The sequence below is a fragment of the Coenobita brevimanus genome, chromosome 93 (assembly GCF_032717465.1).
Source record: "Coenobita brevimanus isolate Jiangsu-jjx chromosome 93, ASM3271746v2, whole genome shotgun sequence".
Taxonomy (NCBI): Eukaryota; Metazoa; Arthropoda; class Malacostraca; order Decapoda; family Coenobitidae; genus Coenobita; species Coenobita brevimanus.
In genome coordinates, this window is record NC_137046.1 from 44,873,567 (window position 1) to 45,017,745 (window position 144,179).

The 144,179-nt window shown below is 41.0% G+C and overlaps 1 protein-coding gene across 1 annotated transcript; it reads left to right on the plus strand.

Annotated features, from left to right (window-relative positions):
* Positions 1 to 13,276: 13,276 nt before the first annotated feature.
* On the plus strand, positions 13,277 to 93,924 carry Fmr1 (synaptic functional regulator FMR1). The gene is made up of 11 exons (XM_080282512.1): positions 13,277 to 13,542; positions 19,499 to 19,705; positions 21,257 to 21,423; positions 29,869 to 29,962; positions 32,136 to 32,278; positions 42,137 to 42,284; positions 50,040 to 50,321; positions 51,378 to 51,490; positions 64,211 to 64,332; positions 86,656 to 86,823; positions 90,589 to 93,924. The coding sequence occupies exons 1-11, from the start codon at positions 13,492 to 13,494 to the stop codon at positions 90,975 to 90,977; spliced, it is 1,884 nt and encodes a 627-aa protein (XP_080138638.1). The 5' UTR covers positions 13,277 to 13,491; the 3' UTR covers positions 90,978 to 93,924.
* Positions 93,925 to 144,179: the final 50,255 nt, after the last annotated feature.

Consider the following 144,179-nt stretch of genomic DNA (forward strand, 5'->3'; position numbering starts at 1 on the left):
TCAGCAGCCCTCTGGACTAGCTTCTGACCATCCCTCCTTTGCTGAACTTTTTCAGTGTTTCATTAACGCAGACAGTAGGCCAGCATGCTCTCCAATACAAGTTCCTCTAACTGTCAACACCAAGCTACAAGCGCATTACACACTTCACTTCCTATTCAAAATTTTACTAAAAATGGGATCCTATCACCAAGTCTCGGAGTCCTTGGGGGGAAGGGAACATCAAAGCCCCCCTACCATCCGTCCCTCTCTCTGTGACGACCAAGCGAGATGCCTGGAACCACTGTCTGACTCACTTCTTTATTTCTGCAGCATTCGTTGCCTTTCTTCTAACTTTCTCTCTGTTGAGTACCACCTCACCCCCCTCTAAAGCACACCTTCTCTTTCTTACTGAGACGCAGCTGTCTGTGACGACTGATAGCAAACCCTTCTCTGTATCCTCCTACTTTCTCTATATTCATTTCAAAACCAAAGGTGGATGTTGTGTATATGTACGCAACAACATATCTTGCTCTCGTGTTCCTGAACTTGAATCTTCTGAATTCTCTACTCTCTGGTTTCGACTCTCCTGTCATTCTATGACTAAACATATCTGTGCTGTTTAGTTATCCTCTAATTCTAATATAACCTAGAGTATCTTACTTTTAAGATGGAACACATTTTATCCATTTCTCCTTTCTCTGAAATCTCCATTCTAAGAGATTTCAGTGTTCACCACCACCTTTGGCTCTCCTTTCCTTTCACTTGTACAGAACCCTACCCGTATCCCTAACCTCCCTGGAGAGGGTTCCAACATATCTGACTTCGTTCTTACAACTAATCCTGCTGCTTATGCTGTTCATCGTTCCTCTTTATTGGGCTTCTCCAATCACAACCTTATTTCCTTAACCTGTCCTATTGCTCAATTACGCCTGTGGACCCTCCCAAGCAGCGACGGTTGTGGCATTTTGGAGCTACCGATTGGGAGGCCCTGAGGCAGTACTTCTTTGATTTTCCCTGGAATTATTATTGTTTCCATGGCCGAGAGCCGTCTGGGTATGCCTTGCGCATTATGGATGTTATTCTTTCAGGCATGGAAGCATACATTCTTTTCTCATATCCTATGACTAATGAAAAAAAAAAAAAATGTTTAATCACACTTGTTCTAATGCTATCCACAAATAGGACAAGGTCTTCAAAAGGTACCGGAGCCGACCCACTCCTGAATCTTATTTCATTTATGTTTCTGTCCGGAATCGTGCAAAGTCTGTTCTTCATTCTCCTAAAAACAATCTCATTCGTACTAAATGCTCTGAACTCTCCAACTCGAATTCTTCCCGCTCCTTCTGGTACTTCGCCAAAAACCTTTCTAACAACTTTACCTCATCATCTTTCCCTCCTCTTTTCCACTCTGTAGCTATTTTTTCTACTTATAAAGAAGAATTCTTCGCTCAGACTTTCTCCTCCAATTCCACCTTAGACGATTACTGTGCTGTACCTCCATCACTTCCCCCCCTCTAACTTCTTCATGGCTGACATTAAAATTTCATCAACTGATGTATTTTCTGTCATCACCGGCCTCAATACTAACAAGCTATATGGGCCTGCTGAGGTCCCTCCTGTTGTCCTCAAGAACTGTACTTCTGTGGGTACACCATTCCTAGGTAAACTCGTTCGCCTTTGTCTGTCAACTTGTACCTTTTCTTATTGCTGGAAGTTTGCCTTCATTCTGCTCGTTGCAAAGATGGGTGATCATTCCCAGCCCTTTAACTATCGCCCAGTTGCTTTAACATCCTGTGTTTCAAAAGTTTTAAAGTCTATTCGTAACCAAAACAATTTAAATCATCTTTCCTATCACAACCTTCTTTCTGATCGTCAGTGTGGGTTCCGCCAGGGACGCTCCACTGCCAATTGTCTCACCTACCTTTCAGACTCCTGGTCGTCCTTCTTTCGGGACTTTGGCGAAAGCTTTGCTATTGCGCTTGACACCTCAAAGGCTTTCGGTCGAGTCCGGTATAAATCTTTAATTTCCAAACTGCCCTCTTACAGTTTCTATTCATCTATCCGTGCCTTCATCTCTAGCTTCCTTTCTGGTCTTTCTGTAGTTGCTGTTGTAGGCGGCCACCGTTCTTCTCCTACAGCTGTCAACAGCTAGTGTTGTTACTCAGGGCTCTGTCCTATCACCAACCCTCCTCCTTTTATTCATCAATGACCCTCAATTCTGTACATCTAACCCTATCCACTCATACGCTGATAACTCCACTCTTCGCCTTTCCATTTGCATCCCTTAGCGTCCATCGCAGGGATGTGGTTATGACACACCTAATGTCTGTCTTGGCACTTTCTGTATTTGGGGTAAAAACAGTCCTTTTTTTTCTTATGCATCAAAAACCCAGTTCTTACATCTATCAACCTGGCAAAATATTCCGCAAGAGAACCCTGTAATTTTTAACAATCTCCAACTCAACTCTGCATACTTGTGGTTTCATTCTTTTGGGATTTATCTTGAAAGATGTTATTACCTCTCGTAAAATCTGCTTCCAAGAGATTAGGTGTGCTAAGCCGTCTCCGTGCCTTCTTTACCTCTACAAAATGGTTGACTTTATACATGGGTTTTATTCACCCCTGTGTGGGGTAAAACTTTCACGTGTGGGGAGGCTCCCCACTTGCAACTCTTTTCAACAAAGTGGAGTCAAAGGCTTTTCGTCTCATTAACTCTCCTCCTCTTACTCTCTCTCTTCAAGCTCTGTCTCTTCACTCCACTGTCGCATCTTTAATCCCTTTTCTATCGCTACTTCAATGGTCACTGCTTCTCTTAACTGTCTGCTTGCGTCCCTCCACCACTACGGTGGGTGCGTAGCACCCATCTAGCAACTGTAATAACTGAACTGAAACTTAACAAATTAATCACACTGTCCTGGCCGAGATTCGATCTCAAGCCCCAGCGCTTCATAGACATGCGCGTTACCTCTGAGCCAAAGACAGAATCCCCGCTGTGCCTCTAGGCAACGCGGGCTTTTTTTTTTTTTTTTTTAATACACCCTACTACATCACTCTTTTCTCCCCTTGGTGATTAATTTGGACAGTTTCGAACACATACATGGTAGCGTAGCGCACTGGAGGCTACCATTACGGGCGCTGCGGACCACACCGGACAGCTCACCCCGCGGATGTGAGGCCTAAGACGCTGTCAGCGACCTCATTGCCCTCCACCTCACCTCACCTCCCACACCGCTGCCAACCATTGTAATTATCGCACCGAAACTTAACAAATTAATCACACTGTCCTGGCCGAGGTTCGATCTCAAGTCCCCGTACTTTATAGGTGCGCACATTACCTATGAGCCGAAGAGAGGATCCCCGCTTTGCCTCTAGGCAACGCGGGCTTTTTTTTTTTTTTTTTTTTTCCAATACACCACATTATACAACAAACTCTCATCCCTTTTCTGTCCAGCTCTCTAATTCAAGAGTTAACTGTTGCTCCCAGTCCTTCATGTATGCAGCCGGTCGACTTTGGAACTGTCTCCCTCTGTCTATATTTCCTATTGCCTATGATCTCCATTTCAAACGCAGTGTGTCCAGGCATCTCGAAATGAACGGATCTTGAATTTGGCACAATTTGCGGGCTCCTGGCCCTTGGTTCCTTCTTCCTTGTTCTCAGTGTAGTTACAGAGGCACATTTGTGACTGTTTGGGGCAGCACTGTCACCACCATAAATGTGGGCACTTAAGGCACCCACCACGATTGGGATATTCCTTGGAACATGTACCGTTCTTTTCATATTTTTTTCCTTGTAATAAGCACAAAATATATTCTGTACTTGTTTACTAATCCTTTTAACTGGATAGTACAATACGCCAAATACAGTATACCGTAATAAACTATAAATGAGATGGTTCAAATTTCAGTTCTTAAAATCAGTTCACCATTGATCGAGATCCTGACTACGCCCCAAGTAATAAGTTTATAGAGGGCCAGAGGGTACAGGGGCAGCAGGTGAATTATTAGAAAACAGTTCATTTCCATAATTACGGATGAGATTGTGTGTCTTGAAAAGGTCGATCAGAGGAATGGATGGAAAACAATGTTGGTGGGGCAGTCACCCTCCTTGGCCCCCACCTGCGGAGGCCTGTCATTGTCACTGAAGAATGTTATATGGCTAAAGGTTCCTTACAGACTTTACATCTGTGCAAGTCATCCAGAGAATTATTGATTCACAGTCTTCCATATACCGAGTAGGCTAGTATGCTTTCAGGAGGGCACGAGGGGTTCCTTTTCGTATACCGTTTATTGGACAAGCAGCAAAGTAGACTCAGATTCAGAAAAACAGTGGCTGATGCTACAGCCCTGAGAACGCTTACTTTCAAGCCAGTAGAGCATATAGGAAAAAATGAGGGACGGGGAACACCAAGCAGAAATATATCAGTTCATTTTATGCCATGCTTGTGTTGTCTCCCATGAAAGATGGAGAAACGATTGTTCCTGTTAAGTAAGTGCAAATTAGTTTCATTACCTCGCCCGGACGGAGTCCGATGAGGTACTGTTTTGGGTCGAGTTTATTTGTTTGATTGTGTGTTTGTTTCTAAGCAACATTACGGAAAAACGGCTGAATGAAGTTACATGACACTTTCAGGATATGTGGGCACTGGTCCCAAAAGAAAGTGATTAAATTTTGAATGTAATCCAGTGATCCTGAAATGTCAAAATCAAGGACACGTATTTTCAGAGGGCTCTAACCTGAAAACGGCTGAAGACAGAGATATTTACTATTATGAAAATGCAGGAACTCGTAATATGGGCTTTCATTTGGCACCAAAACCTTTGACCTTGAATAACCTTGAAAAGTCAACCTCAAGGTCACGGATATTCAGGGGGCTATAACGCGAAACTGGCTGGAGATAGAGATATTTTCCATCATCAGCATATGGGAAATCCTATATGGGTTTTTGATTGTTACCTTGGCCTTAGAGCGTAAGTGACCTTGAAAAGTCAAACTTAAGGTCACGGATATTCAGAGGGCTCTAACTCGAAACTCGTTGAAGATATATTTACTATTACCAAAATATAGGAAGTTTCATATGGGCTTTCATTTGGCAGCATGACCTTTGACCTTGAATGACCTTGAAAGGTCAAATGCAAGATCACGGATTTTCAGAGGACGTAACTTATAAACATTTTCGCAATTACTTTAGACATTAATTGTGCACTGACACTAAATGGCAGAAACGAGTCAGTATTTAACAGCAATAAAATAACTACTGTTGGGCGAGGTTTGTGCTTGGCGCCAGTTATTATTATTATTATTATTATTGTTTTGTTGTTGTTGCTGTTGTTGTTGTTGTGGTTGTTAATAATAATAAAAGTAATAATAATAATAATAATAATAATAATAATTTATAATAATACTAATCATCATCAAATCCTACGTTGCCCCATGAGAAGCGTAGGAGCCCGAGGCTAAGCAAGTTGGTCCTGACATTTAAGAGGAGGGTGACCAGCCTCACTCATCCCTGAGTGGCATTACGTGAGCAATAAACCCCAACCTTCCCTTGGATATAAACCTTCACCGGCTCAATCCAACTGGAGCGCCGTAATTACCCACTAAACCACCAGGTGCCAAATTTTTTTTATGTGGTTACCACCCAGCGATGTAAATGGTTTCCTGATGTACAGAAAACCATGTGGCTTGTCACTCAGTGTACAGTAGAGTCACCCACAGGCGGAAGGAAGAGGAAAGAATGAAGGAGAGAAAGGCAGAAGAGGGAGTGTAAAGTCACCCGTAGGCAGAGGACGAGGAAAGAACGAAGGAAAGGACAGAAGAGGATAGAAGGAAAGAAGGATGGAGGAGAGGAAAGAGCAGACACCCGGGAGCAGCACTACATCGAGTGAATAGGTGGTGAGCACCCCCACCTTATTATTATTATTATTATTATTATTATTATTATTATTAAAAGAGTGTAACCTACTGAGGTGGTATGGTCGTGTGAAGAGAATGGATGGCAGTAGAGTGGTGAAAAAGGTATATCTGAGCGAATTTGAAGGAGGGAGGAAGCGAGGTTGGACAAGGAGAAAGTGCAGGGATATGGTGAACGTGTGTGTGAGGAAGCGAGGTTTGGAAGTCGGTGAGGCTAAGGGACTGACAAGTGATTGAGCTGGCTGGATGAATATTGTAAGGAGGAGCGCATGATCAGCGATTTGGCTCCCTTTTTTAACGTGACAGAGTCCGGATTGACTCTATGGTATACGTTTATGTGACGGTACAGTACGTGTTGAATGTTTTTGGCAAATCAGATAGAGCCAGGATTCGGGGAGCTTGAATGGTGACTGGAAGCGTGGCCCAGTGGACCGGGCAAATTTGTGCTGTCTGGACGTTGCTACTCCTCACTTTGCCCTAGGGTGGGAAAAGAGGTCCGGATGACGATAATGATGATGATGATGATGTTATTGTTATTTTAGGGAGCACATGCCCAGGTCCGTCCTCCCCCCCCCCCATCCTCCCAGATACTCCACTATTTCAAGCTAAAATTTAATGTCTGCTGTTGAGCTTTCAAACGAGTTTTGTCACCGCATCAGATTTCGTTTTCTTTCGCTGCCTTTTGCAAGACAGAAAATGAAACTATTAATATAATGCTAACATAATTATTTAATCCTGAGTTTTTGGTGACTGGATGGTCGATAAGAGGAAAGTAATGAGCAAGAAAAGAAAAGTGCCCACATCCGTCGACATAACTGGGTTAGTCAACTGGATTCACAGGTCACGAGGTTTGTTCGAGAAACTCGGACTTTCCTACGCAAGTAAAATGATGGACACAGTTTCAAACGTACACATGAAGGCTGAGTGAACACGTACACACACACAAAAAAAAAAAAAATCATCACCTACTTTTCCAGCTTGCTTCATATTCGGCATTCTCCCACCCAAAGATGGATTGAGGGAGGCAGGGTCGAAAAAACAAAAGAGAAAAACATAATAGAGGGAGAGCTAACTAACAACACGTTCGGTGAAACAGGCCTTAGCTTACTGACTTACCTGCCACTCAGTCTCCCACTTCTGTCATAACCACCGACATTTAGGCGCTTATCAATACCTGTCAGATGCAATCAATCCGTCAAGTTAAAAAAAAAAAAAAAAGTGGGAGGAGGGGGGCAGACTCTTGTCATAATAATAATAATAATAATAATAATAATAATTATAATTATAATTATAATAATAATAATAATGCTCATTTGGTTTGGCATATAGCCCACAATCAGAGTGGCACATTAAACACTGACAAGTGTTTATAAGTAGCCTACCAGCCATGCTTGAAACCAACCAGGGATAATCCAGTAAGGCGAAGCTGCGATGATATGCCTCCGATTGCTCAGAGGATTATAATTCTGATCTACTTTTATAGTGTTGGCAGGAGATACACATTCATGGACGAATGCTTTGGCTTTTATTTCATTTCTTTTTAAAATTTGGTAACACCTCCAGAGTAATTTTCCTAAGACTAGTTCTTGGTCTACTGTTAGTCTTGATGTAGATGACAGTGTTATTCAGAGAGTCAAATGGGAGATGCTCAGCTAATGACTGAAGGATCATTCAGTTTTATAATGTCATTATCAGGCTTGCAGGAAGCGTTATTGCTAATGGTGGTGGGTGATGGGATACACTAAATAATGAAATAATAGGCGGTGAACCATGATCCAGTGCACCCTAGACCCTAACTGGGGGTAAAAAGAAAGAAAAAGGTATCCATTCCTTGAAGGGGACAGTAGGTTGACCCCAAACTTTCGAGGGAGGGTAAAAGAGGAATGACCCTCCCCTTCCCCTTGAAGGGTAGAAGGGGACTGTCTTAAATCATAGTTCCGTGTGCCCCGATTCCCCTTGGGAGGGTGGGGGGAGGGGGAGATTAAAGGAGGAAATGATCCCCTCATATATATATATATATATATATATATATATATATATATATATATGTGTGTGTGTGTGTGTGTGTGTGTGTGTGTGTGTGTGTGTGTGTGTGTGTGTGTGCGCGCGCGCTAACTGACCACAGGAAAAATGTAAGTAGAAACAGTAAGTACTTTCGTATATTACATCTTCAGACACTCTGTCTGAAGATGCAATATGCGAAAGGTTTATACTGTCTCTACTTTCATTTTTCCTGTGGTGAATTTGCATATATTTCTTCATGGTGAGATGAAGGTTTTATATATATATATATATATATATATATATATATATATATATATATATATATATATATATATATATATATATATATGAGAGAGAGAGAGGGAGAGAAAGAGATCCGAAATGCCTGAACACATTCTGTTCAAAAGACTGGAGGTCATAGACAGAAGGAAATACAAACAGAAGACAGGTCCAGAGTTGACCTGTTGCAGACATGAAGGAATGAGGATGCTGTACTTGTTAACTCTTGCACTAGAGAGTTGGACAGATAATAGGTGAATATATATATATATATATATATATATATATATATATATATATATATATATATATATATATATCATCATCATCATCATCAGCCGTTTGAGTATCCAATGCAGGACCGGCCTATCCTGACCGAAGTCGGGACAATACAGCCAATGTATCTCTACCAAGTGGCTTAGGCTGTCTGGTAGAGATTGTATGTAGGGTGAGAAGTACTTGTAAGTGCAACTGCAGTGTTTTAGTGGCTTTGGATGTGTGTGTAGTCTGTGAACCAAGTGTAATCGGCCCTCACAAACCGACTGGGTGCAAGCGTACTTTACAGTAAGCAACACTGGTTCAACTACAGCACCCCTTGTGTCCGCCAATGCAGTACATGGCCAGGTGAACATTCCCAAAGTTTATTACCCTGGCGGGGTGCGATCCCTGGTTCACCAGTGTACGAAACGCACACGCTACCACTGTACCACAGAGGCTCCATATATATATATGAATAAAAAAATGGTTAAAGATAATCAAAATATTATTTGCACATATGAAACTTCATTTAATACAGTTTTTATTCATCATGTTTTACTGTTGACATCCTCCAAATGGTGGCCGTCATTGCCTAAACACGCTTTGAGGCGATTTCTGAAGGCCGCCATGGCTTGAAGGGTCATATCAGGTGGAACAGTGGCTATCTCCGCTGGATGTATGGACGGAAGTGAAGGTCTTTGTGTAAGATTCTCCTTGCAGTTTCCCAGGATATCCCTACAGCTAAAGTATGCGTCCGCGCAGAACGTCTCGGAGACTGCACAACAGATTACCTCAATGCTTCAATATTCTCAGGCTTACGAGCACTCCTAGGTCAACCAGATGATTTTCTTTTTAAAGCTGAGCCTGTTGGCCTGAAATTCTCAACCCCCTGAAAGATGGTTTTCCGATCTGGAACGTTTTGGTTCCGTGGACTACTAAAACATCTTCGAAACGCCCTCTGCACAACGATCACGGAACGGTTGTTTGTGAAGAACGTTTTGACAGCGAACGGACGGTGTGCTCTCGACCACGCCATGTTGGCGACTGAGGACGGTTGGGGTTGGGCTACCAACAGACCCTAGCCCCGCCCCTCCCGTCTCACTACTGCCAGTGCTACAGCCTTTCGAAATGTGGGAGTTTTTGGGAGGGTCACCCTGTATATACTGTATATATATATATATATATATATATATATATATATATATATATATATATATATATATATATATATATATATATACACTTCATTGTACACTTTTATTTGACAGATGAACAGAGGAAGGGGCAAAAACTGAATTTAAAAATATCCATACAGCAGATTAGACAATATCTTCAGTTCATTTTAAAAAATAATAATCTAAGAGTTGGACAACTGCTATAGGGTGAAGTCTGGGGGGAAACCAGTATGTGGAAGAGTTCCAATTAAAGCGAAATAGTTCAGGGAACAGAGGAATTCTGATAGAGTTCTGCAATATGGCGGCGTGACAGTCAGGTCATGAGCGCTACCAGATGCATGTGTTGCATAGGGGAAAATATGGAGAAGCGGTACAATGGATGCAACTTCTTCTGAGCATTTACCATAAAAGTTTCTGTAAAATAATGCATGAGAGGCAACATACAATCTAACTTGTGAGAGAGGTAGTTCATTCGCAATTGCTGGGTTATTAATTATTCATATAGCTTTTCTCTGAGCTTTGTTAAGCTGTTAAAGTGCAATCTCTCAACATCCACCCCACAAGGGTGAGCAATATTCGAGCCAAGAGTGCACATAACTTTTGTAAATTATAACTAACTGCTCGTCAATGATGAAGTTACGGATTCTGTACAATAATCCAAGTTTCTTTGAGGCGGTTGTTTATCGAATGATCTAACGTGAGAGGTCCAGCTGAGGGTATTGTTGAGCGAAACCGAGAATCTTAATACTTTTAGAGAAACGGTAGGAATATTTGTTACACTGAAGGCAATATCTGTCTATTAGTTTATTGGACATACTGTATATGGTTTTCTTAGCATTAGATGAGACAATGCTATTTTGTCCCGATTCAGTGATCTTAGATAAATCTTGATTTATGGAGATTGCAGTGCTGAGTTGAGAGTTGACATTTCAAACTCTGTGAATGGGTGGTTAACTGTAAAGAGCTGAGTCATCTACATATGAATGAATGGAAATGTGGGTAACAGACGAGATCATTTATATGAATGAGGAACAGGGTTGGAGCCATGATTGATCCCTGGTCACACCGACATTAACTGAGTGGAAACTGGAATACATCTACCTTTACTCTCATCTTTCTGTTGCTGAGATATGAGGAAATCTGTGGGACAAAAGATGACAGGCCGTTGTAGAGAAGTTTGGATAACTGGGAATGATGCCACACTTTGTGAAAAGTGTCAAGGGCTACTGCATGGGTTTCTCAAGGTTGATCAGTTGACTAATGGATTGTAGGGGTAATGAAATTAAGTAAATCAGCAGTGGATCTTTCTTGACGAAAACCGTACTGCTGCTAATTAATTTGTTGGATTCAAGATGGTAAACAGTGTTCTTATTAATGACAATCTTAAATACTTTACTAAGTTGTGATAGCTGTGGGTCTATAGGCTAATCAGAATGATCAGAGGAGCTTTGTTTCTTTGGAACTGGGTTGATGTTGGCTTCTTTCAAAGAATAAGGGAATGAAAAGGTCGTATGTATAGTCTGAATAGTTTGGCTAGAAAAGAAGCAAGTTCTGGAAAAAGCATTTTCAAAACTACTGGAGGAATTTCATCAGGACTTGGAGCTTCGTTGGTCAGTAGGCTAAATTGTCTCTGATACATTTTTGCGTATCTAGTGTGTATCAGTGGAATCGGAGGAGTCAAGTTCTAGCACAGGAACAATCTGATCGAGTCCTTCAAGGCAGAATTTCTGGCAGGCATACTGGCAGGCATGTTAGCTTTTTCCATATGAGACATATATTTAGAATGAGGCAGAAATCCATTCATTTCGTGAAAGTGATCCTCTAAGCATTTTAATTCTGCAGTTTCTTCTACAGAGGGTACAAACTTAACGAGGTATAATCGCCAACTACTTGCTGACCTTCATTGTTCGTAAGCAGTCTCAGCAAGGCTACATATTAGTATTCTTTTACACACCTTTTTAGAGTACATATCTTAAAATGTGTGTATAGTTTAGTAACTACTGAGACTGACGCCGATAGATTCCAGCTGTTTGGGCACAGCATGGACATAGCCTATGTTGCACTTAATGTTGTCTTTATTGCTGGCTGTATTGATGTATCTTCCCTTGAGCCAAGGGTGATTGCCTTTGCTTTCTACCAGGTCATTTGCATTTATGTCATGTGCTTCATAGTGTGGTTATTTCATATTAAGAGGTGAGACAATAAGTCACTGTGACCCAATACTATCTTATACGCTTCCTTCCTTTAGATCAACGATAGACACTGAGTCACATACTAATATGTAGGCTACCTACTCCAGTTTTTCTCAAACTTTTTCACTTCATTCCCAAGTTGTGGGAATCCTAACATCCTAGTGGCCCCTTTTCAATTTTCTCTCAAGCCCCTCATAAATAATGATTTTAAAAATGTTTTGGTGCTCTCCATCTATTTTAATGCTTACAACTATCTGCCAGAATGCATATTTTGTTGTATATCAATGCGATGGATGACAGTGTTTGCTTTCACTCAGTCGACTGATCCGAGGTTGTCACTGATAACGCACATCTCATATCTGGGTCCAAATCCAACCTGTTTCGGCTTTTACTTTTTATGTATAGAAGGGTGGAGAAACCAGATTTGCATAGATATGTTGTGGACAATGGCAAGAGGACTCCAAGTGCGATTTCACGGACACTCTGATTTGCTACTTACAATAGCCCACCATAAATCCTTCCGTGGCTCCCTTGTTGGCCATGGCTCCCAGTTTGAGATCCAGTGTCCTTTACCTACACCGTACGAGTGGCGTAACTGCGGGGAGTAGATATACTTTTTATTGGGTCTCTGGTGGGGAGGACTAACTGAGGGCTCGGCCCTCAAGCTGACCCTTTCCCCTGTTGGCCCCTCCTTTGAAATTTCGAATGATTTAATGTATGCACACTACGGCAGAGCTCCCCCTCCCCCGAACAGGGCTTGCACCCCCTCCTCTCTCATTTAGTTGAGGCGGGCTACGCTACTGATTGTTACCAGCAAGTATATCACGGCAACTAGACAGGAACAGAACGCGTGTTGTCATGCGGTCGCTCACACGCTCTCTCGATTTCCCAAAGCATGTGTTTCTTAAAACATGTCACTGGCATATTGAAAATGTTTCGGAAAATATTTGAGCCATGTCCATTTATATCTATGGCCATGTCTGTAATTACAAAACGCATACATAATGATGTGTTTACAAATGTGGCATATAATTGCACTGTTTAGATCTAAGTACTTATCAAATAAATTATTGCCCACTACTGCCAAGGGGAGTGCTTCGTTGATCCACTTGATAATCTGTATTTCAGTCTATAATGTAATGATTTTATTCGCAGCAAGAATAACTCTGTGTCCAAAAATTGTATCATTAATAGTGAAGATTAATTAATGGCTCTCCTTTAGCAAATTGCTCCGTTGTAACAGCCATCGTTTTTAATTATTTAGCATTAAGCCTGATAATTATCTGTAATTTTCACATGTAGTTTTACTTATATCAATCGCAAACTTCACATGTTTCAAGAAGATAAAATTATTCTCACTGTAGAGATAACGCGGAGTTGTGATTGGTCGTAAGAAAGAGCAAGGCACCTTTTGATTGGCCGAATGAAAGCCTGGGCTGGCGAGGTGTGTTCAGCTCAAGCTCAAGCCAACACAGGAGTGCGTTCAAAACATATCTAAGTGAAGATGATATTTACTTTTTCCTTAGTGTGTGGTTGGCGGACATTTTGATGAAAAGGTGTATGAACAAGATCAAGATAAAGAGGCTCAATTAAAGGCGGAACTAGTGCCTCACTGGACATCAGGCCTTAGCAAAAGTGAGACAAGATTGCGTGGTTGGTGTGTGCGCTCCCAGCATTCCCAGCCGGTAGCAAGATGGACGAGCTCGGTGTAGAAGTCATTGGTCCTCATGGGGCCTATTATAAGGTATTTTAACCTAACAGTGCTCCTCTGCTTGGTAACTTCAGGGTCTTGAATGGAGGGATGGTTTGCCAGGTCCACCGGTGTAACGATAAGGTTTCTTGGGGGCGGAGTGGTCTCATAAAGTTGTTGACAAAATCCAGCTGATAACCAGAAAATGTAAACACATTACTGACACACACGGTATGCTAAGCACAGTTATATGTAGTTGCACTTGAAGGAAGACCCGGAATTGTGATGGGGCTGAAATTTCTTAGAGATGTGAGAACTGGGTGTAGAAATGAGAAAGGGAAAACAGAAGTACAACTGTAATGGCCAGTTAGCATTTATCTAAGTATCTGATGCTTTGAGCATGTTAATATAATTACCTACAGTAAGTGTTAATCTGTAGTGAATTATGTAACATAACCAGTTGTACTGCATTGACAATAATTAAAATTTGATATTTTGCTACAGAGTTTAATCAGCCAGCCAAAGCTGATTATTTTAAATGAAGAACAGTAAACTGGAAATATTTTGTACTGTAAACTTGACAATAATCCTAAATGAGACATAGGACCACCTTTAAAAAATTTAACTAAAATTTTTACCTGTAAACTTATGCAGTGACCTTGTAAAGGTGTGAAGTGCATTTTCGAGTATTAAGAGGATTCATCAATAAACAAGGAAAATATGATGACATAAGGATAGGTTCTTATAGAATATATAAGAATGGGTCAGTCTGAAAATTTACGTTAAGTTTTGATGAATGGGCATTGATATGGGTAATTTTGCTCTAAGATGGCATTCGTCTGTTTGCACACCACAAGATGGCATCCATTTGTAAACAAACACCACCTTTTAAAATGCTTTTCACCACTTTTATATAAGAAATAAAAAACACAAACTTGAAGTGCAGTTGGAAAAACATAAAGAACCCCATCAAGAACTAAGGTAAGGAAAATACAATAAAACTGCAAAATAACGTGGGCTGGTGTTTCCTTCAGAATTACCAACTGGGTACAGTACTTGCTGGCTTTAAGGTACATTTATTTCATAAATATTTAGTTTGCAAGACTAAGACAAGTGTAAGCAAGAGTAAATGTTCATTTTACTTTTTCTGCTTGTTAAGTTTATTGAGTTTCTTCAGTATTGCCATTAATGTTGTTTAGTTTTATTGTGTCTGAACAGTTTTAGCATTCAAGCAGACACATCAACATGGTTTACTCAGTATGTTTATTTTGTTTTGACTGATTACATTAGATAATGGGCTTTAACAAAATTGTATCTGAAAATTTGTTGGTAGAGTTTGAATATTTTACTTCGATATTTTTTACTAATTTTGTTTTAGGGATTGCTAACTGTTGATCTGTAGGTTAGGTTAGTTGATGGATTTAAATGATTAACTGGTTTGTTTTCAAGGATTTCACACACTGACTGGTTCAAGTGCATAGTCTGTATGTAAATACTTAAATGCATAAAAGTTTGTATACCCAGAGCAGCCGTGGCTCAGTGGGTTAGAGCACTTTGCTCTGACCGAAGGGTCAGAGGATCGAATCCACCCAAGGGTCATTGGTAGACATCAGGAAGGGCATCTGGTCATAAAATGCTACACGCTCCAATCCAAAAGTCCTCTACTCAGGGGCAGCGCCTAAGCCCTTCAGAGATACCAGGCGTAAAACCAATTTTATATATATATATATATATATATATATATATATATATATATATACTGTATACTCTTCATTTTTTCAAAACTCACTAGCTGAGAAAGATCTGAAGAGAGCACCTAGAATACTGTTCCTTCCTGTGTAAAGCATAACTTTGATGAGATGACAGATCTTTAAGGAGGTAAATAGTGTGGTAAAAACACACTGAAAATATGGGCAAATAATTCTGTTTAATTCAGGAAGTTAATCATCCAACAAAGTCAACCTAACCTTAACCTTGTCAGTTATATTAGCTTAATTGAATAAGCAACCGATGACGAGCGATATCAAGGGTTTGCTGAAGTTAAGGGCAAAACCAGGGAGACCTCCCTTCGTGGTTCATAACAAGGATTAAGTTTCATCTTAGTACATTATATGCTCTCAGTTTCTGACACACTAATTCTGCAGAAAATACATTAGCTCTATGCACTTAGTTTCTGACACACTAATTCTGCAGAGATAATTGAGTGTGGAACAAAAATGAAGTTAGTATTATTCTGTTAGTAACCGCTGTCTACTGTATCAGGTAGCCTATTTATTACGTTACAGTATAAAGATTATGGTAGCTGATACAGTATACGTTGTGTATAAGTTTTTAATATTGGGGTACTGTAGTATAAAAGAAAAGAATCCTTCTGCTTTGAGAGTCGTGATCTACTTTCCCAGACCATAATTTGTATACTGATTACAGGTATCATACTTATTTGTCTGAGAAATGCTTATTTTATTATTTGTTTATGTAAGCATTTATTTACCATTATTATTATTATTATTATTATTATTTTTTTTAACTTAAATACCTACCTGTACTGTATAGCAACTCACTTGTTTAATGATAGTCGTGGTTGTACTGCAGCCATGTGTAGACTCTGCATTATTATGCATGAGTGATTGATTAGATTACATTGCACTGAAAGGGGGCTTACATGTGGTGGCACTTTGCACTCTGGGAGGAGCAGCTGTGGCATCTACCAGGAGCCACGTCTCCCCATACCATACCTGTATTTTCCTTCACCTTGGCGTGGGAAGGATCCTGGTGAGGTGCTGTCTACCACAGGGGGACACCAGATTTTTACACTGTTTTTAGTGTACTATACTGGTAGGATGGCCCCATAGAAGCAGTTACTTTACTTTCCTGTTGTTGACAAGTTTACTTTGTCAGACAGATCAAGGGTAAGTAAGAACAACATTGAGTAGGGTATATGTATCCAAAATATTTGCCTAGGTCAACACAGATATCTGTGCATTTTAACACATTTGGTCCCAGTTTATGTGAACCGTATCTAGTTATAAATTACCATTCGTTGTTACAGTACATCCTTGATATAACGAACTAATTGGGGGGAGGGGTGGGTTGTTATATCGGAAAGTTCACTATATCTGATGGCCGTTATTAACCGAGGGATTATCGCCCCAAGGTCACTATATCTGTGGAGTAGTTTGGTCCTGCGTGCACAATCACAACTTACTCTATGAAGTTTCACATGTATAATTTAATGGTTTATGTAGTTATACAGTAAATACCATCCTGTATGAAGTTGTACATATAAATACAATGCCTATAATGTAATGTAGTTCTGTTACAGTACTGTACACTTACCATGCCAGGGAGCAAACTTCTGCTGGATATAGTGACCAAAGGTCGTTATATCTGGCGGAAGTTCGCTCTGGAAATGGTGGGTCGTTATATCCAAAGTTTGCTGTAAAAGAGTTCGTTATATCGAGGGTTTACTGTATATTATCATCAGGTTGTCATATTAGCACTGTATTGTATGAAACATGCTAAGTACGGATTTCTTTCCAGTCATCAGTTTATAGTCGGTTTCATGTACAGTATATTGAGTACAAGTTTGGTCTCTTCATCTCTGCCCTTCTTGTGGTTCCCAGTAAAATGTTTCCCTAAATGTGAAATTTAATTAACACTTTATTTTTCAGTACATTGTTGTTTTGCCGGAAAATCATAGCACAATACTCATCAAATGTTGATAACCTCTATTAGCTACATTATTGTTTTATGTTGGAGACCATTGACCATGCTAGCATGGGTGGGTTATCTCTCTTAATGGCAGCTCTTCATGTCCCAGACTTGAGCCACTTCCCTACTCAAACCCCTGCCCAAAATGTCTCCCGGCAGAACCTCATTCCGTGTAGTTCTCAGTCACAGTTTCAACACTTTTCTCTACACTTTCATGCATTTGACCGTCAGCTAGTCACATTCCCCCCATCATTTCAACTTGTCCAAACCATCATAATAACATTACTATCATCATCCACTCTATGTAATGCTGCCTGCCTCTTCCCGCTTGTCTATCATTCTTTTTCTGTCTGCCCTTTCTTCCTGTTTCTTCCATTTTTCCTGTAAGTATTCATTAGGGCCTACTCTTTCCACTTCTGGTTACTCTACACCAAGGGACAAGTAAAATGGTTTCCTGTAAGTCAGGAAACCATTTACAATGCTGGGTAGTAACCATCTAGCAGAATAACAGGGTGATGTTAGCTTACTACCCTGTTAACTGGATGGAGAGGTGCAACTGCAGCATCCACCCTGGAACCAAACCTCCACACTAATCCCGTTTGCCTTGCTGTTTTAAAGCACTGTTAATTGCATGGGGTGTCCCTGCAAGACCAGTTGCTTGCCGGTGGTTGGTGGGTCTGCCTCTTCAGACAGATTGGGGTTGCACATCATCTTTGTTATGATTATCATCTTTGGCAAATTTATCTTGTAGTATACTGTTATTGGTTCTTTCATTCAGTGTTGCCCTACTTGCCCATCTCATCATTCTCATTTCTTTATGTTCATTTCTGCTTGTGTCTTCTGTTCTCTTTGGCTACATCCCACTGCTGCACAGCATAACACACATCACCCATTTTTTCTGTGACAGAAGAGCTCCGTCATAGTCAGGAAAGGCAACAATTCTGAGGCTTCATAGTCAGGAATGGCAACAATTCTCAGGCTTCTCTCACATAGTGTGCGCAAGATGGGAGATACCACATATGCCAATAATCTAGTTGTAAACCACCCAAAGTGGGGATGGCTTTAAAGATCTTGATCATTGTGGGGTTAAGGCAGGAAAAGGAAATAAATGATAGGCAGTAGAGAAGTGAAGTTAACTATAAGAACTGAAAATCTAGGCTAACTTTTCACAGGTTAAAATTTGATGAATAAGTACTTAAATAAACCTGCCAACAATTGATGGCTGTCTATTAGCTCTGAAGAATGTCAAGGTTAGGTATAAAAATGCCAAAGTTTGGGCTGAAGGATACTAAGATTAGGTCTGTAGGATGCAATAGTTCGGACTGAAAGATGTGGGTTTTTTGGATAGGTTAGGCTGTAGGTCTGGTTTGAGGATAGCCTGTCCCATTTTATCCCCTTTGAGAAGTAGGAGCTTGAGACTAGGCTACCATAGTCCAGTACAATCAGGGGTGGATGACAATTCTTCTCTCTTTGATGGCATGACATAGTCAGAAAATCTTGTCACCTCATGGGGATGATATAGTCTGAAAATCTTCAGTCACCTCATGGGAATGGAGCATGTGCTAGGTTATAACACTGGACCACTTGGCACCAGTGTGAAATTCCCAGATATTTTGTCTAATACTGCAAAGGTTAGGCAGAGGGAGGCCAAGGTTAGAACTAAGGAATGGTTTTTTTTTTGGCTAAGTTTGGTCTGTGTATTATCCATCAGCACATTACGTCAGAAAAGATTAATTCCATTTTGAATCATCATTTTGTAGCTTTCAGTACACTAGGCTACCCAGAAACTTGACTTTGATTTTCACTTGTCATTATATTCAGTTTCCAGCAACTGGAAATATGAGGGTCATCTACTGATAGTTTATTTGTGCACTCAAGCATGAGTTTTTTTTTTTTTTTTTTTTTTTTTTACAGTAATATTTATTATGGTAATTCAGATATGATGTTTAATAGCCTAGAAATTCTCTAAATGTTAAGGAGAGGGCTGTGAAACCTATTGTAGATGTTGGGTTTATTGTACATTGCATTTGGCTGATCATGTACAGCACTGTATTGTTACATAAACTACTGCAGTATACAGTACTGTACTGTATGTTCATTTTGTAATGCTTGAGTGTCAGCCTTAAGTAACCTATTGGAGAGCTGTAATAAGTTGGCTTATGGTATAAAAATGTACAGCACTACCTGTATTTTGAAAAACACAGCTAGGTCACTATGGTATAAAGTTAGCACTGTTGTAATAGATTTACGGTACTTCTCACTGATCAGTGGTGACTCATTTACTTTGCTTAATTTCCAGGCATATGTGGTTGATGTGGTTGGTGAGGAGGTGGTTGTGAGGTATGAGGGTGACTGGTGTTCTGAGACTAGAGCAGCCATGACTGGGACCCGCCTGCCTCCTGCCTCAGGACCAACTCCGGTTGAGTACCCAGAGGGGGCAGAGGTGGAGGTGTTTGATAAACTAATGGGTGTTCCTTATCCTGCCTTTTGGAAGGCTACTATAAAGGTTTGTATGTGGAGGTTTTTTTTCTTTTGTATGTAATTAAACTGGAATCTGTTTCATATGTAAGGAAGAAGTTAGAAGAGATTTCAGTGCACTGTACTAGGTCCTTCTTCAGTCTTCACAACATACTTCTCCTGGTCTTGAAACTGCATTATTATGTGATTTCCAAATTGTCTTCCTATGTTTCTCTCTCTCTCTCTCTCTCTCTCATTTTTATTATTATTTTTATTTTTATTAATATAATGATAGGTGGGGTTGTTCACCATCCTCTCACTCAATGTAGTGTTGCCCTTGGGTGACTGCCCTTTCCTCTCTTCCTTCCTTCGTTCCTCTTCTGTCTTTCTTTCATTTTTTCTTTCCTGTTCCTTTTGTTTGTGGGTATCTCTACACTGAGTGACAAGCCAGATTGGTGTACAACCATTTACTACACTGGGTGGTAACCATGTAACTAAACTACTGGTATGGCATCAGGTGGTTTAGTGAGTATTTAAGGTGCTCCAGCCAGATTTAGCCTGTGTAGGTTTATATCCAAGGGGTGGTTGGGGTTTTATTGCTTATGTAATCCCACTGAAGGATGAGTGAGGCTGGTCACTCTCATCTTTAATGTCAGGACCATCTTGCCAAGCCCCGGGCTCGTACACCCATCATGGAGCAGCACAGGATTCGGTGATATATGTATGTATTATTATTTGTGGTAGGTGGTGGTGACCATCATCTACTCCCTTGATGTAGTGCTGCCTGCTTCTTCCTTTACCTTTATCATTCTTTTTTTTGTCTTATTATTATTATTTGTGGTAGTTGGTGGCAACCATCATTCACTTCCTTGATATAGTGCTGCCTACTTCATCCTTCACCTTTATCATTCTTTTTCTGTGGCTGCCTTCCTCTCTTCTCCCATCTTTCCTCTCTTGTTTTCATTCATTCCTTTTCAGGTGGTTTTACATTGTGTGGCAAACCTAATGGTTTCCTTTAAGCCCAGACACCATTTACAACCCTAGGTGGTAACCATATAACCAACCCATACATTTTCTCTACATGTCATCAACTGGGTTGGTGGAGGGTTAGTGTCCCTCCTCATAAAACTACTAACTCAGAGACAAATGTTCACCCCCTTTTGGGATTGTGGCATCTGGCTATAGATAGGGTAGACAGATGAATTGTTTTTGTTATAATTATTAGTAGTAGTTGTAGTAGTAGTAGTAGTAGTATTGTTGTTATTAATGGGAGCACCATAGTAAACTGCACATCACCCTGTCGTTAGGTTTTATGGTTACTCTACCACCACAGGAAACCAATAGGCATGTCACTCAGTGTAGAGCCATCTGAAATGGAAAGAAGCATAATAATGGTGACAGGAAGGATAGGAGAAATAAGAAGAGAGGAGGCAGACACAAAAAGAATGATGAAGGTGAAGGAGTAGGCAACACTGCATCAAGTGAGTGGATGATGATCATCAGTACAGTACTTGTGTTTCTGCTAGTACAGTAGAGGTATACTACAGAAATTAAGTTGTTTCCTACTTGTATTTAATGCCCACCTTTTCTTTTTTAACAGATGTCCAAAGGAGACTTCCATGTAGTAGAGTTTATAGGAGTTTCAATTACAAGTGGAGAAAACATCTTCCCATCAGAGAAAGTACGGCCAAGAAATGTTAACCCCCCTGTTACATCCAAAACCTTTGTTAAAGTTGAAATAGATGTTCCAGAGGATATCCGGGACTAGTAAGTGATTCCTTGTTGATAAATATTTTCTGGATGTAAGAAACATGTTTGATTTTGATAGTGTAAAAAGAAAGTATGTAAAGCTAGAGAATATGATATTACTGAGTGAAGAATGCTGTGGAGTGGCTGAAGAATGGGAATGCATCAGGCATTGATGATGTGTATAAATAGATTACTAGGTGTAGTGGAGAGAGAGGAATGAAATGCTAATAGGAAATATGTAATAAAACTTGGGTGAGTGGAATTATACTAGTAGAATGGAAGAGGCTGTGAATATATGAAGAAAAATAAAGGAGAGAAAAGTGAGTGCAAAAATTATCCTGGTATGTGTGTGTGTGTGTTTTTTTCTTTTCTTTTTTAAGATTACGGTAATTATAGAGAAGGTAACGGACATGGTATATCTGAATGTTTTGTGTGTGATGAAGGGTAATTTTAGGATTGGTATGGAATGATTTTTTTCAAATATTTTCAGTTAGACACAGTGAAGAGAGCTTGTGAAAAAGACTGAAGTATTTGTGGCATTTATGGATATGGGAAAAATTTAAAACATGGTCATTAGAGAAGATGAATGGAGAATTTTATGTATGTAAGGTAGAATGGGACTGGAATGTATTAGGTGTTGTGATGAGGAGAGGCAGATTGAGATGGTTTAGGCATGTGGAGAGGATAGGGGGTGATAATTGGTTGCAGAAAGTGAGAAGTGTTAACTTAGGGGTAGGGTTGCAAGAGGTAGACTGAAAAAGACCAGGGACAAGGTCATTGTGACCTAAGGGAGAAGGGAGTGAATAGGGAAGTTGCCAGAGATCGAGCAGCATGGAGAGCTGCCATTAGGTGATCAAGGCTGACGCATGCAAGTATGTTGGAGCATTTACAAAATGAAAACGGTGGGGATAGGAAGTTGTTGAGTGCTCTTAAGGCTTTTTATGATGGTAGTGAAGTCTGTAGGAGTATGTTGGTGTCTTAAGTGAGTGTTTAATTATTAGTAATGAGTGATGTGTGTGATATCCTTATGGCAGTTATTATATATGTGGATTTGGTTATTAGGGAGCACTAACCCTATCCCAGCTCAAATTAAGGTGAGAGGGATGGGGATGGTATTGAATGGTGAAGGATGGGGTACCTGTATCTCAGATGTGATGTAGATGTTACTGTCATGGTATGTACCGGTACTGGCTGATAGTGAGGAAGAGTTTTGTAGATTATGTGAGGCGCTCCGAGCCAGAGGGGCGTCTGTGCATTTTGCTTATTTGCTTTGACATCTAATTACCAAACTGTAATGTACTTGAAACATGTCATGTTTACCACCATTTTAATCAAATTGGCTAACGCTTTCAAGCTAAACAATAAAATACTTATAATTTTACCATTGTATAATTAGCCATGTCAAAGTTTAACAACTAATTACCGAAAATAAGCAAAATGCTCGGTCGCCCCTCTGGCTCGGAGCACCTCATATAGTACAGAGTTTTATGTTTGTGACTGTCATGCATTGAAAGTATGTGTTAATAAGAGTAAATTGGAGGTTGAGAGGTGACATATTTGATGTGCTGGTGAATGGAGAGAAATTTGTCCTGGAAAAGTCTACCAAGGTGTTGTACAAGGAAGGAGAAGTAAGTGCAATAGAAGTATCAAAATAGAGTAGTGCAGCAAAGGGACAACTCAGGGAGATGCCTGGAACCACTGTCTGACTCACTTCTTTATTTGTTCAACATTCGCAGCCTTTCCTCTAACTTTCTCTCTGTTGAGCATCACCTCTCCTCCTCTAAACCTCACCTTCTCTTCCTAATTGAAACTCAGCTGTCTGAGGTAGCTGATAGCAAACCCTTCTCTGTATCCTCTTACTTCCTTGATGCTTATTTCAAAGCCAGAGGTGGCTGTTGCATACGGTATATGTACGCAATGACTTATCGTGCTCTCATGTTCCTGAACTTGATTCTTCTGAATGCTAAACTCTCTGGCTTCAGTTTTCATGTCATTCTCTGATTAAATATATCTGTGCTGTTTACGTATCCCCCAGTTCTGCTGACTATGAAAAATTCCATGACTATCTTAATTCTAAGATGGAACACATCCTGTCCATTTCTCCTCTCTCTGAAATCTCCATTCTAGGAGATTTCAATGTTCACCACCACCTTTGGCTCTCCACTCCTTTCACTGATACACTTGGTGAACAAGCCTACATCTTTTCTATCCTCATTGACCTTGAGCAGCTTGTACAGCACCCTACCCGTATCCCTGACCGCCTTGGAGAGAGATCCAACATACTAGACCTCTTCCCTACAACTAATCCTGCTTGTGCTGTATATCTTTCCTCTCTATTGGGCTCCTCTGATCACCAGCTTATCTCCATAACCTGTCCTCTTACTGCAGTGCGGCCTGTGGACCCTCCAAAGAAATACTGGTTGTGGCACTTTGGAGCTGCTCATTGGGAGGTCCGGAGACAGTATTTCTTAGATTTTCCCTGAAATGATTACCAGTATTGCTTCCATGGCTGAGAGCCATCTGAGTGTGCCTTGCGCATTACGGAGGTTATTCTCTCGGGCATGGAAATATACTGTACATTCCTTTCTCATAGCCATTGACTAATGCAAAAAAATCTAGGTTTAATCACACTTGTTCTATTGCTGTCCACAAGAAGGACAAGGCCTACAAAAGGTACCAGAGCCAACCCACCCCTGAATCTCATCTTTCTTATGTTTCTGCCCGGAATTGTGCTGAGTCTGTTCTTCACTCTGCTAAAAACAATTTCATCAGTACTAAATGCTCAGAACTCTCCAACTCGAATACTTCACGCTCCTTCTGGCACCTTGCCAAAAATCTTTCTAAGAACATTGCCTCATCATCCTTCCCTTCTCTTTTCCACTCTGATGGCTCTGTAGCCATTTCTTCAAGTGATAAAGCAGAACTCTTTGCTCAGACTTTCTCCTCCAATTCCACCTTAGACAATTCTGGTGCTGTCCCTCCATCTCATCCCCTCTCTGACTTCATGTCTGACATTAAATTTTCTTCAATTGATGTATTTTCTTCCATCACTTGCTTCAGTACTAACAAGGCATATGGATCTGATGGGGTCCCTCCTGTTGTCCTCAAGAACTGTGCTTCTGTGCGTACACCCTGCCTAGGTAAACTCTTTCTCCTTTGTCTGTCAACTTGTACGTTTCCTTCTTGCTGGAAGTTTGCTCTCATTCAGCCTGCACCTTTCCCTCTTGCTGGAAGTTTGCTCTCATTCAACCTGTCCCAAAGAAGGGTGACCATTCCCAGCCCTCTAACTATCGCCCAGTTGCTTGAACATCCTATATTTCAAAAGTTTTCAAGTCTATTTGTAACAAAAAAATTTTAAGGCATCTTTCCTATCACAGCCTTCTTTCTGATCGTCAGTAAGGGTTCCACCGGGGACACTCCACTGATGATGATCTCACCAACCTTCCAGACTCCTGTTCATCCTCCTTTCGGGACTGTGGCGAAAACTTTACCGTTGCACTTGACATCTCAAAGGCTTTCCGTCGAGTCTGGCATAAATCTTTAATTTCCAAACTACCCTCATGTTTTCTATCCATCTATCTGTGCTTTCATCTCTGGCTTCCATTTTGGTCGTTCTGTAGCTGCAGTTGTAGACGGCCACCATTCTGCTCCTAGAGCTATGAAAAATGGTGTTCCTCTGGGATCTGTCCTATCTCCAACTCTGTTCCTTGTGTAAAGACATTGTGACGAGTGTGGGAAGGAGCTGGAAGGAAACACTGGTGAAATAGAGGTGAGCTTTATTCCTGACTAGTTTTGCCTGTGGCTTCTTCAGGGGTACTGAAGAAGCCACTGGTGAAACTGGTTGGGAATAAAGCTCACTTCTGTTTCACCCGTGTTTCCTTCCATCTCCTTCCCTCTCTTCCTTTTATTCATCAATGACCTTCTAAGCTTTACAGCTAACCCTATCCACTCATATGATGATGACTCTACCCCTCACCTTTCCATTCACTTCCTGCAGCGTAAATCTCAGCAGTTGCTTCAACAAATAAGGTATGAGGCTATGGCACACCTAATGTCTGACTTGGCTCATATCTCTACTTCAGGTAAAAATAACCTTGTTTTTAATGCATCCATATTCAGTTATTACATCTATGTACCCAACAAAATCTCCCACAGGAGTACCTATTAATTTTTAACAATAGCCAGCTCAATCCTGCATCATCTTTAAACATACTACAGTCTTTGTATTTTATGAAGGCAGTTTGGGTGGGGCGATCTGGGACCTCACACTGTTAGCTCTGTTGTCACATCGCCGCCAACGCACGTGTAATTATTTGTGCTCGCCTATTTCTCTCTCTCTCTCTCACTCTCCTATTTTAAGCTAGTAACTACTTATAAATGAATTTTAAACACTCTGTATAGATGTAATTCAATAAAAAAGCTATAGTATAGTATAAATCTCATAAGACTTGTCAGCGTTGCTTTTGCGACGTTTTCAGGTGGTGACATGAGAGACAGCCCTGCGTGAGCGGGTCATAGTCAGTCTCCTGCCATGGAAGCTATAAAAAAAATGCACCTATAGACTTTTACCTTAGGGGTGGTGTGGAAAAAAAGTCGAAAACAAGAGAAAAAAATAAAGAAAATACAATTAGTAGTAGTTAATATAAATATGAGAGAGAGAGAGAGAGAGAGAGAGAGAGAGAGCACGTGTGTGGCAACAATGTGGCAACAGAGCTAACAGAGTGAGGTCCCAGAGCACCCCACCCAAACTGCCTTCATAAAATAGAACGACTGTAGGAGTTTCATTCTCTTGGGATTTATATTGGAAAGAACATAATACCTCTCTTGTAAAATCTGCTTCCAAGAGATTGGGTGTGCTAAGCCAGCTCCGTACCTTCTTTACCCCGGCACAGTTATTCGCCTCTATGTAGAGTACAACTCTCTTGTGTGGGGAGGCTCACCACACACAGCTTGTCTCAACAGTGTGGAGTCAAAGGCTTTTCTTCTCATTAACTGTCCTTCTGTTACTGGCTCCCTTCAATCTATGTCTCTTCGCTGCACTGTTACATCTTTATCTCTTTTCTGTTGCTACTTCATTGGTCACTTCTCCTCTGAACTGTTTGCTTGCATCCCCCCACCACTGCAGCGGGCACGTAACACTCGTCTAGCAACAAACTCTCATCCCTTTTCTGTCCAACTCTCCAATGCAAGAGTTAACCGCTACTCCCAGTCCTTCTTGTTTGCGACAGGTTAACTCTGGAACTGTCTCCCTGTCTGTTTTTCATACTTCTTACAATCTCTGGTCTTTCAAACGCAGCATATCCAGGCATCTCAAAATGAATGGATCTTGAATTTGATGCTCTGGAGCAGTTTGCAGGCCCTCGGCCTTTGTCTGCTTCCCTGGGAAAAAAAAAATGGTGCTGTGAAGGTTTTGAAAACAAACAGAGGTCTGACTTTGGAGGCAGCAAGAGGATTGCATGAGTTTTTTTTTTTGCTCATATTAATGTATGGTTGTGAGATTTTGGTGTGATATATGAGAGAAAAGTCAAGAGTAAGAGTGCTGGGAGTGGGGATATTGAGGAATGTAATATTGTGATGTGTGAAGAGTGGATAGAAAAGTCAAGAGTAAGAGTGCTGGGAGTGGGGATATTGAGGAATGTAATAATGTGATGTGTGAAGAGTGGATAGGATGAGAAATAATGTGATGGGTGAATGATGAGAAGTAAGGAAGTCTAGACAATTAGGTTGAAGAGAATGCTTAAATGTTGTGATTATATGGAGGCAGTGTATGTAAGTAGAGTGGTGGTGGTGGTGGTGGTGGTGATGATGGTGGTGGTGGTGGTGGTATTAGTGTTATATGGATATGAATCCACTGAACTGCATACTGAAGTTACCCCTCTCTTGCTGTCCACCATCCTCTTTTGGGGGAATAAGGAAGGAGTTGAGGGATACTTGTATGACTGAGCACTCAGCTCTGCTGGTCCACCACCGCATGAAGTGTCCCTTTCCAACACCAATTAGCTTGGTGAAAAAGGGTGTACTGTACTCGTATGTGTGTGTGAGTTGAAGATAGGTTTGGTAGGTGGAGAAAGTAGGTGGGCATGTATAGTAAATGGGTGTGTGTGTGGAAGAGAGGCTTGGAGGTTAATGAGACTAGGAAACTGGTGGGATTGAGTTGGCTGGATGAATTGTGTGTGGAGGAGCATATAACAAGGACAAAAATAGTCCAGTTAGTTTCTGTGTATTTTACCTACTTCATTGAAAGTAAGGAGTAATTATCTTTTTTTATACTGTTATCATATTCATAAAATATGATGGGCTGTATGCTTGTTACCCACACAATAGAAGACATTCAGATTGATTTAAAAATAATTATTTCAGTGCCAGTATGTGTATTTGATTCTTTTCTTTCTCTCTGGATGTTGCTACCCCTCACCTTGCCCTATGGTGGGAAAGGAGGTCCGAATGATGACGATGATTATGATGATGATGACGATGGGTCTTAAAGTCTTGAAGTATTCCAAATAGGGTCACACTTGAAAGGAAATTGAGAACTACTGAGTTAAGTAACAACTCATTTACTGCTGCACTGTACATCAGTGTAAATGAAATTATTTAAAATTCCTTTTGTTACCACTGAAGTACTTTTTTTTTTTTTTTTTTTTTTTTTTTTTTTCCCCAATGATAGGTGGGTGTGTAGTGCATCCCTATGTGCAAGGTCTGGGGGGCCTGGGTTTATGATGGAAGAGTTGAGAGGTAGGATGGGACTGGAGTGTATTGGTGTTGTGATGAGGAGAGGTAGATTGAGATGGTTTGGACATGTGGAGAGGATGGGGGATGATAATTGGGTGAGGGAGGTGAGATGTGTTAATACTGGGGTTGGGGCTATGAGGGGTAGACTGAGAAAGACGTGGGATGAGGTCATGAAGTGTGATCTCAGGGTTAAGGGACTGAACAGGGAGGCTGCAATGGATCATGCAGCATGGAGAGCTGCCATTAGGTGACCAAGGCCGACACATGCAAGCATGTTGGAGCCTTTAAAAATGAAGCAAAACAAAGTGAATTGTGTGTGATATCATACCATTTTGTTTAAAAACATTGCAACATGCTTGCATGCATCGGCCTTAGTCACCTATTGATGACTTTCCATGCTCTCAGTCACTGGTAGCCTCCCAGTTCAGTCCCTTATCCTTGAGGACACACTATGACCTCATCCCAGGTCTTTTTCTGTTTGCTTCTCACAACCCAAACCCCAGTGTTCACACTTCTCACCTTCTGCACCCATTTATCATCCTCCATTCTCTCAACATGCCCAAACCTTCTCAAATCTACCTCTCCTTCTCACAGCACCACTACATTCCAGTTGCATCCCTCCTCCCCCCAACTTCCCAGTTGCAGTCCTCTCCTGCATTTTCTTCCATTTGTCCATCCATCATCCAACCCTATGTTGCACCATGAGGAGCATAGGAGCCTGGGGCTAGGCAAGTTGGTCCTGACATTTAAGATGAGCGTGACCAACCTCACTCATCCCTGAGTGGCATTACGTGAGCAATTAGCCCCAACCATCCCTTGGATATAAACCTGCACCAGCTTAGTCCGATTAGAGCACCTTAATTACTCACTAAACCACCAGGTGCCATAATTTGGTTATATGGTTACCACCCAGTGTAGTAAATGGTTTCCTAAAATACAGTGGAGTCTCTTTTATCCGAAAATCATGGGACTTTTAAAGTTTCGTTTAATCGATTTTTTCGGATGAAAGATACTGTAATAATATGTAGGATACAAGGGAAGAGTATTGTACTCACCCATTACCCATTTCTGGTGACGTCTAGCCCACCACCACCACCAGTACCCCCAAAGCCACTCAACCATCACCAAGACACAAATGCACTGTAGTAACTACATAATTGTGTAACTGCACTTTTGTAACTGTACTAGGAACTGTCAACTTAAATCAACGTTCACTCAAATACACCTTCACCAAAACAATTACGGAATTCATTAAGCAATTCAAACAAATATAGTCTTAAACCTAATTGTTTTTCATATTTTCTGTTTCCTCATTCAATCATATCCACATCATCCAAATCTTCCAAGGTGGTGATTGGGGGCTGGTGCAACAACGCTCACTCTAGTGACCAGCGGAGCAACCGTCTACTAACGCTAGTGACGCGAAACATGCCCACCGTGTTTGAATTTTCGGATAGATTTAAGATTTTTGCGGTTAATCGACATGAGAATGTTTTAGTCAAACTTACGGTTAATGGCGTATTATGTTTAAAAGAATCTCGGATAAAAGAGACTCCACTGTAATTGGAAATGATGGTATAATTTTTAGTTTGTTTTGTTTAGTTGAACTTTTACCTTGAATTTTATAAAATGACATTTTAAGCCCTATGTATGCTTTTATCACTTATAATTTGGTGTACTTAAAGGACAGGTAGTACATAAAAAATCTGATTTGTGTTTTCTTTATTACAGTGCCCGGATGGAATCTGTTCACAACCCATTCAAGAAAGCTTGTGCGGCGTCTAGTTGTGTATACAATCCTGAAACTCACAGTTTGGTTCTATTAGTAAGTGTGTTTTACATCCTGTACAGCCATATTTGTAACTGTAATCCTGCTTAGGGTCACTAGAAGGATAGTATCAATACAGTAAAATCCTCTCATTTGGCATCTTTGGGACCAAACAGGTGCCGAAAGAGCAGAAACTGCCAATTGACCAGGAAAACCTGCCAGAAAGTTTCCAGCTATCTTGGGCGGTCACCCCACTGTAAACACAGTGTCTAGCAAATATTATTGGTTAACCCCAAGCACTAAATATTTATTAAACAGCTTACATTTAATGTATTTAATGATACAAAACACATGAACTTACCTTAACCTAGGTGTATTTAAATATGTACACCATAAAATAGCATGATAGACTTTCCAAAATTTCGAAAGGTCCCGCACACAAAGCCAGACACTCAACGTGTCATGATGGCCGACAATGCATGCAGTGTTGGCAAGTAGAAATCTTCAAAAGCGCTAAGCTCAGCTTTAAAATGTGCGAAGCTATAGGTGAGCTGTTCAAATTTGGGGGGTAAATCAGACTTCAAAACACACTACATGTAGAAGAAAATATGATATTTATTGGCAAGCTGTTATTATGAAAAGCACTAGATGTAGCGCCGACAGTGCCAAATTGGCAACTATGGGCACACGGGTGCCAATTGGCTCGGCATATGTGCTGGAAGAGTAGAAAGCTTTCTTAATGGGACTATGAAAACCGCCAAAAGACCGGAAATACTGTAAGACCAGATGCCGAATGAGAGGACTTTTACTGTAGTGGTTGGGGCCTGGGTTTTTGTGTTTGCTGTGGAGTATATACAAGGTCAAGTGACTAGACTGTTGATCATGCTGACTTGCTGTAATAGAAAAACCTCTAGCCGTTCCTTTCATATTAAACCTGTTCCTTTGACATCACCATCACTTTCTAACCATAAGACCACCAAGTGCCATTTGAAAGTGACCGTAGTACCATCATTTCATTTTTTTTTTTTTTTTTTTTTTTTTTTTTTTTTTTTTAACTCAAATTTGCATTTTTTGATGCAGGTGCTATAGTTATTTTTTAATATCAGAAGGGACAGTGATAATCCCAGTAACACTGATGGGGATTATACAGGAGTTTTCAAGGAGCAGGGTCCTTATCAAAAGGGTTTAGGAGGAGGTGCCATATAGTTCTGTAATAGTGTTCCAGATGGCAGTAGAAATCATTTTAATTTGCTTATTTTTTTTAGGGTTTTTAACTTATCATCTATAAAAGCTCCACTTTGCTTACATGCATCAGTTAATTAATGAAAATTTTGAGAAATTTTGCATTTGTTAGAATGGCCATAATGCTGCATTGCACCTGCGTGCTGGACCAGACTGGAGCCAAGTTTTGGCTTTTAGGTTACTAAATATTGGATTAATCCATTATATTGCTACTGAGCCTTGATAAGAAACAGAGGCATGAGTGTTGGAGCTGCACGAGGCTTACGCGAGGGAGTGTTAGTGCCAACTTTAACATATGGGTGTGAGACTATGGTGTGGCATAAAAATGAAAAGTCAAGAGTAAGAGCAGTGGAGATGGGACTGCTGAGGAATGTATGTGGAGTACAGAGGTTGGATAGGATATGAAATAATGTGATTCGTGAAAGGTGTGGAGTGAGGAAGTCGGTGGACACCAGAATCGAAGAGAGTGTCCTGAGATGGTATGGTCATGTGGAAAGAATGGATAACAATAGAGTGGTTGAAAAAGGTATACCTGAGCGAATTTGAAGGAGGGAGGAGGCGAGGTAGGACAAAGAGAAGGTGGAGAGATATGGTGGATGAGTGTTTGAGGAAGAGAGGTTTGGAAGTCGGTGAGGCTATGAAACTGACAAGAGATCGAGCTGGCTGGATGAATGTTGTGAGAAGTGCATGATCAGGGATTTTGGCACCCCTTGTGAGCATGGCAGTGTCCGGATTGACTCAATCGGATACGTTTGTGTGAAGCTGCAGAATGTGGTGAATGTTTTTGGCGTATCCAGTAGAGCCAGGATTCCAGGGGCTTGAATGATGAGTGAATGGAAGTGTGGCCTATTGGATTGGGCAAGTTTGTGCTGTCTGGACATTGCTACTCCTCACCCTGCCCTTGGGTGGGAAAGGAGGTCTGGATGATGATGATGATGATGTCTTGACTGTGGTACATTATCTTAACTCTTGTTTCCTTTCTTTATAGTCACGGAATGACCAGTGTCTGAAGCTGGCCCACATGCTTTCTGACATGCACTTTCGTAACTTGAAGCAGAAGATTGTCCTCCTGTACCGAACAGAAGAGGCTGCAAAGCAGCTGGAATCCACCAAGCTTCAGTCTATAGCAGGGTAGGTGAAGAATTATGATTTGATATAACCATATAGAATGCTTAATTTTCCTTGTCATGAGTTTCAGAGTTTAAGCATATATTGGTAGGAGAGGGGATCTTTATTTTGTTTTTGTTGATTTGGAAAAGGCCTTTGACAGAGTCCCTAGAGAGGTGGTGAAGTGGGCAATGAGAAAGCTTGGCTTGGAGGAGTGGCTGGTTAGGGTGGTTATGGCTATGTATGTGGGTGCTCACATCCAGGTAAGAGTGAATGGAGATTTGAGTAATGAGTTTTCCGTGAATGTTGGTGTGCATCAGGGGTCAGTTTTGATTCCCATGTTGTTTATCATGTTACTTGAAGCCCTTTCACGTGACTTTAGAAACGGACTCCCGTGGGAGTTGTTGTTTGCTGATGATTTGGTGTTGATTGCAGAGAGTGAAAGGGAGGTGGAGGAAAGGTTTAGGAAGTGGAGAGATGGTATGGGGAACAAGGGCTTAAGGGTAAATGCAGATAAAACAAAAGTGATGATATCTACGGTTGGTGGCGGTACTGCTGAAGACGAGGGAGAGTGGCCATGTGCAGTTTGCCACAAGGGCGTGGGAAGTAATTCCATCTTGTGCGGTGTTTGTGATAAATGAGTGCATAAGAGATGTAGTGGTATCAGAGGTAGGCTGCGAGATAATGCTGATTTTATGTGTACAGCATGTCGGGGAGAGCAGGTGGAAATTGTCAGACGTGAAAGGATTGAACTTGCTGGTGAATCTCTTGAGTGTGTGGAAGAGTTTTGTTATTTGGGAGACATGTTGTGTGCTGGAGGTGGGGCTGGAGCTAGCTCTATGGCTAGGGTGAGAAGTGGTTGGAAGAAGTTCAGGGAGCTCTTGCCTCTCCTGACATTGAGAGGACTCTCCCTACGTACGAAGGGGTCTTTGTATGCAGCATGTGTTAGGAGTGTAATGCTGTATGGTAGTGAGACCTGGGCAGTGAAGGAGGAGGATATTCATTGGCTCAGACGTACAGAAATGACAATGATTAGGTGGATGTGTAGTGTGTCCCTGCGTCCAAGGTCTGGGGGGGCTGGGTTTACGATGGAGAGTTGAGAGGTAGGATGGGACTGGAATGTATTGGTGTTGTGATGAGGAGAGGTAGAGTGAGATGATTTGGACATGTGGAGAGGATGGGGGATGATAATTGGGTGAGGAAGGTGAGGAATGTTAATACTGGGGGTGGGGTTATGAGGGGTAGACCGAGAAAGACATGGGACGAGGTCATTAAGTATGACTTAAGGGTTAAGGGACTGAACAGGGAGGCTGCAATGGATCGTGCAGCATGGAGAGCCACCACGAGGTGACCAAGGCCATCACATGCAAGCATGTTGGAGCCTTTAAAAATGAAACGAAAAAAATGAAACAATCATTGTGAATGGGTATTTTACCTAAATTGTCATGTAGTAGAAGAAAACATTGTGTCTGATTTATCATCAGGAAATTATGGTGGTATCCGGTACCATAGTAGTAGTGATGCTAGTAGAGGTAATAATGGTGAAGGTAGGGACAGGAAGTAAAGGTGGCCTGAGTAACTGGTATGATGGTAAATTATGCTGTTAGTGGTATGATATATAGTTGGATCACATCCAATATATTATTTAGATCTGGGAGAAACTTAGTGTTGGTTATGTTTGCTTTTGATGTTACAGTGAAGTATGTGTAAAAATAGGCAACTATTTAGTCTGAGCTACAACCATTTTTATTCACAAATTATTGCTATACCTTTACTTTCGTACAATAATCAAACTCTTGTGCTGGAATACTTACACTCCCTCATTCTGTCACACCACCACAACAGATTTATAGATGTTTGGGACATTATTTTTGACAAATGAAGGAAGGGCTTGGTTGGAAGGGAGTTCTGGGTTCTGAGGCTGCTAGGCTTCAAAGGGAACAACTGTGGTCGTCCGGGAGTGTGTGTGAATTTGGTAACCGGTTCTGTGAAGATCCTTGTTAAGTGTTGAAACTGTGTAAGGCTTCTGCTCCTTTTGTTCCAGCTACTCATTGATGATTTCCAGTGAAACATGATCAGGTCTTTGATCTTATCAGAAGCAACAAGTATGTTACTAAAGTCTTCATTGTGAGGCGTGAAGGGTTTATAGGAGAAGCACCCTCATATCTCTCTTTTTCTCTTTTATATTAAAGAAGACATCCTCAGTAACAATGACATACCTCTTATCATCTGCTGACACTACTGCACTTTTATTCACAACAGGAGATCCACTGACAGTAACCATAGTTTACTGCAAAACAAAGATCACATTATGTAGCTATCTAATAAGCTTGTGTGCACGTTAACCCCTAAATACCGCAATTCGATCTGGCTCGTCTGCTGCTGGAGCTGCAATTCGGGGGTGTTTTTTCGACTTACACCAAGGGAAAATCAATGTGTTCTGGCTAAAGAGGAAAAATGTACACACCCAACAGCGCAATCAGCACCCCCCTAGGCGTAATGGTTACCGCACAATCGAGGGTCAAAGTTAAAAAAAAAAAAAGTTACCCCCCCAAAATTTTCAAAAGCCCCCTTAGTTTTGATAATTATTTCTATTACTGAAATAGGTCATTGCTATATCACATGTCACACCAAGCCCGAGAACAGGTGTTTTGGGGTATGGGGAGATTACTTGCTTTTGGGGAGATAAAGTACCCTGTGGGGAGAAGGTTTGTAGGTATGGAGGTTGGATAAAACCATTATTTCTCATCAAAGTAGAGCACTTTAGGTTGTTATTGACCAACTACTATGAAAACAGATGTGTATGTATGTGTGGGGAGATAAAATTCAATCGGGGAGAAGGCCCACAACGAGTACATTGAACCATGGGAGATCATTTATGGAAACAACTAATTTGGCTAGTTAAAACAAACAAAATCTATGTGAGTTAGCATATCAACCATGCAAACAGGTGTGTTTGCAGGTATGGGGAGATAATTCACATATGGGGAGTAATCCTGCAGTGCCTCATGGTACTTCAGAAACTTTCAGAAACATGGCGCCTAAGACAATAGGTGTATTGAGGTGGAGGGGTGGTGGTGGGGGGATGGGGCTGGGTGGTGGTGAGGGGAGGGGGCTGGGTGGTGATGGGTGGGCTGGAGCCCAAATGCCTGTAATTGCATGTGTTAGCATGTATAGAATAGTACACAGAGAAGCATTTATTATGTTCAGATACGAAAAGGCACAGGAAAAAAAAAACCAAGGCAATACATATAAACCACGTGTACATGTGTTGGGGGTGGGGGAGGAGAGGCTTTGGGGGGGGGGGAGCAAGTCAAGCTTCGTGCTCGCTATCACACGATGGTTCACTGGGGGTAGGAGGGTAGTATGGGGCTGAGAGGGAGGGAGGGGGTAGGGTAGGTAGGAGTATACAAGGTAGGGGGGTAATGTGGGGGGAGGCTGGAATGGGCCTCGTGGTTGGGGGAGGGGTAAACTTCGACTAAAAATGTCCTATTGGGGCGTACAGAGGGGTGTGAGGGTCTTTCATTATCACTTCCGGGCACTACACAACCACTCCTTACTGTAGCTACAGAGTTAACTCCAGCCCCACCTCCAGCACATACATGTCCCCCAAATAACAAAACTCCTTCACACACTTGAGAGACTCTCCAGCAAGATCAATCTTTGCACACTTGACAATCACTACATGCTCCTTCCAACACACCTCACACATGAAATCAGCATTATTTTGCAGCCCACCTCTGATATCACTACATCTCTTTTGCACACACTTATCACAAACACTTCACAAGATGGAGTTACTTACCATACCTTTTTAGCAAACTGCACATGGACACACTCTTCCTGCTTGGACAGTACTGCCACCAGCCCTAGATTTTGTTTTATCTGCATTTGCCCTCAAACTCTTCTGTCCCATTTTGTCTCTCCATTTCCTAAATCTTTCCTCTGCCTCCTTTTCATTATCTGCACTCAACACTAAGTCATCAGTATACAGCATCTCCCTTGGGAGTCTGTTTCTGAAGTCATATGGGTGAGCTTCAGGCACCAAGACAAAGAATCAGGGGGTCTAGACTGACCCCTGTTGCATGCCCCACCATAATCACTCTAACCAGCCACCTCTCAATCCCAAACTTTCTTGTTGCCATGTCACCATCTCCCTTGGAATTCTGTCAAAGGCCTTATCCAAATTAACAGAAAGAAAGTAGAGGTCCCTTTTCTTTCATTTACAGTAGATGCACAATTTAACAAACTAATTCAGTCGTTTTCTTGAATTTTCCGCAAAATATAGTTCTGTGACCAAGGCTCAATACAAGGGAAACTTTTCCGGTATTTTCGTACTTTCTGCTAAATCCTTGAAGGCAGTGGTCAGGCCAAGTTACTGACCATGCACATCCAAACCTAGCAAACTATGCCAACTCTCAATGCTACCACAGCAGTCTGAACCCATAATTAATACCCTCACGTAAATGCATTATCGTGTACATGTTAACAGTGATACATACAATAATGTCTTATTAATTATATATGCACACAAAGATAAAGTGAGGATACTGTAGTATTGAACCAAATAGTGAAAATAACTGCCTTACACTCTAGCACAAAATTTTGCCTGCATAATGCAAGAGCTAAGCATATGTCTAGATGTAGAATTTCATGAGCTTTCACGTAGCGTTGTCGGCATTCTGATGCGACCAAGAGTTTTTGAGTAAATCGTCAAAAGTCGCACATGGCCCCTCTCTCCCCCATCCCCCGAACTAAAAAGAGAGAGACTGCCAACTATTTGAGATTGTTGGCCTGGAAATAGACACCCTCCCTTATGATGCATATAGTATTGATGCATTTCATTCTAAAACATAATTTTTGGTGAATATTTTTGTCCAGAATTGCCTAATCAGCATCCCTTCAGACCAGCAGTGACAAGTGTGTCATGGTGCATCATCAGTTTCTCTTCAGACTAACACCATTTTGTCTCGTTTTGAGTCATTGTGCGCGAAGGGGATAAGTGAATGGTTCATGATCAGTGTTGGTTTGCAGTAAGGTCGTGTGGTGTCCCCATGGTTGTTCAGTATATATATATGGATGGGGTGATGAGAGAAGTAAAGACATAAGTAATGGAGAGGGGGATGGCATTGGTAATGAGTGGTAATGGATGGAATATCTCAAATTTGATGTATGCTGATGATGCATTGCACCTTGCAAATACTGAACAAGAACTTGGTAGGCTAGTTCAGAGTTTTGAAGATGTTTGTGAGCATCGTTTCTTAAGAGTAAATGTAGAAAAGAGTAAATTGATGGTTATTGAGAGAGATGGTGACTCCCAGTGTGATGTTACAGTGAATGGAGAGAGACTAGAATTGGTGAGAGAGTTCAAATACATTGGTACAGTGATAGAAAAGAGAGGAAAATGTGCAAAAGAAGTGGAAAGTAGAGTGACATAAGAAAGGAAAGTAGCTGGTGCTACGAAGAGCTTGATAAGAAACAGAGGCTTGAGTATTGCAGCTGCGCATGGCTTACGTGAAGGAGTATTAGTGCCAATTTTAACATATGGGTGGAAGGTTATGGTGTGGCATGAAAATGAAAAGTCAGGAGTAAAAGCAGTGGAGGTAGGACTGCTGAGGAATATATGTGGAGTATAGAGAGTGGATAGTATGGAATAATGTGGTTTGTGAAAGATGCAAAGTGAGGAAGTCTGTGGACACCAGAATCGAGGAGAGTGTACTGAGATGGTTTGGTCATGTGGGGAGAATATATGACAGCAGAGTGAAAATGGTATCTCTGAGTAAATTTGAAGGAGGAAGGAGGTGAGTGAAGCCAAGAAGATTGTGAAGGGATATAGTGGATGAGTGTGTGAGGATGAGAGGTATGGAAGTTGGTGAGGCTAAGGTACTGACAAGAGATCGAGCTGGCTGGATGAATTTTGTGGGAAGGAATGCATTACCAGGGATGCACCTCTTTTTAACGTAACAGAGTTCGGATTGGCTCAGTCAGATAAGTATATGTGAAGCTTGAGAACATGGTGAAATTTTTTGGACTATCAGATGGAGCCAGGATTCTGTGGGCTTGAAAGATGAGTGAATGGAAGCATGCCCCATTGATTTGGGCAAATTGGGCTGTCTGGATGTTTCTACTCCTCACCCCTTCCTAGGGTCGGAAAGGAGGTTGGGATAAGGATAATGATGATGGATCCACTTGCTTAAGATATTCATGTACGTGTACTCTTAAATATTTTTTTTCATCTCATGCAAGGGAAATTAGGTTAGAAAACTTAAGTACAGTACACTCATCTACTGCACGAGTTCAGAGTGCGCGAATCGCATTGTGAACAAGTGACCAAAAATAATAACCAAAAACCTCGAATGCGCAAGTTTACCTCACAAAACACGAGGTAGAGGCAAGGAATGGCTTAAAAACGCCATTTTCCATCAGTATGCAACCCCCACCCCCACACAATGTGCCAATAGTGACCTAGAGGCTCGTGGGGAAGGTGCTCAAGAGGAGTCTACAGTAAGATCTCGCCAATAACAACTTTGGCAATAACAGTAAGTTAGAATAGATACCCAGTTTCTGTAATAATGACGTTTATTTCATGAATACCAAGTTGTTATACTACCAATACGTCCTTAAGATGAGGAATAAAACAAACAAGCAAGAAGAGATGAAGGAAATTGCCAAAAATGTGAGCAGTAGCGAGGAGGAGAGGGAGGATCCTCCCCTCACCACCTCCCCTGACTCGCCCGCCACCATCCCCTCCTCCTCCACTGCCCCACCTGACTCACCAGCCGCCTCCTGCTCCACCTCCACAGCCCCACCTGACTCACCTGCTTCACCTGGCATACCTGCAGCCCCCACCTTAATGATTGTCGCTGCATTCTGGAAGAATTGTAACATTCAACAGGCTGTAAATTTCTTCCGTCATAGCCTGGACAAATACAACATTTTGGCAACCATTAAACAAGCGTGGTGCGTCTAGGGTGGCGGCGGGGGCACTGTAAGTACATTGCCTCGCCTCAAAACCCCTGTTGCTTAAGTCCATCAGGCCTGTTGTCTACTGTTGTTAACCCCTACACCGCGGGCTTGTTTACCAATGACTTGCGTGTGCCGCGGGGTTATTTGGACTCCGACAGACTCTCAAAAAATATTTGCCAAAAATCAGTTATTAGTCCTAGAATAATAAAATTACATATGCTTATGGCACATACCTTCAGCTTTCTCCTGGAATGATTGTTGAGCCTTCGTCGGTTACCGTAGGACTTGTGGAGACCTCTGAAGTAGGGTAACGAAGTCTCCACTTTACACTTCCCGACAACCCGTAATATGATTACCACAGCCAGATACAAACACTATAAACACTATTCTACAATTTTCAAGTAGTTTGGGATCCATACTCAAAAAAAAAAAAACACTGTGAAAGCAATGGAAATTACGAGCGCGTCTGATCATCGCACTGGCACTAGTTCGCTTTTGTTACTCTGTCATTTATTATTCATAAAACCCCTCACACTTTATATTTCTATTACTATATAACACTTATATATATCTACAGTCTTTATCCATAAGTTTCCTTCAGTAGTAGTATTTTATTGTCACTGTAGGGATTCAATTTCTTTCAGTAAAATACGTAGCATTCACTTTCTCGTCCTGTATACTGGCATTGAGAGTGAATGTCACTTTCATCTTCACTCTCATAACTCATAGCATTCAGACATGCTAGAGTGAAACTTTCACTTTCATTACTCCTAGGGTATATACTCGTATTCTTATAATACTACTCATTTACATTTCTATTTACGTTCTCTATTTTATTTACGTTATTTACATTTCTATTTTATTTACACTGTGTTGTGCACTGTCACTTGAAATAACTTATAAAACTATTTTCCATTGTTCACGTATATTTACATTCATTACTTTCACTTGCTGTTTACACATTATTTACACATTATTTACAGTTCCAGTTGCACTGTTTTACTCAATAGAAAGATCGTAGTCACTCTTTTATCAATTGTCAGCCCTTTACCTCTTTCCACGCGAGGTTTAGTAGGGGGTAAAGGTCACAGGGCCATTTGCATGGGGGTGAAAAAAGGCCTTGAAGTCAGCAAGAAGAAACATACGTACCCTCGCTTCGGAAGGTGAGAGTAAACTGATAACGGAGGGCCAGCGTGGAGGCCTGCTTATTTGGTTATTCAGAGTTACCAATATTGGTTCTTGAAACAGCTAAGTCTAGCACTGATATGATTGGCAGGAAATCTAGACAATACATTATAAATTTGGTAGTTCCAGGTGAATGTAAATATCACTTAGGCTTCTCCCTTCCCTCCTTACATGTATATTTATTACGAAAATAGATTAGAGGCCTACTTAGGAGATATATATTCAGAGCTACCAATGTTAGATCTTGAAACAGCTTTGTCTAGCACTGATATGATTGGCAGGAAATCTAGACAATACATTATAAATTAGGTAGTTCCAGGTGAATGTAAATATCACTTAGGCTTCTCCCTTCCCTCCTTACATGTATATTTATTACGAAAATAGATTATATGGCATATTTCAAGGGGAAAAAAACAGCGAAAATTAGCGAACGAGTGCACGTGAGGTGTTGTCAGGTGATAATTAGCCAATTCCAGGTGTATGGCACTCTCACTTACCTTATTTCTTTCTTGTATATATTATTTGGTATAAGAATAGGACATAGGGCTTATTTCAATGGATGAAATCAGTGAAAAATTCCAAGGAAGATTTACTTAGCGTAGCACGGCCGGGCAGGCGAGAGGGATAGGGTAATGGAGGGGGGTAGGGAGGGGAGTCAAGAACGGGGAGAAATGGCTAAATTGTCAACAATGGATGGGAGTACAGATGAGATTAGGAGTGCTGACTAGTGTTGGACATTGGCAGTACTGATAGATGATACAAGCCCCCACTTGGAAGCCCGGGTGAATTCAAAATAACACAGAATCACAAAAGCGACGCCCCGCGGTATGATCCCTTGCTCCCAAGGGTCACGAAAGTGACGCCCCGCGGTTAAGGGGTTAAGGTGACTGCCCATATTTTTGTTAATTTAGCAATATCTGTAGTACAGTGTCTGAAAAATTTGACCTTTATTATGTCCCTAAGGGCCAAAAAATGTTCAGGTATGAGGGGGTACTGCCCGTATGTAATTTTTCCCATAAGATTATGTATTCTCAGTGCGCGAATTCACACTGCGTGAGATCGTGGACCGCCCAATCTCTCATGCACTGTGCGAGCCTACTGTATATTGGTGGATGTGCCATTTTCAGGGTACCTCTGATTTTGGTGAGTCATGAATCTTTGAATATTTTATTTTAGTTGTGTGTGCATTATACAGTACAGTAATTGATGACATTGATTACTGTTATCTTTTTTTTTTTTTTCACTGTTATTATTATTATTATTATTATTATTCCAGCTCAAACTCATTTAGAGCTTAGTTTGTCAGTCCAGCAGCTGAAAGATTATTATTATTTTTTTTTTTATGATGAGTGAATAAATGAATGAATTTTTTTGTAATGTAGTACCTGATCAGTTCTTATAGTTATAGTATTTTACTCCATTGTCATACTTTATAATTTTCCATGGCTACCAGTAAACAAATTTATTCGCCTTTGGAAAGACTATGAACTGGAGAAGTCATAGTCTTCAAAATGCATCACCTGTAGAGGTCTGTCCAAAGTTGATTAAATCATTTGTTTTTAGCAAGAATAAATCAAAATACCATTGAACAGAAGTGGTAAAATTTGGGGGTATAATTTAATGATGATAGTTTTTGGTGCTTAGTGTATGTAAAATAACAAACAAGAACAACACTTGGCTCAGTTGGTTTATTGTTGAGTGAGTGAGACATGACCATAGCTTTCCCCACAGGTATGTTGAGGAGTTCAGCGTTCGTGAAGACTTGATGGGTTTAGCTATCGGGGCGCACGGGACCAATATCCAGCAAGCACGGAAGGTAGAAGGTGTTACCAACATTGAGCTCGAGGAAAACAGCTGTGTTTTTAAAATCTATGGCGAGGTACAATAGATATGTCATCGTCATTGTTGTACTACCTTTATTATTTTCCACCAGTGCAAGGGATGGGTAAAAAAACAGGTATGGGGAGGGAATGCACAGTGTGGCAACCTCAGGTAGTTTCAGGATGCTAAAAAAGGAATACAGTAAATAGTGTTGATGAATTTAAGGAGTTGAAATTATGTAGATTTCCTTCCTAGCAAAAGTGTAAAAATCTCCTGTGTCTGCCTAGGGTTCAAGAATAATAGTTAGGCTGGCTTGTAAGTTAGTGCAGGATGTGAAAGATATGAATAATGATGTATGAGAGTGGAAGTAGTGAATGAGTTTTAAGAATGCAAGATTTGATGTTATGGCATTCTGTGAAACCAAGTTGAAGGGGTGTGAAGAGGATAAATGGGAAAGTGTGAATTGTGTAAGGCCAGGTATGTGCACATATGCCACTGTAAAGGGGGATTTGGTATGTTGACAGATATTGACTGGAGGATGAAATATTGTGTATGTATATTATAGAGAGATTAAGAAATATGTCAGAATGCCTGGTGAGTGATAAACATGATGGTTTGCTAGTGGTACGGGATTTGTGATTCAGATATTTCCACTGCGACAGGTACCCTGAATTGTGGGTGAATTCACTTGCCCTTTTTTTAATTTAGTTAATTTTTTCTCTGCTCTTAGTTTTAGTCTAAGACAGGTATAAAGTACCCTATAGGGGGCTGATCCAATATACTACCTAACATTAATCTATCTATTTATCTATTGCCAGATGCCTTAATCCCATGAGGTATGGCCACAAACAAATTGCCCCCATGTTGCCCTGTCCCCCGCCATTTCACTGCCCTGCTCCCAGCTCAACGCCCGTCTCTTATATACCTCTCCACTCCATCCCTCCATCTCATCCTTGGCCTCCCCCTCCCTCTCCCCCCCTCCTCCTCACTCTCCATCCTCTCCACATGGCCAAACCTCGATGTGTTTCTCCTAACGATTCCCATCACATCCACACCACAATGCTCCTTCACATCCTCATTTGTTAGTCTGTCTCTCCATGTGACTCCACATGCTCCTCTCAGATAATTCATTTCCACTGCTCTCACTCTTGACTTCTGTCCCTCCAACAAGGTCTGAGCTTCATTTCCATACGTTAGAGTTGGTATCACAATACTGTCGTGTAGTAACTTTCTCACTTCTATGCTTACTTCCCTGTTTCTTATCACTGCATTCAAAGAACCAGCAACCTCTCTTCCTTATTGTACCTTTTCAAGCACTTCACACTCCAAGCTTCCATCCATACTCATCACACTACCTGTGTACTTAAATGCACTCACATTTTCCATATCCTCCTCATCTAGCCCTACTGTACATTCATTGATTCCACTTCTCTTGAAGACCATAACTTTACTCTTCCCTTCATTCACCTTTAGATTCTGCTTTGTACACACTCTCCCAAACTCATCCACCAAACCTTGCTTCTCCCCTTTGTCTTCACTTAACAGCACAGTATCATCTGCAAACAACAGTACAGGGAGTTTCCAAACATTGCCCTCTCTCATTAGGGCCACTCCAACATCCACTGGCCTACCTTGTATCTTGTTTATAACCCCATCCATATACAGATTGAACAACCATGGGGACATGACACATCCCTGTTTCAATCCAACCTTCAAGTAAAAAAATTCACTCAGTTCACTATCCACACGCACTGCAGCCTTAGCACCCTCATACATACCCTTCACAGCATTCAGCAACGTCCCTTCTGCTCCATATATTCATAATACTTTCCACAATCCTCATCCATCCACCCTGTCATATGCTTTCTCCAAATCCATGAAAGCCACATCCAACTTCTTTCGCTTCTCTAGAAACTTTTCCACAAGAGATCGAAGAATGAATATCCCCAAAATTAATGCACTCTTGTTTTTTGTAGCAGTTTGTATATAGATGTCTGAATTCACCCTGAACCCAGGATGAATTTAGATCCCTCCTGCCCGAGGATAGTTTGGGTAGCCACAGAAAACAGCTGGGAACAGCCCAAGCATCTTTCTCCAGTCATCAGATACCTCTTTGGGGTAAATTTGGATATTTTTGGAACTTTAAAAGAAGATAGAAAACCATCGAAGGTGTATTCGGAGACTCATTACTAATTTTTTTTTGCTTACTGCTCCTGTTTTTGGGTCAAAGGCTGATATTAAGTACCCTGTGGGTGACTGGTCCATTGAGCTCTTAAGCCATAACCACCAGTCAGTGCATTTTATTGCTTTCATAATATTAAAATGTATGTTTGACTTCACCACAGGTTTCCTGAAAAAGATACAGTATTCTCATTATATTCCTAATAGTAGTAAGCATACACAAAATACGGATATTGCCAGTTTTTGTATTTTTATATTCATTCTACGCACCAGTCTAAAAAATTTCATAGATTGATTACTTATAGGTGCCCTAGATCCTTTCTTTACGTATAGGTGCCCTAGATCCTTTCTGTTGGATGAAGTTTAAGTTTACGAAATTTTAAGGAAGAAATACCTTAAAAAATATTTTCTGATACATACACAGCACTTAATAAGATACTACCATGGCAATATGAGGGGAATAAAAAAAGGTATTATCACAGCAGTATGAGAAAAAAAAAAAAAACGGCAAATAGGTTTCTGCCTGATTATATTGTGTGACGTATTCAGTATTCAACCTTTGCAAAAAAAAATGACCAAAAAATGTCCGAATTTGCCACGTGTACAAACTCATCCTAGTTCATAGTACTGTACCAGATAAGGTCTTTGAGAAGGACTACAAAATATCTGTAGCATTTACAGATGTAGCAGACATGTATGACAAGGTGAATAGAGAAGGACTATGGAAGGTTTTATGTACCATATGTATGATGTAGATGGAAAGCTGGAAGACGTTTTTTAATGGTAGTGAAGCATTTGTCAGACGAGGGTGATGTCTAAATGAGTGATTCAGTATCAGTGTTGGAGTGAGACAAGGGTATGTGATGTATATATTAAAAAAAAAATAATAATAATTTGGTTTTACGCCAGGTATCCCTGAAGGGCTAAAGCGTTGCCCCTGGGTAGAGGAGTTTTGGACTGGAACGTGTAGCATTTTATGACCGGATGCCCTTCCTGATGTCTACCAATGACCCTTGGGTGGATTCAATCCTACGACCCTTCGGTCAGAGTGGAGCGCTCTAACCCACTGAGCCACGGCTGCTACATATACTGTATATATATATATATATATATATATATATATATATATATATATATATATATATATATATATATATATATATATACGTATATATATATATATATATATATATATATATATATATATATATATATATATGAGGCCCCTAATAACATATTGTACCGAACGCCACATGTTGAAAACGGAGAAAAATGCAGTTAAAGTTGCGTAACTTTCAAAATGCCTTAACTTTGGAACTAATGAATATTTTTTAGTGCTTTTATATATATATATAGATGGAGCCTCTGTGGTACAGTGTTAGAGTGTGCGTTTCGTATACGGTTGGACCAGGGTTCGCGCCCTGCCAGGGTAATAAACTTTGGGAATGTTCACCCGGCCACGTACTGCATTGGCGGACAGCAGGGGTGCTGTGGTTGAACCAGTGTCGCTTACTGTAAAGTATGCTTGCACCCAGTTGGCTTGCGTGGGTCGATTACACTTGGTTCACAGACTACACACACATCCAAAGCCACTCCAACACTACAATTACACTAACAAGCACTTCTCGCCCTACATACAATCTCTACTAGACAGCCTAAGCCACTTGGTAGAGATACATTGGCTGTATCGTCCCGACTTCAGTCGGGATAGGCCGATCCTGCAGTGGATACTCAAACGGCTGATGATGATGATGATGATGATGATGATGATATATATATATATATATATTTTAGCTTGAAGTTTGTACTTTCATGTCATGCTAATCTTAGTAGAAGAGAAATTAGTAGCTGAAAGGTACAACAATAGCTGCGTTTTTCTCCAGTGTGGTTATTGAGAGACAAAACGTACTCTGAGTATGCATTTTTAACAATCAAGCCAACCAAAGATATCAATGAGAAATGTTTACAAAAGCAAAAACAAAAGCTCAGTGTTCCTGAGCTTCTTACTAATGTTTCGTGCCCACATCTCGGGTCTCCTCGCTCTTTTTCTGTTATGAGTAGGACCAGCAGCTTTTTAATCACTACTAAAGCCACTCATGTTCTCGAAACAATGGGAAAAAACACTAAAACAGCTCTGAAAATTGTTAGTTAATCCAGGTATTGTTCTAGGCTGACTGGTAAACAAAGAACTGCGTCACGTCGCGACAGATTCCAAGATCACAGTTGCCAATGTTTTGCTGAGCTCTCTGCCTTTCCCATTTTCTGTACATTATGGTTAACTTACCCTTAAAATTATGCAGTTTTATGCTAGAATATTCCATTATGTTAGAATAATGGTACAATAATTAATAATACTATAAAAAAAATGAGTGAGGTTGGTCACTCTCATCTTAAATGTCGAGACCAACTGCCTAGCCCCGGGCTCCTACGCTCCTCATGGGGCAATGTAGGATTGAATGATGGATGGATGGATAAAAAAAATGTATGACTGGAGAGCATAAAGAAATGCTAGTATCTGGTAACACCAGACAACACGTTGCTGGAAGGCACTTGGTACATTCTGTGACCAGCATGAAGGCTTGTCGACGCACTGAGGTGAAGCGGAGAGTGAGACCATGTTACAGAAGGGGAATGTGGACCCTAATGCCAGTTGGTTTCTCTACCTCATGGTTGCTTTCCAGATCATAGAGGGTTTGGGCTGCACAGTGGTATACTTAAACTTGGTTTTGCTTGCAGTGGTGCTCTGTACACTATGTTGTTAGAGGCCTCATATATATACTGTATATATTTATAATCATTCGTCATCATTATCTGGACCTCCTTTCCCACCCTAGGGCAGGGTAAGGAGTAACAGTGTGCAGTCCAAATTTGCCCAGTCCAGTGGGACACACTTCCATTCACTCAAGCCCCCGGAATCCTGGCTCTGTTGGATACACCAAAAACATTCACCATGTTCTGTAGCTTCACATAATCATATTGTATATGATAGAGTCAGTCTGGATGCTGCCGTGTTAAAAAGGGGTGCCAAAATTCCTGATCATGCACTTCTCTCACAACATTCATCCAGCCAGCTCAATCTCCTGTCAGTTCCCTAGCCTCACTGACTTCCAGACCTCTCTTCCTCACACATTCATCCACCATATCTCTCCACCTTCTCCTAGGCCTACCTCGCCTCCTCCTTCCTTCGAATTCGCTCAGATATACCCTTTTCACCACTCTATTAGTTATCCATTCTCTCCACATGACCATACCATCTAAGTACACTCTCTTCGATTCTTGTGTCCATCGACTTCCTCACTCCGCATCTTTCAGGAATTACATTATTTTGTATCCTATCCACCCACTGTACTCCACGTACATTTCTCAGCAGTCCCAACACACACACACACACACACACACACACACACACACACACACACACACACACACACACACACACACACACACACACACACACACACACACACACACACACACACACACACACACACACACACACACACACACACACACACACACACACACACACACACACACACACACACACACACACACACACACACACACACACACACACACACACACACACACACACACACACACACACACACACACACACACACACACACACACACACACACACACACACACACACACACACACACACACACACACACACACACACACACACACACACACACACACACACACACACACACACACACACACACACACAGTAATCTAACATTAAAACACATCAATCAACACCCTGAGTATCTCAGAGCTGAGATCTGATGTATGATGATACTGTGTTGCAAATACTGAACGTGAGCCCTGCTGATTAGTGCAGTTTTGTGGATATCTGAAAATCATGTTTTGAGAGTAAACATAAAGTGATAATTGTCCAGAGAGAAGTGTGTCAGAGTGGTGTACCAGAGATTGAGGGAGACAAATTAGCGAGGGAGTTTAAGTACTTTGAAGCAGTATAGAGAAGTGGAGTAAATATGCAAGGGAAGTGACAAGTAGAGTAGCACAGGGAAAGAAGATGGCTGTTGCTATGAATGCAGTGACAAAAGATAGGAGGTCTGATTGATGATGGTGTAGGAATATTGCATGGTATTGTGTTAGTCCCACATTAATGTTCCATTTATTGGTGTGGGACTTTGGTATAGCATGAGATGAAAAGTCAGGATTAAGAGCAGTAGAAATGGGATGATGGAGGAATGTGCATGGAGTGGTAGGAGTGGATAGGATAAGAATTGTTAGGGTTTGTGAGAGATGAGAGTCAGAAAGTCTGTTCACAGCGGAATTGAAGACGATGTGCACACAAAATACAGTATTCTGATTTGGAGTGAATGCTGTAAATTAGGTTGTGAGAGGCATATATGTGATTAAGTTTGAAGATGGGAGGAGGCATAGTGTGCTGAGAAGTTAGGTGGAGGTAAGTGAGGCTATGATATTGGCAAGGGATTGAGTTAAGTGGATGAATTATGTACAGAGGAACATGTTTTTTTTTTTTTTTTTTTTTTTTTTTTGGCAGGTAAAGTGAAATTCATCTATTAAGAATAATGCAAAATTAAAGTGCAGTATATATTGCCAACATTCCTCAGAAACTGCATGATGGTTTCCACACAGCTACAGTACATTGACATAGTTCTGTGTATATTATCATAATGATCAACGAACTTACAAGCAGTGACACATCTCTTGGAGGGATCAGAGACCCCCTGCTGTCCCCCTTTATTTAAAATTTTGTATTATTAAATGTGTGCACACTGTGCAGTACTCTTCTCCCCCAAGAAGCCATCGCCCCTTCTTTTGGGGAGATCTGGCCATGCTACTGCGTACAAGAATATAGGATTTCTAAATACTGTATATGCTTGTGTGGTTTGACCTAGGACCCCATAAATTTCTCTGAAAGTCAGAACCAATGAAATAAAAAAAAGTCTCTTGGGGTGTTTACCCAAGGAACAGTTGTAGCAAGTTTGAAATGAATTGATGGAGAAATAAATAAATAGCATCCAATTGAAAAGTGTTTGGAAGAAAACAGAAGCAGCATGAAACTGAGCAAATACTGTAGTCTTCACCTTTTGGAAATCTAATTATGTACCAGATATAGGCATGTGAGGAACAGTCAGGCTTCCTGGGGTTGAATGGGATGTGATTGTCTGGCCCATTTCACTGGGTATGCTATTGATAGTTCTCCCCCCTTTCATGCTTTCTGTTGCCTTGTTTTCTTGATCCTCCCTCACTTCATCCTTAGGTGGGAATAGCAATCTGGATGGTGATGTTGATATTGTAATGTTTTCATACTTTGAAGTATTAGTAGGTTATTAGTAAGGTATTTAGGATTAACTTTATCACTCTGTTTTCTTTATATTGGCGAAGTTTTGTTAGTTCCTTTATTAATGAAGTTTGTCTCACTTTTTTGAGACAAGAAAGCTGAGATTAGATGTGGTTTTAAATAAAAGAAGAAACAAAATAATGCTATAAATTTTCAGGGACTCAGAACATTACACCTTCCTGAATATTTAATTAATTTTGAATGAATGTGAAGTAATTGTAAACTTCCTGAAAACATTATTTGTCTTCCAGGTCAGTGTTTGTCTCAAACCTTTATGATCTTTTGCAGTCAGAGGAAGCAGTGAAGAAGGCACGAGCAATGCTGGAGTATAGTGAGGAGTCTGTGCAAGTACCTAGGGTACTAGTCGGGAAGGTGATAGGAAAAAATGGGCGAGTAATCCAGGAGATGGTCGATAAGTCTGGGGTCGTGCGAGTCAAGATTGAAGGGGACAACGAGCCTGAACCAACAACCCCTCGCACAGAGGGTCAGGTGCCATTTGTGTTTGTGGGCACTGTTGAAGCTATCGCCAATGCTTCCATCCTTCTTGAGTACCACCTTGCACACCTCAGGGTTAGCAGCCTCAGTCAATGTTACATAGTTTTAGTGTTTTCAAGTAGTATATTAATGTGAGATCTCTTATTCTTGTATTGTGTTTATCCATATATCAGTGTTCATCCATCCATCCATCATCCAATCCTACATTGCCCCATGAGGAGCATAGGAGCCCCGGGCTAGGCGGTTGGTCCTGACATTTAAGATGAGAGTGACCATCCTTACTCATCCCTGAGTGGCATTGCATGAGCAATCAACCCCAACCACCCCTTGGATATAAACCTCCACCGGCTCAATCCAACTGGAGCGCAATAACTACCCACTAAACCATCAGGCGCCAATATTTGGTTATATGGTTACCACCCAGCCTAGTAAATGGTTTCCTGGTTTTCAGGAAACCATTTGGCTTGTCACTCAGTGTAGAGTCACCCACAGGCAGAAGGAAGAGGAAAGAATGAAGGAAAGAAAGACAAAAGAGGGAGTGTAAAGTCACCTGTAGGCAGAAGGACAAGGAAAGAATGAAGGAAAGAAAGAAAGAAGAGGATGGAAGGAAAGAAGGATGGAGGAGAGGAAAGGGCAGACACCCGACAGCAGCACTACATCGTGTGAGTGGATATATCATCCTTCAGCCTATGGGTGACTTTACACTCTCTCTTCTGTCTTTCTTTCCTTCATTCTTTCCTCTTCTATCTGCCTTTGAGTGACTCTACATTGAGTGACAAGCCAAATGGCTTCCTGTACATCAGGAAACCATTTACTATGGTGGGTGGTAACCATATAACCAAATTACGGCACCTGGTGGTTTAGTGAGTAATTAAGGCGCTCCAGTCAGATTGAGCCAGTGTAGGTTCATATCCAAGGGATGGTTGGGGTTTATTGCTCACATAATGCCACTCAGGGATGAGCGAGGCTGGTCACTCTCATCTTAAATGTCAGGACCAACTTGCCTAGCCCTGGGCTCCTATGCTTCTCACTGGGCAACATAGGATTGGATGATGGATGGATGGATATATATTTATAAATCTTTCATTAAATTACCAGCTAAAACTAATATAATGATTTTTGCATTCCTAGGAAGTTGAACAGCTGAGACAAGAAAAGCTGGAAATTGACCAGAAGTTAAGAAATATGCATACAACCAACAGCTTAGGAAGTAATCAAGGGTATCCTGTAAGGAGAAATGATAGGTAAGTTTAGTGTTTTCTGTTACCACTGGGGTAATTGTACAGTACTGGGATATATTTGCATGCTTTTACCTGTAGGATAAGGTGTATGAAAAACTTTGTATTTAAAGTATCAGCACACCCATACTGCCTAGTTTAAAATATCCATCTGTGCTGGATGTAGCCTACTACAGTAAACCCGCATATTTCGCGGTAGTTACGTTCTTGTAACCCCCGCGAAAAGTCAATTCCGCGAATACTCTATTAACAATTGAATCTTACACTTGTGTCCACCATGCTGCCCATCACACAGTCCATGTCCATACCGATTGCGAGACAATTCCCCGTCAGACAATTCCCCGTCAAAACATGGACGATTCCCCTTCAGAACAATTCGCACCCTGGACGATTCCCCGCCATTCTATAAATATACTAATCAATACTTTCATCAATATACTTATTATTAATTAATCAATACTTTAATAACTATATTTCAGGGGGATCCAGCAAAGTCTATGTTCAGTAGCGTAGGTTCTGGATATTATTTATTAGTTGCACCTTTAGTCAATAATAAACTTGTTTCTTCCTCGCTGTAGTTGCCTTTGAATTATATTCTAGCGTCCCCCATAGCTATCTTCATTAATGAAGGAGAATTGTTTTGTGTTTGTTGTGACTGCGAATTGTCCCGAAACCTCCATACTCATCCCGAAATACCTTCTTACAAGATTGAAAGCACATACTCCATTATGAAGGAAAAACGTAAACACCGTACTGTAATACACAATTATCTACACATTTATTCACAAAACAGTACAAAATAAAAAGATGCATTAACTGGTGATAGCAAACACTCGCACGGTCGTTTCTTAGCTTGTCCAGTAACACAATTTTCTCTGCTAAGGTCATAACTTTTCTTGATCGTTTTGTCACTTTGGAGTTCTTACTAATTGTATTATTAGCCTTTGGTGAGGCTGGCTTACGTCCTGGGGCCATGTGGAAAGCAAGTGGGAGGCAAGAGGCTCATATCATAGTGTGGTTACATGCACACCAGCCACTTAAGGCAGTCAGGCGTGGACTGAGGAATGCGGGGCAGAGAGCAGTGTTGCCATATCCAAACAACGAAATTATGCTAGGGCAATGAAAAAATTATGCTAGATTGAGCAAATTTGTTCCAAGTAAAAAATGAATTATGCTAACTTGAAGCTAAATGATAAAATTCTATACATATTCGTGCAACATATTAATTATGTATTGTTTACTATGAAAATATTAAAATGAACCTACATACAGTAAGAGGATAAATATCGGTATCTGCCCATACTGCTTTTTCCCACGAAACTTACGTTTTTCTGATGGATTTTGATGTGATTCATTCGATTTTGAGCATCATTTCCGTCGGAAATAACCAGATTTTGAGATATGACCCCCCCATCCCCCTGAAATAATGGGGGATCTTTGGGGAATCGGGGGTTATAGGGAGGGGGGGAAACACAGAAAATGGTCATTTCCGACTGAAATGAAGCTGAAAATCGAATGAATCATACCAAAATCCATCGGAAAAACCTAGGTTTCATGGGTAAAGTACAAAGCTCAAACTTATCCTAACCTAACCGAACCAAACCGAACCTTACCTAAAACCTAACCTAACCTAACCTAATCCAACCTAACCTAACCTAATCCAACCCAACCAAGCCCAAACTGAAAGTAACCAACTATTCAAACATCTTCTTACCTTATTCGTCTCTCTCTCTCTCTGATTTGTAGCTTTTATAAAATTATTCCAAAAATATTCCATTCCATTCTAAATTATGCTAGAATGATTCTAAAACTTCTAATATGCTGAAAAAATATTCCAGACTCGAAAATTTGATCAAAATTATGCTAAAAGAATAAAATTATGCTAGATATGGTAACACTGGCAGAGGGGCCACGGGAAAGGGACAGAGGGTGGCGTGAGTTTACCGCGCTACAATTGGAAGCTGCGGGAATTTCAAATTTTTTGTTTTCTGTATATTCAAGGATATTTTTGTTGAACTTATTAATGCTAAGAAAATCCGCGAGAGGGCAAAACCGTAGACAAAAAATCCGCAAAAAATGCGGGATTACTGTACTCGTATCCATGGCCTTTCCCACCACCTTTGCAACTTTTTCTTCTCACTCCTGTTTTCTTGCTGCACCCAGTTTTTGCGCCATACCCACCCATTTCGCCCTCAGAAGTCTTACTGGAATTTTTCTACTTTGCTTCACTTTTACATAATGAAAACTATGAAGTTCAACATAGAGTATTTCTCATGCCATGCATAATCACCTACAGTACAGCAGCCCAAGACATGCCTGTTGTCTCACCCATTTTCTCCCACTGTATGATGATCTGGTGGTAGGTGGTGGCAACCATCATCCACTTAGTGATGTAGTTTGGCATACTTCTTCCTTCACCTTCGTAATTCTCTCCTATCTTCCTTTTTCTCCTATTCTATCCTCTTACATTTTATTACTCTACTCTTCTTTCCACTTCAGGTGGCTTTACACTGGGCGACAAGCTTAACCCGCCCAGTCCCGGCCACTTTTCGACCACTGGTACCCCCCAATCCCGGGCAATTTTCGACCTTTTTTTTTTTTGCTTAAACTTTCGCTTTTGGTGAGAAACATCGAAAATTCATAGAGAAATCGCTCACCTGAGGTTTAAAATACTCATTACAGGTAGGAGAGCCTCCTTACCTTACTGGGTTTTCTATCAGGCTGGCACCAAAGAAAACGAGTTCTATGGGAGGATAACTATTTCACACCATTCATAAACGGTATTTATTTATTTACTGTTACGAATTTATATGTAGTACAAGAGTATATTGGTTTTCAAGCAGTAATATAGGCATTGTAAGCATTGTTTCACTCACTAATACCTGACCTTTTTTTGCCACATTACCTGATCATCATTTCTAACTGTTTCTTTCTCTAATGCTATGTAAAGTTTGTCCTCCACATTGTCATTGATTGGGGAATCACTCTGGCCCTGAATTTCGTACCGTGGCATGACATGGCTATACTGGCCAGGTCACTGATAACAGGTGAATTGCTGAGAAAAGGGCATGCAAGGGGGGGGAGGAGGTCATGCTGGGTAAGGCATTGTCTCTGCCTGGCATCTTGTTGAGGCAGGTGTCCCGTGTATACGTACCAAAAATGACTCGCGAAAATTGAAAATTGTGGAAATTATGAACCTTGCAATTGCAGGACGTTGAAGTACGTCCTCGGGATTAGCTGTGACAAAACGTGAGGACGTGGAAGTACGTCCTCGGGACGGCGCGGGTTAACAGTGTCCCGTCGTCCAGAAAACAGGAAACTATATACAGTGCTGGGTAGTAACCATATTATTACCAAATAATGATGTGGAGCCTGGTATGATGTTCCTATTAATTGTGTGGAACGATGCAAATGTATCTTCCCTCTCAGAACCAAACTTCCACACTTTTTCCCCCGCCTTGTTGTTTCGTAGCACTGTCAGCCACAAAGGAACATGGGTTCACTGCACGGGATGCCCCTGAGGGGGTCGTTGCTTGTCTGCAGTTGATGAGTCTGCCCAGCCAGACAGACTGGGGTTGATCAGCAACAACATCAATAATAATAATGATCATATAGTAGAAATGTTTATCAAGCAACTCAAAAAACTACCCCTTACCTGCCCTACCATCTGACACTATTGTGTCCATTCTTTGCTTACCACCTCACTTTGTTTTTACCCCCCTCACCATTAAAATTCTGAACTGAAAATCTGTCTATGTGTCTGTCTATTGCCAGATGCCTCAGTCCTGTAAGGGGTGGCCACAAACTAATTGCCTCCATGTCCTCTTGTCCAATGCCACTTCACTGCCTTGCTCCCAACTCACACCCCCATCTCTCATATACCTCTCCACTTCATCCCTCCATCTCATCCTCGCCCTCCCCCTTCCTCTGCCCCCCTCTGCCTCACTCGCATACACTCTCCCTGTTAGTCTTTCGCCCTCCATCCTCTCCACTTGGCCAAACTACCTCAGTGTTTCTCCTAATGCTTTCGGTCACATCCATATCACAGCGCTCCTTCACTTCCTCATTTGTCAGTCTGTCTCCCCGCGTACTCTGCATGCCCCTCCCAAATAACTCATTTCCACTGCTCTCACTCTTGACTTGTGTCTTTTCAACAAGGTCCAAGCTTCACTTCATATGTTAGAGTTGGTATCACAATACTGTCATGTAGTAACTTTTCAACATCCATTGTTACTTCCCTGTTCCTTATCACTGTTCTCAAAGAACTGGCAGCCTTTCTTCACTTTTGTACCCATTCAAGCACTTCACCTTTTAAACTTCCATCCCTACTCATCACACTACCCATATACTTAAACGCACTCACATTTTCCTTTTCCTCCTCATCCAGCCTCACTGTACATTCAGTGACTTCATTTCTCTCAAAGACCATAACTTCACTTTTCCCTACATTCACCGTTAGATTCCGTTTCTTACACACACACACAAACTCATTCACCAAACCTTACAGTTCCCTTTCGTCTTCACTTAACAATACAGTATTATCTGCAAACAACAGTACAGGGAGTTTCCAAACACTGCCCTCTCTTATTAGGGTTGCTTCAGCATCCACTGCCATACCTTGTTTCTCTTTTGTAGCCCCATCCATATACAGATTGAACAACCATGGGGATATGACATCCCTGTTTCAGTCCAACATTCAGATAGAAAAATTCACTCAATTCACCATCCACACACACTGCAGCCTTAGCACCCTCATAGGCCTACATACTCTTCCCGGCATACAGCAACTACCCATTTACTGTACTCCATATATCCTTAATAATTAACTTTCCACATTCCTTGTCTATCCACTCTGTCCTATGCTTTCTCCACATCGATGAAGGCCACATACAACTTCTTTCACTTCTCTAGAAATTTTTCCACTAAAGACCTAAGAATGAATATCTGGCTTACACAACCTCTTCCAATCCTAAAACCTCCCTGTTCTTCTCCAACTAATTCCTCATTTATTTCCCAAACTTGTTCAATAAGTGTCCTACCATATACTTTTCCTATTACACTAAGAAGACAAATGCCCTTATTATTACCACACACTTCTTTTTCCCCTTTTCCTTTTCCTTTGTACAAGGGAATAATTATACGTGACTTCCATTCCTCTGGGACTCAACCTTCCTCCCAGGTCAATCTGCACATCTTCCATATCCATTCTACTATTATCTTTCCCGCATACCTCAGCATTTCACCACACACACTATCAAGTCCTGGGGCTTTTCCTATTTTCACTTTCTTCATTTCTTTCACTACTTCCATCCCACTGATTGCTTCCTATCTTCTCACCTCCCTCCTCCTCCTCCCAGCCATTCCCCAGCCACTTGCATTTCTTTCATTCTCTGTGTTCAACAATTCCTTAAAGTGTCCTCTCCATATGCTCACTTTTTCTCCCTTATCTGCTACCAAAATACCATTTTTATCCACGCACTCAATGTAGTTTTGCTCTTGCGTGTCTGCCCTTTCCTCTCCTCCATCCTTCTTTCCTTCCATCCACTTCTGTCTTTCGTTCCTTCATTCTTTCCTCGTCCTGCCTACGGATGACTTTACACTCCCTCTTGTGTCTTTCTTATCCTTCATTCTTTCCTGTTCCTTCTGTCTGTGGGTGACTCTACATTGAGTGACAAGCCAAATGGTTTCCTATTCACCAGGAAACCATTTACTATGCTGGGTGGTAACCATATAACCAAATTTTTGTGCCTGGTGGTTTAGTGGGTAATTATAGCGCTCCAATCGGATTTAGCTGGTGAAGGTTTATATCCAAGGGGTGTTTGAGGTTTATTGCTCACGTAATGCCACTCAGGGATGATTGAGGCTGGTCACTCTCATCTTAAATGTCAGGACCAACTTGCCTACCCCCTGGTTCCAATGCACCTCATGGGGTCTGACAGGATTGGATGATGAATGAATCTTTCACTCCGTGTATTACTTCTTTATCACCCTGTCAAACTCTCTTTACTTCTTTCCAGAACAATTCTTATATACCCTCCACTTTGTATTCAAATTCCTTCCAAATTCCTCATCCACTCTATTCTTACTCTTTCTTACTAATCTTTTCACTCTGTTTCTCTCTTCATATAACCCTCTCTTCTGTCTCTCAACTTCCTCCACGCCCCTGTTTCTCATTCACTCACTATATGCTTTATTCTTTTGTGCCACAGCCTGTCTCACCTCTTCCTTCCACCATGCTGTTCCTTGCACTCTCTTTTGTCCTCTCTTCACCCTGCACACCACCTCACGTGCTTCACAAATTTCTCCTGTGAAAATCTTGCACACACCTTCCATGTCCCCCATCTGCTCCAAGTCATATTTACCCAGTCGCTTCTCCACTTCACTCTTATATTCTGCCTTTTTTTCCATCCTCTTGCAACTTTTCAACCTTCCTTGTATGGACTACTTCCTCCTGTCCTTCCCTTCTCCTCCTCCTCCTCCTCCATTTCATTTGAACCTTGACTTTCACCACCACCAAGTGGTGGTCAGAAAGTCCACTCCCCCAACCTCTGTATGCTCTTGCATCCATAACACACCTTCTCGTTCTGTCATTCACACCCACATAATCGATCATTGCCTTTCGTTCATTCAGTTCACCACCCTCCCTTCTTATCACTTGCCATGTATACCTGTGGATCATTTTGTGTCTGAAGAGGGTATTGGCTATCACTCTGAAGTTTTCAGCCACCTGGTCAGGGAGAATCAACCTCGAAATCTACCTAAATGGCTTCTGTGAGTATTTATGGTTGTTTTCCATGTTTTCTCATCATTTCTAACCTATCTAACACACACACACACACACAAAAAAAAAAAAAAAAAAAAAAAAAGGCTGGCACCATGGCTTCATGAGGGTCCAAAATCTGCTGGCACTCGGTGGGTTAAAAATAAAAATATCAGTATTATGGATCTTTTCCCTCTTTTTTATGTTTATAGTGTTTATTCCTGTATGGATTTTTTTTTTTTTTTTTTTTTACCATGGATGGTCTAATTCATGTGGAAAGAGAGAATAAGGATACCCCTACCCCCCTGGGGGTAGAGTTTTTTTTTCAAGAATACTCCCCCAGTATCCCTGCTTGTCGTAAAAGGCGACTAAAAGGGTTGGCGGAAGGTTAGTGCCCCTCCCCGGAAAACAACTAACTAAAAAGACAAACAATAAGCCTCGGACAAGGACTGACCAAAAGATGACGACCAAGGACCGGACAAAGGACATGGTAATCGGAACTTGGAATGTAAGGGGAGCGAATGATGAGGTGAAAGAGAGAGAGATTGTCCAGGTGCTTGAGGGTGCGAAAGTTGATGTATGCGGAATAACTGAAACGAAATGGAGAGGTGAGAGTGTGAGAGAATGGGAGTTTGGATGGGGTATATGTGCAGGAGTAGGTGAGAATGAGAGGGCAAAAGAAGGAGTATGTATAGTTGTGAGTAAAAGATGGAAGAAGAGCATAAGAGAGTATGGATCAGTTGGGTCAAGGTTTGTGTGGGCAAGATTGAAAGTTGGAATACAAATGTGGGCGAATGTGTGTGTGTATGCGCCAACGCAAGATCGTGGAAGCAGAGTGAGAGAAGAGTTTTGGACAAATGTGGAAGTGTGCATGGAAAAATTTCGAAGGAATGAGAGAGTGTTTTTGATCGGTGATATGAATGGTAAAGCAGGGAATGTGAAGGTGGATGGAATAGTTGGTGAATGGGGTGTGCCTGCTGAGATAGATGAGAATGGCAGTGCGTTAGTGGACATTTGTACTGGGAGGGGGTTGGTGATAGCCAATACCTTCAGCCACAAAATGATCCACAGGTATACATGGCAAGTGATGAGAAGGGTGGGTGGTGAACTGAATGAAAGTAAGGCAATGATTGATTATGTGTGTGTGGATGAAAGGATGCAAAAATGTGTAATGGATGCAAGAGCATATAGAGGTTGGGGGAGTGGACTTTCTGACCACTACTTGGTGGTGGCCAGTATCAAGGTCCAATTAGAATGGAGAAATAGAAGAAGGGAAGGACAGGAAGAAGGAGTATTTGTGAGGAGAGTGGAAAGGTTACAAGAGGATGAGAAAAAGGCAGAGTATAAGAGAGAAGTGGAGGAACGATTGGGCAAATATGAATTGGAGCAGATGGGGGACGTGGAAGGTGTGTGCAGGATATTTACAGAAGAAATATGTGCAGCATGTGATGTGGTGTGTGGGATGAAGAGAAGACAGGGGTGTGCAAGGAACAGCATGGTGGAATGAAGAGGTGAGACAGGCTGTGGCACAAAAGAAGAAGGCATATAATGAATGGATGAGAAATAGGGGCGTGGAAGAAGTTGAGAGGCGGAAGAGAGAGTTATATGTAGAAAGAAAGAGAGGTGAAAAGATTAGTAAGAGAGAGTAAGAAGAGAGCAGATGAGGAATTTGGAAGGAACTTGAGTGTAAAGTGGAGGGACTGTAAGAATATGTTCTGGAAAGAGGTGAAAAGAGTAAGACAGGGTGGAAGTGAAGTTAGCAGGGGAGTGAAAGATAAAAATGGTAGATTACTAGTGGAGAAGGGAGAAAAAGTGAGCAGATGGAGAGAACACTTTAAAGAATTGTTGAACATAGAGAATGGAAGTAATGCGAGTATAAGTGGCTGGGGAATGGCTAGGAGAAGGAGTGAAGTGAGAAGACAGGAAGAAATCAGTAGGATAGAAGTTGTGAAAGCAATGAAGAAAGTTAAATTGGGGAAAGACCCAGGAATTGATGGAGCATGTGGTGAAATGCTGAAGGTAGTAGTGGAATGGATGTGGAAAATGTGCAGATTGGCCTGGAAGGAAGGTAAAGTCCCAGAGAATTGGAAGTCAGGTATAATTATTCCCTTGTACAAAGGAAAAGGGGAAAAAGAGGTGTGTGGTAATCACAGGGGCATCTGTCTTTGTATAATAGGAAAAGTGTATGATAGGTTACTTATTGACAGAGTTAGAGAAAGAACAGAGGAATTAGTTGGAGAAGAACAGGGAGGCTTTAGGAAGGGAAGAGGTTGTGTAGATCAGATATTCATTCTTAGATCTTTAGTGGAAAAGTTTCTAGAGAAGGGAAAGAAGTTGCATGCAGCTTTCATGGATTTGGAGAAAGCATATGACAGGGTGGATAGACAAGGATTGTGGAAAGTATTAAGAATATAATTATGGAGTAGGTGGGAAGTTGTTGAATGCTGTGAAGAGTATGTATGATGGTGCTAAGGCTGCAGTGCTTGTGGATGGTGAACTGAGTGAATTTTTCTCTTTGAAGGTTGGGTTGAAACAGGGATGTGTCATGTCTCCATGGTTGTTCATTCTATACATGGATGGGGTAATAAAAGAGGTACAAGGGAGGGTAGTGGATGTTGGAGTGGCCCTGGTGAGAGAGGATAGTGTTTGGAAACTCCCTGTACTGTTGTTTGCAGATGATACTGTGTTGTTGAGTGAAGACGAAGGAGAGCTGCAAGGCTTGGTGGATGAGTTCGGGAGAGTGTGTAAGAAACAGAATCTAAAGGTGAATGTAGGGAAGAGTAAAGTGATGGTCTTCGAGAGAGGTGAAGTCAGTGAATGTACAGCGAGATTGGATGGTGAGAAATTGGAAAATGTAAGTACGTTTAAGTACTTGGGTAGTGTGATGAGTAAGGATGGAGGTTTGGAGGGTGAAGTGCTTGAGAGGGTACAGCAGGGAAGAAAGGTTGCTGTTTCCTTGAAAGCAGTGATTAGAAGCAGGGAAGTGAGCATGGAAGTGAAAAAGTTACTACATGACAGTATTGTGATACCAACTCTAACGTATGGAAGTGAAGCTTGGACGTTGCTGGAAGGACACAAGTCAAGAGTGAGAGCAGTGGAAATGAATTATTTAAGAGGAGCCTGTGGAGTCACATGGAGAGACAGGCTGACAAATGAGGATATAAAGGAGCGTTGTGGTTTGGATGTGGATGTGATAGGAAGCGTTAGGAGGAATACACTGAGGTGGTTTGGCCATGTGGAGAGGATGGAGGGTGAAAGACTGATGAAGAGAGTGTATGTGAGTGATGTGGAAGGGGGAAGAGGGAGGGGGAGGGCGAGGATGAGAGGGAGGGATGGGGTGGAGAGGTATATGAGAGACGGGGGTGTGAATTGGGAGCGGGGCAGTGAAATGGCGGGGGACAGAGCGACGTGGAGGCGATTTGTTTGTGGCCACCCCGAACAGGATTGAGGCGTCTGGCAATAGATAGATAGTGTATAGGCCAAACCATCTCGACCAAGATTCGATACGACCCGAGATTTGCATCAAGAACGAGGGAATTAGTTTGAAGGGAAGGGAATGTTTTACATCCATGTCCTATACTGCCACCTTTTATTTCCTATATATTTTTTTCTGAAGCTGTCAGACAATGAATATGGCTTCAGTGGTCCCATTGCCTGGCACAAACCCAGACTGCATCTCGTCAATATTCACTCTTTTCTTTTATCATACCTTCCTTGACTCGCTCCATTACCTTCTGTATCTGGTCCAAATGTTTTTTGTCTTTATTTTTCTCTTTCTATGGCATTGCCTATCCTCATATACACATTTACAGTCACACTCATCAGCCACTTATCTGAGACAACACACTCATATATAACATCAGATTGTCAGATCAGTAACTAAACCCACTCCTATGTCTCATGAGGCCTTCAGCATTGCAGCAGTCAACCCAGACACACCTGCCACCTTCCCCAACTGCATCCTGCCATTGTGTTGCTCACAGGTCAAGGGCCAAACACTGGATCTGTTCCAGTCAGACTCTCTTTCAACAGCCGATTATAATGCTCTCTCCAGGCGTCATTAACATCTTCACTTTCTGATCTGACGAATATTTGTTTACCGAAGTGTATACTGGCAAAGGGGCTGTCGTGGATACCATCTCAAGGGAGATATAACTCTTTGTCAGTGAAGAAGGAAATGTTGGCATTGCTTGAACAGCCACAGGAATGTTCTTGATGTGTCTTGGTTTATTATTGTTAACGAGTCAACATCCTATGCAGGTTAAGAATCAGAACCAGTGTTACATTTAGCAGTCATTGTAATCAGTGATGAAATCACTGAGGTGAGAAAGATAATGAATATTCAGGTGGTGATTAAGACTGAGATAGGTAGTTATGAAGTTACATAATAGAGCCAGGATTTCATGGGTTTGAATGGTGAGTAAATGAGTTTGAGGTTCCTGTCATTGTTCATTCGTTTGCCTGTAAAGGCTCGTGCATACTTGTATGGGCTTGGTTACCTAATGGTAGCTCTCCATGCTGTGTGATTTCCAGCAGCCTTTTTCTTCAGTCCCATATCCCTAGGGTCACACTGCATGGCCTCATCCCAGGCCTTGTCTGCCTCTAGCAGCTTTACCCCCAGAGTTCACACTTCTCACCCTCTACATCCAGTTGTTGTCATTCTTTATCCTTTTCACGAGCCCAGGCCATCTCAGTATGCTCCTTCTCATGACAACACTGATGCATTTAAGTTCTGTCTTTCCTCACTCTTCATTAACTATCCTGATCCCCCAGGTGTGTCATTCATGGAGACACCACATATCCATCTGATCATCATCACCTTCGGGGTTTCCACAAGGGAGCAAGACATCGATAATGGTGATGATGATGATGATGATAATGTTTGAGCCTACAGATATCCCCCTCTCTTGCTGCCTAAGTCTCACTATTGTACAGCACTACATTCCTAACACATGCTACATATAAGGATCCCTTTGAGGAATGTTTATATAATCAGGCAGTTGAGTTGCATGGTTCCAATATATTGGTGTCACCTTAGGAAGGTGTCCCTCTTTAGCTCGTTAAGATAGTTGAGTTACGTTGGCAAGTTAGGTAGTTTGTGATTTTTTTTCCCCTATCATTGCTGTTTTTTGTTTTCCATAAGGTGTAGGAAGGTGTATTTCAAACATGCATGATTTATGATGTAAATGTATATCAGATTGGTGGGGGTGGGGGGGGGGAAGGGAAATCATACCAAAACCCTTTTATAAATCATTGTACGGTTGGAATGTGAAAGTGCAGAGAAATTATGACAAAGTTAGAGTGTATGAATCTGATGTTGAACTTAAGAATGGACAAAGTAAGAGAGAGAGAGAGAGAGTACATAAACATGTTTTTTCAGAAGCGTTAGTTTTTGAGATTTTTGTGTTTTCCAGCCTACTGTTCTCCCCAGATAAGTTGGATAATTGAGGTATCACTGAATTTTTACAGTTTGTGATGGCATTCATCAAATCACTTACAGTTCTTTTGAAAAAACAGAATGCGAAAGTTATGTATAAATACTGTAATGTCATTACTTATTAGAAGAATAGCTGTACAGTTAATGCTTATGATGTTGCTTCACAATGAAAGTTTTTTTTGTATCTCAGTAAATGAGAAGTATTATTACCATATGTCCAGTTTTGCATGATTTAATGGGCATTGTAACAGGTGTATTAAATGTGAAGTGCATATACAATATAAAGAAAAAAAACAAGTATATGAATATAGATAGGCCTGTGAGGTAGAGCCAGGATTTTGGGGTTTGCATGGTGAATGAATGACTTACTATCTCGTATCACAAGGCATGCTGTTTATAGTTCTCTCTGTTGTACTCTTTCTCCTTGCTTTCTGGACTGTTCTTCACCCTCTCCTTAGGTGGGAAGAGAATTTCAGGATAGTGATGATGATTATTACCTGTTGTATATAAGTGCAATGTTTGCTTGCAGGGGTTACAACAGTGACATGGAGATGAGTAGCCGTGGCCGTGGAAGGGGTGGACCAAGAGGTGGGCGGGGGCGAGGCAGCATGAGAGGGGGCGACCGCTACAATAACGACCGCTCTGGCACTGGTAATACACTAAGTGATTACATATCAAATGCAGAGAAGAGAGGTGGGGGGCGGGGTGGAGGACCAGGCAGGGGACATGAGGGAGGTAGGGGTGGGCAGGACAGTAGGGGTGGTCACCATGATAGTAGGGGAGGGGAGGGAAGTAGGGGGGACTATACCAGACCTCCTCCTGATCACAGAAATCACAGAGGGGGTGGGTCAGATAGAGGTGGGCGGAGGGAGAAGAAATAACCCCTCTGCCCTGTCTGGCCTGACCCCATCTTGACAATGACCGACCCCACCACCACACCAGGAGGAACCTGAGGAACACAACACTGATAATGGTATGACATCACCATGATCATCCATGCTGAATCTTTCATTCACATGAGTTATCTCATTTGCAAAGTGTGCAAAGGAACATTTCTAAAATACAGTAAACCCTCTTTATAAAAAACTAGTTGGGAGTAAAAGTGGATCATTAAATCCAGAAGTACATTTAATTTGATATTCAGTAATCATCTTTGTTTATGAACCCAAATTTGCTTTGTTCCTTCCATAATTCATTAGATGCATTATGATACAATACAACTCAGTTTTGTATACATATGTATGTACCAGATTACTAAAATCTTTAAGTCAGTAATAAATTGCTGTACGGCAAGACAATAAAATTAATGAGGTTAATAGCAGCCATACACAGTGTTAACAAAATGCCAGGCAGAGCTAGACTGACATCACTGGTTGGTTGGCTTGCTGCATCTGCTCTGTGTATCAAACCTTATTCGGTCTATAGGAAGATTGTTTGGTTGTCTGAACGAGTTTGTTAAAGTTGAAATGCAGTAAACGGAGGTTAGTTATAAAGAGGGTGCAGTGTATGTGGTATGGTAGTCAATCAAGGTATAACTAATGCAGTAGGTATAAAAAAAATCAGCTGTTGTGATTTTATGGTCATCAGTTTATGAATGTATATGTGGTTTTTCATCCCACATTATTATCTCATTCAAGTTATTGTGGCTTGGAGACTACTATAATCTCATTAGTAGATGGATAATTACTGTAATGAATACAGCTTATGCACTGCATACTGTTTCACAGAAATAATATATCCTGATACATATATCTCTCAGTATCAGAAGTATTAACTAAAGGGTTATAACTTGGCAAATTCATAATGTTTGATATTAAAAGCAAGGCTTACCACCAAGCCTTAGGTTGTTCTGGGTCTAACTTTTCAATATTTTTTTTATTACTGCCTTAGACTCAGTGAAACCCGGTATTGATAAAATGATGTACCCAGTACAGTATTACCATAATGAGTATGAAGGTTTCCTTCATCCTGTAAACATTATTGGATACAAGATTTACATACTGCAACTGCTGTATGTAGTCAACTTGCTATTTGCATGCTGCTGCACGTTATTCACTGTAATTTGTTTATGCAACTTTTATAATTCTTATTAAGTGGTTGCATTAAATTGTTTAAATAGAACACATTAATTCATTACTGTATTTGCACATGCATTATTATTCATACACTCATTGACTTCATTCTTTATAATCATTTGCAGCATTAAGAACATCTGGTATAGCAAAGTGACTGCAGTATTGCTGGAGTGTAATAATCTGCTCCATGTTTATTGTCGCATATATTTCAAATTGCAGTCTTATCCTGACTTACCTTTGCCTATTATGTCCAAAGCATATATAAGATATTATATATGTCATTAACATAATATGCAAGAAGTAGAGGTTATTCTAGCTGACGCATTCTGACTGTATATGATGCTCTCCAGTTTTTAAGTTTGAAATTGTTATGCACCGTACATCAATTTACTGGAATATATATCAAACTAAGTATCTTCTAAACCTTCAGGCAAAAATACAGTTTGTTAATTTGAATTTTACATGGTTCACTGGTTTATGCTTAGCATCAGCACAATGATCACTAAATTATTCATTGATATGAAATGTATAAGATGAGTATTTTTTCAAATATTAGTGAATTGTTTCAGTATGAGGAGGAGAGCATAGCTTCAGCTGTTGATGTTAATTACAAAAATGTATAGTTGTTTATTAAAACAGTATATGGTTTTGGTTTAAACTATTGTGTGCTGATGCTTTATGGAACATCACATTTCCTTTTGTTAGGAAGATACTGTTGACTTCAGATTGTAATTGAATTTGAAGTTTTTAATTTATGGATAAAGTCAGAAAACTTTGGCGAATATGATCTATCTGCACAGAGTTGATTTGTAGTCGTTTCATTATTCAGCGACTAAACACAGTGCTTATCCAGCTCGAGGTAAGATGAATTCTAATTATTTGAAGGCATTGAATACTGTGGTTAAAATTATTACCTCATATCAGACTGAAGTTTTGACTGTACTGTAAAAATATAATTTAGAATGGCTTTCTTCAAATAGTAAAATTCACCCTTTGATATGATATAAAATTTCCAATGTTTGCTGTAAGATTTTGAACTTTGCAATTCATCCCATGCTTGGTATCATTACTGGATGATTGCTAGTGAACTCAAGTCATTTGCAGTATCACCTGTAGCAAAAGGGCTGCTTGGCTGATCATATGATTACAGTTACTCATCTCTCCTTCTGTCCTATTGTCAGTTTGATTTCTTTTGTGTAATAACTTCGTCCCTTCTTGCACCGTTCAGCCCCAGTAACTCCAAGCTTTGCAGTGCTGTTAAGAGTGCCCCTCTATGGTTCACTACATGTCTGTGAATCCTCTTCAGAATTTATAATAGTTTTTTCATCCAGGTTTTGTTCTGTTGGATGTTCTTGTTCACCATCAAAATCAGTAAGTATGTCCAAAAAAATTACCTAATTTTTATTTATTTATTTTTTAAAATTCAGATCTGCAATATTTACAGAGGAGAGAGTTTAACCCTAACACTCCAATGATGTACTTTATATCATTCTTCCTACCACCAGATGATCTAATTCAGCTCCAGGACATTCGAACTGAAAAAGTTACATATAACCTTCATTTACCCTTTCATTGCAAGACCTAGTCCAAGTTGAATGAAATTTTCTGATGATAGCAATATATAATAAATCTATAAATTACATCACAGGATTCAAGAGGTTAAATTCAATCAGTGTTAATGTCAAGATTGAAATTATACAGTACTGTATTTTGAAGTTGACAGTCTGAAATATTACTAAAGTATTATGATCTTTTGGACAGTATGATTACCAGGGAATCTCAGAGATATAATAAATTATAGGAATGAATTAATAATTTGTGATCGTTTATACTTTTTAAAATATTTAGTTATGTTTGAGTAAGACCATATGGTAGAATTATGGTATGAAATTGGGAAGTGGAGAAATGTTGGAAAATCTTGCTTTTCTTTTTTATATAATCTCTTGGAACACCCACAAGGCTGTGTTTCTTGCAAAGCTCATATGCAGATTATCATTTTATCATGGTTGTGAATAGTAGTAGTTGTTTATGACCAAAAATGTCCATTAAGAAAACAAGTGCTCCAAACATATTTCCTGTAAGAAGTTGACAAAGGCAGTTGTTTTGCTTTGCAGGACTCACAGTGCCACACCTTGTGAATGCATTCTAACTCGAGTGTGTTGTTCTTCTGTATGTGGGAACTAATGAAGCTGAAGCTTGTCCACTAATATCTTGACTGTCACAACACACTTACCATAACTTATTTTTCAGTGATAATAGTGCACATTTTGTTGAAAAGTGTATACTGTAGTTCGTTATTTCAGCACTTAATCATCTACATCTTAATACAAGTGTAGTATGAGTAAAGGTTTTTCACATCTTGCATTTTACAGTCTTCAATATTTGTGGCTTTTGACCCACATATTTTCCCCTGAACTTGGTTTGTGTGTTCAGTGTGAAGTTAAGACTACCTCTGGTAAAGCATTTTCATTCCTACTAAAATTCTCATTTCCACTAATAGCCACCCTTGTATTACCCTGCTTTGTGTACATGATATTGGGATTAGCAGCACTAGTTCCCCGGGGTGCAGTCTTGGCCAGCCCAGTAGTGGCCAAGGCTGCAGCCTCAGTCATGCTGTATTAAATATTTGCAATAGAGAAATTTTGACTTACTCAAACTTTGTTTGAGTGCCATTTGGGTTGACAAGTAGAAGTACAGATGTAAATCATTTGAAATTGAGGTAATTATAGTTTTGTTCCCTGTACTGTAGCTTGTGAAGGTGTAGGTTATGGAATCCTACAAATCTTTAACTTGGTGGAGAATTCTCCCAGCCAAAAGTCAGTGGAAATATTTTCTGATTGGAATGACACGTTTCTTTTGTAGTTCACCTGATTTGATCTTAAATGTATCAGGTGAGCATATTGATCTTTGGGTGAAGGGAGTGAGGCAGCCACCAAGGCTTCAGATTATGGAATTAGAATTGGCTCATAAGTTTAGACTACACTTAAGAACTTCAAACTATGCTGAGCTGATTATGACTTCATGCTCTTTTGAGAATGAGAGCACTAGATTAACATACAGTATATTATTTCACTGAGGTGTGTGTTTAGCTTAGAGCATTGATGTGTGGGTGAGGCAGCCACGTGTGAGGCGAGGGCAGTGTTGGCAGCTGGACACCACCACTAAGTAGAATCTCCACCTCCCAACACCTAGAAATCTCTCTCCTGGTACCAAGGGGGAAAATGGGACATAATTCACACTGTAATGTTTTCCCCAAGTTGAGTTACTTACAAATAGTTTCTCCTTTTTTGTAATTCGGTGGTACAGTATACTTTTTATGATTATCAGGTACATATCGTGAGAGTATGTACAGTTGATCAGATTTGTATTAAAAGAAGTGCAATTTATTTGCTTTAATTTAGTGGATAATATCATTGTAATTTGCATTTGTGTATTCAATGCAGTCTAAGCCTTTTGCTCTGCATTGATTGCTTGCAAGTTGGTAGCAAGTGTACCTCCTTGCGATTGTGGTCAAGCAGATGTACTGCATATTATTACATTTTCTTCGCTAAGTTATGCTGATGGGAGGTTAGAAAAAGTGTTACAAATATAGAAACATCAATGTATTTAATGTTAACACCAATTTTGGCTCTAGACATAACATTTATCTCATTACTGGATAGGATATTGATTTCTTAATGGGACGATTCAAACAATGACATGACCACTGGCAGCTGGACATAAAAAATAGCCTCTCCCAAGTTTTTTTTTAAACAGTCTTTACCCTTCTGGCCTGTGCCATAGTCACATGGTGAATCTTAATCAGGAGCTAATGTACAGCTTGTGGGAAGGACAAGAGTGCTGAAACATTGTTTTGTTAAGAATCAGATTGGATCTGTAGCTAGGCAGATTACTCCTTACTGATAATAGTAGTTACAGTAGTACCTTTTTTTTCTTGTTTGAAAAATTTCGTGTAATTATTCAAAATTTCAAGATATACAGTATTAGCAAAATTACCTGCAGCAACCATGAGAGAGAAATATTTGGGTAACTAGAGAGCAGGTTAAAATTTGACATTGGATCAGTTATAAATTTATTGTATATCAGAGAATGTATCAAGATAGTGGTGAGGTTAGGCTGTGTGAAACTATAGCATTTGCTGCTTTGATGAATGAGATGGGAGGGTGTTGTTATTTATGTTGACCAACTGACAGCAGCCAGCTAGTTCACAGATCGGCATTTATGACACTTGAAGTACTGTAATTGAAGATCAAGACTGAGCAATGTTAGGCATATATCCTGACCTGACAGAAGTGTTTCAGAGACAAATTTTTGCAGAAGCCATGTCTGGATACCAAATGTAATGAGCATATTGATATTTTCAAGAATACAAGTAGTGGAAAGTGAGTGTGTGAAATTATGAGACTTGTTTGATTAGGGCATGTGGGTGCAGAAATGAACATTCCCTTAATAGCTAGTCAGTAAAATTTAAAGTATGGGAGTAGCTGTTCGAAATTGATTTACTACTGTGCACTCATGTGCCCAAGAGTGTTTGCAAAATTTTCATCTGGTTATGTACTTTCTGAAGGGAAACAATTATGTTGTAAGCCAAAGCTTGCAATGCTTTACATCATTCTTGCCAGATCTCCAAGACTTCATCCAGAAAATAGAAATATTATAAAAAAGACATGGATGAACTGAAGCAAACAGCAGCTGTGTAGATAATGCACTGGTTGTCTTGAATACAGCGGCTATCCAGGCTTGGCAATACTCTGCATCAAACATGGCATTACTTAAGGACGCTTGAAGTTGTAAAAGATGATACGGATATTCATTGATTATGACGCTTGTAATCCCCCGACACTTTATAGCTGTGAAGAAAAACTAGCTATGGAAATAATAATAAAACCTTTCTGTACTACTTGTTTGCAGATAGTGTTTTCTTAATAAAAAAGATAAAGTTTAATCTTGTTTCACAAAGCAACCTTTCTTTATATATTAGTACTCTATTGGGTAGGAGAGGACTGCCTTATCATCTTGCAGACCACAAGTAGATAGTATGACTTTTATTGATGTTGGGAGAGTATCGATTGGTGGTGGTGGTGTCGGCCAGCACCCCAGCCCTCACTCCCTCACTACCCTCCTGCTCCTGCCCACCCACCTCCTAGCCTCCTGCCCTCACCCTCGTAGTGCCTATGAGCATGCAGTGTGCTGTGCCGTAGAGTAGACTAAGTTTGTTGTACACTTGAGATGAAATGTGTCTTTAATTTTTTCGTAATCATGTTTACTGATTGTATTTGGTTTTTGAAGCTGTCATGTATTGAATGCATAACACAAGTGATGTTTGGTTATCAGTTAGTTTTATATTATTGCAGAAAATTTCGTATGCAAAGGGAACTCAGTGTTGGTGACCATGATAAAAATATTTTGCCCACATTCTCTGTACTATGGGAGTTCTATTTCTTGTATGCAACATGGCTTATATTATCTCACCTACTCACTCCTGTGCAATTTGATCTACAGCTAAGGGGATTTTCCTGTCCTGTCAATACCTACAATATTATTATGCTTTCAAGAATGTGATTACCCAGTTGTGTAGCTAATCGTAAATTGTTCTGACTGTACATAGCACTGAAATATTTTATAACTCATCCCTCTATCAACTCCGAGTTCATATTCATACCTTGTTCATTTGTACAGTAGCTGTCATATTTCTTATATCCTCCTATTTCTGTTTTCGCTGCCTGTACAGTAGTAGACATTATGTGATATCTCGCAGCTCTTCATTCTTGCTGGTAGTCTATATTTAGCATTATTTCTATGTGGTATCTTTGTATTATGTTTTTTCATACAAGCCTTAAATAATCTGAGTGTCTTCCTAGCTGATCATCCAAGCTGGATGTTGGATGTGATGTTTTTATTTTCACTTTATTAATCGCCTCTTTCATTCTTTCTTTTACTTCACCTTTTCATTGATGTTTATGTATAGGCTTGTTATGCAGATAACTGTTTTATTATTTTTACAGTACTTACACATGATTGATGAAGAACTAGACTTCTTTTTTTTACCAGTATCACTTCTTGGGTGTTTCGTGGGATGTGGACAGTCATTTCAGTTTCAATTTTAAGAAAATGCATGTCCGAGAGTAACTCCCAGACTGTTTTATTCGGCAATGCAGAGGCTGTTCATAGTGAAGAGGTAAAAAAATCTCCATAAACCCTTCATTGTGATGGTATTGTATGTTTTTGGGATAGAGACAGTTTTTCAGCAGTCACTCAGAGTGCAGAGGTTAAAAATTTAACCATTTAATTTGTGGGAGATAATAATTTTGGTTATGTTTTTTCACTGTGCTGTCAGAACTGCTTGAATAGTGAATGCTATATCCAGAATGTGAAGATATTGCAGCATATTAATATATCCAGTACCGCTAATACTGTACATACCAACACAGACTGCTGGTACTCCCTTACATACTGGTACCTAATGATGTTGAAAGGAAAGGTGATATTGTTATCAAAAGTAATATTGAAGTTCATCTTTCACCAGTTAAGGACCATGAAAATATGATAAAGAATAGGTAGACATTTATGGTACCATACAAAATATATATTTAAGACTCATGAGGCTGCTTTTGTCATAAACTCTCTTTAATGTAGCCTAGTATCAACCACTACATGTACTTGCTGTAAATTTTGTTGCCATATAAACATTATAGGTAAGGACATCAGGAGGTTTTTTCAGTCACGCGTTGAAGTTGAAGAAAATAAAATAATGCGGTTGGTTCACTGCACAATTTGGTACAGTAGTTACCCCAGGTCTTTGGACCTAAAATTTTCTCAAGAAAAATGTTATACTGTACCATAGAAAGGCGCTTCATCATAATTGTACAATTCTGAACTCGAGTCCATAAGAGAGGAATCTAGAAGTACCTCACAACTTTGACCATTGTCCATTTAATTAAACTAAGTTTGTACTACTGTAGTTGATGGTTGGCTACCAGCAACATAGAAGGTACTGTTCTAAGAAATAAGTGTAGCTTACACGCTTGGTGTTTTGCCACAGAACCATCAGGGCATGGAAATTGGTCACAAGGAAAGAGTCAACATCCAGATTGACATTGTCACCATTCTCAGTGTTATGATACAAAGGGAATTTATCATTTTTTGCTGCTGTTTTCTGATCAATACCAGTATAGGGCAGAATGACATAAAATCTCCCTTTTTACTGCTGGATGCTAACACTAGTCCGTGTAGGGAATGTCAGATTGACACCTCTGTCCAGTAGTAGGAGGTGTGAACCCTCACTGCTGGGAACCTCGGAAGCTTTCCCACTGATGGGTGCTGTACTGTATATACAGTATCCTCCAAGTGAATAAGGCCAACCCATGCAGGCTTGGGACTATACTGCCCTTCAAAATTTTTGATTCCCCCTCTCCTTACCCATCCTTAGTTCTGTATCTAGAATATTCCCCTGCACATGCCACCCAGTCTCCCCTTCTACTTGTATATCATATCTTGCATTGTTCATATGACGGTTTCATGTGATGCTTTCATTCATGCATCCATTAAGGGGTAGTATTTTTCCCAGGTAAGTTAGCAGTTGCAGTAAGCTTAGTACCAGCATTCTTCCTTACTAATAACTCTTAATTTCAGATAGTACTCGGTCATTTAAAGTCTGGTCGTCAGTTCACTCTCCTGCTCTGATGGATGTATTTTCAGATTTTCTTGCAAACTCAAGATGATTTTATTCACTGTATGATAGACTTTTTGAACTGGAAAGATTAGAGATAGTAGCTTTCATTTATCCCTTCATTCCAAGGGGGCTGTTTAAGATCAAAGAAAATCATCTGGAGTTAGCACTATGGGAATACAAACTATGTCATCAGATTGAAGGGGTTAGTCATCATCTGAGTACACCATGTGAATAATTACATTTCATTATTTCCATGTATCAGGATTACTTTTTTTTTTTTTTTTTTTTTTTTTTTTTTTAATACTGATGCACCGCACACACTTTATGTGCACGGGAATAATACTTACAGTTCATTATCTCCATACTTTTTTTTTTTTAATCATATGCACTGCACACATTTTATGTGCAAGGGAGTAATATTTACAGTTCATTAATTTTCCAGATGCAGCGGCCCTAAACATTTCCTGTGTCTGTTATGCGGGAAAACCAGTAAAAAAAAAAAAAATTGTATTTTCACCATGTGTTTTGACCCACTTTTACCTAACCAAACATGATAGCATTTTAGTCACACAAAGTTTACACTCCATACCGATGATTCGCAACCTGCTCATCAAGCATAACTATACAGTAGGCGCGAAAAATGACCGAAAAGTTCACAATATTTCACGTGGCTCTTCCAAACTATACGCAGTCTGCCAATCGGCATTTCTGGAATGCTATACGCAGTCTAGGGGTTAATATTTACAGTTTGTTACCTTCATACATATTCCTCACCATTGTTTATCTTATTTATTTTATCCTATGTACTGCATACATCTTGTATAATCACTGTGCATTGCATTAATTTTCCCTTAACCTGTTCCATGCCGTGTCCGTATATATATGGATAAGCCAGTAGTGTCGAAATTGCTGAGTCCGAATATATACGGACTAACTCATAGTACCCTATATTGCCGAGTCTGTATATAGGGTATATGGACGTGATTTTTCGCACAGCAGGAAATTGTTTGAGTCTGCCCATAGTTTGTGACAGATAATGGGATGACTGACACTCCTCCTCCCCTCCCATGTCTTATACCAATATAGTATACAAAAAAAGTGAATGTGAAAATACGTAAAATTAGCATGGAACCACAACTTCCCGTCATCATAGTTTCGACTGTGGCCGCATTGCGTACACCAGGTTACGTTTCCATGCTACAAATGCTACATGCATCCACCTACTCCTTACCTAATGGACTATCTATCCACATCAGCTGTTGACAGTGTCTAAAAGTAGCTGTCTGACGCAAATCGGTCATGCCGCACTGCCAAGATATTGTGCTTACTCCTGACTTCCATTCAAAGTTGGAAAACTTCCAAGTGATGAACTAACTGGTTGTGATGCATAAACAGTGTATATAATGAAAGTACTATAAGTAAATGTAAGTAAATAGAAGTAAATCATGAAATCAAGTAACGCAAGGAAAATAACATAAGAAATGTGTGATTTACTCTAACTAATGTGACCGTGTGCAGCATGAGTGTTTATTGTGCCTTATGTGAGTGTTTATAGTGCATTATACAATTACAATACCTATATATAAAAGGAAAAAGAACATGAAAATACATATAAGCAAGGAACTCCAGCTTCCCAACATCGTAGTTTCGACTGTGGCCGCTTTCATACTACAAGTACTACATGCATCCACCCACTCCACACCAGATTGGATTACCTATCCACATCACCTGCTGGCGGTATCTGAAAGTAGCCATCTGATACAAATCTGGGTGTGCCGGACCAAAGCACCTGATTTCGGGCAGAAAACAGCCGAAGTTAGCATTTTTACTATCACTAGGCTTATTTTGACCACTTTTCAGGTCTAATCATAGAAAAAAAAAAGCTGAAAATGTACAGCATTCTTGGAAACTAGGCCGCCCAGACCCTCTGCACTCTAGGCACAAAAGCCTACAAAGACTCCGACGCTGAATGGGTTAATGGAGTCCTCCAAGGTACATGTACTCCTTTTTATTCCAAATCTCTCAGATAGGGAAAAAGAAAAAAAAAATGTGGCTTTACTATGTCATTCTGTTCTATATCTCAGTCATTTTATAAATTTAGATTTTAGTGCTGAACATTTCTTTTTTCTTTATTGTAATCCTCACATAAAGCAAATGTGAATGGTTTTTAGTGTGCGTTTAGGGCTTAGATTCCTGTATGTTACCAAAATCAACTTGATTTTAATTATATGTGGTAAAAGTGGCATTACCTTATATAAATACAGTATATATATACAGTATATTCATATTGTTAGTTTGAGTGCGGCTACTGTACAGCTAATAACAAACCACTATTTTTTTTGAAGTTGCTAGTTTTTTGTGCATTCATTGCTATAACAACCCGTACTTTTGATATTGGTTAAATCTAAGGACTTATTCATCACCATTGTCATCATCATCATCATCATCATCATACAGACATCCTTTCCCACCCTAGGGCAGGATGAGGAGTAGCAACATCCAGACAGCCCAAGTTTGCCCACTCCAATGGGCCATGTTTCCATTCACTCATCGTTCAGGCCCTGGGAATCCTGGCTCTGATTATTTTAGCTGATACATAGCAGTTTTATTTAGCTTAACCTATTCTTAGCAGCATCCAGACAGCCCAAGTTTGCCCTCTCCAATAGGCCATGTTTCCATTCACTCATCATTCAGGCCCCGGGAATCCTGGCTCAGTCCGATTGTTTTAGCTGATACATAGCAGTTTTATTTAGCTTAACCTGTTCTTATGGTTGAAGGGACTCTTCTCAATTACTGTACAGTACATGGTTTCCGTTAATTAGTCACATACTGCTGTCTGATTGCATTGAAATAAAACTAGTACTTTAAAAGGTAATCACTCGGATAGCACTGTTGGTAGAGTTTACACAATGTAAGCAACTAAGAATAACTTAAAACATCAGAACCACCTGTCCTGTCTTTTGAATAACTGAGTGCTTTCATACAACAGAAACTGGCGGTGTTAGTTGCTAGATTTATCATGCTAACTTATCTTCGTTTTTTTCTTACTGCTGTTGCCTGTTTTTACTCAAAAGATGTGATAGTATACAGTATATGCATGCATATTGCTAGAGTAGATGGAATTTTTCATATTGAATTGCATTGTTGAATATCATGTGCTTTAATACTGGTTTTGAAAATGCTGTTGTAACATTTCTCAGTATATCACAGTATCATAATCTAAGAGCTATTACATTATCACGTGAACATTTTGTGTAAATTGTGGAGAATTTCCAGTGTGTCATCATACAGCAAATTCAGCTTGGGGATGTATTCCAGTGGAAGTAGTGTTTTTAATTAGACATATACTGTATTGCATATAATTTTGATGCACATTGTCACTGTTACAGATGAGGTTATTTAAATTAATTTTACAAGAAGAGCTGCAAAACGGCAGCCAGCTGACTCAGCAGCTGTTGTACAAGTGATTAGTGTACTGTAGAGGTAAACTGATGAGAACTTTGTGATTGTAAGTAGCTTGAATACAGTATGTTCATCAATACTGTAGCATTACCGTTCACCAAGCTTTATCTCAGTCTGTAAGTATATCAAGTGATTGAGATTTTGCTAGCTGTACAGTATAAGTCAGAGCCAAATGGTTTGCTATACATAAATGGTTTACCATTTACTATGTTGGGTGGTAATCATATAACCAGATGGTTTAGTGGGTTAGTGGGTAATTAAGATGCTTCAATCAGATTGAGCCAGTGCAGGTTTATATTCAAGAGGTGGTTGGGGTTTATTGCTCGCATAATACCACTTATAGATAAGCGAGGCTGGTCACTCTCATCTTCAATGTCGGAACCCAATTGCCTAGCCCCGTGCTCCTACACTCCTCATGGGGCAACACTGGATTAGATGATGAATGAATGAATGAATTAACATACAGAAACTGAAAAAGTTGTTTTTTTAACAAAAGTACATGCATCGTCATCATCATCATCATCACCATCATCATCCAGACCTCTGAAGTTATGACAGGAGACAGCAATCCAGTTAATATTTTTAGATAAGGGAAATACAGCACTATAAAAAAAAAGAAAGAAAAGAAATAGGTTGGTGGTTGTCAGAAGAAGAAGAAGAAAAAGAAAATCATGGTGGAAATGTTATTGCATCTGAGAAGTCTCTGTTGGGTTTGATGAAATTTTGGGAAGAATGATACCTATTTTTTAAAAAGATGAAAGAAATTACTGTATTCCTGGAGAACAGTGTTGAAGGTTTGCATTTTCAGTCGTAAGTTTACATGAATATCAAGATGAACAGCACTTTATGTTGTATGACACCTTAAATCTGCCAGACTTTCTTCTCATAAATTTAATAGTCAAGTGTAGCTGTAAAAAAAAAAAAAAAAAAAAAAAAAAATGCTTTTGGCTTTACAGCTTCCTTGAGCATCATTAACGTGCATACATTTATTCATTAATCATTCGGTTTATTATTGCCCCATTAGGAGTGTAGGGGCCCAAGGCTAGGCTTGTGTGTAATTATGCAGGCATGTTGGTAACTGTATCCAGCATCCTAATACAGCATGCCCTCATTTTACCATGAGGATGTGTTTGAAATAAATCCATTTACTTAATGATTTATCATATATCGAGTCAATTACAGTATAACATAGGTTCATTGGGGATACGTTTTTTGCCAAGGGTTACCCACCCAACAGTCTAAAAACAAGTCTCCAACTTAACTAAAGTGAATGTTATTTCACTTCACTGCACTTCACTAGCTGCATGCCACCAGAAATTTTTAAAAACTTGTTCCCAACTCACCCAAGCAGGCAGTTATTTCTTGTCACTGTACTTGAGCTGCTTGAACTCCACCACCATACTGTTGTTCCATCACAGACACTAACACACCTGATAGTGACAAGTTCAAAGGCCATCGTAGAAGATATAAATGACTGCAAGCTTGCATGTTAGGTATCATATAAGTGAAAATAGTGATCGTACATTAAACAGTGAGGGTTTGTAGTGGATCATAATCATAATGATCGAAAATGCTTTTGTACTGTATGTCGAAGAAAGGTTCTAACTTTTACATCATCGTATATGCAATTCATTGCATGCTGACTTATCGTATAACAAAGGTCTACTGCATGTGAACGTTTCAAAAGTGCCTCAGATTCATATGGTTGCACTGAGCTCTTTCTCTATTTTTTTTTCACTGTGCAGTGCATCCTTGAGTGCAAGGCCAAGGGGGCAAGGTTTACAATGGAAGAGAGTTGAGAGGGAGGATGGGACTGGAATGTATTAATGTTGTGGTGAGGAGAAGTAGATTGGGATGGTTTGGGCATGTGGAGAGGATGAGGAATGATAATTGAGTGCAGAAAGTAAGAAGTGTTAATGTTGGGAGTAGGGTAGTGAGAGGTAGACTGAAAAAGATATGAGGTCATTGAGTATGACCTCAGAGTTCAGAGACTAAATAGGGAAGCTGCGAGATTGAGTAGCATGGAGAACCGCCATTAGGTGACCAAGGTCGATCCATGCAAGCATGTTGGAGCCTTCATAAACGAAAACGACAAGTTTGATTTACCCCAAAACTATGACAGTGAAAGCTAACTTAAATTGCCTTCATTTCTGTTACTCTGCCTGCTGTAGGAGATTTTAATGTATGGGAGCTTACAAAATCTGTTCACTGGTATTACACTGATAATTTCTTTGTCTCAAGACAATTTTTCTTTGTTAGACAAAGGTGATGGATCAGAAAACATTGACCTGATCTATTGTTACTGGATATTGCATAAAGTGCATTGACAGAATATGCTTTAAAAATTTGAAGCAGGAAGAATGGGGTGTTTCAGATCTGATGTCAGCAAGTGATGCTGCTCATCTTGCTTGTAGGGAACAGGATCTTTCACAATATGCTTCAGATTTTTTGTGAATATCTGTGAGTGGTGTGGTTCAAGAGTAAATATTAATAAGAAAAGTAGTTGTTGTTGAGTCCTAATGATTCACAATTTGATATGTTGATGCATGGAGAGAGACTTAATTGGTGAAAGAGTTTTAAGGACAGTGGTCCTTTGGTTATCATGCACTTGTTTATAGCAATTTTTGATATCACTGCTGCATGAAAATCTGCACTCTTGGCTTTATCGTGCATTTTTTGGCTAATAAAGCTTCATTATGCACCTGAGCTGGTTTCTGCCAACAATGATAGTGCAAAATCTGTGGTTTCTGATGGCATTGAGGGATTATAAGATGAGTCCTTACTCGAGGATTTAATCCCAGGTGGTGGGGATTATTAACTTTTCACCTTTTATTCTCAGGACCCCTTACCCTATGCCCATGTCAGGTCTTTGTATGGTACAGGGTATGTGTTTCTTCCTTACTGTAACCTCGTCATCATTTTCTGTTAACCATGCCTATGTGTGTTTCTAATACAGTAAACTCTTAATTATTTGTTGTAATTCAGCCAAGCCCTGCACCAAATAAAGTGAAATGCCTGATATTGCATAGTACCCCCCCATCAGCTCAACATTCGGGTTTGAACCAGATATTGTGTTAATGTCCATCTTGACCCTCCATCCTAAAAACTTTCCATTGAGTAAAGGATAAAAACTAAGTATAAAGTACAATACAGTAATGATACAGCACAGTAGTACTGTACAGTACAATCCCAGTTAACCGGTAAGCTTGGGGAATTTACCCTCCTGGTTACTTATTTTTCTGGACATCAGAGATATGATCTTATACATAGGCTATATCTTTGCAGTATATACAATACCACTCTAATCCAAGGATATATAAACAATTCCATCTGAAACATTACCCCTTCTGAAATACCCCATAGCTATAACACAAGATTGCAGTGCCTTGCAGTAGTGCAAAATGCACATGGTAAGTTCATTTTGTTAAACATTGTTTGTTACATTTTTCATAAAACATGGAAAAATAAACAAAAAATTAAATCTGAGCATGTATTGGTGAGCTGATGATTTGGAAAGAAGTGTTGTACAGTAGAAGTATCATGACTCCCTTGCTTACAGATGTGTATGCGGCCGAGGCCCGCCAATTTATTCCTCTCGCTCACCACTTAGCTGCTTTGCAGGTATAACAGTAAATACAAGTTGCATAGAAAAATAAACTAAATAAATAAATCTTGAGCATTTATTCTTGAACTGATGATTAGGAAAGAAGTGTTGTACAGTAGAATTATCATGACTCCCTTGCTCACAGTTATGGATACAGCCACAGTCCATCAATATATAACTCACCTGACTTCCATGTCTCCACCCCTCACTTGCCACTCAGCTGTTTTGCAGAATAAACAATAAATATGTATGAATTGCTTGGAAAAATAAACTAAGTAAATAAATCTTGAGCATTTATTCATGAACTGATGACAAGGAAGGTAGTGTTGTATAGTAAATTTATCATGAATCCCTTGCTCAGAGTTGTGTATATGGCTGTGGCCCACCAATTTGTTCTTCACCTGACTGCCATCACTCCACCCCACACTTGTCACTCAGCTGTTTTGCAGATAATGCAGTAAAGACATTTGAATTGCATGCGCAGTAATTTTGTCTGACAAAGCAAACTTTTATTTCTATTGGCTATATTTTTTATCTTCACTGCCAGTGCAAATGTGTTCTAAGATGAATTTACACATCATCTTAGAATGCATTTGCACTGGCAGAGAAGATAAAATCTAGCTGTTGGAAATGAAGGTTTGCTTTGTTAGATAAAATTGCTGTGTTTGTTAGATAAAATTACTGTGCTTGCGGTTCATACGAAAATACTATATTACAGTAAACTCTCAGTTATCCATCATCGCAATGTCTGGCCCAACACAATATCAGGCATTGCTGGCTTGGCTCAAAGCATTATCCAGCACCAAAATGGGATGTAACCGGCAGTACTATCCAATATCCAGCATTGAGACGTATCAACTGGCTCATAATAAGTAGGGGAGGTGGTGGCTCAAACGGTAGAGAGGTGGCCTGCAGTCCCAACGGACCCAGGTTCAAATCCCCGCTGTGGGGCTTTCCCGAGCACTGGTTGGCTACCATGTACTAGCTGGTTGATACTCCTTGCTGCTGGTTATTGCACAGGACCACTGGTTACTTCCTGTTTTGGTGCCAGATGTTGCATAATTTTGCCAGGTTTTGCTTTAATACAGCTGAGCCAACAATGCTGGATATTGCGGCGATGGATAATTGAACAGTTTAAGGATTTGAATTTCATTAAATCAGGCTTTACTGATCTACCAGATGACCCGTCGCCATTGTAAAAATACCCCCACTAATACCAATACGCCAGTCCTGGATGAGACAGCCCTAGCATGTATTCAATATGGACGGTGGGTGTTAGCGCCGAAGTGGTGACATGTAGAGGTGTATGGTATGTAGGAGGACTGCTGGGCCTTGCAGGCTGTGAAATCTATGCCCAGAGTCGGACACATAAAAACAAAATAAAAAAAATAACTAGCGCTGTATTGCTGTGTTACTGTACTGTATCATTATTTTATTGTATTTATCCTTAGTTTTCATCTTTTACTCACGGGAAAGTTTTTAGGATTGAGGGTCGAGATGGATAATAACACATTATCCGGCTCAGTGCAAAATATTGAGCTGATGGGGAGGTTCTGTGCAATATCTGGCATTTCACATTATTCAGCATAGGGCTTGGCTTAATTACAGTGGATAATTGAGAGTTTACTGTATCTGCAAACCAGCTGAGTGGTGAGTGAGGGGTGAAGTGATGACAGTCAGGTAAGGAATAAATTGGTTGGCCACAGCCGTATGCATAACTGTAAGCAAGGGAGTCCTGATAATTCTACCATACATCACTACTTTCCAAATCATCAGTTCACACATAAATGCCCAAGGTGATATCTTTATTTTTCCATGTTTTTATGAGTTACTTGTAATTTAACAGAGTGGATTTGCTAAGATACTGTAAGATATTGCAAGCTCGTTGGTAGTTAAAGTCAGTTCCTTAGGTAGAAAACCACATGGGTACCACATATTCTCCGCTGATGAAGAGCATGCCTTATTTTCAGTGGATTTATTTGTCATGCCTTTTTACTATTCTAAAAATTTTCCCATGAGTAGATGATGAAAATTGAACATAAAATATAATACAGTATTGATACAGTACATTAATACACTGCATAGTGTACTATGTACTCACCTAGTGTTGGCATCAGTGGAGGGTAGAGTTGTACACCATTCTGTATAGTACAGTGCACTTAATCCTACGTGGTTTCTATCTATCTATCTATTGCCAAACGCCATAATCCCGCACGGGGTGGCCAATGACTCTGAGTTATTTGTTTTACAGGGAGGAGCACTAATCCTCCACCAACCCACTTGGTTTAATGGCAGAAATTATGTGTACAGTAATTTCAGAATCACAGTTGTGCACTAGGACAGGAAGCACTGAGGCCACAAGCTTTGCAAGAACAACAAGCGAGTATTGAGTAAGTCGTGGCACTAGGGTTTTGCCACTGCATGGTCACTAGAGCAGTGCGCACAGGTACATCTTCACTGAACAAGATTGGCTAGAGAATGAAAGTGACAGGAGGCTTGGTGTGCTAGGTGGTCCTCTTCTGCAGTGAATTCTGATTGGCTGGCAAGCTGTGGGGCTTTCCCGAGCACTGGTTGGCTACCATGTACTAGCTGGTTGATACTCCTTGCTGCTGGTTATTGCACAGGACCACTGGTTACTTCCTGTTTTGGTGCCAGATGTTGCATAATTTTGCCAGGTTTTGCTTTAATACAGCTGAGCCAACAGTGCTGGATATTGCGGCGATGGATAATTGAGAGTTTACTGTACTTACCATAACAATATGTATGTATTAGTGGGTCAAATTGTTGTAAAAGGGAAAATTTGTGTTTACTATCGGGGTGCCCAGTACCAATTGGGATAAATTTTGTAGGCTCTGTACTATCATTATCACACAATTTCATTACCATGCACTAGGCTTGGTACCAATAATGCATGATAACCAAGGGATCACTGTATTCCTGTGCATTGACAGAGAGGAGAAATAAGTTTGTAAATAAAGTAGAGTGCAGAGTGTTTCAAGGAAGAAAGGTAGCAGGTGATATTAAGGCCTTGGTGCTAAACAAAAGATGAGTATGATGGTGTAAGAGGATTGTATGAAGATGTGTTAGTCCCTCAACTAAGGTATGACTGTGAGACTTTGGTACTGTATGGCACAAATGAAAAGTCAGAATCAAAGCAGTAGAAGTGATACTGTTAATGAGCTTATGTGTCGGTTCCATACAGCGCACGGAATATTAACAGATTTATATATAATGTGACCAAAGAAAGTCTTGATTAAGAGTGTTTAGATGGTGTGATCATACAGAGAGAATAACCAGGTAGGATGGTGAAATGGGCTTATGGGTGTGAGTTTGGTGGTGGGAAGTGCCACAGGCTAAGAAGACAGGTAGATGTAATATAATAGTGTGTGAGAAAGTGAGGTATAGAACTTGAAGAAGCTAAGGAACTGACAAAAGAATAAAATGGTTGGCTACAGCACCTGTGTTTAGAGAAACATTTGACAAGGGTTTGGCATCCTTTTTTATTTGGTAAGCAGTAGAAAGATGATACCACTGTTGTAGTGAACCACATATTTAAGAACAGTAAGGAAAATAATGTGGATGTGATTGTGTGTGTAGGCTGGACCCAGGATTCTTAAGGCATGAAAGATGATGTGTTGGGGAGGTTCATTTCTCTGGGTGTACTGTTTGGTTGTTTTACAAATGTGATGTCCCCATGGTTGTTCAATATATATATGGATGGGGTGATGAGAGAAGTAAAAACATGAGTAATGGAGAGATGGATGATGTTGGCAGTGAATGGTGATAGATGGAATATCTCAAATTTGTTGTATGCAGATGATGCAGTACTGCTTGCAAGCACCGGACAAGAATTTGGTAGGCTAGTGCAGAGTTTTGCTGATGTCTGTGAGCGTCGTGCCTTGAGAGTAAATGTAGAGAAGAGTAAAGCGGTGGTCACTGAGAGAGAAGGTGACTCCCAGTGTGATGTCACAGTGAATGGAGAGAGACTGGAATTGGTGAGACAGTCCAAATACTTGGGTACAGTGATAGAAAAGAGAGAAAAATGTGCAAAAGAAGTTGGAAGTAGAGTGACACAAGGAAGAAAAGTAGCTGGTGCAATGAAGGCCTTGATAAGACGCAGAGGCTTGAGGGTTGCAGCTGCATGAGGCTTACATGAGGGAGTGTTAGTGCCAACTTTAACATATGGGTGTGAGACTATGGTGTGGCATGAAAATGAAAAGTCAAGAGTAAGAACAGTGGAGATGGGACTTCTGAGGAATGTATGTGGTGTACAGAGGGTAGATAGAATATGAAATAATGTGATTCGTGAAAGGTGTGGAGTGAGGAAGTCGGTGGACACCAGAATCGAAGAGAGTGTCCTGAGATGGTATGGTCATGTGGAAAGAATGGACAACAATAGAGTGGTGAAAAAGGTATACCTGAGGAAATCTGAAGGAGGGAGGAGGCAAGGTAGGCCAAAGAGAAGATGGAGAGATATGGTGGATGGAGTGTTTGAGGAAGAGAGGTTTGGAAGTTGGTGAGGCCAGGGAACTGACGAGATCGAGCTGGCAGGATGAATGTTGTGAGAAGTGCATGATCAGGGATTTTGGCACCCCTTGTGAGCATGGCAGTGTCCGGATTGACTCAATTGGATACGTTTGTGTGATGCTGCAGAATGTGGTGAATGTTTTTGGCGTATCCAGTAGAGCCAGGATTTCGGGGGCTTGAATGACGAGTGAATGGAAGTGTGGCCTATTTGATTTGGGCCAGTTTGTGCTGTCTGGACATTGCTACTCCTCACTCGCCCTTGGGTGGGAAAGGAGGTTTGGCTGATGATGATGATGTTTTTATTTTAAATAGGGCTGGAATGTTCATAGCTACTGCACTGTATTGTACAAGCTTTTCAATAAAGTGAAAAAGGTACACTGTTGAGAATCACATTGTATAAGGAGGCAATTTTCATAGACACACTTTGAAACTGAGTTCTTTAGTTCAGTTTGATTTTCCATACAAACCTCTGTTTTAAGGTAAGAATTTTTTATTCACAGGATAAATTTGGGTAAGTTGGTTATTTTTGTATATGATCAAAATGCAGGGGACTGTGTCTTGAGGAAGTACCAGGCAGTAGAATTTTTAATAGTGCATCAAGTTTTTTGTGCATCCATGGATATGCCACTTCCAACAATATAAATGTTAATGCAAATGTATTATTCAGAGTGATGGAAAGTGGGTGTGTCTTTCAAATTGAAAATTTTTTGCATATGCCACCTAAACTAATTTTGTCAAGTGAAATCTGTTATTTTACAACCATATAGGATACACTAGTTTGTTTGATGATATTATGTTTGTAAACTTTTTCCAAGTTAAAGATCTGTTTATGCTTGTAGACCCCTTGATTGTATCATATGGTTATTCTTTGTATTGGAAATCCTGGTTGAAAATAGCAGTACAGGTAATATGATTGTCCTTTCAAGCAGTTTGTTTTGATAGTTTCATATTCAGAAGGCTTAAAGTGGTATTGATGTGTTTTACTGTGTTTAACTTTTCCAAAAATTGTCAGCTCTTCACCTTGAATGCTGAGTTGCAACAGTATGAGTACATTATCACTAGAATATGGAAAGAATGTTGTGCCATTGTATTTTTTTTCTGCCACTGAGCTACATGAAAGTAGCTACAAAAGGATGCTATCTGAGCCAAGTTAATGTGAAACAGCTGTTGTTATGTTCCTATTAAGGAAGACTGTTGTAATTCCCCTACTTTTTTTTTTCCTTGGATGATTGTAAAACAGGCTCACTACTAATATTTTACAACAAAGCTAGTAATTGTAGTTTGGGCCAACAGTATTGCACGTCAGTTAGGTAGTATTAAAGTGCAATGTGGAAGATATATTTAAAGTTTATTAGTCAGTGGACAGCAGTAATCATGTACCAAAATCTGCCAGTAACATTTAAATTGGCTTGCCCCTTAGTTGTCTTTCAGTTTACAGATGTGGATCTGCAGCTTCTGAAAACATTCAAGCCATTCTTTTTCAGCCATTCTTCCTTTTCATCAGGGCTCACAGTTTTAGTGAGAACTTTTTTGTTACCACTTTTGATTTACCTAAGCTCATGTTTAAGTTTCATTCTTTTCTTCATTTATTTTTCTCTCGGTTATCTGAATCTCATTTCCATGCTGATCTGCAGCCCCGTGGTCAAGGCAAGGCACCCCAGACTGGGATGAAGGAGCTGGGGACACCTCTTCCCTTCCACCAAGAAATCGGCGCCATAATGAGGACCGTCGACGTGTGGCAGATGAAGAAGAGACTGTGTTGGATGCTGCAGAGACAGCTAGTGTTGGCAGTATTGACAGAGGTGCGTTAGGTAATTGTACATAAAGATAATAAGTGCTTTTTTTTCATATTACGATTTCTCCTGTGCTGTCAAAGAAGGTTGGTGCTTCAGAGGTGTAGGAGTTGTAATGTCCTTTATGAGTTGAATTCACCAGTGAGAAAGTTGACAAATGGAAAAATAATGAGTGAGATAGCAAGAGATACAGTATATTAAGGACTAAGCAGCCTGGAGAGACTCTTCTGTAAGAGCTTCCGGCAGGGAGCAAGCTATCAGTGATATAATATATATATGTAGATTTGCAGGAAAGTTTGCAATATACATGCAGTTCCAGTTCATGAAAGGTCAAGTGTGTTACAGTAAAAGCTCGATTAACTGGAATGCATGGGGATTCTTCCATTCTGGATATGGAATTTTCTGGATAATCGAATGTTACTCTTAGAAATTTTCTGGAAGGTCAAACAAATGAAATAGTACCAAACTTGGGACTTTATTTCATAAAGCCCGGGTAACTGGCTTTGCACAACATTCCCAGATAGGGAGTTAAGTACATTTACCAAGTAGTCCAAGTTCTGGCTGACACTGCTTATATACATCTGATTCTCACAGCTCATCCCTATGGGTGCTATGCATACTCCATTTTCCCTACACCTTACACTATGGAAGAATCCTGTTTTTACCTTGGTAAGACGTTGTCTGCCACTGGAAGGCAGCACCTTACTTGTTGATGATGGGTCTGCTTGGCCAGACAGATTGGGGTAGAACAACAGCAACAACTTTTTTAACAATGGAATCGCAAATGACATGTGCCCTGCTTATAGAATAGGTCCATGCAGCATAGCACACATAATGGAGCACTGCACAGCACATTGTACAGTAGGATGCACACTCAACATCAGTGGGGAATGATGGGACAAACCCAGGGGGGCAGTTGTTTACTTGAAGTTGATGTCTGCTAAGCCATTCAGCGTTAACCACTGAGGTGGTTTGGCCATGTGGAGAGGATGGAGGGTGAAAGACTGACGAAGAGAGTGTATGTGAGTGAGGTGGAGGGGGGAAGAGGGAGGGGGAGGCCTAGGATGAGATGGAGGGATGGGGTGGAGAGGTATATGAGAGAGGGGGGGTGAGTTGGGAGCGGGGCAGTGAAATTGCGGGGGACAGGGTGACCTGGAGGCGATTTGTTTGTGGCCACCCCAAACGGGATTGAGGCGTCTGGCAATAGATAGAGATAGATAGATAAGTATGCTTAATATGAGGTCAGCATCTTTCAAAGTTGTTCCAAAATTTGCATTGGAATTCCAAAAAATATGCAGGTGGTAGGTGGCTGCAACCATCATCCACTCACTTGATGTAGTATTGCCAACTTCCTTCAGCTTTATCATTCTTTTTCTGTGACTCTCCTTCTGTCTTTTTATTTCTTTCATCTTTCCTGTCACTATTTATTACTGTTCTTTCCTTTTCAGGTTGCTTTTCATTGAGTGACAATCCTAGTGGGTTTCCTGTGTGGCAGGAAACCATTTACAATGCTGGGTTGTAATCCCATAACTAACCCATATGTGTTCCCTATTTGTCAGCAAGTGGGTTGGCGGAGGGTTAGTACCCTTCCTTGTAAAACAAACAACTCAAGAATCAAATGGCCACCCCTTATGGGATCATGGCTACAGATAGATAGATAGGTTGACAGCAGTTTTCATTTGAGACTGCTTTTAGTGGTGAGAGAAAGAGCTTATTTTCAAATGAGAGAAAGAGCTTATTTTCAAGCTTGACTCTAGATGTAAAGGTTAATTCTACCTTCATGTGGCCAGGGTTTATGCTGGAAGATAAAGTTCAAGGAGCACTGAAGTATTTATATAAAATCCTTCAGTTTCCTGTAGATCAGTTGTGAAAGTGATCCTTTCCAGGCATGTACGGTACAGTATGTTACTAAGTGATATTCAGTACTGTTAGTCAGCTGCCAACATCTCAGCCTGAATGTAACCTCTGTACACTTGAAATTAATCTCCTTTTCTGGAGATTACTATATGTAGCAGTAGCTTGCCACACTTTCTGGAAAGTATACTGCTGTCTGTGGTTTAGAAGGCTGAGCTTTGCAGAGTGTGCTTCATGATGGACTGTGGAACAAGGATTCATTATTCCATTCCCTTGCAGAGCCTGCAGTGGTGTATGAAAAGGTATGAATCCATTTAAAGAAAATTGGTTTGATGGGTGTGCAGTGTACAGCAGTGGGCATAAATATGGATCCAATCCACAGTGGTACATTATGAGACAGTAAGCAAGGACTTTCAGAACCCAGTTATATGATCTTCAGAGCCTAATATTTTTTAGAATGTACTGTATCATGTTTGACAACAATTTTAATGTCATTTGTATACAGTATTTGTATGTATTTATTCATTTGTTTTCTGGCAACTGAGCCATTGAAGGAGAGGTTATCCTGTGCGGGGGTGAAAAGCGAGGCAGGCATAGAATGCAGTACATATATTATTGAGGTTCTGTGTAGGGTTAAACTGAGGTGGTTTGGATATATACAGTAAAGCCCCAGGTTTTGCTCCTAATTGGTTCCTTGAAAGGTACCGGGAACTGTGAAACTGCTAAACTTGGGGTATTGATCCTATGGGAAACAGGCTAATTGGTACCAGTCCCATGCCAACACCCCCTAAAACCTATTTATGCAATGTAAAATGTACTGATCACACTAGAAAAGAAGCTGGTATTAATACAAAGTACATAATAAGCAAGGAAACTTACTTAGAAGGCTAGAGTGAGGTGCTTCATGGAAGGGATGGTGGTGTAATTTCCGAGGCAGGTGGTGAGACTATCTCTTCGCGCTTCTTTCTCATGCTTCTCACTGTTAACTCAGGAATCTTAAACATTATACAAATTTCAGAATTCCTAGCACCCTGCTCCATCTGTGCCACAATTTTACTCTTCAGATCATTTTCATACACAGGCCTCTTTACACCAACATGGTAGTCACATTTCACTTTCCCCTTAATTTTCTGACTTGGCAGTTCCGACCTCTTACTGTCACTTTCACCCCCAGGACTGCCTCCCAAACCTCCAGAGCAGCAGGAAGCCATAGTGTGAGAGTAAAACCAAGAACAGGAGCAGCAAGGCACAGGGAGCAGGTTTAAACACAAAGCGCACGGAGCATAGCGGGTGTATGGCAATGGCGGCAAACAAGTGACGATTGCTTTCCGTGGGCACGATTTGTTTACGTTTTCTCACCGCGAACAGAGGGAATTTTGGCGCTGAACCCAGAGTTTGGGAATACTGTATTTGCAGGCAACCACTAACCACGAAACTGCAAACGAAAGATGTTGCTAAACTTGGTGGCTTTACTGTACAGAACAGTTTGTAGAGGTAGTTGTAGGAAGAAGTGTATGAGTGAGGATGAAAGAGAAAAGAGAAGCTGTTCATAGAATAAGGCGCACTTTCTTAAGGTTGTAGGGTTTAACCAGGGAAGTAGCAAGAAATCATGTACAGTATCTAGGAGTGGTACACCATGGCTAAGAGGCACAAGCATAAAAAATTTGTAAAGCATTTATTGAGGATAATTTCCTGGCCGTGACTTTTCACAAACCTTCTTAACCACATAGTAATGATGTGACATAGCGTGTACAGTAGAGTAATCTGAAAAATGCCATCAAATTAATTACAGCTTTATTTAGAAAAGCATGCAGAGTGAACTAGGTGTAAGTAAGGAATTGTCTTCTCAGTTATAATATTACAGTAGTAATATTAACTGCATAATTGAATGAGAATACAGTAACTGCCATATCTTACCAGAATCTGTGACCAGTGAGGGTCGACGCAGACGTCGACGACATCGCAAGTTCCGGAAGCGTGGTGGTGGTGGTGGTGGCACCAATGATGTAGTTGACAGTGAGGGCGTGGCAACATCAGCTGATGAAGGCTGGGCTGGGGAGGAGGGATGGCAGGCAGCTGGGGAGAACTGGGACGCTCAGTCAGCCCCTGGTAGTCGTCCTCCCAAGGAGCGCACTCCTGTTGGAGAGCATGTGGGGCGACGAGGTCGAGGCCGAGGCCATCAGGATGGGCCTCCCAGTAGGGAGGGAACATTGCCACGTCGCCGCCCACCCCCTGCTCGTCAGTCCCCTGGCAGGCGTCCACCTCAACAACCCCGCCGTTCCAATGTTCCCACAGTTAATGGTAATTAGAATGAAATCAGGGAAAATCAAGGGTAGCATCCCTTGACCCCTGTGAAACTGAAGTTTAGGCAATTGATTACAGCTGCTTTTGTGTTACCGGCTGTGTTATCATATGAACACTAGATTATGGAGGATGAGGAAGATTAATGTCCTTAGCCAAGGCAATGATGAAGACAAACTAACCTGATGTTGTTGCCCCTCATTAATAATGTTATCTTTGATACTGAAGTTGACATCCTGTACTGAGCGATGAACACTATAATTAAGATAGAAGATTTGTTGTCTTTCTGTCTTGGATAGAGTTGTTACGTATCACTGACTACTTTAGAAATGTGGTAGTCGTGGAATCTGTTGCTTTACATTTACAGCACCTTCACAGACAGTAGAATTTCACTGATATAATTTCAATAGGTATTTCATATGTGAAAACTGAAAAATTGGAACGTTTATTAACTGCAACTAATTTTGAAGGCCTCTTCAAATAATCCTTAATTAATATTATACAGTGTACTTTAAAGATTTGAAGTGACTCAGTCTTGACCTATTTGGTGTGAAATATTTGAGAAAATTTGGCATTCTACTTAAAAGTTAATTTAATGTTTGAAGAAGCTTATATCCTTTGGATACCTAGTATGTTTTGATTGTGTCAACCTGATACTCCAGAAGATATTGTAATTGAGTTAGTATTCTTGAGGAACAAACTCATTGTTTTGTAGAGGTAATACCTTCATTAATTTTAATTTCCTGAAATTTGGGTTATGTGTATTGTACTTGTTACAGCAAATAACAGGGCTCTGTTAGGTGTAGAATGGCTTGTACTTTTGGCTAATTTTTGTCCTTTGTAGGTACCATTGCTTTATTTTAGTTTTCATTTGCGTTTGAAGTCCGAACATGCATGTGGTTACTAAATATGAAATTAGGTTAACTACTACTGCACCGAAAGGAAATTTAATCCAGTATACACCTTGTTTGAAAAGTTTCTACTTTTACTGTGGCAAGTCTCACTAATGAAGGATGCGACTATGCTAGTGAAACTAACAGTACACCATGATATTATTATGCCATTTAGGTGAGTGAAGTCATACCACTGGAGTCATGGTAAATTGGTGTGCCATGTTCCCATCATTGTGAGTGAATGAGCCACAGCTCATGCTTATGGATGTGGTTGCATGTACTGTATACAAGTTAGAGTAATAAAAGAAATTATCCATCCAAATTGAAGTGTAGGACAGATTGTGACTAATTGATTGTGTTGAGATGTTAATAACTGTATTGTTTTTTATATGAATTTGGTACTTTTTTAAAGTTTTGTAATCAGATAGTGTACATTACTGCATACTTTTCCTATTTTATATCATCACCACATTGTCAAACTGAATCATTCTGTTTAGTAAACAGGTGCACTCCCAAGGCATTAGTATGCCTGTACATGCATATTGAGCATGCCCTTATGTCAGAAGTTAGGCTGATTGACATCAATGCCTGCCATATCCAGAGATGTACACAGTATTTTCAATGAAGAGAAGACTTATGTTAATAGTTGTCTTGCAAATGATAAAATATCCTCTTGATTGTACCAAAGCATATTGAATTTGATTCTGCCTGAGGTGCAGATGTACTTTCTAGAAGATTATTGCTCATATACTGTTCATGACAATAACACTAATCTGTGATAACCTGAACTTGTACTTCATTGCACATCATATCAACAAGTCCAAGGATACTCACTACCAGTACGGTAGCATGTCCATATATGTTACTAAAACCAAAAACAATAGATTGTGTTGGGAGTAACCTCAAATTCTTAAGGCGGTAACATACCTAAACTTGAAGTATATTGAGATGTTCCATTATTGGTGCCTGGTTGAACAATTACCACCACACATACCAGGAACAGACAAAAAGATTAGAGGAATAAAAATCTGGATGTGATTGCCCACACCAGTGTACCTAATTGTAGGCAAACACATTTTGTATCCAGAACTGTCACTTAACAGTTCTAATGGCAATATTATGTGAAAATACAAGCATGTATGGAACATGCAGGTGATACTGGAGGGGAGGCTTAGAAAAAATCAAAGATGTTTTGTACATAAAGAAAAATTATCTACACATAACCTATATACATTAAGTTCATTTTGGTCGTGCCTTATGGGTAGTGTTGATAACAGCCTTTATGAAGAGTTTGAAAAAAAATGATCCTAGTTAAGTTTTTGGTTTTCAGTATGGAAGAATTAAGGTTTGTTTTCAGCAGATTAGCAGCTCCCCTATGCATTCTATGAAATAAAAGAACAAATAAGCAATACTGTTAATCTGGTTATGGATGAACTGTTCTTTGCTATGCAACGTGCATCACTGGTGTTCTGAGTATGGCATGAATACCTCAATGACAGTGAACAGTGGAGGTTATTCTGTCTGGAATGTGGACCATTTTCTTTCGACTTCTAGCCCCTGCCAACATTGACTTGTAGGACAATTTCCCCCCCCCTCCTTAATTACAAATGTCCCAGACAGCAACTGAGAGTAATCTCTGGGGGTTGACAGCATCTCAGACTTAAGAAATAACAAGTGCTCTTTGTTTAACTTTGATGACTAAGATTTTCAGCAAATTACCTTAAATGGTATGCAGGACACAAATATAATTTCTTTTATTTATGAAATTTACACTATGCAATATTCAGCATCTTCTGTAGTATTAATGTAAGCTTGAAACACACTACAAAAAGTTAAAGAAGGAGCACAAATCTATCAATGCTCTGGATGTTTATTGTGTGCAGGAGGCAGACCCAGCTAACAGTGACTTACAGATCTCGACAAGTGACAATCTTTCTAAACCGGAAATGAATGCCCTTGAGTGTCCTACCATCGACCACTGAGAACAGCTCTCCATATGGCTTATTTTAGCTACACCCTATTTGTATTTTTGCTGCCTTGGAAAAAATAAATATAGCAATTTCTTCTTTTGTATATACCCACACTTGCAATAAGAGGATTTCAGTCTATACATATGTAAGAAGAAAAATACAGGCTGTACTGAAGGTAGAGAATATGTTTGGTGAGTAATGAATGGGCTGATTTTAGGAGTTGTGGGGAATGTGTGAATAAATATTTGTTATGCTATAAGGTAGACAGTAGAGAAAGCGTGCAAGAGTGATGGAAAGGTCTTTATGGATATGGCAAAAGTGTATGGCAGGGTGCATAGGGAAGGTTTATGGTGGTTTTACATACCTGTGGTGTAGATGGAAAGCTGTTGAATACTGTAGTAGTACAGTAGTAGTAGTAGTAGTAATGGTGGTAATACATTGTAGTTTCCCAAATCTGAAATGGTTGGGATCAAGAATATTTGGGAACTAAATTCTTTGAAAAAGTGGAACTATCATTATCATGAATTATAATAATGTGCAGAAATGTGTTCCCTACATGTCAAGAAGTGAGTTGGTGGAAGGTTAGGGCCCCATCCTGTAAAACAACTAACTCGGAGACAAATGACCACTCCTTATGGGATTATGGTATTGAGCTGTAGACAGACAGACGTGTTAGACACCCACCTCATTGGCATTCCCTGTATCATCACTGTATACTGTACATACTTGAATTCATTATCCCACAACCATAGTTTTGATGGTTCAGTTGTGAAAGCTCAGCAATAAATAATGATTTTCCCCCCCCTGCACAGGGACAAAATTAAAGATAAAAATTTTTTGAAATAATCTCATGGTTAAAGTTAGCCCAGTTTGAGGGAGGCTAGATGACTATAAAACCATTGTAACGCCTCAGTATAACAGTGACAGCAGAAACTAAACCAGTAATAATTGATGGTAAATGTATTCTTTAATAAATATTTTCTAAGTAAAGTTACTTTCAAAGTTATAGTTGGAAAATGGCATTTTTAGAAATTTTGAATTTGGAGAATACACTGCAATAGTAATACAGTATTAGTACGGCAGTATTAGTTGGTGCAGTCTCGGACTAATTTGAGTGTGAGCCCAGCAGAGCGCAGGATAAAGCTGCCCTCCTCCTGCAGCTCTTTATCCTCCTTTTGAGGGATTGGGAAGGAGTTGAGGGATGTTTGTATAACCAGACAGTGGGGCAGCTGGGTTATAGGCTACTGGTGCCAACATATGAAGGCCTCTCTCGCTAGCGCTCTTGAATGTTGGAGTATGATGCTAGAACCATGCTGTGATTATGATGGTGATGTGAAGCATTTTTGAGCAGACAGAAGGATAAACTTGGTTCAGTACCAGTTCAGGAATAAGACAAGGGTAAGTGATGTCCTAAGATCAGTTTTTCAGTGGCCACTTAAGTGATCAAACTAATTTTGCACGTGGCATCATAGCCCGATTGATTATGCATTCGTGATGCACACATTTATATTATTAAATTATTTTGGTAACCTTGCATCGTCATGTTTTTGCATTTGCTTAAAAATTTAAGTGATAACCTATGTGCTGAGAGGAATGATTTTTCGTGCATGCCTTTGTAGGCATTACCTGAATCAAAGTGTACTGACGAAGTGACCTCAAAGACATGCATTGTCATAATCTCATTACCTGGTGGCCAATTTGGATTAAATGTTTGACATTACTTCACAAGCATAACATTAATAAATATATTCTTTAATCTGACTAACCTGAAGTGACCTGAAATAACAATGACTGAAAAAGACCAGAATTAAAAAGCAAGAGAATTTCAGAATTAATAAAAACATGTGCGTTTTCTTATGCCGATCGATGCCCCTGCATCTGCCCTTTTGCCGTTCATGATTGTTAGAGACGCGCCCCTTACATCTCCCTAGCTCATCGCCATTGCACCGTACACTTGCTCAGTTTTAACTATCAGTCCAACTGGGGCCTGCACAGAGTGGTACGGTACATGCCGGTTTGAGCGTGTGGATGCTCAGAAACCGGGCATCCCCACGCTCGAGCATCGAACTTTCAGGTTCCCAGAATTCACGCGATCAAACCGCCATGTTTGAACTACTTTGCGCAGCGAGTCCTACCACAGCATCGAACACCGTTCCAAAATTTACTTGTTAGCCGTGAAGGTAAGTACTGCCGATATGTATAATCCGGTGATTTTTTTCATACGTTCCAGAAACAGGTTGAACAATGATTGTGGGGCGAGTTGTAAAAAGCAGGTACTGTATCTTTGATTCATATTATCATGTCACAATCAGTGTACGTGAGTGAAAATACTGTGGTAAAGGTACGCATTACTTGAAGCAGTAGAAACACCTGACCAAATCAGTTCTTCCTGATAGTCTGTTATATTTTTCTGATTATTTATGAGGTGGTAAATAAACCTTTCATGCAAAATTTGTATCCCCGTTGTTAATGGCAGGAGTCAAGGGACTCCTGACTTCTGTTTAACTAAACCTAACCTACCCAAGCTTAACTGTACCTAATAATTTAATCTAACCTAACCTAACCTAACATGGCATTCAGCTGGGAAGTAGGGAAACTGGTATGCTAGGTGTATTTATGGCGACTTCTCGTTCTTAAAACACCAGCGATAGAGCCGGGGTTCTCTTTCGAGACCGGAGCTAGAACACACAATGAGAAGAGAAGGACATGAAAACTTTGGACAACAACCTTACACGTGTATTATCCAAATTACAACCTTCGTACAATATGGATGGGAGTTGTACACGACACACTATTTACTGCCAACTGTGCTGGAAGGACTAGAGGGTCCCAGCTGGGGAATGGCTGGGGGAAGGAGGGAGGTGAGAAGATAAGAAAAAATCAGTAGGATGGAAGTTGTGGAAGCAATGAAGAAAGTCAAAATGGGGAAAGCCCCAGGAATTGATGGCATGTGTGGTGAAATGCTGAAGCATTTGGGAGAGATAGTAGTAGAATGGATGTGGAAGATGTGGTGATTGGCCTGGGAGGAAGGTAGAGTTCCGGAGGATTGGAAGTCAGGTATAATTATTCCCTTGTACAAAGGGAAAGAGGAAAAAGAAGTGTGTGGTAATCATAGGGGTATTTGTCTTCTTGGTGTAACAGGAAAAGTATACGATAGGATACTTACTGACAGAGTCAGGGAAATAACAGAGGAATTAGTTGAAGAACAGGAGGCTTTAGGAAGGGAGGAGGTTGTGTAGATCAGATATTCATTATTAGATCTTTAATGGAAAAGTTTCTAGAGAAGGGTAAGAAGTTGTATGCGGCCTTCATGGATTTGGAGAAAGCATATGACAGGGTGGATAGACAAGGATTGTGGAAAGTATTAAGAATACGATATGGAGTAGATAAGTTGTTGAATGGTGTGAAGATTATGTATGAGGGTGCTACTGCTGCAGTGCGTGTGGATAGTAAACTGGGTGAGTTTTTCTATTTGAAGATTGGGTTGAAACAGGGATGTGTCATGTCTCCATGGTTGATCAACGTGTATATGGATGGGGTTATAAAAGAGATACAAGGTAGGGCAGTGGATGTTGGAGTGACCCTAATGAGAGAGGGCAGTGTTTGGAAACTCCCTGTACTGTTGTTTGCAGATGATACTGTGTTGTTAAATGAAGACGAAGGGGAGTTGCAAGACTTGATGGATGAGTTTGGGAAAGTGTGTAAGAAACGGAATCTAAAGGTGAATGTAGGGAAGAGTAAAGTTATGGTCTTCGAGAGAGGTGAAGTCAGTGAATGTATAGTGAAGTTGGATGATGAGGAAATGGAAAATGTAAGTACGTTTAAGTACTTGGGGAGCGTGATGAGTAAGGATGGAAGTTTGGAGGGTGAAGTGCTTGAAAGGGTACAACAAGGAAGAAAAGTTGCTGGTTCCTTGAAGGCAGTGATAAGAAACAGGAAGGTGAGCATGGAAGTTAAAAAGTTATTACATGACAGTATTGTGATACCAGCTCTAACGTATGGAAATGAAGCCTGGACGTTGTTGGAGGTACACAAGTCAAGAGAGAGAGAGCAGTGGAAATGAGTTATATGAAAGGAGCCTGTGGAGTCACATGGAGAGACAGACTGACAAAGGAGGATGTGAAGGAGCGTTGTGGTGTGGATGTGGATGTGATGGGAAGCGTTAGGAGAAACACACTGAGGTGGTTTGGCCATGTGGAGAGGATGGAGATTGAGAGATTGACAAGGAGAGTGTATGTAAGTGAGGTGGAGGGGGGGGAAAGGAGGGGGAGGCCAAGGATGAGATGGAAGGATGGAGTGGAGAGGTATATGAGAGAGGGGAGTGTGAACTGGGAGCAGGGCAGTGAAATGGCGAGGGACAGGGTGACGTGGAGAAGATTTGTTTGTGGCCACCCCGTATAAGGGATTAAGGCGACTGGCAATAGATAGATTAACTACTTGGTAAGCAACTTTCTTACAATGTAACGATCTTCAGGAAAGTAGCTTCATTACAGTATGCAACACATATAGATATCTGGTTACTTTAGACAGCAAGTGTAGAGGAAAAGTGAAATATACATATTGGGGTATATTCATGAACCCGCCAGTTCGCTGTTTACTGTACTGACGCGTTGATTAGTCTCGCCAGCGGGACACGTCAATGCATCAGATATTCAAAATAATCTATAAGAAACCCAACGGTCCAGCCTAACCTAACTTACCCTAATCAAGCTTATCTTAACTTGCAGGGCTTCGTCCCCAAATCAGCTAGGATTGCCACTTAACCTAGAGAGCTCCAGAATACTTTTGAGGCCAAATCCCCAGGGTGCGGATGCTCAAAGCTTTAGTCCCGGTCGTTGCTCGCCAGCGCGGGACTAAGTTATCATCTGTGTTCACAATGGCTGCCGTCTGCGATGTTCAAAACAGTATGGGCGCCATCTTGTGACGTCAGCGGGACTATCTCTGGTCGGAACTCTATCAAAATTTACGACTGGTACCAAGCAGTCCTAAAGCCCATTCAGCACGGTCGTAAGGAAGCTTCGAGCCTCTCATCAGCGTTATCTACCCCTCAAAAGGTGTTAAGGTGTTTGTAATACATACAAGCATATAGCGGTATTTTATTATGGTAAGGATCCCAGGGAACTCTCTCATGCATGATTTGTGCTTGGTTATCGAGTTTTAAGTGACTCGCTATTGAGGCCTCTTATGAATTGTAGATGTGCAGCATAATTTTATCTCATGAGACTGTGAAAGCCTCCCTATGATGCCACATACTTGCTATAAAATGTAGGCTACTCATATATTTTCATTAGGTATGGCATGTGAACTGTTTTTCTTCTACAAACCCTCGTTCTAAGTTAGATGTGGGCAGATTTGGTATTTTTTCCGGTATATTACAGTTTAGGACACTACTGGAATTTCACATTTTAACCTCCATTCTCTGGAGTATGCATATTGAATTCCAGAGGTGTCCTAAACTGCTAATTTACTTTTTTTTTTTTTTTTTTCCTTTAGGGGCCTTTCATTAGCTCACAATTTTATTATGACCAGTATGAGCTGTGAAGTGATAGGTTAGGGTCTTTAGGTAAGGATAGGGTAAATGTTTACAAGTGCACCTGCCTCATGGCAATGAATTTGATATAGCTCAATAGGTACATCTTGATGTCTGTGACAAATCATTCTAATTCATCCATGGCAAAATAATAGTCTTTGAGATATTAACGAAAACCCACCACCACTTTGCACTTAGCTTAAAACCTAACCTAACATTACTTAACTGGACCCCACTGACCTAAAAACAACTTATCACCGTAATCATGAGGCCTTGGCTTGACAACCTCCAAGCAGGTTTGGTGTTTAGGTTAGGTTAGTTAATTTTGGTAGATTAAGTTAGATTGGGGCTAAAACTTTGTTGGATGGGCCTAATGGTTATTAACAAATATAAAATCTGTCAAAGATTATAAGTTAGAAAAGAAAAACATTGCAAAACAGGTCTTAAGGAAAAAAATTCCGGTTTATTGACTAAACTGAATGCTTGAATTTAGTTTTTACGTCCGAAACATCACGTTGAATTTGACTGACAGCATTGACAGCAGTGTCAGTAACATACTGCCAAGCTGCCGCCTTCATCCTGACTCCTGTTGAGGCACTGTCAAATGAAAATTTTCCCAATATAAAGTCTTGCTTCTCTGCAACACTTGTTGCCATAGCCAGCAGCTCTGCATCAGTAAAGTTTGGGCGCCGAGGTCTCTTGGCTTTAGGTTCACCTTCCATCGTGAAGTAGGTTAGTATTAGCAGACAGAGAAGCGTGTGGCGAGTATCTAGACTGTGGCGGTGATATTTGTTGTTACCAGCATGCACGAGTTGTCTGTTTAGAGACAACCTCCTTGATTCTCATTGGGTGCCTTTTTTGTTACACTGATTCTCATTGGTTGCTATCAGATCAGCTGGCGAACTGCCTGCCCTCTGCCGCTTGATGGGACTAACACTTATACCCGCCCTACGACTGACCGCTTCTCGTTTGAACATTGGTGGAGGTGGTCAGTCATAAGGCGGGAATAACTTAAGACGGGACTAGAGGAGCGACCACCGACGGCGGGACTGAGATATGACCAGTTTTGAGCATCCGGCCCCAGAGTCCTAACTTACTAAACTTAGTATAATCTCTCATAACCTAGCTTTTTCCAAACTGGTTTATCCTGTCCTAACCTAATCTAACCTATCCTAAGTTAATTAATTGAAATGAACCAAACCTAGCATATCGGTAGAGAAATTGAACTTACGTCAAAACTAATGCTCGCTTTTGCCAAGTTTGGCAGAAAGTTTTGCTCTTGGTGGCAACTTCGTCGGAGGGACGGTGTGTGATATTAACAAGCCTTACATATTTCACAGGTAAAATTTAAAACATTGCACTGCATCTGTGGTAAGCAGTCAAATATGACAAGTAACCTGGGAGTGACTCACTTCAGTAGGAAATATGGATTGGCCGCGTCCGTGTGGCCGTGCGGCAACGTATTAATTAATTAATTACTGGTAATTATTTTTTTAGGTAAAGGAGAAATCGCTGTTTACGTCCACACACTGGCTGCTGGCCTGAGCTGAGGAAGGCCGCGCAAGCTGGGACAAACACCCACTTCAGTGAACTTCCCCGTTGCAGATTTGAACTGTTGTCGAATGCAGTATTACTTCTTTTCAAGGTGGGTTTATGGCTGGTCGGTTTAATTTGTCAGGGTTACCTAGGTTAGCTTAGTTTAACATAGCTTAGGTTATGTTAGGTTAGTTAAGGTCGGATGGGTTAGGGTTACATACAGGGTGGAAATTAAAAAACGCTCAACTAGGAGCACACCTGACGACATTACGAGTATGTGTAGTGAGGACGGCAGAGCCTCCTGTGTGCATGGATGCCAGGATGTGGTAGAGGGAGTGGTAAATAAACAAATAAAAAAATGCAGGGTAGATACATAGCGCTGAGTGAGCTGTCCTTGCATGAGGGGGTTTTAGATCTAAATAATAGTCAAGTTGTGTATGTGCGTGTTTGTTCGTGTGTTTGTTCGTTTCTTTCACGAGAACGGTAATAAATATCGACTTCTTTTTCATTAGGTAGGGGTAAGTCCAGGGAATATTATAAAATGGCGACAGCACGCGACGCGACGGCGCGAAATAGTCGGAAATCGTGACACGCGAAAATGCCTGTACGTTTGTTCGTTTCTCTCACAAGAACGGTAATAGATATCGATCTAATTATTTTTTCATTAGATCGGGTAAATCCAGGGAATGTCAGAAAAAAAAAAAAAAAAAGGCCATTGCGCGTGATGCGACGGCGCAAAATTGTCGAAATTCGCTACACGCGAAGATATGCGAAGAGAATTTTTTGGACATTTGGTCAGAACTGGTCATGGTGGGCCCCATACCGGTATGGTGTTTGCATACATTTTGTGATGCAAAAGCTATTAGTTAGTCCCGTAGAATTTTGCTGGCAAGCACTAGCATACTGTACATATACAGTACATATACAATATACACACACACACACACACACACACACATATATATATATATATATATATATATATATATATATATATATATATATATATATATATATATATATGCTATCAGTATCAGCATATCATCTGATTCAGTTTAGGGGACTTTTTGAAATGAGTTAGATATAGCCTTGACTGACTTAACGACTGATTAAATAATTACCATACTGCCGAAGTTAAGAAGACTGAAATATGCAAGGACGAGAAAGGACGTAGGCAGGCAGGTGAGGGTGAGAGTCGTTAAAAGGTCGTTCAGGCAATCATTTTTCTCATCAAGTCTCAATCTTCATCTAGTAGTAGGTTTGCATCTATGTACCCAGTTCTATTGCTGGGAGAACAGGGAAAAGAAGAGGGAAGATGGGTGAGGGTGGGAAAGCGAGGAGATAATGGGGAGGACGGGTGAGGATGGGGGAGGGGTGGATAAGGGAAATGATGAAGGGGAGAGGGACGATGGGTGGGGGTGGGTGACTGAGGGGACAAAGGGGAGAGGATGGGGGAGGAATATGGGAGGGACTGGATAAACCAAGAAGGAGGATGGGTGAGATAGGGGATAAAGGGGAGAGGAAGGATGGGTGGGGGTGGGTGACAGAGGGGGCAAAGCGGAAGTATGGGAGGGACTGGATAAACCTAGAAGGAGGATGGGTGAGAGAGGGGATAGAGGGGAGAGGAAGGATGGGTGAGAGAGGGGATGAAAGGGAGAGGGAGGATGAGTGAAGGAAGGGAGGAGTGAGTAAGGGGATAGAGAGAGGCAAAGAGGTTAGGGATGGGGATAGGTGAGTGTGGAGGGGAAAGAAGTGGTGTAATGGTTTAGGGAGACGCACGTGCCAGTAATCAGTCTGCAGAGGCACGTAAAAGGGTTCAAGAGGCCGAGACGTGAGCACCGGCCAGGACACGAGAAGTGGATCAGGTGTATATAAACTGCGGGGAGGCGGAGGGGAGGAAGTCAATATATTTGTTGGAATGGGATGGAGCTAGATTAAAATCAAGGGCCTGAGTATAATTATACCCGACATATCTAAGGGGGAACTGCTGTGTTTCATTCCACGCTGTTGAAATAATAATGACGGTGACGAGTATAATGACTATAAAGATGATGACAACGACGATGATGATCACAGTGATCATGGTAGTGACTAGTGACAATTATTATATTACTATCCTGATGGCGATGACGATGACGGAAGGAAACGAAATACAACACTCACGTGGAAAAAAAAGATCTTGAGTAGCCTCCAAAAGTGGAATAAACAGTTTAGCCATTAGGCAAACTTTGGCCACTTTCTTCTTGACAAGTGCCCAAATCGATAAATTTGAAAATTTTATACTTCTATCCTACAATGAGATATAGAGGGTGGAAATGATCAGGCTGGGAGGTGGGGAGGGTGAGGAGGGTATTTTTCTGTACTAAGTATAATTCTTTCATGTGTCCCTACCTTACAGTGACATTACAGATGCAAACACTGGCGGGAAAGTTAGGCTAGGCCAGGTTAGATTATGTTAGGATGCCGGTACTTAGAGTAAGGGCGATCATCATGTAAAGTGGAAACTTGGCGTAAGTGACGAAGTGGTTTACAAAGAAATGATATGCCCCTAATCTCTCTTACTTTATTTTTTGGAAACCCTAACCAAACCTAACCTAACCTAATCTAATCTATTTCAGTTATCATAGTCTGACCAAACCTAACCTAACTTTAACAGACAAACCTAATTTAAACACAACTTCCCTAGGCCTCTCCGGAGAAGAAAAAGTGTGTAAAAGGGTCCCAAGTCGACCATAGTTTTGACAGTTTCTTCCCTATACTCTAGACGACAGCGAGGGGCGGAGGGAGAAGACAAACAGTCGTGGCAAGAGGGCGCGCTGGTCGGCTGCGTCACGTCCCACTAGCTTCACCTACGTGCTCGCTTAATGGCCGGAAAGATGTATTTTGGACATTTTTTTTTTTTTTTCCTTTTTATCCTCCGGAAGGTCAGGGTCTGGGCCAGGTGTTGAGGCACGTGTGGTACGGGGTTTTTGTGGTAGTCTTGCTGTGGTGGTGGTAAGGGAATGAATTTGTATACATTGGGGCTTATAAAATGTATTGTTTTCCACATTATACTCTGTTTACAACTTCCATCTCTGTTTTGAACGCTGAGCCTGAGCCAGAGATTAACACATGAATATGGTGTTAGTTACGACGAAGTATTGTGGAAGGGATGTAGAGCTGTCTTAGTCTCCCAGTGAGCGACAGGAAATAGGTTGCACTTGAAAATCTCCGCCAAGTTAATTTGAATGAACTACAGTAAACCTTAACTTTTGCCAACCCTCAATACCTTTCCTTAGTAGTCAGGGATTAACACCGAACAATGATATTTTGGTGTTGATTCGAAACTATATCAAGGGAAAAGAATGAAATTGTAAACTGTTGCTGATGTAGCCTAGCAAACTTCGAACTAACACCCCAACACTAGATAAAAGATCTTTCGGTGTGAAACTCCGGCTTCGATTTCCCTCTAGCCATTGCTTAGATTAGAGCAGCGTTTCTTAACCTTTTCCGACCACAGCACCCCCCTTGTAATAAGGTCTCAGTCCAGCACCCCCTACATCTGGTTACTGGGACTGCAGTTGCTACACTACTACAGGGTTAAAGTAAAGTGAAGTACTGCCTGACAGTTTGTTTTATATTGTCTCAAAAAAAAAAAAAAAAAATCAAGGATGCCAATACTAAGCAAATCCAGTAAGAAAAAACATATTGCAGCATTTCCCAGCACCCCCTAAAATTGATTTCAGCATCCTCTGGGGGTGCTAGCACCCCAGGTTAAGAAACGCTGGATTAGAGAGTGAGTATAGTGAGTGGCTCATGAGAGTACATCCCAACTAAAGAAAAAAGAAAACTAATTACATTGGAAAAATAAAATATAAAGGTACCAACAAAAAATACCATGTGCAGATACTATCAATGATGATGCATACATTAGTAGTAGTAGTAGTAGTAATAGTTGTAGCTGTTGTTGAAGTAATGAAACGACGACAGCAACGGCTACAAAAACGATGATGATAATTTTAATGATACAGAAAGTGCTAGGGAAAAGCAACATAAACATATAAATAAAAAGATAACACGAACGGCACAGAGAGAGAGAGAGAGAGAATTTCCTAAAGCGCGTCAAAGGTCTAGACGGGCAGAGGGACCCCTAATCTATACACCATCGCCTGATATTTTGTAGTTTCACACTCTGGATTCATGGAGCACTTCTGAACAAAGTTTCTCCTTCAGTGTAGGGTTAGTGTCAGAACTGGGGAAAAGTTCTTGTGTTAGATATTTTTGGATAAAGTATTTTCTTTGGAGGTTTGGATAGTAGAAAAGGAGATAGATAATAAAGTCCTTAAGATAAAATGGTAGATGAGTGCATATATATAGCCAGGTAAAGACAGCCAATAGATACAATGATGTATAAAGATGGAAGGATGGTTACAATATATATATATATATATATATATATATATATATATATATATATATATATATATATGTATATATATATATATATATAGAGAGAGAGAGAGAGAGAGAGAGAGAGAGAGGTAGAAACAGATAGATGGGAACGTAGATGGTTGACTGGCTGGATGGCTGTTCATAGAAATAGTATAAGTAAATGGACAAACACACACACACACACACACACACACACACTACATTTCAACCACGCATACTGAAATATACTCACAAGAAAAATGCACACATACGCATGGAAAATGAAATGCAGCCAATCGCTATCAGTTTCTATTCGCTTATCTGTATCTGTCTATCCATCGATCTTTCTTTCTATCTTTATCATCTGTCTATCTGTGCCTGTCTATACAGTGTATCTGTCGCTTGACACATGTCTGCTGCGAGAGTGGTCTGTGCATGAGACGCACTGCAGTACACAAAGAAACGCACACGTAAGAGTACGTGCAAACACATGAAAAAAGAGAGCAGACAGAAAGATCTACACAAACAAAACCATCCCCATTCTAAACATCGACGAAGCTGCAAGCGGTGTGTGTGTGTGTGTGTGTGTGTGTGTGTGTGTGTGAACGCGCCACCTATGATTACCACACGTCTCCCTGTGGTCTACTGGCACAGTCTATTTCTGCTGCGCACACACACACACACACACACACACACACACACACCAACAAAACGATAAATAAGCATACACATAAACGAATAAATCACAATAACAAAATCTACCTAACAGAAACTTAGGACTAATAACCAAGTCTGAATTTCTCTACGAGGTTACTTCCCCAAGAAGGAGAAACTGGAGCAAATAAGAACAACAGAAGAAAATAAAGACAGGTATATGATTAAAGAAATTAAAAGCAGTAACTTAAGTAAAAAATAATAAAAAATAAAACGCCAGCTTGCATTATTCATTTCCTCAACGTATTTGGCCTGTCTGATAACAAAATAACTAAAGACGATAGCGGGTGTGGATAGGTTAGCAGGTGCAAATAACCGCAAATAGCAAAAGACGATAGTAAGTGTGGATAGGTTAGCAGGTGCAAATAACCGCTTCTCTAATTGCGACGGGAAAGTCGGGGAGGCAGGCGGAGAAAGGTCTACCCCTACTCTCTTGTTGCTGGTTTAAACCCTTTGCTGCGATGTTGCATTTTATATCTCTTTCTTGCCACCGCTGTAGTTCCTTCACCTTAACCTGGCCCAGATTTTTGCTCTTTTGCGCCTTTTTCATCCTTGCAGCTTATGGCCTTGGTTTTCATCCTTTTGCAGCTTATGGCCCAGATTTTCGTCCCTTTGCAGCTTATGATCCGGATTGTCATCCTTTTGTACCTAATGGCCCAAATTTTTGTCCTTTTGCAGATTATGGGCCAATTTTTCCTTTTGCAGATTATTCCATGTAGCTAACAAAAACAACAGGATGTTACGACTCTACAACCTTTTCATGGCACTTAACTCGCATCATAGTTTTAATCTGTTGTTACAACTCGGCATGCAAGATGGCGAGATGATAATTTTGGGTCAAATACAGTGAAGAGTATACTGTAGATGAGCAAATATGGATAACGGAAAAAAAAAAAAAAAAAAAAACTAAACCAGCAAAAAACAGCCTCCATTTAATTCATTACAGTGGCGATCTTTTTTTTTTTTTTTTTCTACCCGGACACGATTTTTTAAAAACAATTTATGAAAGATCTCGTAGTGAAAAGGGTCATAAAGAAATACATGTTAGATTTTGTGCTCTTAAGAAACAATTTATTACCCTCTTCAGAACGAATTCTTGTTTATTTCATTTTTCCTAACCCTAGACGATTTTATTCAGCTTAGGAAATGCCCCCAGTATTGAAGAGGATAATAAGGAAATACAGAATAAATTTTTCAGCGCTTTAATATTCATAATTACACTGGTTTTATCATACTGTTCTATTTTGCAACATAAACACTACGATAATTTGTATATATATATTAATTCATGAGATCGAATTTTACAGCGTATGTAAGGCAGGTGAATGAAACTCTCCTTAAATGAATAAATGCTTGTGACGGTGCTCTCTCTCTCTCTCTCTCTCTCTCTCTCTCTCTCTCTCTCTCTCTCTCTCACACATATAAAGGCGTTGTCATCATAACGAAGGGTCCACTTTTGCTGATTTTAGAACTATGTTTACACTTCCATCATATATAATAAAAAAATTACAGCTTCTCTGGGAGTTTAAACATCCACAGGCTTGCTTAACACCTCTCTTGGGGAGGAGAGAAGGGAGAGATGGAGGGGGAGAAAAGGGGGCGAGGGAAGAGAGGGGTGAGATAGAAGGGGGCTGGGAGGAAAAGAACTGTAAAAAATAAACAAATAACACGCCTACAAGTCTTGCGTGTCATACTTTCACCAGGACGTGTCTTAAGGCGGGTCGTGGATGGAGTGTAGATGTGACAGATGGGGGACTAGAAGACGGGAAAGGAAGATGGAATGCGAGGGGACAAATGTGAGACGAACCAGGGGAAAGGGAAGAGATCTGGACTTAAGCTACAAATAGTTCAAGCTCCTGACAAATTAGAGGTGCAGAGCAGGGCAAGAAGGCAGAGACGAAGAAAGAATGCTAGAAGACAAGGACAGGATGATTTAGGAAGAGGTAAGCGAAAAGACTGAAGTAGCACACATTCTTACAGATGAAGGGCTAGGTATGATGAAATATGGTGGAGAGGAGTACGGATTTTAGATGAAGAGTGAGAGAGAAACTAAGAACTGAGCAAACAAGATACACTGGCGATAGAGGGAGTGATAGAAACTGCAATATGAACAGAAAAAATAAAAGTAAAGATGCAGAGTGGGAGAGAAGCGGAAAAATGAGCGAAGAGAAAGAAAAATTCAGAATGCACAGCGAAACAAAAACGGGAGAGTAGTAAACAGAAAGAAAAAATGGAGATGAAGAGCGAGATGGAACGGGAAAATGTGCGAACAAAGTGAGACATTAGAGATACAAAGAGAGACATAATCGGGGAAATTAGTGGTCAGAAAGACAAATCGGGAGATGCAAGAAAATAGACGGGCAGAAAGATAGATTGTGTGTGTGTGTGTGTGTGTGTGTGTGTGTGTGAGAGAGAGAGAGAGAGAGAGAGAGAGAGAGAGACCGAGGAATGAGCGGACGAAGAGAGATGCAGGGAGTGACAGGCAGGTGACAGTCAGATTGATGAGGTAGACAGAGGCAGGCAGGCAGAGAGAAGTAGATCAAGGTAAAGAAGAAGGAAAGACAAGTTAATATCCCCCTACAAGACACCCCACCCAGCCCACGGAGTTAGACTTACGTAGGGAACTGCACTTCAGAATTATATACCCTCTCGGAATGGTCGGCCGTGGAAGATTAGTCTGTCGGTGAAATGAAGACCTTTCCCGGATTGTTGTGATTACCCTGACAGATTCGGTGTACTGAGATGGGATGCTGGCGAGTAGTCAATGGTCTGGGGGGAGAGAAATTGTAGGTTGGATACGAAAATGGCTTTAGTAGGATAAATAGTAGGCTCTTCTGTTTAGTAAGGAGCGCGTAAATGCTTGTTTCTTTATTATGTGTGTACTATTTTCAGCCATTGTGCAAATTATTTAACAAAAAGAAATGAAAGCGGAAAAAAAAAAAAAAAGGGCATGTCCCATAGGTAACACTGGGTTTGTGAAGGAAGCAACCCAAGCAATTTTTGTATAGAGCAGTCTCCCTCCTCCCCGTCACACGCCTGCGCACAACCCTCCCCCTCCTCTCCTGCCGCTCATACCACCTCGCCACCCTCTCTCCAGCCCCTTCTCACTCACCCTCACGCACGCACGCTGGAGGGAAGGATACAGTGTGCCGAGACCAAGCTCGCGATGCATTCGCGGTGTTTCCACGTGTTCGTAACGCCCTCGCATCCCTTTGTGTCGTGGTGCCCAGTCGTTTAATTGAGACTAATGGTGTTATGGAAACGATAAAAAAAAAAAGTGACCATTTTATAATAAAGAAAAATGTCATCAGAATTAATAAAGATAATTTAATGAACTCGATTCTCGCCTAAATGGAAAGTGTTGCAAATGGTACGGTTCAGTTTGTTTACAAAGGGAGAGTTAAAGTTTGGATCGGTGAATGAATGTTGTACGGAGCAAGTAAGAGAAACAAAAATACAGTGAAACAACTATAGTTAATAGAATCCAAAGTGATTTTGTGTGTCTGGAAGTTAATGGGAGTCTAAGTGTATCACCGACACTGATAAAGATTGTCTGAGACTGCATTATGGAGACAACCGCTGGTCCTGCCTTCACGAGGTGAGTGCGTGGGAAGAATTCATGTCAGACACCTTTTTACCTGCCCCTGAAGTGTAGAAGGACGTGAATGAACGAATGTATGAGGATAGTAGGAAGATAATTAAAGAAATGGATGAAAAGAGTGTGTGTATTAAGATTCATACACAAGACAGCGGGTATTTTTCAAGTGACCAGTAACTAAAACAAACGCATTAGTTCCTCAAGTAGTGACACGGCAAACGAGTGACAGTGAGTGAGTGCGTGGGAGGTGGTGAGTGCGTTTGCGTGCGGCGAGGGCGAGGGTGAGCAGTAGGGGTCGCTTAGGTCAGCCACCCACCTCCTCCTCCATACCCCCTTCCCCTCCCCCACCTGGCTTCCGTCCTTCACATGGGCTCTTAACCTTCCCTCTGGCTTATTTACCTCGCAGTGGCTCTGTGTCCTGGCCTGCCTTACCCTGCCGCCCCAGTCTGCTACATTTATACTCCCGAAGGCTGTTTATTTTCACCCGACGGAACTAGGACAGTCACAACTAGATTACAATACGAAATTCGACGAGCCTAAGTTATGCGGAAGAAATGAGTCTTGTTTACTATGCCTTTTTAAATGTAACTCGGCCCAGATTTTAATCCTTTTGCAGCTTATTCCGTGTAGCTCAGTAGCTGAATACAGTACTGCGACATATCTCTTGCAGTGGGCTTCTTCGTGACTAGCATCATATTCTAATATTAATCTTTTGTTGCAACTCAGTATTCGGGATGGACAGAAGGAATTTTTAAGCCAGGTTACAGTAAATAGGGTATAGGCATATTTATCTTACGGTTTTAATGAGCTTGGCAATAATCTAATTACGCTGAAAAAAGGCTACTTACCTTATTTAGAACATATGTGCTATATACTTAATTGCTTCACTACGATGACAGTTTATAGTACATCATGCTGCCTCCAAACGATTTTATTCATCGTAGGAAAAAAAAAAAGTTAGTGGTTAATGACATCCGTATCTTGCCTTTCGTTCCGCTGACATATTATTATGATATTTCCCGTTCGTGAACAGGAAGGAAAATGTTGCATAATGAATTCCATGGAGCCAGCTAACTCAATTATTCACTAATTTCCCAACATCCGCTGTCAGTCTTCTTACATTATATATTCATGCTGCCATATTGCTGCAGCAAAATTATGTTGAGAGAGAGAGAGAGAGAGAGAGAGAGAGAGAGAGAGAGAGAGAGAGAGAGAGAGAGAGATACAGTATGGTTTTCAGCAGAGGAGGTAATTATTTTACCTCAAGCCTAATTAAGCAGTAAATGCTAAAGCCATGCGAATAACATTAAGTAACCAAGCAAGCAGCCATAAATTGAGTTTCTGTCCATAAGTTATGCAGTGAAGGCAGGGATACATAAACATCCATTATCCATCTTGTACCATCGGTTTTTGATTTGCAGGAAGGAAAAGACTCTCTCATAAAAACAATGGTAATTATGCTGTTTCATAACAAAGACCGTTTTGCAAGAAGAGACATAATGAGTTTACTGTGTCCTTGTCTTTCCAGCAAAATAAATACAAAATACAAAATAAACATAAATAGATTAATAATATAACAGTTACGACAGGGAGTTGACTAAATTTGTTTGTGTCTCAGGGCAGGTTCCTAACAGTGTGGGAAAGGCTTGGGGTGTACACAGGCCACTAGCAATCATAATTAGGGGCTCCTGCAGGTCCCAGGTATCACTTAGCTATTGTACGCCGCCTTGTCACGATAACTGTGTGTGTGTGTGTGTGTGTGTTTCATCAAAGTATATTTGTCATGAACAGATGGCTGTGCCGGTGGTGATTAATTCAGGATTATAATATAGCATTTAAATATATTTCACATTTACAATATTGCTTATGAGTTACCAGAACTTGCATCGCATAGTTAATTGCTTCTTATGCGAGAATCACAGTTACTTCTTGCTCTCATATTACAGTTAGCTATGGAGGCGGTGTATTAGATACTCCTCTTGCATTGTCAAGGTAATCTCTGCAGGTGTTAGTGGATTGTGCAGCCAGGAGTCAGACGGCAAGCTGACAGGATGTGATCATAGCGGTACTTGTCAGTCGTGGGATGAAACGTTCAGCAACACGGGTGCATGTTGTCTGTCATCGCTGCACTTGGGGTCATGATCCTGATATTTTTTCTTGTCTGATTTATGAATGGTCTGTATATATTCGTTTATGTCGTGCAAACCTGCTTCATACATGTTTTTATTTATAGATGCTTTGTATATTTTTGTCGTGCACACATGCCTCATACATGTTTTAATTTATAGATGTTCACTATAGCCTATATTTGTTTATGTCGTGCAAACCTGCGTCACAGGTGGGTGTCATACGAGTATTCTGTTTCATCAAGTAGGCTTTGTAGGGAGCAAAAGTATTTTACCTCTTCATTTGGATTACTTATTTTTTTATTTCATTTGTAGCTACTTCCAAACAATATTCTTCAGCATAGGAGTCTACGGCACTAACAGTAAAAGGGTTATCAATGAAGTCTATATCTAACCCCTCCATTTCGAAGTCAGTCAACTGCATAAAATCGTCTGGATATAGCAAGACAAAATTTAAAAGCACGTTCTTGGGCTGAAGAGATAAAGACGTATTTGAAAGGAATATGTAAACAGTGACATGTGATAGGTTTTAAGTGGAAACCGTGTGTGATTAAAAAATAACCTTTCGCTCAAAATCTTAAGGCACCCTAAGTCAAGGCAGCGTTGGAAGGTAGCATTTACCCGCAGTACAATGGTCCATGAACAAAAGTTACAAAAGCAGAGTCAGGAGGTGATTGACGGGGGAGAGTTTATGTATGTATTGTCTGAGGGTGTAGTGGGCTGAGAATGTTCGTCTCCTGTGTGTAGCCACGCTTGCGTAAATGTTTCTGTCAACACCTGTACCTGTTGCTTACGCCACTCATTGTTTTTTTGTTTTGTGCATATAGTTATTTTCTCTTCGTAAATTAGTATGAGTGCTGTTTCCCAACTTTTTTTTTTTTTTTTTTTTTTAAGGTCGTCCATTACCTGTACTCTAAACGTCCCCTGTTTTAACCCGCTGCAAATTTTTTTACCCGTCCCTGCAAGTGACTTTTCTTGCTAGACTTGCTCCAGACGATTTTATTGACGAATGGTGGGTTTTTCTAGCGTGAAAGGTTAACTACAGCCGGTATTATTCCCTTAGTGCTTGAGGGATTTCCAAAGCTGAGTAAAATCGTCTGTTCATGCAAAGAAAACAAAAGCTGGATGCCTGTAAGTTGTTTTTCCAGGATAAATTGAACAAAAGAGAGAACAAGAATAAAAAAAAAAAAAAAAAAATGTACATCACCGGCAAAGAGGTGCAGTTTCAGCTTCAAACGTTCCCTATTTTATAACTCTATCCTTCTCACGAGTTCATTTACATGCACACATCCGGACATCAATCATGCACAAAAGGCGGTTCGGATCATGAAGTCGGCGAGCCCAGAAGGGTGGAAATTGCTCACTAATAGAGATTTACAGCCACGAACCCCACTTGCAAATGCGGTAACAGGAAGCTTTTTCGGATGCGAGAATGTGCAAGTTAATATGGGAATGTCAGGGCCTGGGAGTGCACGGGTTTACTGCAGATAATTTCTAAAAGGTTTTCTGGAGGCGGTGAAGGTTAAAGAGGCATAGTTTATGACCTGCTTAAATTTTATGAAGGCGAGTAGGAAGTTTAAATTAATGGCTTTAGTCCATGCGTTTACCCTGGATTTTGGTTTAGTTGTGATGTTGTTCACTGCATATTTATTCTTTCTCGAACTGCAGTACCGGTATATTGGTTGTATTTTTTGAACAGTAATGTAAAGGGAACCAATATTAAACTGTTTGTATGGTTTACACGCCATTTTGTTTTACTTGATTTTATTCGCTTATACGAGTATATAATATGAATAAATGTAAATAAAGGAACACCCATAGCATACCGTACTGGCAGTTAATAATACCCTGCACAGCTTACAAAGTTCACAGATATTGCTTGCCGTCGTGGGGTAAAGTCCTGTTTCAAATTTTCGCGCTTTGCTATCTCAGCTGGTGTAATATGCAATTAAGGGGCCAACGCCTACTTGACAGGATGATATTATGATTAGTGGTCTAACGTTTAAGTCTAGTTGGATAGAGCTGTGCAATTTAATGCCTTTGACATTTACGCTTTAACTGATACGAGAACCGGTATGAGTTTTGCTGTGCTAAATATAATCAGCTTTTTAGAGATATCCACAGTGAAACTGTCAAGTGTGTTCATTATTTGGAAGTGTCATCATCATCATCGTATTTCCCACTAGCAATTACACTGGGTGAGGAACATGAAAGCGAAAGGGTAAAACAACAGTGCCCATTAAAATGGGTCATGCAACCATCCATTCACCAAAATTTTCGGCTCCACCTCACAGACATAATATCACACACACACACACACACACACACACACACACACACACACACACACACACACGAATTAAATATTTTGGCTTAAGCTGGAATAATTTACTAAAGATGTCCCGACCGTGAGGGGGTCATTGAACAAAGCATTCAGCTGGCGTTTCTCAGCTGAAGTTTAAATTTTTGCCGATTTTAATGTTTTCACGCCTGTTGCCTGCGTGACGAGTGGGGAAGTAACAGCGATTTTCCAGGCGGATAAGGATGAGGATGATGGCGTTGATGATGATTATAATGGTGATGATGATGATGAAGTTACCTATCAATCGGGAGCGTCATAGGGCATTTATAGGACTGTGTTGTTACAGAAGTCTTTCAGGCCTAAGTATGGTATTATTTGTGTTAGCTGTGACCCTCGAGGTTTCAGTCTCCAGTTGTGGAGTGGGGCTCTACAAATTTGTTGTGAATGCTCAATTTGATATTTTTTCGATGAAGTAGTGTACCGGTATCACTTATATTGCGCCATATTGTGCACATTTCATTACCACCAGCTCATGTCTGTGTGTTTGTATGGCTGTCATATTTTCAACATATATGGCCAATTGGGATAGGCCTATCTGTCAGTCTTTTCAATTTGAATCATACCGAACAAAGTGCCTCCATGTCACACTGTCCTCCACTATCTCTACAACTCACACCCAGACTGTAAAATACATTCGGATTTAGGTTCCAAAGTGCACACTCTTCAACAGCGGGGGTACGGTACTGACGACCCTGTAGACTAGCCTAATCTTAGAACCGACAACATATTTCTATGGACTAGTTAATATACCGGTACTACTCTAGCAAGCGCTACCGGTACGCATTCTGGAGAATCGTGGGCAGCCTGAATTCATATTTACTTTCTCGCCCAACACTGCAGTGAAGCCTGAGATAACGGGGACTGCATAAGCGAGAGGAGGTGCAAGGTATATTAGTCATGGAAATGGGTTGATTTGTGCCCTTATGCAAAGAATCACATAAATTTGTTGGTTGCAGATGTGAGTTGTGGGCGCCTGTACTGTATTTCAATTACAATGGCTGCCGATACTTAGTTCCTATTACCCCCACACAACTTTTCACAGCATTTGCATGACGTTGATAACCTTTGACAGTACGATCATATATATATATATATATATATATATATATATATATATATATATATTATCCACAGTCTATCATTTTGACCCCCGGAAATGCGTGATAGTTAATGAAAAGACAAGTAAAGAGAAGTGAAAGTAAAAATGTGCTAACACCAGAAGCCACGTCCTGAGATATTGTAAGTGTTACCCTCGACTCTGCTGTTCTTTGTTGTGTGTGTGTGTGTAAATTAGTGTCAAAAATTTTCACTTCCTCCACCCTGTCTTTTGTCTTTTCCTCTCACTTCCTTCTAATGCGCTTGTTTGCAGCCGATCTTGTCACTCTGAATTGTTTCGCTCAGATGCGTGAATAGCCTGCAGATTGGTGTGCTTTTCCCGTGATTGAGGTGGGTTCCCAAAATTATCTTATCAGCCTAACTTAAACTGTGAATGGAGGCAGCAACAAGTATATGTTCGGTGAGAGGTGGTCTGTTATTCAAAAGGACGAAGGGAATAGGCATGGTAGGCTGTATGAAAGTGTATGGAACGCAGGAAAACTGGTGGATCTCGGGACGGACCTGTGAAAGTGTAAAGCACGTATGAGAACTGGTGGCCCTCAAGGAACGGACTGGCATTTTTTAGTCCAGAGTCGAAACATTAAAAAGGGCAGCATTTTATTTATTTATTTTTTACGTGAAAGTGGATAACATCAGCTTTTGTTTGTATCTACATTTAACTATCTGATCATCTTTCCTCGTGACAGACAAAATTTCATTGTGTCGCAAAGCAAGGATCATAATAAAAAATAAAGGATGATCATTCGGCCCCAAGGATGAGTGATCATAAAAACTGGTGAAACTACGTTTGAATGCTGACAGCCGTAATTTTAGGATAACAGAGGTGTGGATTACTGAACATGATCGAGCTATTGACTTTGTTTATTGCCTCATTATTATTATTATTATTATTATTATTATTATTATTATTTTGCCTTGGTACTTTGTTTCTTTCCCCTTTTTTTTTTTTTTCATATTTAGCGTTCATTTCGCAAATAGCTCTTGTTAACTACATTTTTTTCCCCGTCATTCGTCCTTCGGTCATCCGTCACTCACTATCCCACACAGTCTCTCTCTCTCTCTCTCTCTCTCTCTCTCTCTCTCTCTCTCTCCTCCCATAATTTCTCCGGCTCAGCAATCCCTCACGTGGCTCAGCAATCCCTCACGTTTTTTTCCTCCCCCCACTACCTCTCTATTATGTAATATCTTTCTTCCTCACTTCATTCTCATAAGGTAATATTTTCTCTCGTACATCGCCGGGGCTTTATATTTTCTTCCACCAGCTCTCTTCTCGTTTCCTTCCTCTCTCTCTCTCTCTCTCTCTCTCTCTCTCTCTCTCTCTCTCTCTCTCTCTCCATCTAGACAAGGGGAGGTGAGCGCTAACAAGTCTTCGCTTAAGTTACAGCAACCAGCTAATTTGTTTAGGTTATAACGAAGCGAGAAAGTGCTGTTTACGGTGTGTGTGGTTGTGTGTGTGTGTGTGTGTGTGTGTGTGGAGAAGGAAGATGCTTGTAAACATTGCGTCAGTGCTGTGTGTGTGTGTGTGTGTGTGTGTGTGTGTGTGCGCTTGAGTTGTACTATGGTATTGTTTATGGTATCGGCAGTAATATTTTGATTTAATGTTATTACCACAGTGTACAGTCGAGATAAATACACTTCCCCGAATGTATCAGGTCGTTCAAATGCCGCTTCACATAGATGAAGTCCTTTTATATTTTTCATACATACCCCCAATTTATATAACATATGGGAGCCGTGTGTTACTGGAGCGAGTTATGGAAGCTGTATCTTAGCCCAATAGTTTCAAAAGCCTCCTGTCAACTGCAAAATACGTGTGACGTTAGCGAGAAAAATAAAACCATGATTAGCCTATATGGCAGTGAAAAGTAAAGAAAGGACGATCATTTTCCTCTTGATTTTACAAGGACGACAAGGAAAGGAGAGTACGGAATATTCTTGTCTCTTGGTCTTGCCGAAAACGTTAATCATTGTTTTGTAAAGCCCAGCGCAGATTCTTAACGAGATCTTGTTAAATCTCCTCCTCCTCCTCCGTCCCATTACTAAAGGTAAGCCTCTCTTGTGTGTCATCTGCAGGAATTTCTGTCCATTAGATCTTCCTCCAACAAATCACGCTACTTCATGTCTCGAGTCACAGTATCTCCATAATATATTGTAAGCTCTTCCTCCACCAAAGCACGCTTCCTCACTGTCTGTCTGTCGCCTCTTCTGGTCTCCATGTCACATCATTAGGTCGAAATCCAAAATGTGTAAAGAAGTTACTGAACGTGACTGTGCTTTACTTCGTTTAATTAGTGACGTACCGATATCTAGGTGATGTGTAATTGGCTACCCTACCGTTGTTACTACAGTGCATAGCCTTTTCGTAGATGCTTGCATATACCATAAAAGTATTGCAGCAGTGTAGTTTTTATATCAAACCACTTAGCTACATTATTGGTAGTATGGTATTTATAGTAATAAAACATATTACTTTTGAAACCTGGTGCAGTATTAATGTCATTATTGACGGCATGTTTCCTGACGACATTTCCATGATGTATGTTTTATTAAAATGTACTTAGTTACAATATTTCTGAGAATATTGCAAGAGCGAAGTCAAATTTACCCAGCGAATTTTTGATGCGAACAGCAGTCATTTCGCGAGCATCTACACTATTTCATCCAGTGAAATATTTATAGTAACAGTTTATATCTTATGGGAACATTGCAAGTGTAGCCGACCAGATGAAATATTAACAGTTCATAACTATTTATTTCTCCAGAGTATTACCACAGCATAGTTATCGCTAATGAAATACCCCGACGCACCATTAGCATCATCACAACGTTCTTAGTAATAGGCGGTGATTTTTGGACAGGCTAATTGCGGTGCCCAGTGTGTGTGGAATGTGGCGTTGTGGGGTGATTACGGTGTTTGTATGTGCGAAGCCTTAGACTGGTAATGGGCGGGTGCAGCCTGCCGAATCAGAGGTAAAGATTTTGCTGATGGTAATGATAGTGATTCGTATTTCGACTCATGACCCCTTCTCCCTCTCATACCTGTGTGTGTGTGTGTGTGTGTGTGTGTGTGTGTGTGTGTGTGTGTGTGTGTGTGTGTGTGTGCATTCCTCTTCCCTCTTATCCACCTTCTTTTCTTCTTGTCCCCTCTCCTCTCCCTCCTCGTTCCCTTCTCTACCTACGTTTTTTCCTCTTTCCTCCTCTTTGGCCCCCCAGCTCTTTTTCCCCCCTCTCCCTCTTTCTTCTTTCCAGCCTTCTTGCCATTCGTCCTCCCCCTCTCATCCTGTTGCATCTTCCTCCTCTTACATCTCGCCCTTTCTCATTTCATCCCCTCTAGTTTTTCTCACCCTTTCTCTCCAGCTCTCTTCCTTCTTTTCTCCCCTTTTTCTCCTTCTCCCACATTCCCTCCTACATCCTTCCACCCATCGCTCTCTCCTGCTCTCTTCCTTCTTTTCTCCACCTTTTCCCTTCTCTCATTCCCTCTTACATCCTTTCTTCCATTTCTTTCCCCTGCTCTCCTCTTTCCTTTTTTCTCCTTTTCCCCTCCCTCTCCCATTCCCTACTGCCTCCTCTCTCTCTCTCTCTCTCTCTCTCTCTCTCTCTGTGGCAGGTGAAGGGGGTAACTGGGCCTGAGTAATAATTTGTCGTGTTGGCGTGGGAACCAAGTGTCGGGGCTCCCAGAAGGGTCATGGAACCGGCGATTACTGGCGAAGGGGCAGTAGGGGGCAGAGAGAGAGAGAGAGAGAGAGAGAGAGAAAGAAAGTAGTGGAGGATGAAGGACAAATATAGAGTGAATCAGTGGCGAAGAGAAATTGTTAGAGGAAGAGGAGGTAGAGAAGCAAGAAGGAACGCGGTTAGAGAGTGGAGGAGGAGGAATGACACGTTAAGAAGTAACCATGGAGGTAACGGTAGATGGAGGGGAAAGAGGGGGTAAGGAGGAAGAGGGAGGGAGGACGAGAAGAAAGGGAGAAGTGACAAAAAAGGCAGGGAGAAACAAGCAGAGGTGAGGGTGAGTGTTGAGAGAGAACGTTGGAGGGTGAGAGGGAGATGCAGAGGTCACTATGGAGAAAAAGTGGACAAGAAAAGAAAAGAATGTGGGGGAGAGTGCAGGAGGAGGTAGAGATAGGTGTATATATGTCTGTATGTATGAATGAAAGAAAGACTTGAGGCAACTGTGGATACAGATACAAGAATAGATAAGGCTCTGAATGTGCAAGACAGTGAGAAAGGAAGGAGTCAGTGAAAGAGCAGAAAAAGAAGAAAGCAGAGTTCAGGAGAAAAAAGAATTACGAAAGGGAAAAAAAATTGTGCCAGAGAAATGTTCAAAGAAATCTAGAAGCGAAACCAAGGAACAAGCAAAGGGTAAGAAAAAAGTGAAAGGAGGGAAAAAGCAACAGGAAATGGTGGTAGCAGGATTAATGGAAGCAGAAGGAGGAAGCAAAGAAGAGGAGGAGGAGGAGAAGGAAGGGGGAGTGAGGGGGAGAGAAAATGAACGAGCTTTCCCACGAGTGATTAGACCAACGGCACTTAAAGAACCCAGCTTAAACCCCTCCTCCTCCCTCACCCTTTGAACCCCACCCACCCACCAATGCGCAGATTCATTTCAGATTAACTTTTACTTGGGACGTGGGAGAGGGGAGAGTTTTTATTTTTTTTTGTTTTTTTTTCTGTCTTGTGGTTTTGCTCACGGGTATATACCGCATATATTGTCATGGTCGTACTCACTCACCGTTTCTCTCTCTCTCTCTCTCTTTCTCTCTCTCTCATTTGTACAGTATTCTTAATTTTCTTATTTGCAAAAAGGAAAGAATCAGCAGCTGAAAGCCTGCAAGAAATACTGAATAAAAGAGCCAAAACAAGATCCGTTCACCTACTCACACCTTGACCGTTTTCCTTCCCTATTTCACCCATGTAGACTTTATACCCCCACCCCCAAAAGTCCGAGAATATATTTTTTTCCCCATAGCTCTCGCCAATGGTTCCAGTGCACAGCGATATCGTCTCAGAAATATAAGACACTGTTATAATATAGTCAGATACTGGCACCCGGTAGTACGGTAAAAATTGTCAGAGATATGATATACTTAATTACTATTTGCCTTCTGAGAACGTTGATATCTTTATGTTTCGCGTCACATAGGATATCGAGTTCGAAAAGAAGTAGACAATTATATTAGTAATAGTTGTTGTGTAGCCCCGACTTCATCTGAATGTGAACCCAGTGAACTGCAGGGTGAAGTTCTGTCCTGCAGTCCACCATTCAGCAGTAGGGGAATGGTGAGGAGGCTAAGGGACGTTCATATAACCAGTCGGTGGAGCTGCCTGGCTTTATCGGTGGCACCATATGAAGGCGTCCCTCACCAGCACCGTAAAATTACATTGGAAAGCGGATTTGTGAAAGAGCACTGTGACTAAGGGAGGAGGGAGGAGCAAAATACCAGCGTTAATAAATCTCTTTAAACCCTTGCCAGTGGAGGAGGAAACATTGTACCCGTGTGAAAGAAAAACAAGATTTGATAGGATCGCAGGGGAGGAAAAAGTGAAGGAGGAATGCTGGGAAGCGTTTGAGGTGGCATGTGTGAAACTGAAAGCGATAGTGTGAGAAAAACGCAAGAGGAAGGTAAAATTGTGTGTGTGTGTGTGTGTGTGTGTGTGTGTATGTGTGTATGTGTGTATGTGTGTGTGTTTGTGTGTGTGTGTGTGTGTGTGTGTGTGTGTGTGTGTGTGTGTGTGTGTGTGTGTTTGAGAGAGAGAGAGAGAGAGAGAGAGAGAGAGAGTTATTTGTGTTTTGAGTAAGTTTGAGTACTTGAGGAAGGAAAAGGTGTCACTGATGAGAAGATAATTGAGGATGAGGAGAGGGATGAGAAAGGAAGCAGAGAAACAGGAAGGAGGCGGAGAGTGGAGAGGAACAGAACGAGGACGAAGGGAACAAGAGGGATAGGGAGGTGGAGAGTGGAGAGAGGGAAGGAACAGAAGGAAAGAAGTGGAAGGGGAATAGGAAAGTGGTGGGGAGGGAGGAAGAGGTGAAGGAAAGAGGAAAGAAGTAGAAAGGGAGGGGAGGGAAGAAGGGAGTTTTGGAAGGTGACGTGATGGGAGAGGGGGAGTCCGGAGTGGGAGGGACGATGGAGGTGTGGAGTGGGGAGGAAAGGGAATGGAGGGGGTAAGGGGGGAGAGGACGATGGTGTGTGGAAGGGGGATGGCGGGGGGGGGGTCATAGGTACGGCACGGAGCGTAATGATGGACCGATGATGGTGGGTGTGGGAAGGAAGAGGGGGCGGGGGAGATTAGCATAAACAAAGTCGAAGTCATCAGAGGGGGGAAGGCAGCGATGAGGAAAAGGGGGATGAAGGGAGAGCAGAGAAGGAAGGGAAGGATAGGAGGAAAAGAGAGAGGCAGTGGAGAGGGAAGGATGGGTGGTAGGAAGGGAGCGTTAGAGACTAGGGAAGGGAAGGATACGAGAAAGAGGGAGGCGGTGGAGAGGAAAGGAAAGATGGAAGGAAAAGAGACTTAGGGACGAGGGAAGGGAAGGAGTGGAGGAAAAATGAGGTTTTGAAGAGAAAGGGGATAGGTGGAAGGTAGGGGGTGGTAATGAGGAAAGGGGAAAATCAGAGGAAGGGATAGGCAGGTAAACTGGAAGGAAAGGAGAGAGGGAGGGAGGGAACGAGGGAAGGAGGGGTAAGAAAAAGAAGAGTGATAAATACGGAAGGATGGATGTGGAAAGACAAGAGGAAGTTTTAGGAGGGGACAGAGATAGACAACGAAGGAGCAGAGGGGAAAGGGAGCAATAGGGAAGGTGGAGAATTTGGACAGAGTGACAAAGAAAATGAAGGCATAGAAAATAGGAAAAGGTAGTGAAAAGACAGGAGCAGAGGGAGAAAAACACAGGAAGAAGGAAACTTACGAAGGAGAATGGAATGGTTAGAGGGAAGGAAAAGATGTAGTAGCGAGGGTATGATAACACTAGAGAGTTAAGTATGGATAGACAGTAGGCCAAGGTGAGGAGAAGGTGTCACGGGACAGTGGGATGGAAAAGGTGGATGTGATAGAAGGATGACGAAGTTGCAGTGACGACTGAAAAGGAAATATATGCGGAGCCAAAGTAATTATGACATTGATGAGACAGAAATATGCCCAGGGAAGAGGAAGCAAGGAACTGGAATGGACTGATGAGACGTAGACAAGGGATTAGGCAAGGATGAAAGGAAGTAGAGAAAAAAGATATAATTGACGCGAGTTTGAAAAAGGAAGAGGAGAAGCGAGGTCGAGAAGACATGAGGTGGAAGATACGGTGAGGAGATGAAAGGAAAAAAACTGATGAAATATTATGAAGTAACAGAATTAAGAAGAAGAGAATTAGGGTGGCGAGGTTAAGGGTGACATGAGACTGGAGAAGGACGAGGAAAGGCGGGGAAGGTCAGACAGGGTGACGTGAGAATTAACATGATAAACCTGTGCTCGCCAATTTATGTTTCCTCTCACAGCAGAACTACATTGTGACAGCTACTAATTTGTTGGGAGATAATGTCACAAGTTCCTGGTTTCATAATTATCACGCTATTGCAGAGAGAGAGAGAGAGAGAGAGAGAGAGAGAGAGAGATGGGAAAGATTGCCTATGACCTTCTGTCACTGGTATATTAGAATTACCGTATGTAAAATAGCACAATGTCTTCCAGTAATTATGACCTCAACCGTATAATTAAGATAGCAAGAATACTTTCACTAATTAGTTTTTGGGGTCAAAGTGCAAGGAATAACTTATGGTTCCCTTCACCTTCGTGGCCCCTGCCCTCCCTTGCCCACCCTGACTGACCCACCTTACCCTATCCAGACCTGATCCATACCCGGAAAATCATCCCACAGAAACTTCCTTTGTCAGGGATCCAAGAGCCCACAACAGTACTAACCCAGATTACAGCTCACACACCCAACCCATTTTGCTCTTACTTTATTGCTGACCGTCACGCCACAACTCATTTACTTACCTCATAGTCAGAACACAGAGAACAATTCATCAACATCTCTGCTGATTTCTTGAAGCGCCCGAATAATGTGGACGTAGTTTTTGTAGTCTGTAAGATTCACAGCTGCATAAGACAAGTGACAACAGCACCTTACTCCATCCCGACGTATCCTTGGCTAACCTACCTCATCCTGGACTGTCCCATCCTAATTCAGTTTAGAGTGATCTGTCTGTCTTACATTAGCTTCCCCACATTGATCCATTCCATTCTGATCTGTCTCCTTATCTAGGTACCCCAGTGTGATCTTTCCAGGACGGTAGCTTGCCTTGCCTTATCTACTCTTCCATACCTCGACCTTGGCTATCTTAACTATCTATTATACCTCAGCCTGTCCCTCCTTAATTAACTTGCCCTAACCTGACTAATTCCATTCTGACTTACCTCATCCTGGCACTGCCCTGGTTGCTAAAACCATGGGGAACAGGCAGAGTTAGTACACGACCTGGGGTACCACTGGAATAGGGGGGAGGGTCAGGGAGGGAACTGTAGGGAGGAAGGGAGGGAGGGGATAGAGGTCCAGGAAAGAGGGAAGGGAAGAATGGGGAGACTGGGAGGGAAGGGGTGTCAAGGAGATAAGAGAGGGTTAAGGGAGTTTGGGAGGAAGAAGCTGGGATAAGAGAGGAAGAGGTAGGGGTGTGGGGACTGGAGATTGAATGAAGGAGAGGTTGGCATTGGTGGTGGGGAATGGGAGTGGGGGCAATTTAGAGAAGGGGTAAGGTTACAAGGAGGAAGGAAGGGGTGAGGGAGTAAGGAAGGAAGGAAGTGGTAGTGTGAATAAGGAGGTAAGGGAGAGAGTAGAGGTAAGAGAGGGAGAGGAAGGGTGTGCGGGGGGGGAGGAAAAGAGAGAGGGAGTAAAGGAGGGTGAAGAGGGGGTGTAGGGGATAAGGATAGAAGGTTGTAGAGGAGGTAGAAGCAGGTTTTGAGGGTAAAAATGGGGGGTACGGATGTGGGGGAGAAGGAGGAAGTGGTATGGTATGAGTGATAGGAGAGGAAGGGGTGTGTGGTAAGGAAGGAAGGCGTGTGGAATAAGGAAGAGGTTGGGGGTAAGAGAGGGAGTTAGGGGGTGGTGGGGGTGACTTAGGGGATGGGAAGGGAAAGATAGGAAGGGATATGAGGGTAAGGGAGAGATAAGGATTGTGGGAGGGGGTAGCGGAGGAAGACATGAGGGAAGAGGTGTGGGGGATAAAGGAGGGAGATACGGGGCGACAAAGAGGGTGGGAAGGGAAAGATTAGAAGGGGTTTCGGAGTAAGTGAGGAAGGGATAAGGGATACAGGGATAAGTGAGGTAGGTTTGTGGGGTCAGGGTGGGGGGTAGGGGGTGGTGGGGGTTACATAGGAGGTAGCAGATAGGAAGGGGTTGTGGGGGGTGAGGGAGGGATAAGGGATGAGGGGATAGGTGGGGTAGGGGTAAGGGAGGGAGGCAGGGGGTAGTGAGGTGACGTAGGTGGTCTGGGCTGTACTGAGGTCGTGAGAACTGAGCCTTTCCATTTCACGGGCGGCAGTGAAGGTGGTCTGCGGGCGGGGGTCAGGCCGCCCACACCCATACCAGCACTAATTACAAACGTTCTCACTCTGTTAAACTCATCTCAGCTCTGTACATTATCTCACTCAGTTATATTCATCTAATTTTTGTGCATTATTCTCTGCGTGTATTAAGGGTATAATTTTCAACTAAGTATATTCATCAGTAACATAAATCACGTTAGCTGTATACCGTTTCACTATGATGGCGTTCTATTGACATTTTTATTTTATTCAGTTCTCGGGGGGGCTTTTCTAACTGTATAGGTTAGTTATAGCTTTCCGTAACCCCCACACAAGATATCTTTATTTTGCGGAATGAAATCGTCTGGAGGTGACCTGATTAAAACGAAAAAGGAAATCGTCATCTGGTTGAAGAGGTTAAGGTCCCGATCACTTAAAACAAACACCATTCGCTGTACTGTATATTTAAATTTTACATGATTATCCTAACTTTTACATGCCCAAAAATATTTGATCGATTACACACACACACACACACACACACACACACACACACACACACACACACACACACACACACACACACACACACACACACACACACACACACACACACACACACACACACACACACACACACACACACACCGCAGGTCATATTACTGTACTTACACGCTTTCTTACACGCTCTTACCCTGTTGCTCACATAGGCACTTCATTCTGTCTTCCATATCACACAGCGCAAGAACACGACAGACGTAATAACCATCTCAATACAGACTCACAACACAACAACAAAAGATCCTCAACACATCTGGTACAATCCTATTACCAACATGCCTTCACCCCGCTGCTCTTATCCTGTTTCCCATATCACACATCACCACCAAAGCACGACATATGTAACTACCTTCACAGCACATGTACACGGCAATACACGATACATAACACTTCCCATTCCTTCCCGCCCCGTCCAATTCCATCCAGTCCTATTACTCGCACAGTCATCCTACTTTCCATATCACGTAACACCAAAACACAACAGACATACAGTAGCTAATGACTATCACAACACAGACCCACAACACAAGAGATTCTCAACGCATCCCAAACACGCTTTCCATCCTGTTCTTCACCAAGTTCTTCACACACCCTCGCATATTACACAACGCCAGAACACGGCAAACTATAACGACCATTATAACAGCACCAGAGATCCACAACCCATTCCATCCCATCCTATTACCCACACGCCATCATCTTGTGCTAATCTACATCCACATCCAGTCTTGCATATCACACAACACCAACAAACACGACAGACAACCACCATCACAGCACAACATCACAACTAAAATCCTCAATACATATACATCCTACCCTTTACCCAGCTAGGTTACTGACACACCCTCATCCTGTCCCCATAACACACCAAGACCAAAACATAACCAACACAACCACTACTACAACAACAGAGATCCCAAACGCCGTCACAACAGCCCTAAACTCAGAAATCTGTAAACACATTTGGCTGTCCCTTAATTGCGCCTGTCCTGTGTTGGGGGAGTCTGAACAAGGGACAACAACACTCCAACTAATTACAGTGGACTAACTACTTTGGTCTAACTACACCTTGAACACGACCGCAGTGGAAGCTCAACCGTTCGGTCATTTTGTGTGCTCGGTCAAGCATTACCTTAATATTCAGAAATACGCATAGTAAGAGTGACAGCAGGAAGTGTATGTTGTTTGGGAGCTGAACGTCAGTACCGTAGTTTACCGTGCATCATTTTATCGTGCTTGGCCTGTTCTTTTACATCTGTCGACTGGCCAAATATTAGTCATAAAGAGGGCATATATACTCTCGTTTATGGTGTGAGGGATGATAGAATGATTGAAAATGCGCCCACTGCTAGAAAACAGATCTGAACACATTGAGGGATCACCTGGAGTTCGTGGGCATGAACAGTTTCAGCGAGGTCGAGGGATACCTTGAGGTATTGCATTGTGCGCCTTACATGCACATCAGAATGGAAAACTAATTATCATATGTTTGAGGCATATCTTATACGGTGTTTAGGATTGTTATCAATTATACCTTCAGAAAATGTTTACAGAGCGTAACCAACTACAGTTTCAGACTGCATATACCTGTGTGGTATTCTTTATGTTAAATGGCATTTTACGTTACTTTCGCCATAAATAGAGCACCTGACACTTGGTATAGTAGATGATTGAGGTAACTGCTTTTGCGCAGCAGCAGATGGCAGGGACAAAAGATGTGCCGAAAGCCCTTAAACGTGTATCCTGAAATTATCCAACCATTTGGCAGAAGACTATTACAAAAGTAAAATAAACTGTAAAAATGTGCTAGTGTTGCAACATTGTGTGTGATAATTGCAGTTGTTCACTCTGATATCATCCATTTCCTTTCAGTACGATGACGTCTTTGTGTTATTTATTCTTAATGCTGCCACAGGATTTAATAAGTATTATGAGACCTTCCTTGTAGGGGAAGGTCATAAATCTTATATCTAACTTCTTTAAATCAACAAGTGTATCCAGAGCTGAACAAAGTTTCCGGGGATGAAACACTAAAGGCGTCTTAGTAGCGAACGGGTCAAAAGTTGCCCTGAAAGAAACTGTTCACACTTACACGAAGAGTTTCTACATGTTCCTGCTTATACTCGTAGAGTCTAAGTACAATTCGATTTTTTTTTTTTTTAATTAGGGCGTCGGGCTATAGATAGATAGATAGTCTTGTTTCCAGGCGATTTTACTGAGCTATGGAGAGACATTTTGAACTGGAGGAGTAAGATACAACCTTAATTAATCCCTCGACTATATGGTAATTCTCTCAGGGTGAATGAGATGTCAGGTAGTGCAAAGAATGTATTATAAAAAGACAATTTTACAGTAAATTGGAGGGGTTTAAGACAGGAGCTTATTTAAGGTTCTGTATTTTTTTAAATTAAGTGATTACCAGTAAGCTCAAGTAGTGTTATTGTTATCGTATTTTTTATCAATATGTTACGTCACTTGTTAAGCGATGTCTTGTAAACACCAGTGAGTACAGTAGGTTGATATGTAAGAGAGAGAGAGAGAGAGAGAGATCCAGTAATATAGCTCAGAGGAATCTGGTGAGAGGGTAGGGAGACAAAGGAATAATAGAAGCCAGACAAAACAAAAGAAAGAAATATGGTTAATGAAAACTGGAAGAGACGGAGGGCGAGAACAAGAGTAAGAGACAAACAGGCAGATAGATAGAGAGAGAGAGAGAGAGAGAGAGAGAGAGAGAGAGAGTATAAAGAAAGAAGAAATTAGAGAAGGGAAAGAGAAAGAGGAAAGAAAATAATAATAAGAGAGAGGAAATACTGGTAAAAAACAAGCGAGAGGAGAAAGATAATCAACAGGAACATCATCAGTATCAACAGGAAGAAAAACAACAGTAACATGAGCAACCTAAGCAGCAACAACCACAATACCACCACCACCACCACCACCACAAACTACAACCAACAGCAACAACAAAGCTCCCCTTCTGTCCTTTCCTCTCCCTCTCTCTACCCACTTCCCTCTCCTCTTCCTTCCAAGTCATGTACAATCAGGCCTTCCCCTGCATTAACCTCGTGAGATTGTGAGTCAGATGGCATTGTCCAGGTTCCGATAGGGGAGCTTGAGCACTGTTGTTGTTATTGTCTCTCTGTCCTGATGGCTGGTTTGGACGAGTTGCAAAAGGCGGGAATTGGATGGTCTTTTTCGTTGTTTTTTTCTTTTTGTGTGTGTCTTTCTTTTTCCCATTTTGTCTGAGAACGGCGGCTTTTTTCGTTCCTTGGGATTTTTTGTGTGTGTTTTGGTGTGAGAGAGTTCGAAGTTTTTGATGGTTTATGATTGTTGATTGTTGAGTGTGGACTGGTGATTGTGGTCGTATTTGGATGGTTGTTGTTGTTCCTGCATAATTATTGTATTTGTGTCAGATGGGAATGTTCAGGTTCTCTCTCTCTCTCTCTCTCTCTCTCTCTCTCTCTCTCTCTCGCATGGCTGGATAGAATGCACTGGAAGAAGGGAAATTGGATGGCATTTTTCGCTCACGCAAGCTTTTTTCTTTTTTTTTTTTCAGTGTGAATAGAAGGAGGAACGGGACGAATTTCATTGCTCGTGGGGACTTTTTCGTTCGTGTTTTTTCTTTCGTGGGGATTTTTTTTTTTTTTTTTGGGGGGGGGAGACTTTTTTGTTCGTGGGTACTTTTTCGTTTCGGGGACATTTTCCTTCGTAGGGAGTTTATCGTTCTGATTTTTTTTTTCGTTGTAGGGGATTTTTGTCTCTATTGGGCACTTTTTCTTTCGTAGGTGCTTTTTCGTCTTTGGGGTCTGTTTCCAGATTTTTTTTTTTTTCTGGTTTGAAGGAGTTGGCTGTTCTGATGTCTTGATAGCTGACTGTGGTTGTGGATAGGTGGTGGTTGAGGTGGATAGGTGTTCATGTGGTGACTGATGCAGAGAGGGATGTGGATGGCTGGTAGTGGATTGTGGGGATAAGTGGTTGTGAGATGGGGATAGATGGATGGTTATTGTTGTGGTTGATTAGTGATTCAGTTGATGGATTGTGTTTTTGTGGCTTTGGAGCGCTGAAGGATGGATGTAGAGATAATACTATGGTGTCTGATTTGTGATTATGGATTGGTGATTGTGGTTGTGAATTAACGTGTTTGCGACTTGCTGGTGGCTTGGAAGAATGGTTGTAGTGGTGATGTCTGATTGTTGATTATGATGCTCTTTTCTTTGTATGATTGTGGCTCTAAATATAGTTGCAGTGATGGTGTCTTATTGGTGATTGTGGTGTGATTGTGTTTGTGATTGTGGTGTGATTGTGTGTTGGTGATTGTTGTGTGAATGTGCAATGGTGATTGTGGTGTGATTATGCATTGGTGATTGTGGTGTTGGACTGAGTATTTTGATGGCTCGGTGCAGGTGGCTCAGAAGGATGGTTGTAGTGGTGGTGTCTGATTGGCGATCGTGGACCCGTGATTGTGGGGTGTGGCGATTGTTGTTGTGGGGTGACTGTGAATTTGACTGTGGGTGTATGCGTGGTTGATCAGAGGGTGTAAAGTGTATCACCCTGTATTTTTTCGGCATTGTTAGTATCCTCGGCTTCTACGATTTTCCCACCCACTTACTCGTGCACTCTCGTCCTCCTTGCCACTTTTCCCTCCGGTTTCCATTCTCAGGAATTCACTGCTCATTCTTCCGTCATTTGTTTTCCCTTTACCATTTCCACTTTCACTCCCAGCCTGTTCCTCATTTATTCTGTCGTGTTGGGTAATTCTCTCTCTCTCTCTCTCTCTCTCTCTCTCTCTCTCTCTCTCTCTCTCTCTCTCTCTCTCTCTCTCTCTCTCTCTCTCACTCTCTTTGTAACCTTTGTGTAATTTTTGTGTCTTCGGGTATTTAGGACATGAGAACTGACTTATTATCTTGCCCAAAACTCTTCCTTTCGATTCAAGGTTGCCTAAATGATATGTATTTTTTTTTTTTATGTACATCCATTTCTGGTTGTAGACAAAGAAGTCCGTTCCCGAGGTCCAGTAGTCCGTCAATAAATTAACTCCTTCAGTCCAGAGCCTCTAACAGGGAATAGGTTACAGATGAAAAATAAAAAAATGCTAGTTGGTAGTAGTCGTCGCTGAAGCCTCAAGTTTATAAGCATGTGAACCCAGTGGACTAAAGGCTGAAAGTTGTCACTCCCGCATTCCAACATCTTCCTTGTGAGAGGTAGGGAGGGAGATGACAGACATTCAATTATATCAGTGCAAGATTAAAGCGAAAAAGACGTCCCTGGGCTGAAGGTGCAAAGAGAAGGCCCCCAACAGCCCTCACACTTCAGCACCCAGCCCTTTGAATCCGGTGAGGGAGTTTTCATCTAATTCATGCTATTTACAGACGATTTTATACAGCTCAGGAAGATTTATTTTATTTATTTATTTATTTATTTTTTAGTTGGAGAGGTAAATTTTAGGCATTATTTTCACCAACAGAGCTCCTCCCTGTGTTGTGTGAAATCGACTTTTGCTGTTTTCTTTCTTTTTTTCTTTTTCTTTTTGCTTTTCTTTTTCTGTCTCTTCTGTTTTTTTAGACTTGATTAAGCCCTAATACCTGCCGTGTGTATTGTGGTAGTGCTATGGCCGGTGTTGTGAGTGGTATAGGAGGCTACGTAGCATCTCTTACGTAGCGATTTATTTTGCATTTTACACTTTAACTTCCCCTGGTATGTTATTTATATTGCTTTAGGATCGATATCGTAGTACACAAGAGGATTATGATGTGTAATATGAGGGATAAATCGCTGTGGAAGAAGTACTACGAAGCGTCCTCTGTCATTTAGGTTCGTATTTTCGTTGGGTAAGGAAGCTTCCTAGCACCTTTTCCAAAGCGATTTATTTTGTATACTTCTCCTTACTGTCCTACTCTGTGTTATATAAATCCTTCAAGCATCTCCATACTCTGCAGAAATAATGTGCAAAAGGATAGTAACCAGCCATAGTCAAAACTCAATACCAAGTTGAGAGAGAGAGAGAGAGAGAGAGAGAGTGCTTATGTATCTCCCATCCCCATTGTACCAAAACACTGGTATTAATAATTATATATCACACTCAGTTATTATCCCCCCTTCCTCACAGCCTGCCACACCCTCTCCTCCCATCCTTTTACCTGTCCTTCTCTCCTGGCTGTTTCTCTCTCTCTCTCTCTCTCTCTCTCTCTCACACACACACACACACACACACACACACACACACACACACACACACACACACACACACACACACACACACACACACTGGCTGAGTTTTTCTGCTAAATTGCTCTGCTGTTTACTTTTCCATGTGAGACTGCTGGTAATCTTGGGAGTCAAAATTCTGATTACTCAAGTATGATGCATGCTTGGCAGAGTGTGGAAAATTTGAAAGGCCCCCATTTTTTTTTTTACAGGGAGGCAAATGGTTACTAAATTTTCCGGTATCTGAACAAGGGTTTTATTATTGCAGGGTTTGTACACATCCAAGCATTTTTTCCTTTACGATTTATATATTTATTTATTTATTTTTCATATTAGGCATCACTACTCTCCTGAATATTGTTAATGTTTTTTTCTGCATCGACAAGGTTTGCGTCGGTGATGTGGAAGAGAACAGTAAGGTTTGATGTACAGAATAATTCGCTAAGGAGAGGTGTGACGAAATTTCCCAAAGCCAGCGGGAATAGGGTGCCAAGAACGAATACGTGTCAGGGTCCACTGCTGATTGGCTCTCACGATTGTTCTTGTACATCACATTCACCATTTATACATTATTATTATTATTATTATTATTATTATTAGTGGTGTTGTTGTCATTGCTCTTGGTGTGTTTTATCTCACCTTCATTCTCTCCCTACAGTCAGTTCACCTACCCCCCACCCACTTCTTCTTTATATCCAATATGGTACATAATTATTTCCCTTTCCTTTCTTTCTTTCCCTACCTCTTTCTCCTCCTGCCATTTTTTTTTTTTCAATTTTCGTCTTTCCCACCATATCTTTTACCTTTATTGTTGCTCTTGTTTCGTACTTCTCTTCATTCTTTAGTTTTCTCTCCTTCCCATGTTATCTCCTTCCTTCTTTTATTCCGTCTTCTTGCCTCTGAGATTGTTCCTCCTCTGTTTAATTTTGCATCGTCTGTGTATATATATATATATATATATATATATATATATATATATATATATATATATATATATATAATCACTTTGTTCCTCATTACCTTTCCTCTGCCAGCTTTGTCTTTACGGTGTTAGATGTCTTGCTTTTGTGAATGCTCTTCTCACATATTCACTCTTCCATCATTCAGTCACTTATATGCGATTTTCCTTAGCATCCGCTTAAATACTACATCCTTCCACTTACAGTATTTTGTTCAGTTACCCATATCGTCTAATTTACTGTATATAAGTACAGGCAGACTTCCTTGCAACTCTTCTTTACGAGTTTATTCGAGTGGCACTTCAATATTCTCTAATATTTTACCTCAACAGTCTGTGCATATACTGTATTAGACTTACTGTGTCAAAAAGAATATACAAGGTGTAATATGCACAGCAAACAGCCAAGGAAGAGGTACTTTCTAACGTGGACCTCCGAAACTCATCCATCCATCCATCCATCCTCTCCCACCATTCAGCTCTCACGCGTTAATACCGGGTCACACAACCATGCATCCGTCTTGCCTTCAGTCTCTCACACCCATCTCGTGACAGAGCAGAGGGAAGGGAAGGGAAGGGAGCTAGGGAAGGAGGAATAGAAAGGAATAGAAAGCAGGGAAGGGAAGGGAAAAGAAAAGAAGGGAGTTGGGGAAAGGAAAAGCAAAGAAGGGGAAGGAAATGACGGGAAAACAAGCCAAGGAAGGTACGAGAAGAGAGGTAAAGAAAGTTTTGAAATGTTTGGAAAGGAAAGAAAAGAGGGGAACATATATTTAAGGAAAGGGGAAAGGAAAATCAAAGAATGGAAGAGAAGACAAATCAAGAAAAGCAGATGGAAGAGAAAGAAGAAAAGAAAAGAGACGGCAAGGCAAGTACGGAGAAGAGGGAGGGAAAGAGAAAAGAGGGGAAATTACAAGAAAGAAAAGGGGACGTTAAAAAAAAAAAAGTGGGGATGGGGAGAGAGAAAGTAAATGTGGGAAACGGAGAAGATAACAAGAAAGGAAAGCAATGAAAAATTAACGATAGGAAGAGAAGAGAGGAGAGATGGAAAAGCAGGGAAGAGAAGGGAATAAGAAGAAGGATAAAGAAGGGCATGGTAGGAAAGGGGGTCACACCGTTCGCATACAGTCTTTTACGGTCCTTTCTTCTACGGTAACTCATTTAGGCCGTTCCCTCACGTTCCTGCTCTGTGTGTGTGAGTGTGTGTGGGTGTGGAGGTTCCGTTGTGTGGAGCGCGTGTACGTATTTCTTGTAGGTCAGTGTGTTGGTCATTCACTGTGAAGTTTGGAGAGGTTTGTTGTTGTTGTTGTGTGTGTGTGTGTGTGTGTGTGTGTGTGTGTGTGTGTGTGAATTTTCATCATTAAGAGCTTGATTCCCATATCACATTTTGGGTGTGAATCAGGGGAAAAAGCCAATTCTCTTAATAATCATACTACTTCAGGGTCGTAAAAGGTATCAGGGTCAGTAGAAGGTGTCAGGAGGTATGAGGCTGCTTGTAGTACAGTTGCTTGAAGATGGATCACGGCACTTTTCATCCAGCACAAGGAATAAGGTTTGCAGCACCTGAGCGGCTCACGTCGTTAATATTGTAGTCTGCCTTTTTCAGCACCGGTAGCGGTAGGCTGTGCTGGGAATGTATCGGTAGCTCTCGTACTTTATTTCCTGAGATAAAAAAATAAAGCAGAAAAAGAATAGCAAAAAACGCAACTACATATATGTCTCTCGCCATTTTTACTTGTATTCATTTTCGCCTATTGTGCAAAAAAAGGATTACCGATATCTTAAAATCAGTCTCAGTTTACGGTCCCCCTTGAGGGATAGTGGGATATTTTAGATTTTGCTGACCACCGCTAAAAACCTGTATTAAACAACAAGGAAGAACCCAGCTTCATAGACTGTAAGGAGCACTGTGTGAAAATGAAGCGTAATTGTGGCACTGTTCTCTCTCTCTCTCTCTCTCTCTCTCTCTCTCTCTCTCTCTCTCTCTCTCTCTCTCAGTACAGGTTAGGTAGCAATTATACCTTACAATTGGTCGTGTTGGTTCGTGTAGATTTTCTCAGTTTTATTGTTTGAGTTTCATGGCGGCAGGTACGGGCTTGTAGGAGCCCGGCACGTAGTGGGTTTATTCTCTTCTTCCTCTACAACGCGCGCGTGCGCACACACACACACACACACACACACACACACACACACACACACACACATTTCTTTGAAATATTGGTAGTCTAATTTTTTTTTAGATCTAAGTAGCTGTAGCTGAATGTAGGCTATCCACGATTTTCACATCTATCTGTTTATCTATCTATCTATTTATATTTATATAACAAGAGAGAGAGAGGGGGGGGTTAAGCATGAGAGGCCTCAGAAGTTGAGCCTGTTTGTTGACACTGGCAATTTCTTCGCTGCCGGGAGTCATTTATTAACAATTACACGTGTTTGCACAACGTTGTGGAGAAAATGACCTGTACCATTCGTTTCAACTGTAACTCCCCTGGAGAGATACGGACTCACAAGAAACTGACAAAGATTGAGGCAGGGTGGAGGAAATGAGAGGTTTGCAGAGGGGGAATCAGTTCTGCAGAAGCGTGTTGCAAGAGGGAATGAATCTTAGGTAAGAGGCAGACCATGTCGAAAAGAACTCTTATTACAAAAAGATGATGAAATATTTAGCACAGAGCGAGAAGTATATCGGGAGTAACCAGGGCACGCCACTTAATCCTTGGGATTTTTCTATTATAGGCCCGTAAATCTGATGATGAACCGTATTTTCTTGTGCTGTTAATGTACCATCTCTTGTAACTGGCAACCTTTATATTTGTTGACATACAGTAGACTGAAATGTTACTGATCAGGCCTATGGGACTCAGGGAATACCGCAGTTAAAATACATGCCGTTACACGCATTTCCAAACTCCCTAGACCCTTAAAACGCACTCCACTATGCCCCATTGATAATTCGGCCGTGGTAGCGCCTAGAAAAAAAAAAAAAAGTGACCCATAGGAGGAATTCGGTAATAAGATAGAATAATTCATGGTGCAGTTGCTAAGGGGAGATGCTGTAGTTAAAGAGCTCACCGCCAGAGGAATGCAAGACGGTGGCGGGAGAGTGTCAAGCGAGAAGCACGCCCCGGGAGCCCCATAAACATAGTCCTCCCACACCAAATGATCCCTCATTACCCAACAGCCTTTAATTAACCTGCAGTAGGGAAATTCTAGCCCCCTTCCTTCGCGAACGGAGGTCTTGCTCGTGACCTGGGGCGACATACACAAGTCTTACGATCATTTCTTTCACGTAGCACAGATTTGTTTTTGCGGGAAGAAGAAACGACAGAAGATCCTGCACTCTCCTTTCCCTGTCTTTCCTGCAGAGCAAAATCTTAATGACGACAGGGAATGTATACAGTAATAAGTTTTATGAGTGTTTCAATGTCCTGAAGTAAGTAAATCTCTTAGATGTCTGAATTTTAGTGTTGTAGTTACAACAGGGAGTTGATCTCAAGTTTGTTTGTGAATCCAGGCAAAGAACATTTTACGGTCCTCCACGGGTGACATCCAGGTCGGATAGACAGACGACTGTGAGTTAATGGCGTATAATTCCCTCACATCTACATAATTACTCTCCTCACATCTGCATTACTCCCACGTCAGCCTTCCGGAGTGAGTTATAACAAGCCGTCTCGTACTTGCTTGTTGGGTGTATTCCTTGTCACTCACATACATTTTATATATGTGTATCTCTTGCTTTACATCGTATCCTTTGTAAGAGTGTCGGTAAAAAAAAAATGATAAAAGACTACAAGCACTTTTTGCACTTATTATCACTTTGAGCCTCAGGACGTCATTTTTATTTTGGTGTTCCTGCTACTACTGTATATGACTTTTTTTTTTTTTTAATCCATTCCCACTAATGAATGGGTTTATGGAAGTTAAATTGAGCCCCTTCAGTTCCTAAAGTCTCCCTTAACTTGAATAATACTTTCTGGAGAGCAAGCATGAAATAAGAGAGATGTTAGCAGTAAATGGGTTAAGAAACGATCCTTCCCTCGACACATCTTTGTTTCTGTTGCGCGTTTGTTATAACTAGAAGATCCCTGACCATTTATTGCTCAGGTGATGGACAGTCGTTGTCAGACTGGAGGGTAAATTTGACAGGTAACGAGAGAGACTTATTCCTCCCTCATAATTAAAGGTCATGAAAGTTCATACAACCACGAGTGTTCAAGTTAATGGGAGAGGCCGATTTTCGTCAGGTGTAAACAGACCGACTTTAGTTAACCCGTAATAATTCTACACCGTCCCTCCACATTGTTGTCTTGGTCCACCTACACCTTGTCCCTCCACATTGTTGTCTTGGTCCACCTACACCTTGTCCCTCCACATTGTTGTCTTGGGCTACCTACACCTTGTCCCTTCACATTCTTCGCTTGGTCTACCTGTTCTTCCCGAGTGGTAGTGCCTGTAGCCTGCGTTGTTTAGGGTGATTACCGCCCAGCACACTTTCTTTCCTGTGAATAAACAGTACAACCGCTTCCTCTTTTCGTGCCGCCATCATCTCGCCAGGTCCAATGCGTGACACGACAATTTCCGTCCCTTCTCTGTGTCTACCACCTTGACGAACTTGACAACCCCCTCCCCCCCCCTCTCTCTCTCTCTCTCTCTCATCCTGACTAGAGTGATACGGGATTTCTAATTTTATGGCCGCCGGGGTATTGTTTGTTTAGGTCGACCCGGGTGTTGCCTCCTGACGCCACCAGAGGGCAGGGTCGTCAGGTGCCCTCCACAGACCCAAAGAAAAACAGGCCATTATGATCTGTTTGTTTTTATGTGACGGAACCGGGTCATTCACAAATTGAATATTAAGTCGTGGTTGCCTGAAATTCAGTAAGTCTTGGCTGTGAGGTAGGAATAAGCCTCCTTGGTTACTAGTCAAAGCAACCTTCCATTCTGGCTTCATTTGTCCATCATCTAACCTGAAAGTAGTTTGGGATCTTTTGAGAGATTCCAAAAAACACGTGATAGTTCCTACATTCTCGAACGTCAATATTTGTGGTTGCTTTGTAGGCAGGTTAGGTAGAAGTTTATATATTTTTCCTCTGTAATGCTAAGAGTAGAGTGAATAATTATCGTTATTATATTTCTCGGTATTGTTGAATCCTGTCACCAACCTGGTATGCTGTTTTTCACCCAGCATTTTGGAAGCACCGGTGTCATAAAAATGGATAAGTAAGAGACGTGAGGGAAAGATGGAACTCCCGAGACAGGAAGAGGAAATGGCAAAAATAGTTCTTGTAATATTAACTATGACGTGAACAAAAAGAGAAAGAGTAAAATAAAGCGGCAGCTGCATCAGTGATCTATTACCCCTTAAGGCGTTACTTTTGTCTGCTTTCCCTTCCATCACACAGATTTTCCTCATTCAGTGTCCCCCCCCCCTCTCTCTCTCTCTCTCTCTCTCTCTAATATTTATATTGAGTTACACTGTATATCTGCTCATTTTTCCAGCAGACTTTCCTTCGCATATTCCTTCTTTTTCCCTTAGACTTTCCTTGATCAGCCTGTTTCCCTTCAGAATTTCCATCGTCTTTCATTCTCTCGATTCAGACTTTCCTTTATCTCTTTCCCCTCAGATGTTACGTAAACTACTTCTCCTTTCAGGCATTCCTTCAACTATTTATCCCTCAGAATATTTTTTTACAGTTTTCTTTAATTCATCTCGTCATTCATTATTTTATTCATGTCTTTCTTCCTTCAGACACTCAGATTTCTTTCCTTTCAGTCTTTCGTCCATCTCGCTCTCCTTTGAAACTTTCTTTTTTTTTTCTTTTTCTTTTTTTTCAGGAAGACATTTCAAATATCTCATGTCGGTCATTTCATAATTCCTCTCCTTTCAATATTTCACCTAATTCTCTCTCTCGGCAGTTTTTTTTTCCTTTAACATATATTTTTTTTCACATCTCCTAGTTAATCTTTTCCGGATTTCTCTCTGCTTTCAGGCCTTACCTCATTTATTTTCCCTTTCAGAATTTCTTTCTTTAATTTCTCCTCCTTCCCCCTCTCCCTTGATATATTCTCTGTGCACTTCTCATACTCGCCTGCATCACAAGCAAGTCCTATCTTTAGCAGTGAGCTACCGTAGCCTCCTAGTTCTTTGTGTGTGTGTGTGTGTGTGTGTGTGTGTGTGTGTGTGTGTGTGTGTGTGTGTGTGTGTGTGTGTGTGTGTGTGTGTGTTTTGTTGCTTTACGCTTTCTTTGTATCATTGGCTCCTATTTTATCATTACTGTATCTTTTACTGTTATTGCGTCATTTCTTTTGTGGTAGGTGGGGGCTTCCATCATCACTCACTCATTGTAGTGCTGCTTTATGGTCTCAGCACTGAGTGACAAGCCAATTGGTTTCCTGTAACCCATGACACCATTTCGTACGCTAGTTGGTAACCGTATAACCAAAGTATGGCGTATGGTGGTTTGGTGGGTAATCAGGTGCTCCAATCAGATTGAGCCTGTGCAGGTTTATACCCAAGGGGTGGCTGGGGTTTATTGCTCACGTAATGCCACTGAGGGATGAGTGACGCTAGTCACTGTCATCTTAAATGTCAAGACCAACTTGCGTAGCCCCGGGCTCCTACGCTTCTCATGGGGCAGCACAGGATTAGATTATGGATGGATAGATGGACATCTCTTGTAATTTCATTTATTATCATTAGCCTACCGTTAACTTCTCTGCTTATCATTACCTTTTGTCTCTCTGTCATAACCTTTCCTGTTTTTCCGTTGCTTTCTCTTATTGTTATTTCTCGTTTTTATCGACAGTAGCATTTGTTATCATCACGGTATCTCCCTTCTTTTATCGGTACCTTCCCTTTTATAGCTGCTTCCTCTTATTTATATAATTTCTCTATCGTCATTGCCTCTCTCCTTTTGTTTTCGCTTTTAATATATATATATTTTTTATCAGTACTACCCTAGTCTTTCATCGGACTTTCTTTTATTTTCTGTGCAGTATTCATTTCTGTCTGTTCCTGTTCATCTGGGCTAATATTACTTTCTTCCCTTAATATAGTTTTTGTCTCCTGTTTTTTTACCATTGCCACTCTCCTTCTTTTTCCTGTTACCTTTCTTTTTTTTTGTGTGGTATCTAATTTTCTCTCTGTTCCTCTTCCTCCTCCTCCTCTTCCTCCAGGGCTTCTCTTCCACCGTCTCATCTGGCCGGAGGGAGTGGTGGGTGGGTAGGAGGAGAGGGAATTTTCTGCTTTAACGTCACCATCCTTTGACACAGTGTATGTTAGGACTGATTTTATCCTTCATAACATCAATCCCGGACCACCTTGCTTGGCATCGTGGCTAGTGTGTGGTTTGTGCAGTAGTGAGACATACGTAACTTTTCTGAGCTTTATTTGTGCATTTTTCAGTTTTCATCTTTGTTAATGCATTCGACTCTGGGCACAGACTAGTCAGCACATTGCCTGAGACCATGCTGTCATGGTTTTCGTGCAGTAAGTGCCCGCCGCTACATGTCGCCACAAGGGTACTGCTTGCCCACTACATATCTCGAGAATGGGGAACCTAATACACAGCGGTGTTATGGTTACAGTGAAGGTATTCATATGGCATGTCAGTTGGTTTAGGGAAGAGATCGGCTCAGAAGTTAATGCCGGACAGTAGTTATAACAAACTGAATCCCAGTAATGATTCTATTAGTGATACTGGGATTCGAATCTATGTAATGACGTTAACCAAGGTAAAGTTCACTACTCGGACTACTCGGCCTCACCTCCTCCTGTTTATCATCTGTTTCTTGACTCTGTCTCACCTTCTCACCCCCTTGTGTCACAGTTTTGTGTCCTGTTTGCCTCATTCTCATGTTTCATCTTTTTCCTTTCCCTGCTCCACCCCTTTGTTTGTAGAAATGTATGCCTTGTCTCTTTGGGCTCACTCTCCTGCCTGTCTTGTCTCATCTGTCTGTGTTCTCTTTTGGTGTAATTTTTCTGCTTCACCTTTTTTATTTACCTCGTTAGTATCTTATCTTTTTATCTGATCTTCTTCCGCGTCTTGTCTCTTTTTCTCTCCTCCCTGAAATCCTCCACTGCAGGAATTCCACCTAAACTGACTAACTATTTGACGGTAACTAGGAAAAGCAGTACCGGGTAGTTGACGTCATATTGATGGAGGGGGTACAACACCTATTCTTCTTTGTCTTCTGTCAATTTCATCCTTCTCTTGCGTTTTCTCTTTACCTGCCTCACTTTCTGTGCCATCTCCCAACATCGTAGTCTTCTGTTTATTATCTCCCTTTTACTTGTGTCTTCCTGCTTCTGTGTCTCTCCTTCTCACCAAACTTGTCTCACCATCCTCTGTCTCCCATTTGTCTCTTCCTTTTGTTTCCATCTTTTAGTTTTACCTGTCATACTCACGTGCCTCATGTCTGTCTGTCTGTCTGTCAGTATGTATGTCTGTATGTATGCATGCATGTATGTATGTATGTATGTATGTATAATTATACACACATATATCTCCAGTTTCCCTTTTTCCTTTTACCTGTTTCACCTTCTTCTTCCACTTGCTTTGCCCTTAGTCGTTTTACAATCACATGTTTGACTGTCATTCGTTTCACGTTTACCCATGTCACTTGTTTCACCTATAGCTACCAGCTTCAGTTTCAGCCGTTTCACCCTCACCTGCTTCGCCCATACGTGCTTGCTTTCACCCGTTTCACCTTTGCGTTTTCCGTCTTCACGCATGACACCTTCCCCCGTTTCACCTTCACCTGTTTCACCTTCAGCCTAGGGGGACCATAAACCCTCTTGCCTCAGGTCAGTCAGTACTTCAGGAGACACCCACACCTCTCCTACCTCCTCTTCTTTCCTTCTTCCTCTTCTCTCATACATCCCCAATTTCTCCTGCCTCCTTCGTCTCTCTCTCTCTCTCTCTCTCTCTCTCTCTCTCTCTCTCTCTCTCTCTCAGTTTTATTTTTTTCACCCTTTGCTTCCCAATTCTTCATGACACCCACTTCTCTTCCAAGTCTCCCCCTTCTTATTCAGCCAGCAGTACAATAGGGACTTGGTTATAACATCATAGGTTGGGGGTCGTATTTTAGAGGTAGATAGGGACAGCAAAAAATTGTGGTCTTCCTTAATGGCTTTTGTGTAGTCGAGATGTGTTAATGTAAGCCTGCTTCTTCCTCTTTATTAACTCTCTGCTCTTCCTTCACATCCTGCATTCTTCACACCCTTCTTCCTTTACATCCTTCTCCCTTTGCATTATTCTTCCTTCACATCCTTCTTTCTTCACACCCTTCTTCCTTCGTATCCTTCTTCCTTCGTATCCTTCTTCCTTCACATTCTTCTTCCTTCACATTCCTCTTCCTTCACATTCTTCTTCCTTCATACATCAACATTCTCTTCACGGTTCATCATCCCTCTCATTCATACTCACCTTCATCTCCCCCTACTCCCTTTCTTACTATCCATCACATTCCTCTCCTAATTTTCCTCCTTTTAATCCCTCACATGTACAGTTGCAGATGTAAATACCGATCCACTTCCCTACGATCAGTAACGAGGCAGTGAACGATGACTTTCGAAACCCAGTGATGGTGTCTTCGGCGTTCATTAAAGTGTTCAGAATATTATGTAAGAGTTTCATATCTGTTCGACTGAAAACGGAACTATTGGTCGCGACTGTACCCCTCCAACTCATGATCTCCGCTTCTTCCTCATATCTTTGCTCGTTCCTCTGTACATCGACTTTCTCTTTGCGTTTCACATCATCCTCTATGTCGATTTATCATTTCTCTTCCTGTTCCACATATTCATTTCTTCATTTCTTCATTCTTGTTTTCCCATACACGCTTCCTTTTCTGCCATTCATCGCCTTCCCTTTACAGTTCATTATTCCATGCATTTATTTATTTTTCTTATTTCCTCCACTTTACATTCACTCCACATCATTGTCTCTTTCCTCCCTTCTCGCACCCCTTGTCTGTCTTCATAGATTAACTTTCTGTTCACAGTCCACCAACCCTCTCTTCACTCTTATATTTCCTTTTGCTTCAGTCTTACAGATCGTCACACTCCTCTTTCCCTCTTGCGTTGTATATTCTCCCATCTCTCACCCACCTCTTTATCACTTTGCTGCTGTCTTGTACTGTTTCATCTTCGTTCATATTCGAACGCATTCCGTACAGTCCATCATCTCCCAGATTTATCTTGCTTTTTATTTCCTCTATCTTCCGTTAAAGTTTCCTCCTCCCCAGTTTCTCTCTGCTCCTACCCCACTTCCTTCCTTCATCCTTCTTTCACCAACTGTCATTATTCAGTCCATCAACTCTCAGAGATTATTTTTCCTTCCTCATCACCGTACATTCGCTTCTTCATTCCCATGTGTCTCTGCTTCTTCCTTACACACTTCCTTCTTCCTTCATACACCAACTTTCTCTCTGTCGTCCACCATCCCTCTTATTTGTCTTTCCTTCGTCTTCACCATTCATTCACTCCACCTCCGTGTGTGTCTGCTCCTTCTTTACTCCCTTCCCTCATCCTTCATATACCAACTTTCTCTGTACCATCTATCATCCCTCACATTTCTCATTCCTTCCTCTTCCTCCGCCTCGCACACCGCCTTTCAGCCCTCTTCATGCTGCTTCCAGGTCACGTGTTCATCATGTTCTTCGTGTTTGGCTCAGCAAGTGCGGCGTTTAACCCTTCCATTACGAGGGGTCGAAGATCATTAAAATCGTCTGAAGCAAGAGTAAAAAATATAACAGGTCATTGTTTTCTCTAACTCTTAACTATCAGCAAAAGATCTTCTCCAGGGTGAATAGTATTTGGTGGTCAGAAAAAAATAAGTCGTTGTGGTGAAAGAGTTAAAAGACTTGAACACAGACTACAAGAACCGCAAAGTAACTTGAGAGAGAAGGAGCCTGAGGGGAGGGGGCTGGTGGGAAGGGTCGCCGAGGAAGACTGCAGGGGAAAGAACATTCATAGACAGAGAAAGAGCCTGAGGTCCTTACTATCTTTGGCATAAGCACGTATTCTCGTCCGTGATGGAAGCACCCTAGCGCCTCTTCTTAAGCGATTTATTTTGCTTGTTGCACCTTGCTATCCTCTGGTTAATTAAATAATTCTAGTACCACCATACTCTTCATAAGTAATGTACATAATTATATTAACTGGTCGTATCTAAAAATAAATCGCCAAGGAAATGGTGCTAGGAGGCCTGCTTGAGCCACGATAACACGAACTGTAGGAGGCTTTCTAGCGTTTATTCATTACATATTTATTTTACCTACTACACCTATTTTTCTTCTTGTACAAATGATAAGATATAATATGAAAAATAAATAACTATGGAAGAGATGCTCTGAATCATTTATATGATTTTTATATCGACGAAGTTTGTGTCTACACACAAGATAATACGAGCACAACATAGGCAGAAATAAACTAGTGAGGAAGAGCTGCTAGAAAGCGTTCTTAACCAACGAAAACACGGTTTTAATAGTTAAGAGACAAAGAAGTAAATCCCATGGGAAAGAACCTTAGGCAGTAACTATGAAGAGAAGCATAGAAAATGGTGGGTAAAGTGGAAAAATCTTGAAAAAGGGGCACGCAAGAAGCGACCAAGTGAGCTTAAAATGGTGAACCCAAAGGAATGATCTAAGTGGAAATGTCCAAAAGGAATTTGGGAAGCAGACGGATTTTGACATCTGATAGGTACCAGACAATGTGCGT

Bases quoted from the DNA above. Each gene is read 5' to 3' on its own strand.
- Fmr1 (XM_080282512.1), top strand. From the start codon at position 13,492: ATGGACGAGCTCGGTGTAGAAGTCATTGGTCCTCATGGGGCCTATTAT. The intron at 51,491-64,210 runs GTAAGTTTAGTG...GTTTGCTTGCAG, and splicing joins CCTGTAAGGAGAAATGATAG to GGGTTACAACAGTGACATGG. The intron at 86,824-90,588 runs GTGCGTTAGGTA...ATATCTTACCAG, and splicing joins TGTTGGCAGTATTGACAGAG to AATCTGTGACCAGTGAGGGT.